This window comes from Marmota flaviventris, chromosome 14 (assembly GCF_047511675.1).
Source record: "Marmota flaviventris isolate mMarFla1 chromosome 14, mMarFla1.hap1, whole genome shotgun sequence".
NCBI lineage: Eukaryota > Metazoa > Chordata > Mammalia > Rodentia > Sciuridae > Marmota > Marmota flaviventris.
The window spans coordinates 12400951-12522846 of NC_092511.1; the positions used below are offsets into that span (position 1 = coordinate 12400951).

The 121896-nt window shown below is 41.5% G+C and overlaps 1 protein-coding gene across 2 annotated transcripts; it reads left to right on the forward strand.

Moving 5' to 3' along the window:
- The first annotated feature begins 60116 nt into the window (after nt 1-60116).
- Vsnl1 (visinin like 1) lies at nt 60117-120350 on the forward strand. Of its 2 annotated transcripts, XM_071601220.1 has the most exons (3): nt 60117-60278; nt 112643-112858; nt 120153-120350. In XM_071601220.1, exons 1-3 carry the CDS (start codon nt 60117-60119, stop codon nt 120348-120350), a joined length of 576 nt encoding a protein of 191 aa, XP_071457321.1. The 2 variants fall into 2 exon arrangements, with proteins under 2 accessions (XP_071457321.1, XP_071457322.1); XM_071601221.1 differs by lacking the exon at nt 112643-112858.
- Nucleotides 120351-121896: the final 1546 nt, after the last annotated feature.

Below are 121896 nucleotides of genomic sequence, written 5' to 3' on the forward strand. Positions count from 1 at the left end.
TCTGGCCTAGACCTTGCAATCCTCCTGCCTCAGCCTCCCAAATCACTGGGATTACAGGTACACACTACCATGCCCAGCTTTTCCTTTTTTATAAATGCTACTTTGAAATGGACCAGTTATAAATGAAAAATACAGAAAGTTGTGTCTTCAATTTATTCTAATCAAGATATAAATGAGATTTGTTCCATTTCAAATGACACACTTTCCTATATTACGTTACCTATCCTTCTTATAAAACCACTTACCTGAGCTTGTAACAGTAAACTGAGCTTTGAGGGCAGGCAGCATCCAATTGATTCCTTCTAGCTTGGTGTCTTATTACAGTTAGACTTGAAGGCATAAAAGGATGAGCGAGTTCAGGAGATAAACTCCATGGTGGAGACAAAAGTTAAGTTAGATGTTCACTCAGGGCAGGCACAACAGCACCGGCCTGCAATCCCAGCAACTGGGAGGCCTGGGGAGGAGGATTCAGAGTCCAAGGCCAGTCTCAGAAATTTATTGAGACCCTGTCTAAAAAAAAAAATAAGAAGAAGAAGAAGAAGAACTGGGAGTGCTGCTCAGTGGGAAAGCACTCCTAGATTCAGCCTTCAGTACCAAAAAAACAAAGAAGTTAACTCAGTACCCTGGTATGCTTCACCTCCATGATATGCCACATCCTTACAATGAGGTCCCTACCTTAAATTTTTTAACTTCATCTTTTCTATATTTTCTCCATGTTCCCTACCAGAATGTTTGTTTTCTTGCTATCCCAGTATGTTCTCAGTGCCCTTCTCTTTGTCCACCTGGCCAATTCCTCTGTCTTAAAGGTCCTACCCAAAAGCTAGCCCCACTTTAAAAGCATCTGTACCTCCTTTCTGTTGTCGCTAATCCCTGGGCAGAATCACTTATATCCTCATCAGTGTTCCTATAGCACTTTATTTCTAAACATCTTATTGTATTGAATTATTTATATGGCCTCTTCACTAAATTCTGTGAATTAAGACAAGAATTTATTCATTTTTATACCCTCACCTAAGTAATTCAGCTAATGAGAAAAAGTAAAATGACACTACTATGAATATGCCTTATGATCCAAATGGATTTTGTGGTTTCTTAAAAATGTTTTTAGGTTTCTTCTGTTTATTTTGCTTTGGTTTAAACATGCTAGGACAGAAATCTGCTTTTCTTAATTATATTAAAATACAATTTACATGAAAACTACTCCACCATGGAATACCAAGAAAATAAACATTCTGGTATAGGGAGCATGAAGCAAATTGTAAAAAAGATGAAGCTGAAAAAGTCAACTTTAACTATTAAAGGTTTAATATCATTTAAGTTTCATGGTAGGACCAGAAATGTGATATGGCAGTTTTTCTTTTTATTTCTGTTAATAAATCATCTAAGTGGTAAATAAATATGCTAAACCTAAAGTTTTATCTCAGACTGAGAGATAAAAGATATTTTAAATACTCAATAAGAACCAGCAACAAAAATATTTAAAACAAACATGGGGATTAAAGAGGAAAATATCATCACTTACAAAAATATTTATAATAAATACAGCTTGAAAAATACAAATAACACTTTTTATCAACTCAATAAAAGCACTGGGTGAGAAAATATTTAAGAAAATGTGATACTGTGTATATCTGCAAGTACAATTAAACGGTCAATAGAGCAATCTGTAACATAAATATCATCTAAAATGAAACAATGTCTATGCAAATGAGTTAAACTATAAACCTCCTCCACCTCCTCCTCAATTTTTATTTGAGGCATTATTGTCTATCCACTTTCCTAACCCAGAAAATTTTTTTAACAAAAGTTAGAGATATTAACTTTTTCTCTTCCTTGTTTTCCCCAACATCCAATCCCTAGGGCCCTGATATTAATCCCCACTTCTTTATCCATAATATTTCACATTTATTTCAAGCCCTCTTTCTGTAAACACTGTAATAAGCTGATCTTCATTTTACTAGTCTCTCTTCAACTGCCCAACACTATTTTAAGAGTTTTCTTCTTAATAAAATATTAATCATTTTGTTACTTCCTTACTTCTTTTGATTTTTCAACACTTATAAAACAAAATACAAACTTTTTAATTGGAAATATGTGTAGTCTCCATAGTTCAGTTCCAAACTGATTTTTCAGCTTCCACGACTATGTCCATGACATAACTTGCTTTGCTACAATAATAAATTTTTTGTCATTCCTTAAACATTTAAAGCCCCTGCATAGTTTCAGTCTTGGGCATAGGTTGGATCATCTGCATAAAGGACAATGACAGGTTTTACCTAGGCTTCTGCCATGATTTCAAAGTTTGCAACCATCTTGTATCTTTGGAAAACTACAGTTTTATCTGCTGACCATTCTTTTTCACCTCTAACTCTTACCTCCACTAATGAACTATTATATTTTCTGCATGCTTGGAAAGCCAGGTAGAATGTTCAATTATTTACAACATCAATCTGATATTCTAAAAAATTTCTCCATCATTGAAAGATATTTGTCATTAAAATAAAGAGTTTGTATTGTATCAGAATTCATGAAAATGTAAATAATTGTGAAGTCATTCAATTAATTTTTTACAGTAATTCTTTTCAATATTTTGAGATGGCAAATATCTTCTTTAATCATACAAACTCATGCTTACTTAGATTGTTTTCTGCTTTTATATAGTTTTGCTGAAATTGGTTACTTTGTTTCAGTTGCTTGTACAATAAAAAGATTGACATTAAAAATTCATAAAGCTATTATTTGCTTCAGGTTTTTAAGGAATTACATAGATTCACATTAAATACAAAATGTATTGAACATGAAAATTATGTTGGACTTTTTTATTCAGAATGTAAAATAAAATAGTAGTTGGATGAGTAAGGTCTGGAATCAAAATAATTTGAATCTATAGTCTGCTTTTTCTAAATGTATAATATAAGCCAATGATTTAGCTTTTGTGAGACAGAGTCAGTGGGAATTATAGAGGAGAACCTACCTCATAGGTGGTTGTGTTAATTAAATGCAATATACTATGTAAAGCACTAAGAAGAGTTCTGGGCACATAAGTCTGTGTTCATTTTTTTAAATTAGTATAGTTATTATTATCAAACTTGCAGTGTGCTGAGCTGGCTCTTACAGATTCAGACAAGCTGATTGGCAGCATCTCTTCCCATCTATGCATTTTAATGACTTCATATGGGTAGTTTAGAGTGGGCCATGATGGAAGTATTTACATCACAGAATCAGCAAATGCTAGGAATCAGACCCTCCTCCTCCTCCTCCTCCTCCTCCTCCTCCTCCTCCTCCTCCTCCTCCTCCTCCTCCTCCTTCTTTCTAGAAAGCCAGTTGTTAAACAATTGCCAACATAGTACTGCATCAACTCTATATTACAATAATTCAGTTATAGTTCTGCATAAATCAGTTCACACTACAGGGCTGTAACAGTAGTAAAACAAGTGGCTCATCATAGTTTGGCTAAGGTCAAAGTTAAGCAATTCAACTGATCTATACTTGATGTTAAAACATATGTAAAACTTTATTTTAAAAAATATCTGGTGTTAAAATATGTGGTTCATCTCATTTAATAAGTTTTTATGAGTAGAGGTACCAAAATTTACCACATACAAAAAAAATAAATATTTCCATATTTAAAGTTTTCTTACAGTTATGTGGCTTTGGAATAGAAATAGGTTCAGCTGGGTGTGAAGCAATTGATCAAAAGACTGTTTCCTCTTTCATTATCTAGGGAAGAGTGTACTCATTGCTTACTGCCAATGATCCTTGATAACTCAACAACAATATAGTCTTCAAAGTTCTTTAAAGTGTTTGGTCTCATCTGGTGCTTTGATTTATTTCTTCTTTGTTTTACTGAACACCTATGATGTGCAAGAAAATGTGTCCAATGCTATAAATACTATTGTATAGATATTATGCTTATTGTTTATTTATCATATAAGTATGATGATATATGTTATATAATATAAATACATAATAATATTTATATAATGGAAATTATATATTATATAAGTAGAGTTATTATATTATATAAATAGAGTTATTATATATGTATGATATCCTTGTCCATCAAGAATGCATTCTAGCATTCTGGCCTAGTTAATTGAGCTGTTCACAATTTGATGGAAAGCTATTTTCTACCCTTACCTCAGCCACTTCATTCTACTCTCTGCCTCTCACACTCTGCAACACAAAACTACTTTAATTCCCAAACACTTAGGGGTTTTTTTAGTTGTCATTATTCAGTTCAGAAGACATTTATTGGACATCAGTTATGCACTGAGCACTGTGTTAAGTGTCAGGGTTTCAAAAATAACACAGTTATTTTCCAGGAATGTACAGCATAGTAAGAAGAAAAACATACACATTTATTTCCGTATAGCAGAATAAAAGCCACAGTGGGGTATAATGAGGAACTGAAGAAAAGGGAGCCAAATCTTAGCAAATGTAGAAATGGTACCCCAAAACTCATTCTTGGAAGATCCACTTATACATCCCAGTCCTCTAACCCTATAATTTTCTATAAAACTCCCCTTTTTCTCCAAACTAATCAGGTATTGAAAGGAAAGTGACCACAACACTCGGAGCAACCAAAAGATCTTTATTGCAGCAGTGCAACAAAGAGAAAAGAAAGGAGGGGAGAGAGAGAGAGAGAGAGAGAGAGAGAGGAAGCACAAGCAGGAGAGAGACAGAGAAAGCAAGAGAGATAGCAAGAGAGAGGGGGCCCTGGCAGGAGGGAGTTTTTATAGCCCAAATCTAATGGGGCCTCTGGGTCTGCAAGCTGCCTTGTTGGCTCAAGGGGGGGTTAAGTGTTCAGCCTTGAGCAGGGTTGAATGTTCAGACTTGAGGCAAACAGGTGATAAAGGACCAGATAGAGGGGGGTTTGAGTGTGTGGGCTATCTTGCAGCCAACATCTGTTCAGCCTGCCCTGCAGACAACACAGTTCAGCCTGCTCTGCATCCAACATGTATGCCTCCATATTTCTACATTTCAGACATCTACTGCAATATTCACAAAATTACAAAATGGCTAGTTGTATATATACTATATCTTCCACCAAATTATTAGCTTCTTGAGACTTAGAATAGTTAATTTATCTACCTTCATATTTTCAGTATTTAGTATGAGATCTTCCACACAAAAGACAATAATGATTTTTAATTATTGGCTTGGCTATATACCCAATGGGTAAGATATAAAATAAGTAATATTAAATATAAATATTATAGAATTCTAATTTTTGTCTTGAAGTGTGAAGAATAGGTAAGAGGCAAATAATTTCTAATCAATAATTACGTTGACTTCACTGTAACTTGTACAGAGACAATCAATCCTGAAACACAAAGTTGTACATTTTTGCATTAGAAAGAATAGAAAGGGAAATCCTTTAAACTTATACAAGTTTAAAAAAGCCTTGGGAAGTTATGTTCAATTCCAGGGAAGCTCCCAAATGAAAAATGAGAGAGAGAGAGAGAGAAAAAAAAAGTATAATACAACCTCCATTTCTCAGTAGGAAAAAAATGGACAATTACATTAAAAAGAATATAAACAATATAAACATATTTCTTGGCTTCCAAATAAAAAACACTAATTGCCAAGATGGTTTCAGTGTCTGTTGGCAATTATAAAAACTGTTGCCCAGTCAAATAAGCCTAGAAATTTTCTCTGTCAAATGTAATTTCCTTTTTTCCATCAATCTAATTATAGAAAAATGCACTCAAACATTAAGTCACTCTGTATGAATACTTTTATATTTCACCATATCTTGTACATACATACCTATATTGCATTATTAGAAATATAATCACCTGTGGAGAAATCAAATTTTCCCTATATACACATATTATAACATCAGATTATACTCTATAGTTATAAATATATATTAAACTATATACACAAATACACAACTATAATTTAATAATAAACATCAAAAATAAATTGCCTTAATTTTTTGCTCTTTAAAATCAGTATGAGAACAACTGTTTTCCAACAGTTATGGTTTTATAAGTGGAAAATTATGTATCATACTTACTGTACTAATTAGAACATAGAATCATATTAAGTTGAGTTATAAGAATAATATTTGAAATTGTCAGAATTCTGGGTAATTTAAGTTTCTTTTTTAATACCAGGGACTGAACCCAGAGGCACTTGACCACAGAGCCACATCCCCAGAACTTTTTATTATTTATTTTGAGATAGGTTCTCACTAAGTTGCTTAGCCCCTCGTCAAGTTGCTGAGGATGGCCTTGAACTTGTGATCCTCCTGCCTCAGCCCCCTGAGCCTCTGGGATTAGGGGTGTGAGCCATCATGCCCAGCAGAGTAATTCAACTTTTTCTAAATAGTAAAATGGCAGAAAAAAAACTCACTGAGAATGAAAACTAAAGAAATGGATTAATCAATCATATAATTGCTAAGATCCATTTTGAATCAAGAACTTGGCATTTTGAATGATAGAAAGGAAAGGTATATACCATAGTTTATGCGCGTGCACGAGCACACACACACACACACACACACACACAAGAACTTTACAATACAGGTGGATGCTAAAATAAAAAAAAATTATATGTCATGGTGATATTTCATTGATTATTCCATTCATCTTGAGACCACTGGAAATGAAAATGAAGAAAATATCAACCTCAGATATATAATCAGGGAGGTCTTCATAAGATCTGAATAAGACCTTGAAGAATAAGCTAAAATGTTAGTGTTGTATGAATTAACTAATGCATTGTAATTCAAATTTTTCTGTGGAACATGCTAATCCCTTGAGAAATTCCTCATTTGAAATACAAATATGAGTGGGGCACTAAGAATACTACAGATTAGTACTTGGAGGAATCTTTTGGGTGTAGAGATGCTCTGAGTCAGATCTTCATGAGAGGACATCTTTCCCAGCTCAGCCTCATGTAATGTCTTCTATTCTGCTCTAACTTCAGGTAGAGGAGTTGGTCAGAAATTATTGACTGCCATAACCTGTGAACTGCTCCACTCCCAGTTCACCCCACAGAAAAGCATCACCATAAATACCCCCAAAAAATGAAATTTTCCCCTCTGAGAGAAAAGAAATATTGTCATAGATCTGAGGAGATTCATTTTTGGCATAGTGTTTTAATAAAATGTACCACCAAGTAACAGCACAGTCCTTGGTATAGAAGTGATCAAGAACAAATACCCAAAGGAGGAAATAAAAAGCACACTCACCTTACAGCATCAGGGCCACTCCATCCTAACTCCCTTAATATTACTGAGTAAAGCTTTCTTAACTAAAGGTATTTCAGCAGTTGCCTTACAAACACTCACTTCTTGTATTGGTAATCCCTAAAACATAAATAGAGTGGGTTACTGTATTCTTTCCTTCAGACCAAAGTGGCAAATTGTTCACACAGCTTTTAGGATAAAACAAATACAAGCAGAAATAACATCATTAATGGCCCATTAGCTTAGATTGGTGGATTTATTACCCTCAACAACAGAAGAAAGAGCATCAATCTATTTAGTAGTCCTTAGAAAGGTCTATTTTTAAAAATGCATGTTGAATCCATAAAGACCAAAGAATAAACTTTAGCTTTTTAAAAACTGGCCTTAATCCATTGGATTCAAACTGCTTTCAAAATGGTCGTGCTCCAGAATTTCATTTGTTATTCTTCAAGTAGTACAAAACATGTATGAAATTTTCAATAATGTTTCTAGATATTAAGACTTTCATAGAAAATGGACTTGACAGATTTAATCCTTGGGCTATATCTACTTATGAATGACCCTGAAGTTTATCATAGTAATAGGTCATTTTTTATAAAGAACAAATGTGAATTTTATGCAGTTATCAAGTTTGTGCTTATTAACTGGACAACTAAATTAGTAAATATAGTAAACTGACCACCCAATGTTTGCAGTTCCGTATAGCTTTGATATTGTTATTTAATTTATAATAATTTTAATAATGTGATCATTTTATCAACAAAACCATTTTATCCAGAAAGACACTGCATACCAGACACCAGAATAGCATTGAGTGTAAATAAATATTTGCTGAGTAAGGATAGTAGTAATGGTTTGCTATATGTGGTTCATTTTTATGCCATAGTGAGAGAAAATTATTTGTTATCATTACTTAGCTTTTTTTTTTAAACACACAATAGACTGCTTCTTACAGATTCTCACAGAAATGTAAGTGACACTCAACAGAGTCATTTTATCCATTCATATATTTGAGAGTCAAGAAGGTCTTAAGGTATATGCATCCTGAGTATCAGGAACCTACAATATTAAAGAAGCAATATAATTAATCTATTTAGTCTTATTTTTCACAATCAACACGTTTGTGTTTGTGATACTGCCATAATCTATATAACCAGAACTGAGTAGAAACATACATATACTATAAACCTAAAACTGCTCTAAAAAATAAAGCCCATTTTTAAATAAAAATATATGGATCATTGATAAAGCATTATGCTTTACCAATGTAAATTTGTAATATCAAAATACTATTTGTATTACAGTGTTATTAATACTTAGTTTTATTAAAATATCCATTCACTTGGCCTAAGAAATCTTGAACAGAATGTGCATTCTAGCTTCTAGCAGTGATGTTATGATCAATGTATTTAATCTGATTTTCATGAGCAAATATGAAAGGTCCCTAAGGAAATTGTTTTAAATGAACTCAAAACTGAAGTCATGAATTTAATTCAGTTTTCAATAGGAAGAAACTGGCTCAGTGTCATCTTAGATGCAAATTAACATTATTAATTTACTATCTAGAATAGCATTGAGTGTTAATAAATGTTTGCTAAGTAAGCTAGTAGTAATGGTTTGCTATATTGGGTTCATTTTTATGTCATAGTAAAAGAAAATTATTTGTTATTGTTACTTGGTTTTTTTGAAAACACACAATAGACTGCTTCTTACAGATTATCACAGAAATATAAGAGCAATGGTGATATATTTTCCATCAAAATACTATGAGAGACAAAAAATGTTTCCAACATTGTTAAGGATATGATTGATAGATTTAGGGTAAATTTCAACTTGTATTACATAGGGATAGATCTGGAGATATATTCTTGGAACACATATCATATATATCCTATCTTTTAAACCAGACTAGTATAAATGATCTCAAATTTAATTCAAACCCACTATTGTCATCTAGACTAGGGTCATTCCCTTTATCATCCTCTTATAAAAGAAAAAGAAAAAATACAAATTATAGCTTTTTAGCTGAGCCTGTTCATTATAAAATGAACTAATGGCTAGACATATCAACTTGCCCTTTAAAGCTAGCTCTGAAAGAAGTTACCAATACCCAAGTGAACAATGAAAGGGTCTAAGGAAAATGCAAGCTCAATTCTGTTGGAAAATCCTGGACCAATTAGTGCTCCCTTCAAACAACAAAATAAAATGGAACTTACACATTGAAAATGTAAAGACAGGAAAGGGGACATTGCTCTAGAGACTCAGAAAAAAAACACATTTCTGGAACTAATATTCTATAAGAAACAAAAAGGAAATTTTAGAAGACAACTTTTTTCATCTTCAGATAAAGAAAGAAAGAAAGAGGAAGACAGAGAGAGAGTGAGGGAGGGAGAGAAGAAGGAAGGAAGGAAGGGAGGGAGGGAGGGAGGGAGGAAAGAAGGAAGGAAGGAGGAAGGAAGGGAGGGGAAATGACCTCTATTGAACCAAAACAGAGCAATAGCAAACTGAAATAAAAGTTAGAAATGAAAACATACAAAATGTATTATCTTTACTGGACATAAGAACAAAGTTAATAGTATTGAAAAACTAATCAATGTTAAGGAAAACAAAAATTAGACTCACCATAGAATATAGAGGAAACAATAATCAGAGTAAATTTGATGAAAAGAAAATTTTATACCTTAGATTTTTCTAGCACAAGGAGAAATTGACACACTCTGTCTATGCCAAATCCAAATTTCCAGAAGAAAATAATCCGATTGGTTTATCAAAGTTCTGGTGTCTGATCAAGCATCAAACAGCAGCCAGGGACTAACTTTTTCAGACTGAATAAGAGACAAGGGAGCTGTAGGTTTACAGGGTAGGCATATTCTTATAAAAGTATCTGCCACAAAGCCCAAATTTGAAAACAAAATTAGATAGATATGATATGTGATGGATGGATATAGATAAGTAGACATAAGTACATAAGCACACACATACGTGTATGTAGTGTTTGTACACTTGGATAAATTAATAATCATTTATTTTAAACACTAATATTTTCTAAAATACCAACATGCATATACTTCAAATACAGATTAGTATTTTTATTATTATCAGTGGACCATTTTTCACTTTAGCTAAGTTAGATATGTACTTTTTTTTTTTTTTTTTTTTTTTTTGGTGATGATAGGGATTGAACCCAGGACCTAGTATCTGTTAGGCAATAACTTTATCACTGAACTATACCCCACACACTTTCTTAAAGATAGTATCCTAAGTACTATTTGACAATACTCGAATGAGTAAAATCACCATTATTTTCTTGGAGTTTACAAACAATTATATAGAAAGAATAACCAGGGCACAAGATTCCTTTCTCAAGTTTTATCCTCCTTGTCCCTTTTCTCTTATAATCCTCTTTTGTCAGTCATACTTATTTTCATGGACTCATCCATCATCTGTATACGCAACTACCTGTTCTGTATTTCTAATGCAGCCCTCTTACCAAAGTTCCACACCTGCTGGTCCTTGATGTCTGCTGACTTCTCCACTGGATGTGCAACAGCCTTTCAAATGTAAGACATATATCCAGATGGTAAGCCCACTTCCTTACTCTCCTTTTCTCTAAACTTGTCCTTTTTTTTAACTAAAGTAATTATCATTATTTCAGTGAGCCAGTTCCAAATCTTATGATTGTGTTTGACTTTGCCTTCTCCTATATATGTAATCAAGAATCAAATTCTGTACATCCTATCCCAACTATATCAAAGTCACATCTTTTCATTTCCACTGCTGTTTTTCTGGTTCAAGTTCATAATTTTATATAATTTTAGAACTTTTCTTCCATGTGTCTTTACCTCCAGTTATGCCTCTTCTACTTCTATCCCCTGGTAGTTTTTTTTTAAAGTCAAAAGTGAAATTTTGTATTCAAATAAAATCATACATAGAATTTCTATTTATGGAAAATATAAAACTGAAGCTGTTGACATTATAAATGATCATTTGCTGATTTTATTTTAATTTTATTTCATTTAATCAAAAATATAACAAATCATACTGAAATAAGAGACTAAGGTATATTTGTGTTACTAAATATCAATGTCCCAACAGAAATATTATTGCAGTGGGAAATTTAGCAATACAAACATTTACCTCTTTTATATTTTAAGCAATCTGAATAAAAGTAGATTCCTTAATGCCTCCAAGTTTGGTGGCAACATTAATGAATATTTAAAATGACTTAATAAGTATGTGATTTGCAATTTTAGTGCAAAATTGTCTATGATATTAGACTATGAATTTTTAGTAACACGTTAAATATCCTTTATCTTTGTTTTTAATGTACTCTCATCTCCTAATGAAGGGGGGAAAAGTGAGACAAATATTTTGGTTTTCTCCTCAAGGAGTGTCATAGTACTTCACATTCTTCCTAAATTTATAATCTACTATAGCAAGTTCTTGTTACCTCAAGGAAAACTTGGGGAAAATGAAACTAGAGAAACATTCTGTCATCATCAAAAAACAATTACTGGAAACTAGGATTAGATACTGAGTTGCACCTGGTTCCATCACATTATGGGGACATAACTTCTAGAAAGCATTGTAATATGGACTTTCTAAGGAACTATAAAGTGAAGATAATGATAACTATTTTGGATTCAAATAACAGGATTGTAAAATAAAGGCCATAAAACATAAGGTATTATAGTATAGTTCTATACTTGTATCCCTAATAAACATATGAACAGAAAACAAGAATAATAGAATAAAAGTAATGGAATATCAAATAGTTAATGAATACTTTTAAATACTTTATGGTTTCTTCACACTACAGAAATTCAACCTTCATGCTACAATTTATCCAAGGGGGGAAAAACTAGTGTCAATATTATAAAGTGTCTTTATATCAGAGTTAGGAATCAAAACAGGAGTTTTATTCTTGTACAATGAAACATATACATTTGGCTTTTTAAAATGAAAAATGGACAACATAAACTTTAACTTGGTAATCATTAGATGGATTGACATTACCTAATATCTTGTGTTTAAATACAACTTCATAGTTTGTACAGTCCTTTAATGTGCCCCACCTTTGTTAATCTTCACAACAACCTTGTAAACTGTCTGCCATGGGCTAGGAAGAGAAAGATTCTTCTGTTAAGAGTCAATATTTCAGCTTAACACACAAGATGAATAGTACCATTAAAGGCAAACCAAGGTAAAGAAGAGTTTCAAAGAAGAAAGAGCATGTATAAAAGAAGAAATACTACTACATGCTTAGTAAACTACTGACACCATGGTACACTAAAGAGGCATGGCAAGAGGTAGGACTAGACAGTGTGAAAGAGCCAGCCAATGGTCTTGTGCTAAGGACTTTTAATTTTTATTGCTGAAAGGGAGGAACCACTGAACGGTTTTATTCAGGGAAAGGACAGGATTTGTTTGAATTTTTGCACAGTTATGAGAATGAAAACGAACAAGTCCAAGTCCAAGACAGATGAGAATCCGAATGACACAGTAGCTGTGAGGGCTGGATTCATGAGATGTTTAGAAGGTGAAATTCACATGACTTAAGAAATGATTGGGGAGAATGAGAGAAAACGGGGATGCTGAGGATGGCATCCAAGGTTCTGGCTTGGGGGACTGCATTGGTAATGGGCCCCAGCACAGTGCTAGGGAGCAGAGGAGGAGAACAGCTTCATGGAGATGGGAGAGTGAGGGAGATAATTGTTTGAGCATGTTGAGTTTGAGGTGTCTGTAAAAAAAAAAAAAATCCTGTGATGTTCTGTAGGCAATTATAAATAAGAAATTGGAGAGTAAGACTAATATCCGGATTTAGGAACATCAATAGTCATTTTCTTCTTGAACATTCTCTCCTTAGGAGTGGCAAAATAAATTTTAAAGGAAGAATATGGTAAGAACACTAAAAGAAATGAGTGAGTCCTCCATTTTTTTTTTCTCCTTCAGGTAGTAGATAAAAATTGAGCATTCTGAAAAAGGTTACTTTTATTTGGGCACACCACCAAAAAAATTTTAATACTGTGTTGTAAAGATAGACAAGTAGCAGTCTCTGCCACATGATAGAAAATTCTAAATACATAATATGGTTTAAAGTTTCTCAGTAGGAGATGGGAGGCTCTTGAAGAAAATGATATGACCACAGTATTTGGAAGATCATCTTAATTAAGTACGGTATGTGGACAAGACATTGGTAAGATATGAAGGTAGAATCATAATATTAATTGAAATGGGATGAAAGAGAAATTGAGGCTGACTAATGAAGTCATTTGGTAATATTACTAATGCATTTTTGGCTCAATTTCCTCCTTATCTGTAAAATGGTTAATAATAACACTTATTTCATATATAAATAAGGTTATTGAGAAGTGGAATATTGAATATCAAGAATATCACATTCTCACTACCTAATGCCTGGCCCAACACAAGTACTGAAAAGCTGCACGATAAATAAATGATGAATTAGATCAAAAGGAATTCAACTGCAACCACTACTGTGCTAGTCAGTTTTCTGTCACTACAACAAAATATCTGCAATAATTCACTTATAAAGAGAAAATGCTTAATTAGGCTCATAGTTTTGGAAGTTCCAGTCCTAGATTTGGAGGCCCATTGCTTTGGGCCTTTGATAGGAATAAGAGATGTCAATGACAGGTATCATATGGCAGAAAAAAGCATTTTGCCTCTGTTTTATTCAGATTTTTTTACCACTATGATCAAAAAACAATTTTAGTTTATTTTGGGGCTCACCGTTTCAAAGGTCTCAGTCCACAGATGACTGATTCCCTCTCAGGACCTGGGGCAAGGCAGAACATTATGATAGAAGAGTGAGGTGGGGAAAGCAGCTCAGGACATCACACCAGGAAGCAAAGAGAGAGTTCCTCATATCAGGGACAAAATACGAACTTCAAGGGCATGCCCTCAGTGACCCACTTCCTCCATGCACACCCTACCTGCCAACAGTTGCCACCCAGTTAATACCTATCAGTGGATTAATGCTTTGATTAGGTTAAACCTCTCATAACCCAATCATTTTACCTCTAAAATTTCTTGTATTTTCTCACACATGAGCTTTTGGGGGACACCTTAGAAATACCTAAACCATAACAGCCTCATAGTCAGAAAGGAAAGAACAAGAGGAAGGGGCCCAGGATCCCAAAATACCCCAAAAGGGTATGCTCCCAATGACCGAAGGACCTCAAGACCTCTCCTCCTAAAGTCCTACAGCAGCTCCCACAAAAGCCACACTGACAACCAAGATTTCACCACCTGTACCTCTGGTGAACATTTAGCATCTAAACTAAAACAATTACAAAATGAGACTCTTAATTACTCGAGCATTTTTTTCTTTCTTAAAAATAAGGCCAGTCCATTCTCCAAGAGATTGTAGTATATAGATCCTAAACCCACACTCTCCCTCCTTGGGATAGTAAACTTTAAAGGAGGAATACTGTAAGAACACCAAAACATGAGGGAGGTAAAAGTATAAATTCAGTTGTGAACATTTTTTTTTAAAAAAATGGTTTGGCTTTTATTGATTGATTCCAAAGGGATGTAGAATTCTACTACTTTTATTTTTTCTTAAAATTTTTATTGTAAGATTTTATGTGGAGGTTGAGAGTCTCAGTACAAAATCTATATTAAAGAAAATAGGTTAAAGGGAGAAAAAAGTAAGATTTGCTTTAGGCCAGAAGGGTCTTCGAAGACTCTTTTGAATCAAATGGTGTCCAAAGTATGGAGGTCTCAGAAAATGTATTCATATATTATTTGTAGTGTTTACACAATTTTTAAAAAAGAGAACAGTCTAACACTGAGAACTATCTAAAAAGTCATCAAAGAAAAGAAATGGGCATCATGTACAATACAGCATTTGTGTGTGTGTGTGTGTGTGTGTTTTGTCCACTATCAATAGTGATAAAAATTTTCAGCTCAAGAGGGCTGCTATAAATCCATAGGCCAGGCCCAAATGGAGGAGAGATAACAAAGTGAATAAACATTTCATTATTATTTTTATTCTTTAGGCTGCATACCACCTGCATCTGCTATGACCATTTCTGAGGTTCTAAGAAACTTCTAAGACACTCAAAATTTTGATCATGATTCATTCAATAGAGCTTTAAGAAAATTTGTTGTGAATTTTTCAAATTTCAGAGGAAACTGATAACTATAGCTAGAGAGTATATTTCAAACTGAATTTAGATCCAGTCATAGATTGCACAGCACAGCCAAATCAGAGATGGACTGAGAAAAATGATCAACTAGATCTATTAAAATTATAACTTAATTACCCCTCCCCTGCACATACAGGCATGGAACACTGACTCTATAGGAATCACTGCTTCATGGTCTTGCATTTTTTTTTTACTTATTTTAATAAAACACAGTAGAAGGAATACAAAATGCATACAATGAAATATGTCAGAAAAACAGTGGTAGGATTTTATTCTAAGAAATAACTTCTTATTTGACTTTAGGGAATTAATTTTGTTGGTGTATCTGTATATTTTAAAATAGAATAAAAAGTCAGGATAAATATAAGGGTCTTACATAATACCTGTCCTCTATAAAGATTAATACCCTTAGATTTTAAAATAAAGTCACTTTATGCATACAATAAAATTAGCATAACTATTATTTATGAATTTAAACAAATATAAATCCATTTATTAATTTCCTGCAACAATGACTTTCAAAAACTTACTTTTCTTCCAATTTTCTACATACTCCCATGCCTTATGTTCCAGCCTTCTTGGCTCATATATTTTATACACAAATATGTCAAATAAATAATATTACAATGAGCTCAGAGGGCCATAAGCTTAGACCTGTTCTATTCTGGCATTTCACACTTCCACCATCCTACTCAGTTTTCAACTTGTTCTTGCCACAATTAAAGCAGGAGAGGAATATTACATAGAGTTGTGTACACCTAAAAAGTTATTCTTGGTTCCATTGTTTGTTTCATTGAATTTGGGAAGTGGAAGTAAGACTGAAATCTTCTGAAAGAATATAATTTGCTGTTGTGAAAAGATACAATGTTTCAGTTGGACAATAGGAATAAATGAGAAATCGATTAATACCCTGAGTCAATCGTTCCACCTTTTATATATATAACATGGCATCACTTTGTACCTCATAAACAAATATATTATAATTTGCCACTATCCAATAAGAAGTTTTTAAAGAATCTATCTTGCAACTGAAGAAAAGAAAGGGACTCTCAGTTGGTTCTGGTCAGTTGATTCTATCTAGCACTACTGAAATAATAACCATCTCTCTACAGTACCTTTTGTTCGTTCCCTCTTTTACTGCCCCTAACCTACTCCACTCCTACCCCTCCGCCAAATTCCCAGGTTGTGAAAGCTGACAGGGTCTTTTGTGATGTTAGGGTATTAGCCTTAGGTAATTGGCCCTAGATGTCCAACTGTTAGAGCTGATGGCATTCTTTATTCAACAGGTGCAGTACTCCTGTCCCCTTACCTTTGGGCATAAAAGATTGTTGGGTGAGGTGTCTCTCCTCTTCTGTGATTACTGGAGACCTCTGCAACTGCCTAGTGAGGAGAGCAAGAGAGGGCTCCCTCACTTTTTAGTTTTCCTACGACATTTTTTCTCTCAAAGTTCATTCCATAATTCTAAGAGGTGAATTTGCTTTCTGTAATTTAAACATTAATTCCTTAGTTGTCTCTTAGAACTGGCTTCCCTACTATGATTTTGTGCTGCATATAAAATTCAACTAAAGAGAATTTTTTTAAAAATTAAACAATATCAGAAGCTTAAGAAGATAAAGCTACATAATAACTGGAGATTAAAAATTAAGATATCGCATTTAGGACGCCAAACAACGCTGCTATACAAATGGAATTTTTAAAAATACAGTTGCCTGTCCACTTAGACACAGCTGCTTCATAACAGCGCACTCGTCTAAATCACATCCACCCAATAACAGAGCACAGTTTAAAGTATCAGGATATAAATATTTTTTCCTAAACACAAGTTGAAAATAAGTTATCTAAAATCGAGTATTGCCACGGAAGAGTCCTCCAGAGTGCAATAAATAGGTACATTGTGTAGAAGTGAAGAAATGGCATCATGACCCTTTGGGTGGATGCAGAGTGCACTGCGGAGGCTGCTCTCCAGAGAGAAACCAGAGAACCAAGCAGAAGATGCTTTAGTCGGGGAAATCGACAAAAAATGGGAAATTACTTTGAAAGCCTTAGTCTTTAGGACTAACAAAAGCGATTCTTCCAGAATTGACTTTGTCCCCGCCCCATCCTGGAAAACATAAAGAAATTGCCTGGCCCCGGAGCCCCGCTGCGCAGTGCGCACTGCGGCCCAGGAGCGCGGGGCTGGAGCCCGCCCGACTCAAAACGTGCTCGGCTGCCGCAGCGCGTGGCGTCCGCACGGCTCCGGAATCCAGGTTTCCGGGGTCACCAGCATTGGGAGGAATTGCCCCGCCTGGAAGGGACGGCCGGAGGGGTGTCCCGGGAGTCCCGTGAACGCGCTCTCCCTCGCGCAGCCTTCCCAAGGCGTCTGGCCGGGGAAAGCACGTTCCTAAGCTCCCAGCTGGAAGGCTGGCTTTGAACGTGGCTTAACTTCACCGCCTGAGACCTCACCTAGCACGAACCTTCGTTTGCCAAAGACTCGTGGGGTAGTTTTTCTGGGTCCCGGCTTAAGTAACCTTAAGTGCGTTCAAAATTGGATTCCCCTTTTGGAACCAGGAGCAGTTGCCTCTTGGCAACGGAGATTAGTCAGTGTAGAGCCCGTTTGCCACGGGAGGCGCTCTTGATGTCCGCAGCACAGAAAGGTCAACGCTGCAGTTTTCCTAAACGTGGAAAGATGGTGGAAGACACTCTGCAATCACTGCTTAAGAAAAATGTTGATCTTCATTGTTCTCCCCGAACTTCTCTTCCTTGAAAATAAAACTCCCACCTAAATGTGAAACCCAGAAGTGACTTTTGTTAACTGCATTTATTCCTAAAGCAGAGGACAGTGCCTTTTAATATAGTGGTGGTTCAATGAATAATTGTTGAACAGATGCAATTGGGGAAAGTGATCAGGTTAGGAACATCTGAGAAATCTTTCCAGGTAGGGAGGGACCAATACTTTCTGAACACTAATCATTGCCAAGTCTTCTAGGCTTTGGCAGGCCTGTTGGGGTGCAGGGCAGGGCTGGCAAAAAGTTGTAGATCTTCAAGGGCACAAAGGGGGCTTTATAAATAGCCTAGTCTGAGGCCTGAGCCCTCAAGCCAGTATTCCCAGAATGACTCATTCTTTTCCCTCCACTCTCCCACTCCTCAAAAAAAAAAAAAAAAAGAAAGAAAGAAAAAGAAAAAAAGAAAGATATTCAATAAACATTTATTTTACGTATACAGAAGATGCTTATTAAGCTTTTGTAGATTGCATGACTTTTCCAAGGCACGCTGGCCAAGAAGCCTTGGGCCCAGCTTCCTGCAATACACATTTTTCCTTCAGGGTTCTGAACTGGCACCCTGTGCTAGCTGAGCCAACTCCTAGTACTTTTAGCGTAAGACCTCGCTCGAATGAAATGGCCCACGGCAAAATGAAAAGTATAGTCCTTCTTTCAGTGAGTCAGGTAGACATGCTCACAGCTTTCAGAGTAAGCTTTCTTGTAATATTTCTGCAGTTTTCTCATTCACCTCACAGGCTGACAAAAGGTAGACGAGAGGCAGGCTAGGGCTGGGAGCAGCAGGAAAAGCGGGCTCCACGTGTCCCATCTTGGCCTCAGCCAGTCACCAGGGTCGTAACCGCAAGGTGTGGTGATCTCAACCCGCCGTCCCTGGTTCCGGTCCAGGTACAGGCTGCTCCGGTGGGGTTTCCAATCTACCTTCCTTTTGAGTTTCTGCTAAAATCTGGAGACTGGGAATCCACCCGCGGAAACTCCGAGCCCCTCTAACTGAGCATGCGCCATTGCCTGGCGGCTTTTGGTCACAGGCTCCCAGGCTCTCCAAGCTGGGCTGCGGAGCAAGGGGAGGAGAGAGAAGAGGAAAGGGGAGGGGGTACCTGGGGAGGCGGAGGCTCGCGCGCCTGCGCATCCAGCTCCAGGGACCCTAGGTTTTCTATGGGATTCCCAATCTGCAGCAGAGATTCACCGGAGCGTGGTGCGGCGGTGGCTGGGCTTGCAAGGCGCGATCCGACAGGGATTTCAGCAGCCCAGAGCTCCGAGAAAAAGAGAGAGAAGGAGAGAACCACACACCGAGACGGCTTAACCGTTTACCTGAATTAAATATATATATATATTTTAAAAAGAACTGTTGAGTTTTATCATTTTCGTTAAGTGACCGTGCGCAGCGCTATAACTGTAAGTGGAAAATACAATCTTCGTTGCATTTCTGCATGTGTAGCACAGCCAATTGTCAGGGAGATGCTTGGCTATTGTCACATACTTTGTTTTGCATAAATGCGTTTAAATGCATGGTGACAATTGCCTTGGTTAATGTTGTCGAACAGAATGTGCTGTTAGTCCATGGGGGACCTTTGGGATTACTGGGGGTGGTGGGGAGAGGAGTGTTTATATGCGGCGTGTTTCGGGAATTGTCTTAAGCTAGATTTAAGATAGGTGAACCGAGATTCATTTTTAGTTTCAGTCTATAAATAGGCGGATTTCCATAGGCAGATTTAAGTACCTAATTGACGGACCATGAAGTTTTCCGGTTGCTGATAAAACTATTGAGCGGTTGCAGTCAAGTACCAACCTGTCATCCGTGGGGTTGGTGCACCATTTTTCCTCACCGTGAAAAAGCAGCAAAGGTGTTTGATAAGTAAAACTGAGTGGATGAGATTGGTATGACCATCGGGGTTGATTGCTAAGCGGAATGTTTAAAACCCAAGGAGTTGGGCGCAAAATAAGCACATTTCTCTTCGTACTTAGAACTGAATAATTTTTTTGGTTTTATTTTTCGTCACAATGGTGAATAGGGATGGGAGGGTGGCGGAAGAAAGCTGTTTTACTGCACTGTCGATTTTGAACCGAATCTGAGAATCAGAGTTGCTGAATGGGGACTATCAGCCCCAAACTAGTTACCTGCCTTTGCATTCCGTCTGTGCCTTCTGGAATGCAGGTTGAGAAATGCAAGTCCAGATGTTACATTTGGTGGTGTTTCTTTAAAGGAGAAAAGGTCGTTTTGCGTTTTGAGTTTAAATGGGTTGTTCCTTGCCCAGAAGTGGAAGAAGGGTCTTTGCAAGGTCAAACCCCATGTGGAAATCAGATTGCTGAATACTCTCCTCGGTGTAAGGGGGCAAGGAATGGAGATGCTCCTTATCGTGGAGGAGATGAGATGGTGAGAGCGCAATACTGCATGGATCAGTGCCCTGCCAGATGCTGGAATGGGAATCCATTTTTCTAGAGTTGTCCTCCTGTCAGTATTTTGGGGACTAAAATGGAATGAAAATGCTGATGGGTGTGGAAAGCACAAAGTATACACTCTGTGTCACTTTCCACTTGAAGGCAAGAGAAGCTGTGAGATCTATTTCTATACATTTTTTTTATTTAAAGGAATTTCAGGTTGAGCTAAATTTCAAAATGAAACTCTTGTGAAGACACATTTTACTCCCACCGTAATTTAAACTGCCAACATTTGTGTGTGGTGTGCATGTGAGTACCGCATCACTGTGTGCCTAGCTCATGAATGTGCTCTCATGGAGCCTTGGTGTCTAATAACCTCAGGAAATGCTGCACTGAAGCAGGTCGGCAGAGCGGCGTGAGACATGCAGGCAAGAGAAGAGCAGGGCAGTGTGTCTGGATTTCCACAGAAAAGCAGATCCAATCTCTCCGGTGGAATTACATAAATTTTTCCCCAACTAGGGGGCCTCATTATAACCCTCTTTGGCCCTTTGATCAGTCCAAGTATTTCCAAACCCTCAAGGGAATTTATAATTTATTGAAATGGATGAAACCTGAAATTGGAAATTAGAGAATAACCTCTCCTTGGAAATCAAAGTATACATCATCCTGCCTTCTCTATTCCTTCCTCCTTTACTCCAGAAGAGGAGGACCAATCAATTGTCACAATTGAGCCATACTCCTTTGTCATCCCTGAGAGTTGGCATTGGTTCAATGAATGGTGCAGGTATTGCTCTGCATTGATAAATGGGTGGTAGAGAAAAAGGGGAAATCAGGTATTAAAGCTCTTAGGTATTTGGTCTCAGATTCACTGGATCATAGGCTAACATTCTAGAGGGTCAGATCAAGCACAGACCTTGTAAAACATCTAGTCCGAACCCCTTGTTTACAAACAAGGAAACTGAGGCTTAGAACCTTGGAGCTATAGAAAAGTCAATTGACTTCTAGTCTGTGGACTACACAACTAAAAAGTAATGTTGAGTGGAGATGTTCCCTCTCTCTGCAGTTTTCAGCATCCTGAGTGACTTTGCTGCAGTCTTCAGATAAATGTCTGCTTCTTAGCACATCTTGTGAAATAGTCTCCAGGGGGGCCTTTTACACCCTTTCTCTTTACTTCTCTTCTCCTTATAAGCTTTCTTTCTCTTTTCCATTGCCCCTCACCTCTAATATACCCACCTCATTGGATTTTTAGTCTACCCTTCCTGGCCTCCTCTGCTTCTCTGTCAATTTGGGGGGGATCTGTACAGTTTGGAGGAGCACTGGCAAAACAGAAGGCACGAGCAACTCCTGTATGAGAACTGTCCAAAGCCCATTTCATCTCTCCCTGCTCTACTCCCCAGAATCCTCTGGGAATCCAGCTTTAGAGACCTTGCAGGTGCCTTCCCAAGCCCTCTGCCCATCCAGCCTCCTCCAGAATTGCTGCAGCTGTAGGAATAAGGACCTAGTGGAGTGAGGAAGCTGCAGTGTAAACACAGTGGGCTCTGCCAACTCTTCACTGGCTCCTAGAAGGCAGAACCCAAAGCCTGTCTTCAGTCTTCATGGAAATCCTCCAGATGAAACCACCTGCCGAGAAGGGGAGGGAAAGGGCCTGGAAGACTGCAGAAGGGTGCTTGGCATGGTGCTACAGAGGAGGGTGATGAAGATTTTAGACCCCTGAGAGCACTGAAAGTACACACCCAGCATTCCTTCAGGCTGCACTTTCCCTCCTCTTGCGCAGCTTTCTTCCTGACTAGCTGGACTGGGGCTGCGCAGCAGCAATGGGGCCTGCCCAGCTGCCTCCCTTCCTTCGTCCTTTCTTTTTTCTCTCCCTTCTTTTCTCCATTTCTCCCTTGCACCCATAAAAATTTCCCAAGTGCCTACACAATAAAGTTCTAGGCCTCTTAGAGATAACCTGGATTCTCAGTTCTTTCTCCAAAAATGGGATCTTCCAGGCATTTGGAAGATGGCCGCAACCACAGCAAATGTCCCCTTTAGGAAAATGCTAGCTATTCTTCTCCCAGAAATGTGGGGGCTTTAGGGGATGTGGGTGAGATGGGCAGGAGGTGAGGCCAGAGGAAGGCCACGTTGGAGTCTCTTTCTCATTTGACAGAGAGTTAAATAGTCTTGGAAGTCGTTGAGACTAAGGATACAAGATGGTGAGGGCTCAGCGTGTGCACAAGTTGGCAGTGCAACATCACCCTCTCCCTTCTTCCCAGACCTTTACTGTATTAGGATGAGCTCTGCTTGAATAGATTCTGTATGTATGTGTGTGTGTGTGTTTGTGTGTGTGTACATATATATTTATATATTGATATATTTATATATTTGTCATATTATTATATAACAAATAATGTTCTTGGTTAATTAGGTGATATCTAGTCTTGCCACCCCATTCCAGGCTATTCTGAACCCCAGGATTCCTCTGCAGAGACCCAGACTTGTAGCTGCTAAGTGTCCTACTTTGATTTGCTATATGTGAATCACATTGTTTAATTGATCACATGACCAGGAATGCTCTAGTGCTCCTGTATAAGAGTTTTTACATAGAATAATATAATTAGGAATATTGTCCTGGGTAAGCTACAGGCTTTTAATTTGGATTGCATGGAGATATGGATTCCAAACATGGCTGATAATCTTCCTGGGGAGTTTCAAAATATGACATCTGACATCAATATCAAATGTGATTTTCTAATTGATAAGATCAATATATTTTAATGTTGTTCTAAAGGTCTTTTCTTTGTATTCAGTGATTTCTATGCTCCTTGAATTAGTGATTATCTAGAAATATAGGAAGACTTTTTTTATAGAAGGGATCACATTCAACTAATCCAAGGTTTCAAAATCAACAATATCCATCTCAGTTACATATAGTAGATATGAACATTAATTTTCTTTAAGTATCTAATGATGTAGAGTTAAATTAGTGAATGATGTCTATTTCTACCCCATTGGTTAATTCACATAATTAACAGAATAGACGCACTGATAGAGTCCATATAAGTTACCAAATCATCCCTACGATACAAAAAAAATATATATAATCTTTAGTGAAATGATTATCTTGAACATATATCTACAATATGAAAACACAGTCTGCAAGGGCAAAAATTTCAATAATCTTTTTCACATTTCCATATTTACACAATGTATTTTTATAGTAAAAATTTAATAATATTTACCAATTAAATGTTTGTTCTAATAAGAATCATTTGCATGTCCCTTGTTAATTATATTGACAAATCATTTCTACTAAAGCTATGCATATAATCAACATTGCTTTAAATATCCTGGTTATTAAGGAAAATGCTAAAGATTATTTTATAATTTATTTTTAGTGAAGGTATAATGCATTATATTAATGCCTTTAAAAGTAGAATATGCCTTTTCATTCCCTCATATGAGTATCCTCCCTTTTGTTTCTTAATAAGTAAAAAGATAAATTATTTTTACCTATTTACAAAAAAATTGGTATTCATAAGTCAAAGAGGAAATAGTAATCTAGACTTTGGTGGCTTTGTGTTCCACTTATTTAAATCATGGTCTCTCAAACTATGGAATTATTTTAATGTGTTCATACTGTGAAGGGACCTCAATACTTCATTTCTCATTTGCAGTTTATTTCTAAAGATGATTTATGCTTTCTTAAGTGAATCAAAATAGTTTGAGTAGCTCCCAGCTTGGTTCATTGAGAACTTCATTAAGGGAAGGATCTCAGGGATGCTTTAGAATCTAGTTAATGAATGAAACAGAAATGGAATAGCAAATTACTGAAGAATCCTCAAGGAGGTTTGACACCTTAATAATAAGGTGCCTCTGAATACATTAGAGATGTTCTATAACCTTATCAGCTAACTTAAAGCACACAAATTGGGTAACTTTATGATTCTTGGGTTTCTCTGGATTTCTCCATGGCCTTACTTCACTGCCTTCTTACCAGAGATGACCTGCTGTGCAACCACCAAGTGTTTATTTTTGTTAAAAATAAATGCATGGTATTTCCAACAACTTGTTGTATTATTTCTGGGTGAGCATTCTATTCCCTTTTTTTCTGAATTACATTAAGACATGGAGTACTCTCATTCAACAAGTGGCCTTCAATCTCAATATTGCTATTAAAATAATTGCTGAACTCTTTATAGAAAGTGAGTTCTTTTAATTAAAAATATTTTATTTTTATGAAGTATTTCTCTTAAAAAGTGTTAACAAGCCTGTTAAATTTACTTGCAATTATTATAGATCCATAAGATAAATCCTATTTTTCTCAATTCTTACTCACATAAGTATTTTCTGAAGATAGAAATCTATCTATCTTCAATTTAAATATACTTTTTCTCTCTTACTTGGTATTTGTTTATTATCTCTTAGGTTCTGAAAGACTATGAACTTTTGGAGAGCTGTGTATAAACAGATTTTTTTGCAAATCATTAACATGTTAAATGTGCTTTGAAGCCCAGATGATTTTTTTAATGCAAATAACCAGATCTTAATATTTCTATCCTCTTATATTTCAGAATTTTTTGTAGTTTATTTTTTTAAAGTAGTAAACTGTGGTACTCCAGGATTACCTTGTGTTTAATATTTTGTATTTGTTGTATTCATTTGTGATGAATGTGTTCTTTCTGATTTCTTGAAATCCAATCTTAAATTTTGAATAAAATGTTTGCTAGGAGACTCATTAAACATTATCAATAGAAATGCTTACTAATATGATATTTTTATTTTGAAAATATCAAGTAATGCTGTATAATTCTGTCTTTGATTAGCGGCTCGTATTTGGTAGAATTCTTGGCATCAGATTTTATGAGTTAATGGAAAACTATCAATTTTGTTTATTCCAGAAGTTCAAGTGTTTCTGCAACTTTTACATAAAGTGCTTGGTGTTTGCTTTCTTGTTCATATGGGAAGTTTTATGAAAACTTTTAAAACGTGAAATAAATGTAATCTTTACAGATAAAATTGTTAGTTTTGCTTTAAATGATTATGGTATTCTTTCCCTAGAATGAGATGAAAACCATCCATTTAATTTTTCATCTTTTTTAGTATGTGAGTGGGAAAACTCATCAATATTTCAGTTGACTCAAAAAATTATGAAAGGAAATATAAACAAGAATTTTTCAAGCTAGATGCAATTAGTTAAAAATCCCCAGGTCCACAGTTTCTTAGTTCTATGAGCTTGAATAAATTGTTTAACTTCTCAGTCTCTGTTTTTATACAAATTCACAACATTCTTGAACAGAAAATAGATTATATATGTAAAGAATATAATGTCTTATTATTGAAAATGTGTAATAAATGGTAAATATTCTTATGATTGTCATCCTTTTTATCAGGAACCAATGTTTCACAAATAGCTTTGATCGCAGAGATGTAGGAATCCCATTCATAATGGAACTCCTAAATAAGGAATTCAGCTTTGAAAAATGGTGGACAGTTAACAGTGCTTAACTTACCTGATGATAAAACAAATATTTATTGAGTAAGGGTGCCAAACATGTGTGGTAACTGTAGAACATTAAATAAGCTCCCATCCCAGCCCTCAAGAAATTTATGCCTAAAGGGGAAGACAGATAAATGCAGTGCAGTTAGTCAAGTGAATTTGAAAAGGCATTATGGATACATAGAAGGGAGAATTTGGGTAAGAAATAAATAGCTACAGTGAAACCTGAAGCTTCCTATTTCTCCTACTACTTCCTTAAACACACCCCTTTCCATTCTACCTTTATTGTCACCATCCTGCCATACAATTGGGAACAACAGACTATGGAACTGAAAGGACATTTTTTTTTCCTTATTGAATGTATTTTAAGGTTAACTATGGATTATTGCTCAATGTCATTAGTTGGCATATTCCCCAATCCCCACAGTTGATCACTGAATTTCAATAAAAACATTTGAAGAGCGCTGCCTTTTTAAAAGGTTAAATATTATACTCTAATACTTCTATCATGAATACCTTCCAAAAAAAGGATTTCTATCTGATACTCTCCACACCTCCCCTATTATTCTAGCTCATTTCATGACTAATCTTTCAATGTGTGTCTGTGGGAGGAGCCTTCTCTGATCTACGAATTCATTCTTTTCTCCCAGGGCTTTTACAAAGAAAATATACCTCCTAACAGCTCTTTTGTGTCTAGTCCCTGCATGCACACACACACACACACACACACCCACACACACACACACCAAATCTAAAATGGCCTCACTGTCTTTAACTCTTTAAAGAGCCTTTTCACTTCCCCTCAGAATTTTTTTCCCTCTCCCTCTATTTCTTCTTCCATTTGTTGGGGAATTTCAAGTACATTTTTGTCTGTGAATCAAAGGAGCATCCTTTGTTCCTTTGGAAGTCCTTGAAACTTTCACCTAAGTTCTGCGTATGTAGTAGGAGGGGTCCTAGATGATTCACAGAATTGGGTAGGATTTTTAAATTTCTCTTGAGTTAATTTTCTTAGCTGTGAAGTGAGGATAAAATACAACTTTACAGGGTGACAAAGACTTAACATAGCAATGTATACATAGCACTTAAAAGAGCTTAGCACAAAGTAAATAATCTTCCTCCCCCTGCAGACCTCCTTCTCTCCTTCCATCTCTTCTCTGTTGTGCCCATCCTCTCAGTCTGCATTTCATCATTTTCCTACTCTAGCTGTTGAACTGTTCTGTATATTTGTCCTAATAGGCTGATAGTGAAATAATAGCCAATACACACATTTCTGTGTAGCATGACGACTGTGGTCCTAGAAAAGGTGTGCTAACTGAATCAACAGCTTAGAGCTGTTTTCTTGCTTCTGTTTAGAAAAGCCCTTTCATTGATTTAAGACATGTCTCCTACCAAAGTTTCCAGAGCTTCCAGAGCTTCCAGGTCAGTCGATGAACAATCCTCTCCCACTCTAGTGACTGTATGATGCATACCATCACTAAAATCAGAGGACATCTGTCAGCCCTTAATTGCCTTCTGATCTTTATCCTGTCTTTCCCTTCCATTTCAGCCATGTGACTTTGGCCCCTGTAAAAACATTCCAGCAGTCATCATGCTTCACCTCTTGTGCCAGCTCTGGCACTGTGACTTGCATGCCTTTTGTCCATCAAATAACATCCAAAAAAAAAAAAAAATGTGAAAGGGAGGCCATAGTAGCATACTCAACAGTGTTACAGAAGATGTTCAGTCAGGATCATCCTGTGAGAGCCTTCACTAAGGGCAGGTAATATTAATAATGTCTGAGTGGCCCTGGGGTCAAGTCCACTGTGTCTGTTTAGCCTTGTTTGACTTTAATTGCACAGGAACTATGTTAAAATATAGTTATTAACATTTCATTATAGTGCTGAAGAATTCTGTTGGGAAAACTGCTTTAAAAAGACAAAAGCTGAGCTATGTAATGGAGATTCCACAAACTCTGGACTCATTAGATGTGTATTGAGGCCTCATGCTGTTCAGTCTTGAAAATTATTTCATTTCTCTAAGCTGCTGGGGAAATAAGTATGATATTACCTGCCCTGTCTAGTTAAGTTGAGTCAGTTGTGAAAGTACTCTGAGGATTGTACCACGTAAGGGTAAGAATCTTATCATTATTATCCACTAACTTTAGAATTTTAGCTTGCCCTTGATTAAAACAAAATTAATTTGAGGATCAAATTACTAATCCCATGCAAATTATTACAAGGAGGTTATTTTTGCTGAAATAAGTCCCCTATTCCCTCTCAACCCCATTCCATGTCCTAAGATAGAATGATAAATCAATGATAACTATAACCAGGTCTTCCCAATCAAATTGATTTTTTTTTTGTACTGGAGAATGTACCCAGGCTTGCTTAACCACTGAGCCACATCCCCAGCCCTTTATATATATATATATATATATTTTTTTTTTTTTTTTGAGACAGTGCCTCACTAAGTTGCTTAGAGATTTTATTTGCTAAGTTGCTAAAACTGGCTTTAAACTCTCAATCCTCCTGCCTCAGCTCCCTGAGCCACTGGAATTACAGAAATGCACTACTGTACCCGGCCTTAAAAAATTATTTTAAAATAAAAAACTCTGGAGAGAAAACCCTAAATCATTGAAGGTTTGAAACACATTGATATCATCTATATTTATCTCAGATTTTTGCATGTAGTTGTAGAACTTGGCCCACAGCCATTTCTTAGTGGAGTGAGCCTGTCTCCATCTCCAGAGAGAAACCTGTGAAAAGAAAGGCAACCATGGTCATGTCTGTGTATTTATTCTAGTAGGGAAACCTTGGGAATAAGCTCTGCATCCCACCAGGGTCCAGAGGATATGAAGGTAACTTGACCTTGCACTCCTGGAATCAGCATGTGTCTACAGATCTGGATGATGTAAGGGCAGTGAAACTGTCAGGAGAAACAAAAGGACCATGTATTCGGTGTCCGCAGAGAATCTGTCTTAGGCTTTGAGCCTGCTTATGCAGGCCAACAGGGATAAATTCTCTGCAGAGACCACAGAAATCATTTATGAGCTGCCCACAGCTTGCATTATCAAAATCTGATCCTTCTCTAGGAATCCGTCCTTAGCCATTTTTACCAAAAGTTCTCTCTGTCCTCTAGACACATATAAGCAGTGTGTACACACCAGCTCTCTTGTAAGAGTGGAAGTTCTTTGGGGGAAGAAACCGTGTTTGATCACTCCAGTGAGACTTTGCCTGTGTCCTATAGAGCCCCTTTGCCTTGCCTCCTGCCGAGAGGCAACAGGGAAAATAATGGAGAAGGGAAGCCAGGGGGACAGAGTACTCTTCTCCACTGCTAGACTGAAATCCTAGCTCAAAATTGAGCTGAAAAAAAGAGAAACTGAATTAGATACATAGTAGGACTTTATATTTAAATTAAACTGAATGTTTTAAGATGGAGGGGAAAAAAACAGCTGAAAATATATAGATGTGACAGATATATCATCCTAGGATGGGAAAGGGAGCCGTGGTAGAAGATTGAGGGGAACAAAGCAGGCTAAAGCTAGATGGCCAACCCACTCGATTAAACTGCTTTTTTAAGGAGCAAAATGAGATGGAATATGGATGGTTCAATTTTAAAATAAGAGGCTTTGGCAAGAATTGCTGGGGTGGATACTAGAAAGAACTTGGTGTGAGCTAGGAGCAGATAGGAGAAAGGGATCTGGATTCAGGCTACCAAGAACACAGGAAAACAGGAAAGGTGAAGGAAAGGTGAAGTCTTCCAAGGAGTGCTCAGTAGAAGACCATGCACGTGGGGTTTGTGTAATTCTTTGTTAGTCATTAGCTAAAATTGAATTCATGTGAATGAATACTGGAAGTTCTCCCTAGGCTAAGTCTTGAGAGAAAGCAAATGAAAGCAGAAATCATTTGTAGCTTCTGATAATAATAGTAAAAATACTGTAAAAAAAAAAAAAAGTTACACAAGCTAGCACAATGGCACATGCCTGTAATCCTAGAACTCAGGAGGCTGAGGCGGGAGCATTGCAAGTTAAAAATCAGCCTCAGCCACTTAGCAAGGCCCTAAGCAAATTAGCAAGACCCTGTTTTAAAAAAATTATTTAAAAAAAAATTTTAAGGAGTCTGGGGATGTGGCTTAGTGTTGCACACCCCTGGGTTCAATCCATGATACTGACAAAAAAAGAAAAAAGAGCTTATCAGGCAGAGGACACTGTGTTGGATAACATTGCACCTTTACATGGTGAGTGTTTTAAGGTAAGCTTTGTTCTATAACTGAGAAATTGGACCTCAGAGAAGAATGATCTGCCCAAGGTCACACAGCTACTTGGTGATAGAAGTCTTATTTAGATCCAGGATCCTTCCTCTCTACCAATCTACAACCAAGCAAGCAGGGCTTTAAAAAAGATTACACGGAAAGCATATATCCTTGGAGAAAGAATGCAATGGACTTCAGTATACACATCAGCCAGCTTTAACTGAGGCCACTGTGTTTTAACTTCTGTCCCCTTTCTTCTCCCTCATAGTGGGTTAGTTGAATAAATAAGGCATTATATAACTTCACCAATAAATATTCAAATATGTATCTACAAGGACACTCTAAAATATATTCACAATACTATTAGCAGAGCAAGAAACATTTCTTAATATCATCAACTATCCAGTCAGTGTTCAAATCTCAAAAGTATTTTTATGGCTTCTGTGAGTCAGAATCCACACTAAGTTTCAGTGTCTGTGGTGGTAAACAGACAGCAGTCCATTTTAGGACAGGAGCTCTTCTCGTTGGAGGGAAGTATGGTGTGGATAAAAGAGATGTGGATTTACAGTCAGGGCCAGTCACTCTAAACAAGTTGTCTAAACTTTGGAAAATGAAAATTATACCCCTGCACTTGAAAGGATCAACACAATCCATTTGAAAGTGCTTAGAACATTGTGTGGCACGTACAAAGTCTTAATGAATGTTAGTTTCCTTTCTTAAAAAGAAAAGCAGAAAAGGAAAAGGGAAAAGTGGAGTCAGAGGCCAAGAAGCTTGAGGAAACTTCTTGGAGTGCTTTGGCTACGGGTCCCTGGAGAACATTCTCATTTGTTTCTGGATGGAAATTTGACCATGATTGTGCCAAAGTGGCTAATGACTAATGCTTCTGAATCTTCCCCACTGACATGTTTTAGTTCCCATACAGAAGGGAGGCAAATCTGTGACTTCAAAATTATGTTAAATTTAGAAAAATGACAATATTATAAAATATTTTTTACTTCATGTCAATTAAAAATAATATAAAATTTAAATATGACAAATTATATTAGTAGAGGCTACTGATATGTTGCAGAGGTAACAATTTAAAAGTAAACAATAAAATTAATTAATCTGATTTAGGTCTGAGTTTGCTTTTGTTCATAAATTTGGGCAAGTCACTTCATTCCTCAAAGTCTCAGTTTCTTAGAGTATAAAGTAGAAGTTCTGAATAAGAAAATCTTAATCTAAAGATCCGACATCAGCAACATGGGAAATTTTAAAAAAATTTCTTATATATTAATAAAAACAAAATCTGAATTCTTACTCTACTGTTTACTTGAGAATGTGGCCTTTGCAAATAATTTAATCTCTCGGAGCCCCAGTCTTCTCATTTGTTAAATGTAAATTATAACCTATCTCACAAAATTGTTATGAAGATTAGAAATAACATATATTATATGCTTAGCAGAGCCTTAGTCCTTAATTGACAATCGATAACGATTATTATCATCATGGCTAGTTTTTAATAAAAAGAATCATATTTGTTTTACTCAAAGAGTTTACTTTTTTAAATTTTTATTCTTAAGTTTTAGGTGGTCACGAATAACTTTATTTTACATTTATGTGGTGCTGAGGATCGAACCCAGTGCCTTGAGCATGCTAGGTGAGCACTCTACCACTGAGCCACAACCCCAGCCCCTCAAAGAGTTTCTTACTTACATCAGGAATTTAAATTTATAATCAAGAAGTAGAGCTGAGCATAGCTGACAGACAATTTCTTGCATTGGACTCATCTAAAACCATTTGTTAAATTAATGGATATTCTACCTAAAATATAGGTACTTGAATTAGCACAACATATGTAAAAGTGCTCAGAGTAGAAGCATGGCAGCATCATTTTTGTGTGCTGTTTGCACCTATGGACTTAGAAAATGTAAAGTGAGCAACTTCTTCTTCTATATGTGGGACTGATTCCTAAAATACCACCAGGGGTTGCTGGCAAAGAGTACACCATTTTCTGTGACAGGTGTATGGGGTTGTACACATGAGTGGAGACTCATTGGAAGATGGTATCATAGAAGGATATTTAAAAGTCCATACATTATTCCAGCTAGCATCTTTGAGTCATTCTGATTGGTTCCTGTGGACTAAGAAGGAAGCCTTCTTTCTGAATTTGGATTGAGCATGGACACCATGGTTTTTTATCATGGTGGTTGAGATTGCTTCATTATAAAACTGAGGCTTCCTGGTTATCTAAAATTAGACGGAAGGACACAATTATTCTTCTTAAGTGAAGGAGATAGAGATGCTTTTTTCTTTCAGAAGACTTTTTTCTAGATTTACAAACTCTTAAAAAAGGGCTACTCTTGGCATTCCGGGTAATTGGTTGAGCAGATAGGTGGCTTCTTCAGGTCCCTGCTATATCACAGCTTTGATGTGAGCTTCATTGAAGGCTGGGGATTTGGTCTTTTAAGTACTTGGTAATACATTCTCTGAGTAAAAAGAAAAACACTTGCTCATTGCAGAAATTGTGGAAAATGAAACAGAAAAAAAAATCACAATGTGGTTATATTTTCCATTTTGATTTCTAATTGAGACTACTTATTTCTTTAAAATCTGTGCCCTACTAACAGAAACATGATTCTTTCAATTAAAAGTCTTTACAAATGTAATTTTTAAATTCCTGAATCATAGTCCATCAGGTGTATATATTAAGTTTATTTCGGTATTTTCTTGTTGTTCTACATTTTAACTTTTTAAATACCACTGACAAGAACATATTTGTGTATATAAGCTCCAACCCCTGCCTAGACAATGTCCTTTCACACGAATTTCTTCCCATCTCCAAGAAAGTAAGTAATTTCTTCTAACCCAGTCTTGCTGCTTAGCAGCAGAGGTTTGGACTCTAGAGAAAAGCTGGCCTAAGGAGTCAGAACAGTTAGTACTTTGGGGAAAATGCATCTAAATTAGCAATTCTCAGGGTGGCTGTAAGAGCAGATGGCTGCCTTCCTCTCAGAGCCTCCGGAAAGCCTCTCTTGATCAAAACCTACCTGCAGCTGTCTGAAATCACATTACTTCTGTCATTGTTTTAGAGCAGGTGATCAGAAAGAGAACCCGGCCTAGCTGGGATCCAAGGGCACTGTGTATGGTTTTTATACATGCTTGGCCTTCACTGTCCTGACCACTACCACTGGCAGCACCACCACCAAGCTTGTCTTCATCATTCCTAGCAGAAGCCTTCCCAACCAGACTGTGAACTCCTTGAAGGTAGATCCAGCGCCACATTAATCTCTGGACCTCAGAGGGGTCTGAATACCTAACCCGTCCTCAGAGAACATGTTTATGTGCTTTAAGACAGATTTTGCTCATTTACATTTTAACCTGAACAAATTCATGGGGTATTTTATTCCCCCTAAAAATAAGTTTTGTTAAAAGAAGCCCACTGCAGGAGGCAGTGAATGATAAATTTCAGAGTGTGGCATGTCTCCTGCCAGCCCCAAGCCCCACTTTGACAGTCCATGTCTTTAACAGATTGAATTTTTTTTTTCCACTCATACAGCAAACATCTCTTGCTCTTAGTATATGTCAGGAATTGAGCTTAGCCTCAGAGATACACAGATACTTTTTGTTTTTTTGGTAAGTATTAAAATACCAATTTATTGTATTTATTTGTTCATTTTATCTATTTTAATGAATAAACAATATTGTTTTTCTTAGTTATATATAATATAATCAATGATAAAATTTGTGAGGAAATAATATATAGTTTTTTTTTTATTGGTTGTTCAAAACATTACAAAGCTTATGACATATCATCTTTCATACATTTGATTCAAGTGGGTTATGAACTCCCATTTTTTTTACCCCAAATACGAATTGCAGAATCACATCGGTTACACTTAAGACAAACCTCTGCCTTTAAGAAGTTCATGGTCTAAAGCAGAGGCTAAATGAAGTGGGCCGGAGTACTAAAAACAAGTATTAAAATGGTAGTATGTTGACCAAGTAGAATACCTGCTTAGTTTCTTTCCCTTTTAAAACAAGACATTAAATGAAATTGACAACATCAACACATCCGTGGGTTTTATGTTGTTCCAGGTTGCTGAACACACCCTCCCCCCTAAAAAACAAAACAAAACAAAAACTCCTAGACCCCAACAGTTGCTTCCATTTTAAGGGTAGTTTTAAAAGATCTTTGTGCCAAATATAGGCAATATTCAGGTGCCTATAGAAAATTCAGCACTTAAAAGCATCTGTTTTTACATTCCTTTGTATGAGAAATGTGTTATTAAATTGAACAACAACATGTAGGCACAATTTAATAAAAGGAAGCAAATTACAAAATATTGCCAGTTCATCGCTTCATAAATCAAGTAAATCCTTAAAAATGATTGATTGCAGATAGCATGCTAGAAGGAAAATTAGAGCTATAGCATCACAAGACCTGAATTCAAACCCCAGCATTGCCACTCACTAGTGAGATGGCTTCTACTTCTTTGCCTGCAAAATGGAAACTGTTAAGTCTGTCCTGCGTAGTCTTATAAAGATTTGATGAGATTATGCATCTGGCCCACCTAGGACAGAACTTGGAATAGAACGAATGTGCAACACCAGGAAGTTATAATTACGATTGTCTTAACAGTGATGTGTAAATAAACAAGACCCCCAGGTTCTTCCAGAATTTATTTACCCTTGAACAAAGCTGTGAGATCATACATTGCTTGTCTAATTCACCAGTGTATCCTTAGAGTCCAGTCCAGTGCCTAACATATTATAGATGCTTAATAAATATTCATTGAATGAATTATAGGACACCAAATGGTCTCAAATGTTTATCTAAGAAATGGAATAGGAAGATGGGAATTTCTGGCCACACGGGGAATATATTTCAGGGGCAAAAGAAACTGACATCTGCCTGAGCTCAGTCACCTGAGGCCTTTACACGTCTAAGGGATGCTTTCAGATATTCAAAATTCTTCACAGTTAATCCAGAAAGAAGGAGAAAGAGGAAGCGATGTCTTTTTGAAGTGTGCTGTTAACAGTCATTAGCACATATTGTCTCTTTGCCAGGGACTCTGCCAAGTGCTTTACCTGCATATTACCTCACTCGCAGTCACAACAATCCAATGAAATAGATATTTTCCCTACTTTAAATGAAGAACTTGATACTCACAGAAGTCAAGTTATTTGCCTAAAGTTATGAAGTTTGTAAGTGATAGCTCCAAGATCTGAATCAGAGCAGTGCTCACTTCATTTTGTTTTCTTTTTGTATTCACTTTGCAGCTTTTTAATGGAATATTAGCTCTCTGTTTCATGAATTAATTCATTCTTTCAACAAATATTTATTGAACATCTATCATTTGCCTCTGTTAGTCCTTGTAGAATCAGAGTCTAGTTGAAAAATAGGTATTAAACAAGCACAAAACAGCATCAAATTACAAATAAAAATTAAGTTCCATTAAAGAAAATATGTGATTCTGTTAAGAAAATAAAACAGGAGACCTACATGAGGATGTTTGAGGTACTAGATTCTGGAGAAATCCACTGAGGAATGGATTTCCAACTCAGCCTCCTGGGATTAGACTTGTTTACAGGTGCTGGGCCTTACACAGAAGGTTGTTGCTACATCTCTCTTTGAGAAGAAGGTCGTGGGTCTTTATCCCGGGATTTAGCATCTCCTGTTTTATGTATGCTTCACTTATGGGGCCTAAATAACAGAAGACCAGAGAACCTTGGTAAATCTCCAAGGGACCCTATGCTCTGATGGAAAATCCCCTGGATGGTTTTCCAATACAGACATCTGTAAGCACCTATGTCAGGTACTCTTCCCAAACCCCAGGTTGCTTTTCATGTGGTCTGGATCTGTAAGTCATTAAATATACCAAACACTTGGAAAAGGCTGTGTGCTCTCACAGTTCCATGAAGAAGCATAAGGTGCTGCTGAAGAAGCTGCCAGCACGTCTAAGGAATACAGAATTCAAACCTCTCCAGTGGGGACTGGAAATGGGTCATTCTGTGATTCTTAGAGATGTAGATATTAGGAATTAGCTGTTAAAGGGTAGAAGGAGATGCTGTTATTAACAGAGGCAGCAGGAACCAAGTTATTCAGTAATGGCAGAAAAATATTTTCAAATGCATGTATTCTCACACAATGTTTTAAATAGTCAAAGAATGTTAGTGAAATAAAATGAGCATGATGTCATGAAAAGAAATACGGATTCTATAATCAGGCCTATGTTCCAATACAACTTCACACAATACCTCAAGTTTTATGAATCATTGTATCTATAAAATTCAGGTAATGATACCTATATGACAGTATTATTATAGTAATTAATATGAATACTGGCATACAAGTGTCATTTGATGGCTTGCCTTTAGAGGTGGTCATAAAGGTGATTTTATTGTAAGATTAATAATGCTGCACAGGGCTAATTGACACTGATTTCATTATGTGCTTCTATCCAATGCTCACAACTTCGTGTTAAGAATTTTTACTGTCCCTATTATAAAGATGAATAAGTTGAGACTTGGAAACGGTAAGTGACTACATAACATAGCCAAGGAGGAGCACACCAGGTGGTCTGATTTCAAACCAATGTCTTCACTGCTCTCTCTCTTATTGAGTACTCAGTTATTATTATCAGTACATCATTATCATTATTATGATCATTATTTTAAATTCAAGGCTCTTTAGACGTATGACATTTTTTTCTGAGAGTAAAAGCTTGAAGATTATTTTTAAGATATTATATTTCTAGTTTTTTCATTCCACTTCATAATTTACCTTAGCAAATTGGAGTTAGAATCCACTTAAAATGGTAGGAAACCCCAAGTAACAATAGCTTAAATAAGAAAGAAAGGTATTCCTCACTCGTATAAAGAAATCAAGAGGAAGAACTTCAGGGTAGTGACCAGTAGCTTCACAAAGTTCTAAGGAACCCAGACACCTTCAGCCTCTTTGCTTTGCCATCCTACAAGGCCATGTCTACCTCATGATCTAAATTGCCTGTAGCCATTCGTGCTTTCTTGCCAGCAGGAAGAAGGAAAGGGAGGTGAGGGTGCCCCTTCCCCATTAAGGACATTTTCCCAAGTCACACCTGAAAATTGGCATAAAAGCCATTGGCCAGAATTTAGTCACATTTAGCAAAATTCCTGATAAAATTATGCTTTTTATTTCTGAGGAAGAGAGAACATGGATTCTTGGAGGAAACCAGAGTCTTCATTCATCCTAGTAGTGACAAAATTTATGTTATAATAGACATTTGAATTTAGGTTGTCATCTCCTTTAAAATGTAATATATAATCATAACAAAAATAATAAAGTATGTTTAAATTCATGTCTAAGATTATAGTTAACTAAGTTTTTTACAAAGAACATTCTTCTGGGTATATAAAATCTTGGTATCCATGCCTGGTCTTTGCATCTAGCTCTTCATTTTGGTCAAATCACTTCTTTTTGTTAGTTTCATCATAGGTAAATTGAGAATTAAACTAGAATATTTCTAATATCTTTTCAGTTCTACCTGTTACTGAATGGTATAGGTAAATCTCATTCGTTTTCTATAATTTTAAAGTAATACAAATGTTATATCACAAAAGTCTAACAAGGCAGTTTTCTCAGGAATAAATACATATTTGTCATTTGTATCCTGCCTCATCACAAAAATGATTCAAGACTTAAGACTGTTCTTTGTTTTTGCAAAAGTAATGTGATAAGAAATTAAAATAAGCAGAGTAAACATCAGAAAGCAGATTAAATTATCATTTTTCTGCTGGTTATATGCACATAAAACCCATATGTCCAAGAAAAAGCAAAAATTAACAAAATTTGATAAGAAGATAAACAAAACAAATAGCTTTTTCTTTTAGTTTACCTGAAATTATGCAGAAATGAAAAATAGGAATAAACATTCTATGCATAGTAGCAACTAAAAGATAAAATATAAAATTTGTAAGAAAAACAAAATGGCTGTAAATAGCAACTATAAAGTCTTTTTGAAGAATAGAATGCATGCTAACAAAAAATTAAACGAATATGAAACATCTATATGATTTTACATATATAAAAATTAAATGCAACAATGAATTGTTATTGTAGACATTATTTAGGTTGTTTAACATGGTCTTAAAGCTATCTGGAATTCTAAAGTTTAAGGTATTAAAAAGAATACTGAGGATAGGCTTTCATTGCAAGATGGTTAAAATATACTATTGTTTTTCAATAAAATAAGATGAAGTAGGCATAGAAATAGATACACTAATGGAATAAAATGGGGAATCCACAGGATATCTCGGTTTCAATATTATTATTTTTTTAATGACCAATAAAGGTAGCATTTCGGTTTAGGGTTACTTATTAAATAAAGTATAGTTTATTTAATAAATGGCACTGGGTTAAATTGATTACCCATTTTTGTAGCCAATTCTGGACCAATATCTCATACCATATAAAACAAATTTCAGGTATACTAAAGACCTCAACTTTGTAAGTCTTAGAAGAAATCTAAAACATAACCTAGATATAAGCAATTGAGAAAGCATATAGTAATGGGCATATTTAATGATTACATAAAAGATATAAACTCCCACTAGGCCAAAAGATCCCATTAACATAGAAATTTGCAATGTGTTTCAGTAGCTTCAGAAGAAAAATGTTTGTATCCTCAGGACCATCTGTCTGGTTTATAATTGAGACTGATTAAAATATACAAGATAGAGGAGGATCAGAGCCACTACAAGAAGGAAAGACTTTGTATTTAGATGTGAGAGAGTAAAACTATTTTCAGCAGTTTCTGAAGTTACCTCTTTGGGACTCAAAACTTTCCACAGTGAAAGTAATGGTGGTTTGTCCAGCTCAGCAGTTCTAAACAAACATTGAGTGTCTATCACGTGCCAAGCCTATACTAGGAAAATTTAGCAACAAAAATGACAGACTCCCTCATGGAATTTTATTATAACAGGGAGAACACAATGAACAGATGAATAAGAATTGAGCAGCCTTAAAAAAAAAAGGAAGAATATACTTCTATGGGCACACCCAATAAAGAGAATAGCCAAGCCTAAGGAATCCAGGATAGAGACAAAGTGACTTCTAAGGAGTGGTGAGACTCAGCCAGGTGAAGAGAGGCACAGAGAAGGTGCTTCCCACAGAAGGCACAGCATGCTGAAGGGCTGGGTTTGATAGTGAACCTTGTAAGAAACTGGAGCTTCTTAACGGGAGAGCTGGGAGAGTGGCATTGGATGAAGCTGCACAGTTAGGTAACTGGTAGCCAGGCTACCGATTTGGGTGACCCTTACAAGTAGCATGAAGGACTTTTATTTTTTGTACTGTATCCCCTTAGGGCAGTAAAAAAATATTGAACATTTTAGAAAAAGAAGTGACTTGATAAAATGTGGCATCATCAAAAGATCCCTCTGGAGAGTGGATTAGGGAGAAGCTAGAAGAAGAGACCAGTTTGAGGCAGGATCAGTCAGTTGTCCATGTGATAGATGATGTAAATTTGGTCTAAAGTGTGCCACATGGATTCAGAGACATGCAAATCTGAGCTATTTAAGAGGTGGGTACATAGGCTACATGTGTGCGGAGTGGGAGAAAGAAGGAGGGAAATCGTGTTCATGGGCAGCCAGGTAGGAGATGGTACAATTCTTCAGATATAGCATCCTGGCCAAGTACCTAGTCTTCCTGAGGCTTTTTACAATAGAACCCAGAAGTTAATCAGAAAATGACCCTCCCTTCACATTGTTCTAGTGTTCATGGGAATTGTTCTTTGTACATCAGAATGAAAAATGTGACTCACCCCAAACTCTCTTGCCCAGGCAGCAAGGTCTGTGATACCTAGACTGCTGAATTCCTGTTAAATTCTAGAGTTTCAATAAAACCTACTGAGGTTTCCTGAAGTCTACAGTTTCATGGCAATATTTCCAGCACTACTTAACACTCCTAGGACTTCTTTGTAATGCCTACATTTTTAAACTTCCAAGGTTAGTAGTTGATTGAAAGAACACAGAGTAACAAATAGCTGCTATAAATGCAGCAACATTTAAAATCAATTCATATTTTAATAATAGCACTAGCATTGGCATACAATTGAATAATAATGCAATGATATGTGAAAGATACAGTATTATGTTTCTAAGGCTTAGTGTTCCTGTGGATTCATAGATCCTTAGCAATCATTTGGTGGATTCCCTCACCTCCATACTTTACCCCAGCAAATTCACGTAACAAATATGATTTTTCAAATGATTGTGGATATTTTTGTTTGAAATAAGAAACAAAGCTAATGTTGAGATTTCCAAATTTTTCAGAAATCAAAACAATTATTTTTTTGTTTCCTGATGATGGCATTTTTTTCTGCTCCCTTTTAAGTTTGGTCCTAAGTTTAGAACCTTGAGTCTGTACCCATTGAGCACATTGCATTAAAGAAGTTTTATCTGCCTCTGAAAATTATTTTGCAAAGATGAATTAATTAAGGATAAACATCAGAACTAGACCTACAGAGCTTTGGGGAACCAACAGAAACCTAGAATTTACTGCTGCCACCTTGGTCTGGATCTTGAATACAAAATGTTTCTCTGCCAATATTTCATTTTCTTGCTCTGCAATTGAGCTCTGGATTCACTATTAATGGGTGATCCAGTACTTTTATTCCAGATCTCTGAAGGAGCAGGTCAACTATTTTTATCTTTAGTTGGAGAACCCTTCCCACTATCCCCCCTTACCCATCTCATCAGCTGGTTGGAGCTGTGCCACTCTTGGGTCAGTGACTCAACCTGAGTTGGATTTGAGGTCATCTCTGCCTTAAAACCACTTACTTCTTTGAATATAAAATATTGATAGAGCCATTTCCATGAAAGAAGAGAAAGAACATATTAGTAACTGATATCTTCAATATGTAGGGCAAAGAACAACCAGGAAGGTGATATGGGGTAGGGGGATTAACTATTTCCTGCCAAGAATAACTCAAGCACTACTTCTATGTTTTTCATAATACATTATCTTCAGGGCAAACCCAAACAGGTTTATAATATTATCTTTATTTCACAGATGAAAACAGTATGACTTTATGGCAATGAGTATTTCACTTGGTCATCTAGCAGATCCTGGCCTTTTGGCTCCAGAATTGAGCTCAAGCTGTCTGCAAGCTCATTGTAGGCAGGATGATCAGCTGTGCTGGGCAATAGGCAATACTGCATGCTTAGTGGTCACAATGAAGAACATTGACCAATCAACTTCAGGTCCATTAAGATAGCTCTTAAGATATAAAGGGAAACTAGTAGACTAGAGGAAAGAAGAGACAAGAGAGCAAGAGAGGAGGGGAAAGGAGAAGTAAATCCTGGGGAATAATACTAACCAAATTATATTGTTATATCATGAGCATGTATGGATGTGTAACAGTAAATCCCCTTATTGTGTATAATTCTAGTGCACTAATAAAAGTATGGGAAATGAAGAAAAAATATGAATAGGCAATTGTTAAGCATTTGAAAATCGCCTATCTACAACCTGAATTTGTAAGCTGTTTTTAAAACACATGAGAAAAATATTAAAATAGAAATAAAAATCATAGCTGGTATGGTGGCACATGCTTGTAATTCCAGTGGCTCAGGAGGCGGAGGCAGGAGGATCATGAGTTCAAAGCCAGCCTCAACAAAAGCAAGATGCTAAGCAACTCAATGAGACTCTGTCTCTAAATAAAATACAAACTAGGGCCGGGGATGTGGCTCAGTGATCAAGTGTAACTGAGTTCAATCCCTGGTACACACCCACCCCCCCCCAAAAAAAAAAAAAAAAAAGGAAAGAAAGCAAAATCATCATCCTAATATTGAAATTTAATTTTGTGATTATTTGATGTTTTATCTGACCTCTTACCAATGTGCATAATTTTTCTTTAACATAGTGGTGATATAGATAAGATTTTACCTTCAACCTTTCTTTGTTAAAGGCAATTGCTTTAATTATACTGTTTTTTCAGTCACTCCTGTCTGTCTTCTGTTTATTTATGTGAAATTCTTCTTTGCCTTAAAAAGAAACATTTAAGTTTAGGAAAATGTATCAGGTATTATAAAATAAAACAGAAAATGTGAATTAGAAAATTTCAAGAAAAATGGAAAACAGGGCTTCTGACTTCTTGAGCCCACACTTCAGATTGCTAAACAGAAGCTGCCCTGTGTGGCCCAACAGTCTCCTCTGTGCCTTCTTTGAATGCTTCCAACCTGAAAGGCACCTTCAGGGCTAAGAGATGAAAGAAGCTACACCTACACAGTGGCCTAAGATCATGCTCCATTTGTAATGAACTGCATATCTACCATTAAATGAGACTTTATTATACCACCTCATGAGACTGTGCAAAGTGGCCTTTAAGAAATTACCCTTATTAATGCATCATGCTTAGAATGTTGTCCAAATACCAACAGCAGCAACTAAGAATGATCACCAACTCATTCTATGTGCTTTTGATGATGACCAGAAACCAAATGGCTCAAGGAATTAATCTCCTTCCAACTAACTGTTTCTATCTCAGAATTTAAAAACACAAAATTTCTCAAATTGTCTTACAAATATTTTGTTAAACTGCTGTGTCTAATAGAGAACTTTATTCAATCATTTTTAAAAGACATGCTGAATGCCTTATAGAGGTATGAACACGACAGTCTCCACCTGCAGAGTGGCCCAAAAATCTTGTAGAGTCAGGCAAGCAGACAAGTATTGCAATCTAGCTTTAAGGTATGAACAGCAGATGCAATTGAAGTACCAACAAAGCATTTGTAAGACTATGGAACTAACCTGAATCTTCATTTGAGTTGGTGATACCAAACTTGCATGTCACAAAAATGAAATCACTTGACAATTACCAATGGCGTATCAGAAAAAAAGTATCTTTTCCTAAATTTAAAATGGACATGCTTTAAGTTAGTAAAACTCTTCAGAGTTATGGCCTACTTTTCTATTTAGTATTCTGCTACATGTTTTCCTTGAAATGAACATGATTACTGTCTATGATAAGAGCTAGAGGAAAACATGATTATCCAAAATCAAAGATGGCCATTTGAGTGGTTAATCTTCAACATTGTGAAGCACTGAGGAAAAAAATCAGTCTGGATTTGAAAGAAGTCTGAATTACTAAATGCTATAAAAATAAATACTTTTTCATACACATGGAAAAGTTCAGAAAATAATATAAAAATATTCTTTGCCCAACTACCCAGAAATTACAAATATTAATGCCTTCTCATACTTCAAAATTGTTTTCATTTCTTATCTCAGTCCTTCTTGCCTGCCTTTTTCCTCAGAAACAATTATTCTATTCAGCTTGGTATGCATTTCTTTCAGGAATACTCTTTTACCATTTTTTTCTAAATGAGTACCATTTTGACTGGTTTTAATATTTAATTAGATGGTATCATTATGTGTGTGTGTGTGTTACTGTCCAACTTGCTTCTATCAAAAAAAAAAAAAAACCTTCAGAGAGCCCTTTTTATTCATTCATTAACTAACATTGCATTTTATCATGTGACGATACCCCAAGTCAATTATTTATTCCTTATTTGATGGACATTTTAGGTGATTTGTGTGTGTGTGTATTTCAGAGTTGCAATGTGCATCTGTTTCACATACCTGCTTTTGTATACATGTGGGGTCTACACGTTCAAATGGATCATTTTCTATAGGTATTTTCTGCTGCATTAGCCATAGATACTCCTCAACTGACAATAGGGTTACATTCCAATAAGCCCATCATAAGAGAAAAATCCTGCAAGTTGAAAATGTATTTAAAACATGTGATCTACTGAGCAGCAGAGCTTTGTCTGCCTGCCTTACATATGCTGAGAACACTTACATTAGCCTATAGTTGGGCAAAATAATCTTGCACAAAACCTCTTTTATAATAAAATGCTGAATATCTAGCTTCCACAAATGAGAGAAAACATTGGACCCTTGATTATCTAGTTCTGGCTTATTTCACTTAGCATGATGTTCTCCAGTTCCACTCATTTACCAGCAAATGCCACAATTCCTTCTTCTTTATGGCTGAGTAGAATTCTGTTGCGTACATTTTGAATAGTTCTTTTTGGTTAACAGAAGGAACGGAGGGCAATGCTCGGAGGAGGAAATGCAGGCTGGCATTTCCAACCTGGGAAACAGAAGAAATTCAGATTCCTTAAGACAGAGAAAGCAAGGCATAATGGTCACCCACCACTCTCTTAAATATCAGGGACTGCCTACTCTGGTGAATTTGAAGGTTAGATCTTTGGTTTACTGTTTGGAAAATGATGAAAAGAACCTGAAACTGAGCATTAGACGACCTGGGTCCTGTTCTAGGTGCAGGTCTGCCCTTCTGACTTTCTTTATTCTTTCTGCACCTCAGAATTCTCAACATTAAAATAAGGAAGGTTAATTCAATTCTGTGAGTATCCTTTCAAGCTCTCTTATTTTAGTATAAGGCAACATAATAACTTAGAGGAGATGTCTCACCATTAACATTCATTTGCTACCACAGGACCTTGTGTGTTATAGGAATGCAATTATCATTCCATTTTGTAACTTGTAATTAAACTTTTTATACATTGTATCTTTCTTTGGATCATTGGTTGCACAAGAAATAAGCAAGTCCTTTTTCCTTTCCATATTCTGATACACAGCATGGTTTTCACACCTTTTATTCATTCATGAGGAGGAAGAGAGGAAAACAATGGACTGTGTTTTTGCAGTCAACAGATGTAATTTATAGAGTGCTTCAATCCTGTAACTATTCTTTTTCTAATTAGCATATCAATAGTAATTTTCCATGTTTCAACATTGAATTCATATTTTTTTTGCTCTATTGAATTAACCTTCCAAAAATTGCGATCCATTTCCCTAATAGAAAACAGTCACAGTTCTAGAGTTGTTACTATTGTTAAATTAAGCTGCAATAAATACATTCCCAAGTACGGCTTTTCCTTCTTGGGATATTTCCTTAAGATATCAAAAGTGTTAAGATTTGTTAATTTCTGATTTCTAGCATTTTCTAGTGCATTGTACAACAAACAATTTTGCTCTACTTCATCACTGTGGTTGTTGATATTTAATCTTTAAATCATATTCTGTTCATGTCTTTTTTTATAATTTTTTAAAGAGAGAGAGAGAATTTTTTTTTAATATTTATTTTTTAGTTCTCAGCGGACACAACATCTTTATTTGTATGTGGTGCTGAGGATCGAACCCGGGCCGCACGCATGCCATGCGAGCGCGCTACCAGTTGAGCCACATCCCCAGCCCCTGTTCATGTCTTTTGCTATCAAATCCTTTTCCCCTTTATCTTTAAGCACCTCATATTTTTTCCATGTTGCTCTCTGCACTTGCCTGGTTTTCCAGGCTCCCTAAACTTTAAATATGTATGCACTTATTTCTCAGTTTTATCTTTTGTAAAGTTTCTACCTTTGCTTCTATGTTTGACCTTAATGAATAGATAAATACGCTTCCCTCTGTTTATTTACTCTTTGTGTTTAGTCTGGAATGAATTATCTATTTATACTCTTTGATCATTCATATCTCCTTATTCTGATGATTTGCTTACAATTGGTATTTGATTTACATAAAACATACACATCTTCTGAGTTATTAACATTTTGTCTATAATTTTTGTTCTAATTTTTGTTTTAGTTTCTTTCATTTCATATTAAAATTAAATTTGCATGTTAAAATTTGATTTGTAACTTTGTTTTGACATTTGTCTTTATTCCAAATGTGAATTTTTTTAAAAAAAGAAATGAGTGCAGATAACATGGTTCTAACTTACTTTTTTCATCTAATTGCTATCAAGGGGTGACAATGTCAGGAAATATTTACATTTCCTTTCTTCCTTGTTCTGAGAAGGTTCCTTAATCATGTATTAGGTGATTATATATAGCTGGGTCTATTTTGAGACTCTCCATTCTGTTGTGCTGATCTATATGTCTATTTTTATGCCAGTAAATCCTGCATTTATTTGGGGAGAGCTCAACTTTGCTCTCTCAAGTTTTGCTTCTGCAGGATAAACATTCCTTGTTCTTGCACTTGTGCTCTTGTAGTGAGCATCAAGCTCCTTCCCCTCACCCTAGGGACTAGTGCAGCAGGCAAGCATGAGGTGAAAGATAAGCCTCGGGGTACCCTGAGTAGCCAACCTAAGTTTGCCTTACTTGGGGAAGGAAGTGTCGGCAAAAAGGGGAACATGAGGAAGTCCTACACTGAAATGACAGTTTTTAATATGTATAGAAACCTAGAAAAGACATTCTTGGTTTTTGCCTCCTCTAAAGAGGTAGAATAACTTGTGATGGCCATTATAATCCAGGGGGTTCCAGGGTTCAGATTTCAATTGCACCATTTTCTTGCAGTGTGACCTTGGACAAATTTCTTAAACTCTCTGTACATTGTTCCCCTCAACTGTAAAGGAAGACATAATGCTATCTACTTCACAAAATTGTTGTAAAGGTGAAGTCAGACAATCCATAAACAATGCCTGGTAATAAGCTGTCACTACTGCCAAAGGTTTACTATTTCATTTGGTATTTTGGAGTAGTTATTATACACAATTTAATGTGGAATGAACAAGGTTAGAGAGGTTTAGTAACTTTCTGAAAGGCACCAGCTAGTAGAAGTCCAGAGTGGCTATCTCACATCCTATTTAGACCCCCATGGCCTGGGTTACTTCTCCAGTGCATGGTGGGCAATGCTGATAATTGGGTTCTTGGATTCTATAGTGGTAACATAGACAAAGCCTTAAATTCTTAGATAAAGGTAAATACAAGACTCAAACACAGTAGATGGTTGTCTTGAGGTTTCCTTTTCGTTCAACAGGGAAAGGAACTAAATGGGAAGAGGCAATAGGGTTTTACCTTAGTCTGTAAATTAGTGGTTTGGAAACCTATCTCTTCAAATGAAGCACAACTCAGCATATGGCTCCAAGTGACAGTGACACAGGCCTGGAGCATTTGTCATCCCCTCAGGGTGCCAAGAAGCAGCACTTCCTCTCCTGCAGCACCTGTTACCTGCGCTCTCAGAAGGCTCGTGGCTGGGAGGGAGGCAGGTGGAGGAGGCCACACTAGCAGCCAGCACACGGGGCTGCCAAGGCGAACACAACCGGAAGGTCTAATTTTAGCCCCCCTAGCCTTGGCATGTCCCTTTCAGTCAAGATAGTTTTCATGTGCCACAATAAAGTGCTTTGTTCCAGCCTTGCTGGACACTTCACAAAGGCCCAGCAAGGACAGGGTGAACCAAATTCAGAGCTGGACACACATCAAAGACAGGAACCTCCCCAGAGGGGGTCACCACCCCCTCACCCTCTGGTAACTGTGCCCTTTCCATCCATCTCCATGAAGGGGCACATGGAAGTATTTATCCTTCTGCATGGCTCCCTTCCTATTCCTGTGTGTGTGTGTGTGTGTGTGTGTGTGTGTGTGTGTGTGTGAGAGAGAGAGAGAGAGAGAGAGAACTTTCTGGTGACTGTTCATCCACAGGTGACTTTACTCCTTCATGTCAGAGATTTGAAATCTACTCCTTCTCTTCATCCCTCCCTAACAAAACTCTGTATATTTGGGTCTTTTTGTTTGTTTGTTTTTTTCCTAATATGTCATGGAATAAAACATGTCATGTACCAGATGAAGAGCCAGAAATAATTGTACAACTGACCAACTGCGTCCATGGTTTGTTTCTTAAAATGACCTGGCTGATTAGGTGAGGCAGAAACTTGCATGGAACTCGCACCCATGGGGAAACTAAAGTTCGGTGAGGACACAGAGTCTGCCAAGGTCACACAGGGAGTCACTGGCAGAGTTAGAACTGAAACCCAGTGCTGTGGGGAAAGCTGTGGGCCCATGAAGGGATCTAAGTGCAGAAAGCCCACCCAGGCCTCTGGGAGGACCCTAGGAAACTTGCAGAAGATGTCATCTGGGTTTGTGGCCAATGGTTCCAGGTTGAGGACCCAGAAGGATGTATTTTACTTTCAGAGAAAAATCGTCATTTCCTTATTTCCTGGAAAGAGGGTAGGTTAGGTTGGCTCAGAGATGTTACTGTTTCTAAAGCCTTCTGAGTCTTTCCCTTGATCTTCAGGTAGCTCTCATTCCCCACTTCACTGGACACTAGACCCAGCCTTAGGAACTCAGAAGTGATGATCTGTGGAGTCATCGACTTTTTTGATCTTTGAGCTTTCTATATTCAAACTTGAATTTCGATCACTATAATGAGCATTGAGTAGAGCTTCAAGCATTTACAAAGCTCTCTCCTGTCTTACATCTCTTTGAGCCTTGTGATAACACGCTGACATTGGCACTGTTATCATCAGTCTCACAGGTGACAAACGAGAGCCTGGAGAAGTTGCTGACATGGCAGATCCTGACCCATCCATCTTGATTTTGACACTGTGTCCCCGTTAGCTTCTGCGGTGCTGAGATGGCAGCCTGGGGTTTTCCTGAACATCTTTTCCATATTCATCACTTCATCCAGAGTTAATAGGATGACTGGGAACTAAAGCTCTTTGGCCTACAAGTATATCCTGAAATATTGCTGTGAACTGATTGAAAGGATGCAGTTCTGATGGGAGGTCCCACCACAGTTCTTGTTTCAGGATTCCCAAGATTGATGCATTTGTGAATAAAAGACAATTGTTTCTTTAAATGGAAATTGTATTTGTGCATTTTTTTCCTGATTATAAATGTCATATGTGCTCACTACAGAAATTCAGAAAGATACGGAGAGGAAAATATTACTAGTACACGGCTCACAGTTACGTTGTTAAGATTTTGATGTAAATTATGAACTGGTCAGACTTCCCAAGCTCACAGCTTGAGCAAGTGTGTGTGTGTTAGGCAAGAGCAAGGTGATACTATGCACTGTTTTGTGACCTGGTTTTCCCACTGAGCAGTTGATTGCAATATCTCCTTTCTTCTACTTTCGTCTTTCTTTTGGGGGCATCAAGTATGCACTCAGGTTAGTAACACCACTGAGTTCCTGGCACACTCCATCATTGCCTATATGGAGACCTCCTTGCATTTTCTTATATGTTTTTTAATTTTTCCTTATCTTCTATGTTGACTACACTCCCTTCCTCTACTCTGAGGTATTTAATATATGTCTTCAGTCAAGTGTTTATCCCTGAAACTATGGTGTTTGATTGCATATTTCTGTTTTAATTTAGATAAACAATGCTGAGTCAATACTGATCCATGTGAGTCCATGCAGACCTCCAGTGTCACTGTTAATCACTCAATTTTCACCATGTAGCACTACCAAAATTTATTTAGTCTGTTTCCTCTGAGAGACATTTTTTAAAAGAGAACAATGCTGGAGTACCTGTCTTGTAAATATGTCTCTAAAGAGTGTTGTCTCTGTGATTATTTTCTTGAAATAATTTTGAGGGACTGCTTTTTAAAATATTCTTTATGCAATTTTTCAATTTCTACAGGTTTTTGTTGCTGATTTCCTAATAAGAATCTCAGGAGCTCTCTCTTGTGCATTCTCTCTCTTTCTCTCCTTTCCTCTCTCTCTCTCCACCTTACTTGTCTCCCACTAATGGCACTTAGTACAGTCATCTTCGATCTGTTTCATAGTCTCTGTTTTAGAACTCAGCTGATAAATTCTAGATGCTGATGGCAGGGATAAGAAAGTAACTAATTGATTCAACAATATTTCTGGGTACCTGCTAAGTTGTAGGCTCCGAACTAGGTGTTGAGTGAGTGACACAATCACTCTGTCCTTGCAGATCCCCACGTGTGGAGCGATGAAAGACATGCATGACAGATACTGCCATGGCAGGATGCAGGGACAGTAGCTGTGCAATGTGCCATCAGCTTGTAAAATAGAAAGCCAGACAATGAAGTCATTGATGGAGAAGCCTTGTGTGTATTTTGAAATATGGAGTTCACTAGAAAAGCATGGTGCTATTAATGGGAACTGTCTTCAAAGCAAAAAGAACCCCAAAAGGAAACCATCAGAGAGGTTGGATATGATACAAGAGGTTGGAGCATAGGGTGGACACACGGGGAGCGTGGAGACTAAAGTTGTGCTAGGAGGGGAGAAGGATGGGAAGAATAGACCCCAGTGAGCAGGCCTGGGAAGTGCTGGAGCTCAAAATAAGCTAGGGAGAGACCACTGCAGGGTTTAAAAGGAGTGACATGAGTGGGGTTTGTGGTTTAGAAAGATCCTTCAAGCTGCAGTGTGAAGATGGATTTGAGCAGGGCAAGACTGAGGATGGGGAAGCAAGGTAGGAGGCAACTTCCATCATCAGGGTGAGAGGTGATAATGGCCCGGACCAAGGCATTGGAAGCAGAAGGAAGTAGATAGAGTTGAGTTAGGAGGTAGATGCTACTAAACTACTTAACTCGATAATTGATTAGATACAGGAACATGAAGGAAATAGAGAAGCTCAAGATAGCAGGATGAATGGGACCCTGGGAAGATGGCTGGGCCATTACCCTGAGAGAAGAAAAGAAAAAAAAGAGATTTTAGGGGAAAAGGAATGTTGGGATACATCGGTTTTGATGTGTTTGTAGGATACAATGGTGGAAATGCATAGCAGGCAGCTGGAGACATTATCTAGTGTTCAGGAAAGATGCCCTGGAGATCAATTTGGAAACCATACAGAAATGCTGAGTTTAAAAATTTGTTGAACAAATAAGGAATTGATTGATTTTTAGCATCATATTTTCTTCAGGTAGAACATTTTACTTATATAAAGCCATCTTCATAGTAGAACATCAAAGTTAAGTACCTTTTTGGAATTTCTGTAGAGATAACAAATTTCCCTTGGAGGGGAAGAACAGTGGCCAGGAAACTCAGGAGATGAGTGACTCGGTCACTACTGCAGACACGTGGGTGTGCTAATCACTCCTCCAATATCCCAAGCCTCACTCTGAGAGGAAGGAAAGTGGTGCACCCCTGATGCTTCAGGCCCAGCCCTGTGACAGGGATGTGCAGATGACGTGGGACACTCCTGGTCTGCTCTTCTCTCTCAGCAGCTCCCTGCTGCTCTGAGATAAGGGCCACGGGCCCTTCCCACTGGGACTTGGCAGCACAACCTAGAACACAATCTGTTGGACAGAAGGCTGTGATTATTAATGAAGGCATTTCCTCTGCTACCTCCCAGGACTAAGTGAGGTTCTGACACTGCCAAAGGTGGCCCGTTTCCTTTCATAAAAGCCAATGCTCAGAAATACATAGAATGGTCGGGACACGCAGGGAAATAAGAATAAGATGCAGAAAAGGGGGTGGCTGCTTGAAACAGTCCCCGGTGAAAGGCCACCAGCTATTAATCAGCTCACACTTCTGCTCAGTGGGTGAGCGAGGAACTGGATGGAAACCATCCACTCAACAGTTGATGCTCAGTCTGGGCTGTGGGATCCTTGGTGACTTTCCTATGTTGGGCCAGATAGGAAGCACTTTTGCATACAAGAGAATCCGCAGTTCAATAGTAATTTCCCCATCTCACATTTTGGGTACTTGTGTTCACACATACCAGGCTTAGTACCAGGTATTAAGGTTAGAGTGACTCAGGGTCACAGTCGAAATCCTGAAGTGTCCACCTTTTGAAGAAGTTCATGTGCTGGATCCCCATAATGAGGACTGTTAAAGCTACTGTCACTGAACTCCTGCTTAATGTTTGAAAAGTCACTATTAGAAAAAAACTCAACATGATATTTTACATATCCTGTTTACATCCCCAAGAGCAAAGAACATCATTTTCATTTAACAAATAAGGAAACTGATGTTCCATTGGGCTAAGTAACTTATCAAAAGTCATATACTTTGTATTTAAAGGAACATCATTTGATTCCAGGTCTGACCCCCAGCATGCACACGCGCACACACACACACACACACACACATACACACACACACTAAACTCAGTCCAAGTGAAACTAGAAGGGATATCAAGCCTAATAGAAAGGAAAGGGAACCAACAAAATGGGGTGCAAGGACACTGAGTAGAAGCTTTTCGAAAAGACACAGGCTGACGCCAGGCTACACAGAAGGCTTTGGCCTGAGTTCTCCTCCTCAGATGCTTGGGAAAAGTTTATCCTTTCTTGGTCTGAGCTGTCAGTTTTGACCCTTTGCTTTATCAGAGTTTCAGAAGCCCTGGTTCCCACATTACCAGTTGGATTTTTGCTGGTGAACAACTACGAGACCCAAAGACTAATGTCCACTGGCAGCTCCCACCTGGAGTCAGGGATGTGCCTTTTGTCTAGCTAAGACCCCTCCGAACACTTCAGGCTCAGGCCCTGCCCTGCAGAGGGCAAGCTTAGGTGGGAATGTGGCTAGAAGCAACTAGGACAAGCCCACGGAGGGAGACCACTCTTCACACCCTGGCCACGTACACTGGCTCCTCCCATTCCACAGGGCCTAGGACCTTCACCCACCTCAGTACACAAGGATTAAAGGCCTGGGCACAGCAGCAGCCTACAAACCGCATGCTGAGGGCACTCTGGGCTCTGTTACAGCCTGCCATGTTCCCTGGCATAAGTGCCCTGACCTCCCCCTGGCAACCTCTAGAAGACAAAAGGGGTTGGATCAGATGATAGATCCCTGGGACCACTTCTACCTTTACCTCCATGTCTTTATCACCCTTTCGTGAATACACCTGTTGCCACCTGCTTGAACAGTGCCACTGCCACTGCCATCAAAGTTTTTTTTTTCTCATTTCCTCATTTATTATAGATCAAATATGTACTTTCTCCTTTTATCTTGAGTCCCCAAGGATGAAGTCTGTGCCTCGCTGCCTATTTCATGCTTGCAGGCCAGAACCTCAGTTGTAATCCCACGAGGTTCAGGTTCAAGGCAATGTCACTGAGAACACCATGCAAAAAGACTTCTCTTTCCTGAAGCTGCTCTGGTTTCCAGACACGGCATGAAATGCCAGCCTGTGATCAACACTCTCCCTGTCCCCTGGGAAATGCTGCTGGGGCCTTGTGAATACTTGACTTTGGAAGGATGAAGACGAGAGGAGTAGAAAGAGCCAGAGTGTCCGATATTCAACTTTATTAGAAAAGAAAGCCGCAGACAAGGTGCTGGGAAACTCTGAGGCATGGATGTCAGTGTTGATTCAACGACTGTTGAACTGGAAACCTAGTCTCATTTGTTTATAGGATTCACAGGACTTGGTGACGGAGGTGGTTTCAACGCCTTTGTGTAAAGACAAACATACTTTGAGTGTTTGACACAGGGAAAACACCCTGCAGAGGTGGGGGGACACCCAACTGGGTAGAAGACTTGGCTTCTCAGCTCAGGATCACCTGCCCTTGGGATCTGAGAGAACCCATCACTGTCCTGAGCCTCAAACCTCTAACCTGAACCCAAAGGGTTGACCCAAAAGAGTCCAGAGGCAAATCTTTCAGGCTTTGGTCTTCTTCAGTGTGTCAGGTTTGAATACTTAATGCTAGACCCCAGCACAGGGATCTTGAGACCATATCAGGGATGCCAGGGAGGGAGCAGAGGGAACTTGGGTTCCATCTGCACTGCTCTGGGTGTTTTCTGCTTAAACCATCTGCTTTGGCTTTTCTTCATGCTATGCAGCAGTATACCCCAAGTTGACAATCATATTCGCCTGAGTTGCAAGGATGTGTGCAGATTTCCCCTGAGGGAGGGTCCCATGGACCGTGTTGACAAAGCAGCCAGGGGTGATTCTGGCATCTAGGCAGGATTAGGAAACACTGCTTAGGAGTTCTTAGCTGGAGCAGTCCTAAGTGAAATTGCCTGCTTGGTGGGACTGTGTCCCTGTGTCCCTGTGTCCCCATTGTGCACATAGCTCTCTGCTGTGAGAGCTCGTCTTCTCAGACTTCACATTCCAGAAGTTGCAAACATCTCCTGCGTTCAGGTCTGAGTCCTTCAAGGGTGGGACCGTGTCTTCCTTTACATCCCACCATGTCAACACAGGGCCTCTCAGAAGATGCCTAGCCATGTCTGCCCAGCTGAGTTTCCCTGGGGTTCTCTGCCTTCTTCCATTAAGTTAATTGTACCCTGGTCATTACTGACACAAAACCACAGTGACCCAGGTTCTCTCTGCTCCCTTCCTGGCATTCCTGATTTTGTCTCAAGGTCCCCGTGAGAGGAAAAGGAAAAGTATTTCACCCAAGATGGGTTCTAGCATTAAGAATTCAAAGATGACACACTGAAGAAGACCAAAGCCTGAAAGATTTGCCTCTGGACTCTTTTGGGTCAAACACTTTGGGTTCATGGCAAAAGCCAGTAGAGAAAGATCACAGAGGAGGCAAGATTAGACTGAGCCTGGCATGAAGACTAAGGTTTAGACAGGTGCCAAGGGATAAAAAGGTCATACCAGGCAGGAACTGAAGCATGAGCAAGGCCAGACTCTTGCAGTTATTTCATGTGCAGGTCAGGAGCCTGGGGCTGGAAAGAGGACCTGATTTATTCAAGGCTGACCTGAGTCATCAAGCACCAGAACCAGCTGGACTCCCATTCAAGTCTCTTTCCATGCTAGCTGGCATCGCATGCATTCCTGGGACCTGCAGCCCTAGTCTCTAAAGCCCTTTCTTCTGAAGCTCTGGGCCGATTTCCAAGCCTCTTACCCACTGATGTGCTTATGCTGTGTGTCTCTACACATGTGGCTGTGCTGCTCCATCTCAGCCACTCAGACTTTAGATGAATCTCACCAAGAGGCAGCCAGGCTGACTGCAGGATTACCTGGGAGGAGCTCGCTGTGCTGTTCTGTGTGCCTCACTATAGTCAATAGGCCCTGGTATGTCCTGGGGAGCTAGAATTAAATAGAGAGGGAAAGGAAGGAGCTCAGAGCAGTGCACACAGGCACACACACACACACACACACACACACACACTTTAACCAAATCTTCTTTAACACCAAAGAATCTGTGTAAAGAAATGGATTCAGGTGCTTCCCAGCCTCCTGCTAGAAACTTTCTTCTATGAAGTTCTCCTGCCCACCCCCCACCTTCCTGCAGGATACTCTCTTGCATGCTCTGCCTCTTCTGCTCTGGAACCTGCTACTGAGACAGGATAGGACATGAGTGGGAGGTGAACAGACCTAAGGCAGGCAGAGCAGTTGGAGGTGGTCGCATAATTCAGGCAAGAGAAGATGATGTCCTGCTTTAGAAAGCCAAGAGCACAGGAGGACTCTCTTCAGCCTGCACTTAGCCTTCACTTGCTGGTTGAGCCAAGGAAAATGGTTTAATTTCCCCAGCCTTCAAAGTGCTCATCACTAAAAGAGGAGGGACTATCATCTCTCTCTTAGAGCATTGTTATATTAGTTAGTTTTGTTGCACGAAATCCTCTTGTACACTACAGTTGTTTTTTTAAAAAAATACCATTTTTCCTGGGATCATTTGCAAGTAAGTGGGGCTGGACTTTCCTTTCCCAGAGCTCTATCTTCAAGGAGTTCTCTCAACTCCAAAGCCCTTCCGCCAGTTCCATTTTGTGTGTAGCACTGAAATTCTCTCTATTGAAACACAAAGTGATGAATTCCTTAGTTTTAGGGTGGGGCTGCATTTTACATTGTTGCCTAGAACAACAGCTTACAAGGAATGAACCCTGGTTTGCATCCCCTCCCTTCTTGGGCAACAAAATGCTCAAGTTCTGACAGGCTCTCAGGTAAAACTCCGTAGAGCCAATGTGGGCTGAGACAAGCCAATCTGAAGTCTGTCACCCATATTTGACAGTCACAAAACTTGTTCAGAAAAATCAGTGAATGGTGGAGTTGGAAGAATCTTAAAGATTGTCTGATCCAAATTGCTCATTTTTAAATAGGGAAACTGAGAAGAGGGAAGGAAAATTATTTCACCCAAGATGACAGATAATTTGAGAGAGAGAGAAAGAGCTGGCACTCTCCCTCCTGCCCCTGCTGCCCACATTATGTCATAGAAACTCTTTATTGGGAATATTAAAAGATTTGCTGTCATTTTTACCCTTTCTACCAACCTGATCCCATAATGAGAACCACTACTTGGCCCATGTCACAGCAGCCCCAAACAAAAGCAGCACAGGTGGGAGCATCAATCCATCCACACTTCCACTCACCCAGCAAACATCACCAAGTGCCATCTTCAGGCCAATTACTGAGGACCCTGAGATAAAAGACACAGGCCCTGCCTTCCAGGTGCCCAGAATTAAATGATGAGAACAGAAAATGAGCCCTCTCTGGGAGGGCAGGCTGTTTTCCATACAATTAAGTCAACACTCCTCCCCCTGAGGAGTTTTCTACTTAAGCTTGTGACTGCATTGACTTTCCTCATATCTAGATTATGAGGTTGATTTTCGGGGGGGGGGGGGAATGAAAACATGCCAGTTGTCTCTGTTCCCCTAATTTATTCACTTCCTCAAAAAATACTTCTTGAATACCCAGAACAAATTACAAAGGATGCAAAGAGAATTAAGTCCCCTCTCCCAAGAATCTAATAATCCATTGGCGAAATAAATGATGATCAAGGGAAGGAAGACACCAAGGACAAAGAGTGTCCAAGTCTGCAGGGAAAGCTTCCCAGAAGTGGTACATGAAGCTACGTAAAGAAGGGGAAGAAGTCCGCTGAGCAGACACAGGGGGAATGTCACTCTAGGAAAAGAGAATAGCATACGCAGAGCCATGGGAGTATGGAACACTTCTAGAACCTGAAACTGTTCATTACTGTTAGCATATGAAGTGCAAAGACAGATTGGCAGAAAATAAGAATACAGGGAGGCAGGGACGGACTTATACCATGCTAAAGAGATGGGGCTGCAGCCTGGACAAAAAGAAGTATGGAAGGTTTTAGGGCACAAACCAGATGGCAAGGCTTTTATTTCAGAAATTCACTCAGCTGAGCAGAAGGTAAGTTGAAGTTGAGGCGCTCAGGGAGGAGGTCAATCATCACTCCAGAGACGATCTGATGAGGCCTGGTGAGGGCAGTGGCAATGTCATGCCAAGCCAGGCCAGAACTTGACTTTCTGCATGATCCACCCATTAACCGGCACACCTGAGCAGTGGTACTGACCATGACCCATAATCACCTGGCCTGGAGTTATGCACTGAGTCTCCAAAGCTGTGACTCATGGTCCTGACAATGCTCCTGCATGTAGAAGAGACTATCTCCTGCCAGCCAGAGAGAATGGTTAAGGCATCACAAATGATCTGTGGACAATTCCAGTTTTCTTGAATTGATACATTGTTGAGTTTCTAAAGGCTCTTGGGAGAGGTGGTTTTTAATACCCTTTAATCCATTTTTCCATCATTAATACAAAGTCATTACTGAGCTTGTGGTTTTAATAAACCTGTCTTTTCCAAACAAGGCAGCCCGTCTGGCAAAGAAAAAGAACCTTCTTTCATCCCTTCCTGGAACTGTTTCAGGTCCCTCTGACCTTCCTGCTTTTGCTCCCCCTGTTCCTTCCTCTGAAATAACGTTTGTCCTCCAATCTAAGATTATGCACTGGAGTCTTGTGGATCCAGGTTCAAATTTCCAGCTTGGCTCTGCTGAGCTGTGTGATCTACAAGTCACCCAGTGTGCTGAGATTCAGGGAGCTGCCCTCGTCCTTGCTGCCCAGTTGTCTTAGAGTTAAAGTGTGAGAAACATTCCATTCAGTGCCTACTCCACAGGCAACATTCCATATTGAGTGGTTCTCTGTTAAGTGAGGTTCTAGTTTAATAGTGAAGGTCTATACTTCTCTACTGAAAAAGACAAAGTGAAGTACTGAAAGGTTTGGCAAAAATACATTTTTTTTGATTGTCAGGATAACCATGAATTACAGTTTTCTTACCCAAATTAATTAACCCTGACACCTGAGTGCCCACTTGATTTCCAAATCCAGCTGTGGCATCCCACAACTTACAATTAAGAGACAGTTGCTAATAAGAGACTTGGAACTCGAAATCAACAGCAAAACATGAGAAGCTTCACAGTAAAGGACATAGTTGCTGACCCCCAAGTCCTTCTCTCAAACACAGGAGCTTGGAAGGTAACTGACAGCCAGTGCTGTATGCAGCTAGGATGGGGCTCGGGTGGAAGCTTTCCCTGGAAGTAGCAAGCATGGTCAGGTTCTATTATGGTGAGAGAGTTGTTCAATGTTAGGGCAGGTTACTGACAGTGGGTGTGGAGTCTCCTTTAGGAGAAGCTTTAAAAAATAATAACTGCAAAGTATGTGATGAGATTATCCCTCTTGACTGTAGCAAGTGTAGACCTGCCTGGATCCTGGGTTGAAAACCCATTTCAAGCATGCTGCAGAATGAGGTCCACTTGCACAAATTCTTCAAAACTTAACTCACTCACCTATGACTCGATTTTAAAGATCTTCTGGTATTTTTCTTATTCTGGTTGTCCCTCAGATTTTCAAGATTCTCTTGACCTTTTGAAACACTCTGAGGTTAATTTGTCATGCTTTACTTATATTATTATTATAAAACAGAAATCTTAAAGGACATTCAAAAATATATCCTGAATTTTCCAGCACGAGTACAACTACTATAATAATTTCTAAATATTCTTTTGGGTCTTTATTTACCTACTCATTTCTTAATTAACCATCACAGTAAAGCTGAGAGAATTTTATTATATCTGCTTAATTTAGTGAAGAAATTAAAGACAGCATGGTTAATTAATACTGCCCTAAATAACACATAAGTTAAATGGCCATGTGAGGAGTAAAAATTAGGAATGACTCCAAATTTTTTCCCATCCCCCAGCATGCTAATATGGTGTTAGCCACACACCTATCATTAGTATAGGTAACATTATCTTATGTACTATTATTTTCCTTCCTATCAATAACTTGGAATCATGTTAACTAAAGTTCACCAACTAATCTCTAGAAAAAGCCATTAAAGTTTTGTTAATTCTGAAGATGAAGTATAGGAAGTTTGTAAAAATGAAAGAAGTAGAAATTAATGTGAGTTATTTTTATTTGAAAAAAAAAAAAGCTACAGCTTTAGAACTAGGTCAACTAAATGCACTATGATTACTTATCCAGATCCCCACCCCCGTTTTTTTTAACTTTTGGTGGTGGTGGACTAGGGAATGAGACCAGAGCCTTACACATGCTAGGCAAGTTCTCTATCACTGAGCTACATCCCTGGCCCTTTCTATTTTATTTTGAGGCAGGGTCTCACTAAGTTGCTTAGGCTGGCTTCTAACTTGTGATCCTCCTGCCTCAGTCGCCTCCATAGCTGGGATAACAGATATGCACCACCACACCCAGTTCTAAGCCATTTTAAATATTTTTTTATTTGTTGTTTTTAGTTATACATGATAGTAGGATGTATTTTGACATATCATACATACATGGAGTATAACTTCCCATTTTTGTGGTTGTACATGATATGGAGTTATACTGGTTGTATATTCATATAAGAACATAGGAAAATTATGTCCAATTCATTCTACTGTCTTTCCCATTCCCATCCCTCCGTCCTTCCCCCAACTCCCCTGTGTTCAATCCAGTGAACCTCTACTCCTCCCTCCCAACACACCTGTCTTGAGTCAACATCTACATATCAGAGAAAGCATTTAGCCTTTGGTTTTTAGGGGTTGGCTCCAAGCCATTTTTGATCAATTGGTTATAAAGTCTTCTTATTGTTCTTGTCACTAACCCCATTGAAAATCCCTGTGATCTAAATGTAGAATTAGACACCTGGGCAGCAAGTGCTAATGAATCATAACTCACAGAAGGAGAACTAAATGCTTCCATGCACTCGATACGAACAACACAAAGAGGAATGGCTGCCTGGTTTCCACTTGGGGGTCCATGCCTTGTGACAAGTGACACAAGGAGAAGGGTGAGCCTTGCAGCCCTTGAACTGTCCAAAGAGTCTTTTTTGCTCCTATTTTTTCTAGAACACAGAGTAGAGTGAGGCCGACTTGGGGGACAGTGATCAGACACCCCAGAGTGAGTCCCAGCTAAGAGGCTGCTCAGATTTCCTCAATTATAAATGGGCACCGCCACGGCACTAATGACCTCCCTTTGCTTTTCTGCAGGCAGAATGGGGAAACAAAATAGCAAACTGGCCCCCGAAGTCATGGAGGACCTGGTGAAGAGCACGGAGTTCAACGAGCACGAGCTGAAGCAGTGGTACAAAGGGTTCCTCAAGGACTGCCCGAGCGGGAGGCTGAACCTTGAAGAGTTCCAGCAGCTCTACGTGAAGGTAGGGCGCCCAGCCTTTCATTTCCTGGGCTGGAAAATACTGTCTCGGTGAAATGTAGCTTTATGTGGGATTTTAACTGGAAGGAGTCAGTTTGTTTCAATTCTGGCAGTTTTCTAACCAAAAAGAAAAATGGGCACTTTTTAAAAATGCAAGTTTAAAAGTATTTAAAAAGTATTTGTGTGTGTGTGTGTGCACGCGCGCGCGCATGTGCACATATACATATGTTTAGAGATGAATCAAGAGGTTTCTGAACAAGAAGAGTAATTGTTAAAACACTGAATACTGTTTGAAAGATGATAACATCTAGTGAAAAACCAAAGAATCAGATAATTGGGTTTGCTGATAATTATTAGCAGGTTTCTAATGACAACATTGTTTGGCTTTTTAAAGGTTGTGTGTGTGTTATCTCTGTTAAAGGGAAAGTACCTGAGAGAGCTGGCTGTGGTGGCACATACCTATAATCTAGGCAGCCGAGGAGGCTGAGGCAGGACAATTGCAAATTCAAAGCCAGCTTTGACAACTTAGAAAGGCCATAAGCAACTTAGAGGGACCCTGTCTCTAAATAAAACATAGAAAGGGCTATGGATGTGGCTCAGCAGTTAATCACCCCTGAGTTCAATCTCCAATACCAAAAATAAAAAAAATAAATAAACAAAGAATAACTGGGAGGGATTTTTCACCAAGAAAGATCCCTCTTATATGCCATAAGAACCCAGATTCCTACAACAACCCATTTTAAAGGAAAAGGTGTGATATACCTCAGCATCAATGCCTATATCATGGAGTGTTAACTTCTTACATTATTTAGAAGCTACTCTTTGCCTGAACATTAAATGGAACTGTCCCATAAAGTATAATTTTTTCTTAAGTCATAGTGTTGTGGTTTGTCTATGTTTATGGAATTGTGTTGGTTCTAGTTTTGGCATGACTTAAGTCTTTCCATTTTGTGTATACTATGTAACAATATACATGTGAAAGAAATACATTTTTTAGCTACTTCTGACTAAAATACCAAATAAAAAAACATTGCTTTTTATCATTTAATTGAGCAAATGTGAATTGGGGTAATATGAACTCTTCAGATACATATGTGTGTGTGAGAAGCTTGTATCGAATGTTAAACATTGTCATTTTCTCTGAGGCTAAATATTTCCTGTAGCCTGTGATCTAACAATTTCACTCCTGCCCGAGTTCAAGAAGGGACATGTATAAGAATGCTCACAGCTGCAACAAAACTTGAAAGCAGCCCAAATGCTCATCAAAGGAAAAATGGAAAGTAAGCTGGAATATTTTTACAATAAAATATTACACAGCAGTCAAAATATTTAAACTCCAGCAAAAACACTAAAGGCAAAATAAGTTTTAACAATTCTAAATTAAACAAAAATAAAATTAAAATATGTGTTATAGGACTACAAATAAATGCAATAAAATGTTATATAAAAGAAAGCAAAGCAAGGAATGAAAAATACAGGATCCAGGTCAATGGTTGCTTCTGTTGGGAAGAGGTAAGACAGGGAATGGGGAATGACAGTGTGGTGAAATATAGACTGTGTCATAATCATAATTGCTGTTTTTATTGGTAGATTTGCAAGTGCTTATTGCATTAAAAGCCAACTAAATAAACGACAAGCTATTGCACGGGCCACTGAGAAACCTAGGCTTATGTCTAATCCAGTGTTGTGTACCTGGGGCCCCACAGGTATATACAAAATTATTTCCTGAAATGTGTGTAGAAAGGTATGGTGTGTGTACATGTTATAAGATCACCATGACATTCCTAAGAAGATTGATTAATTAATTATTATCTTATAGACATCTTTATATAGAGATACTGATAAATGCATCCATTTTTTAAGTGATACACAATACTTTTGCAGAGAAGTGGGATCAATGCATTTCCAAATTGTTACACCAGTCACTATAGTTTTCTAAGTCACATCTTCTACCACCTTCTCACCTGGAGTTAGCCTGTGCTTCAGGACTATCTTTACTCTTAGCCCCAAGGAATGTACAGACAAATGAGAAGTCACTTTTCTATCACTAACACTCGTGGAAGTATCACCCTGTGGTCAGAAGAGCACTGGATGCCTATTCCTCAGTATTTGTTTAAATTCGGAGGAGGTTAGCCTTTGAAGAAATCATTGAAATGCAAGAAATGAGGTCTTTCCTTCCTCTACTGAAAGAATTCAGCACTGACAAAGCCCCTGCCCCAAGCTAGAGGCCATGTGAACGTTAAGCATAGCTCAGTGCTTCATGGTACAACTCATGCTCTTGTACCAAAGCCATCTGCCACCTCTCCACCTCGCCCCAAGTGCAGTGGTTTTTGTTGTTGTTGTTATTCGATAAAGGGCTATAGGACTCTCTGAACTTAGTTGATTCTCTCTTGGCAGCCTCTTACTTCAGCCTCCTAACAGTGAGATCCAAACTTGGCCTGTGCTTTTGTGTCAAATAGGCAAAAACCAGGCAAAGTCTTTTTCTCCTTCCGGAGTTGTCCAAGGACACAAATTGGGGAAGAATCACAGAAGAAATATGCCACATACACAGAAAAAGAAAAAAAAAAAAAAAAAGGAAGTTCTGATAAGCTAGAAGGGAGAGGCAGGGAGAAAGATGTGGGTTATGTAAGAGGCCCAGGAGAGGGACTGATGAGGAAAACTGCCTCTAATGCTTCTGAAAAATGCAAGGATTCAGCAAGACACAGTGATTATTCTGGAGAACGGGCAGTCTGCAGCAGTTCCTTCTCTGCGTGGGGTGGGGATGAGCCAAGCTGACGGAGGCCTTTGCCCTTCTGTCACTGCAGCCAGCCTGGTGCAACTCCTGCTGCTGACCTGACTGTCTCAGGTTCCACCTCAGCTGCTCCGGAACCCATCCTGATGAGCTTCAGCCAGGGCTGGGGAGTGGGAGACACCCGTCTGCAAGGCCAGGAACTACCAAGCTCAGCTTCAGAAGCCTCTGCATCCCCAAGGTCAAGGCACTTGTACACGAGGTCTGCTGTGAAAACATTAGAAAGCTGGGGGTGAGGGGGTAGAAAAAATGAGGCCATTTGTCCAGCATCACCAAGAGTGAAGGCAGAATGCACACTCCAGTGGGGAATACTTCCACGCGGCTCACAGATCAACCCTTCCACCGGAGTCTCAAGGCAGCTCCTTGGCAGCCCACCCACCAAACAGCTGCTGGAGTGAGCTTTGTAAAACAGGTGCGGCATGATCCTTCCCAGTTCCGTGCAGCTATCATCTTTCAGTCCTGAGGAACACGGCACCTCATTTCAATCGACACAAACCCCAGGGCCTGTAACAGAGCCAGCCACAGATCAGGCATTAGTGTATCTCCTCAGGAAGTCCCATGATGAAGAATGAAGGACTCTCCAGGTCCCCAGCTAATGGGGAAGACACAGCTATCCTCACTCCTAAGAGGAATGGCACATGTGTCTGGTGCTGAGGCAAGAATGGAAAGAAGAGAGGTTGATTTCAAACCACAGTATTAACACAAGAAGTTGAGTGATGCAGTGGTAGGAGGAGCACTTCGCTCTGAGCCTTAGAAGACAAAATATTCCTTAGATGATAGTTTTCAACTTTTTCAAGCTCAGTGCCTATTTCAGCTAAACGATCACACACACACACACACACACACACACACACACACACACACACAACCCCGATTCTTATGTTGAAGCCCTTAAGACTCAGCACTGCAGATTGTGCCTGTATGTGGTGACCGAGTACTTAAAGGTGATTAAGTTAAAAGGAAGTCATTAGGGAGGGTCCTATTGCAGTTCAACTGGTGTCCTTTTAGGGGGAAGCATAGGGAGAAGACAGCTGTCTACAAGTCGATCAGAGAAAGACCAGTCCTTCGGAGACTTTGTCTAGGACTTTCAGCCTCCAGGACCCAAGACAATACATTTCTTTAAGCCGTGTAGTCTGTGTACTGTGCTATGGCAGCCCTAGGAAAGTAGTACACTTCCTTTCCTTTTCTGTTGACATGTGCAAACTCAGAGCCTTCTGTAACTGATAAGAGGACACCTTCTGTCAGGAATGTCTGGCACCCCCGCACACGGGGATGTCTGTGTCTCTGGTCACAGAAGTTATAGCAGATGCCCTGTTATTCCCACCACAGCACTGCAGCCGATAGGCTGGGAAGAACTTGTATTTCATCAACCGAATAAAGTACCTGATTTTCTCCCCATGAGAATTTCCTGTTTCCAACAATCATTTTAGTTGCCAAATCAAGATCATGAATTAAGATGGAGAGCGTGCAATTTTAACTGTGTTTTCACAGAAGTGGCCACAGTTTTAAAATGAAGGCCAACTCTAGAGGAAAGCAAGCAGCCGTTGTGAGAGTGGAAATGTCCCTATCTCAGGGTCCTCTTCCTTGGAGGACTGATGCCATTTGTAATTTGCATAGCTACCATAACATCAAGGCCAAAGGAACCAAGGAACCACCTGGAGTCCTGTAAAGAGCCCTAAATAAACTTTGATATATGTTTGCAGTTTGACTTCCATAATTATTCTCATCACAAATCATTTGGGCTAGCACAGGTTGAGTCAAAAGGTAGTCACAAGGTTATTTACAAAAAAAAGGAAAGAAAATAGGATTTGAAATCCGACAGATATGAGAATCAATTCTAGCTGTACTATGTTTACAGAATCTCTGCCTCTCTGAATCTCAGTTTTCTTATTTATGCAGTGGAAATAAGAGGGCCTGTCATGTCACCTCACTTGGTAGAAACCCAAGGAAAGAAGGGATGTAAAATGATGTACAACCCATCCTAATTGTGTTTGTCATCATGATTGACGATTACCCTTGGAGGGCCAAGGAAATGCATTTTATTTCACATGCCAAGTTCCATGGCAATGTAGAATGGGATACAGAGGAGGATGTGAAGTTTAATGGGAAAATGTACCCTAGTCAAACAGCAGTCCACTATGCATTCCAGGGTGGGACGGTGGCACAGGAGGCTGCAGCATGGGGCTGTGCCATCCTAATTCCCCAAGTAGGTTCTTCAGCACTGAGTTCTGTGTCCTCCCAAGCACAAAGCAATTCCCACCTCCCAGCTGCCAGACAGGATGTAGTGTAGCACTGAAGGACCTTTTTTGATGCATCTCGTACCAGTAGCTCAGTGCCCTGACCCTCACACCTGTCCTCCAGAGAGGAGGCTGCCTTGTTCAGTCCCTGCTGCTTATCATTTTGCAGATGAAAGAGATCCGTTCTTAGGGGCAACTAAACAGCCAAATGCTGCTCTGCTGGGCTCTAGCCCAACTCTCCTGAATCTCAGCCTTTTTCATTGCACAAATTTTTCTTCTCAAAAGAGTGTTGGGTATCAGTGAGGCAGCTGGCAGGTGCCCCTGAGACAGGTGTGAGAGATCTAGAATCGAATATGATCATCATTGATTCAGCATCACTGATTTTAGTAAAATTCATTCACATGTAACAAGAGTTCCTGCCAAGTCATTCCACATCACTCCAAGTGATCATTTCCTGAAGAGCTTTGTGATTTGGCCTTAGCAAACGTTTCTTCCAGCTCGTCTAAGAGCAAGTTCATTCATTGGTTCATTCATCTTCATTTCCTTTGTGCATTCTGTAGGACAAATACTCCATTGTCACTACACCGTCATCAGTGCACTCAACCTCGGGGCGCTTAGTTTCACTTAACAAAGCCATTTTTATTTTACAGTAAAATATATACATGGTGTTTGATAATAACTTTTCTAGTCCAAAAACATTGAAAAATAAGTCTACTCATGAAAGTTCTATTGACACAACTACCCAGCAACATATACTAAAAAATAAATAAATAAATAAATGATATCATAAAATCAGGAATATTTGGATATTTGATAATAAAGTATTTTAATAGAAAAAGAAACATTGTTAATATTTATTCAATTAATTGCAATACTGGGGATTGGATCTGGGGTGCCCTACCACTAAGCTACATATTCCAGCCCTTTAATTTTTTTATTTTAAGGCAGTATCTTGCTAAATTGTCAAGGCTGGCCTCAAACATCCATCCTTCTGTCTCAGCCTCCTGAGTTGCTGAGATTGGCAAGAAACATTAAAGTATAATGAAAATATTCTGTAATTCTCTGTGTGGTTTTAGAATTTCACTTTCAAATTGTTTTCATATGTTTAATAGTCTACTATCAGGAGTAGGTTGTTCTTCTTGAAATTTGTATGCAAACATATTATGCATATAGGTCATAGGTGTATAACCTTTGTTTTGTAGAATATAAAATCAAAAGTACTTGTTGAGGTCTGCTCTATTGGTTGTGTGACTTGGGATAAGAACCTTTATTTGTGTTATTCTAGGCTTTAGCATCTGTGCAAATGAAAAAAAAGTTGATGTCTTCCAATAGCTCTCAAAGTTCAGCATACATCAAAGTCACTTGGGCTGACTGCTCCTTGGTAGAGTCCTGGGTCTCTTCCTCAGGGTTTCTGCCCTTCCAGATGGTTCTATGAGGAAAATCTGTGGATAATGTTTTGAGAACTTGTCTAGACATTAACCTGGGAATGTCCTGAGACAGACTGGGAGTTCTATACACACTGAAGCTAGGTAACATGTTATGTATCTCTCTCTCTCATTGCCTTCATACAGAGTTCTGTAGTCCCAAGAAAAGTTAATAACCAAAAAAGATGCTTCTAGCATTGACAGACTGAATATTCTAGGTTCTATGACAACTGGTATTGAATCTTAATTGACAATAAGACAAAAAGAGAAAAATCACCTTCTACACTAGATAAATTTCACTGGCATAAGAGTAGGAATAATGATTTCAATTCTGCACTTTGTTGAATGTGTTGCAGTCGGGAGGTAACTTTTCGTCTGGTTCATTCAGGACATATCAATTAAGCTTTATTTTCTTTAAAGCTCCATGTCAATGCAAATGGAGAGACAGACTCTAGTGGGATAAACTGCAATCCCTTCTTTCCCTTCATTTCTGGAGCATTCCATGTGCCAGAAGCTGTGAAGCACTGCGTCTGTGGAGGAGAACATCAGATTCCCACCCAGGGGGAGTCTGAGCCATGAAGAAGCCTGTGGTCAAGAGAGATTAAAACAGATGCAAACAGCCACAACACCAGGTCTCCTGTGATCAAGAAGGGAAGGGCCAGGAGGTTCAACAAAGGCTGGTTAGGAAGGTGGGGATGAGCTGATTCTCAAAGGAAGGGTGGATTTAGACATGAGGAGCTGTCAGTCTGCTTGGAGACTCTAACATCTCATTGACCAAAAACCCAAAACTTAAACAAAATATACCTATTGTGATTCAGAGCCCGGAGTGTGCATGGCATTGGAAGAGGGGTCGCTATGTGAAGTACATTAGGTTGGAGCAAAATAAAAATAAATTAATTAAAAAAAAAAAAAAACAAGAAACAACCCATACAAACCTCTTGGTAGTCCTGCAGAGATAGTCCAGAAAGCAAGCTATAGAAGAGGAAGTTTGTCCATGTCCATGCTCCTGCCATGGGCCTCTCTTCTCTTCTCCCTCCCTGTTTTTGTTCCCATCCTTTCTTTCATTTCCATGTGTCCCATCTTACCATTGGCTCTCTGGATTCTCACTGTGGCCTGTGATGGAGCTCTTGGAGGTGGCACCCCCCTAACTTAGAGCCATAGGAGTTGGAAAGCCAGGAGCCTTGGCAACAGGTGGCAAGCAGTGACAAACCACTGGCTTCCCAGCCTTCCTGCCACATTTCTGTGCTTCTGTGTCCTCTGGGCCACATTCAGGAGCACCATCCCAGTGCTGCTCTGGCTGGCTTCATTGTGGAGCACAAGGGATCAGATCCCCTCTCGCTGCTCCACCCTGGCCATCCTATAGGACCAGGGCAAAGCTTCTCCCTGGGGAATCCTCCTTGGTCTTCCCAAATCTCAAAGCCAGAAGGAATCTCTTCCTCTGTCCCCCACATCCTCATGACTTTAGTTGGCACCCACTCCAACTTCAGAATGAATCTTCAGATTTTCCACACAATTTTGCAAGCTCTTCTTACCTTATCACTAGGGAGATTCCTTCCCTTCTCCCCAGAGCAGATGCGATGCAGCTTACTAAGAAGGCAGGATGGCTACCTAGCTCTACCATATGCTAGCCATGTAAATGTAGAAAAGTCCTTTATGCTTATAGTTTTGTTAAACAAAACAACAAAAAACTCTGACCCTTAATTTTCTCATCTGTGAAAAGGGAAGAACACTCAGAGCCTTGCTTATTTTATAGGCTCTTGTTGTGATGAGAAGGTGTTAAGAGTGAGGGGTGCTTTGTGAATGATGACTCACCTTGCCCAGGTGTGGTTGATCAGCAGCTCTGTGTTAGGTACCTGAGCACAGGAGGCCTTATAGACACTGAACAGCCCAGTGTCCCTGGAGCACTTACTGCCCCATCAGATATTCTATCAAAAGAAACTAACAAAGATGAGTATTATCGCTTCTCAACATCTGATCCAAATCAATTTTGAAAATAAAACTCTTGGCTCAAAAGACATTTTTTTTGGATAATCAGTTTGGAGGGATTCAGATTCTGCTTGTTAATACGAGGTAATTAGGAGTAAGAGCACATTAAAAATCTGTTGGGCAGAGCTATAGACAGAGCATTTTAATCCCTGAGGGAAATAGACATTACATAAGACACATAATGTCATCCAGATTGGGCTGGTGAGGATGTTGCAACTTTTAGTGAGAACCTGGGAATTCATTTCCATTCAGAATGTTTACCAACATGATTGAAGCTGCACTTCAACTTGAATTAATGTGGAAAGCAAGAGCTGGGTCTGAAATCTCAAGGAAGAAGCAACAATAAATGTGATTTCTGGGAAAACAGGGTCCCTCGTGAGGCTCCAAGGGCATTGTGTGTTGGTAAGGTTGTCTCAGGCCAAATCTAGCTTACTAGTGCATTTTGCATTAGAGAGAGAGAGTGCACCCCAGAGAGGTCCAAGTGATAACCTTCCCCTGTCTCAGTGGAGTGAGATTACTTCAGATGGCTTCCACACCCTAGGGTTTTGCTCTCCTGTGATAGGGCAGGTGTCAGTTAGAGGGATATCAATGGTAGGGCAGGTGTCAGTTAGAGGGATATCAATGGTCGTTGCCACTATGATATCCTGAAGGAATGCTATTAGCTGATACCTTAACTTCCTGGTCCTCAGGATAAGGTTGGAAAGATGCCTTTAGCTGCCACTCAGCCTGCTCTGTTCTCCTTTTTACAAATGAGGATGTTGAAGCCCTTTAGAGGGCAAGGGGGGGGGCTCAAGGTGAGCCCACTTCTTAATTGCTCCAACTAACAACCGAGAGGAAGTATCTCGACTCCAGCCTGATAATAAGAATTTAAAGCCAGAAGGCCCTGCTCTGTAAAAGCTGTCTCTGCAGCCGATTGCCCAAGGACAGTCTATTTCTAGATGGAAATAGAGCCAAAGAGGAATAGCCCGTTTCCATTACATGGTTAGACTTGAATAGGCAAAGTTATGCATGGGTCTCCCAGTGTAAAGCTGTTTCACGTTACTAGATTTTTCTGACCCTTAAAATGGTGATATGGACTTGTATCTGATATCATTGATCAACCTGGGGTCTGGGAATGAAGCTTATCTCTAGTGGCCAATGGAGTATTTTCCAAAGGAAAACTGTCTCCTTCAATGTTCCCTCCCTTGTCCCTGCTTGGACTGGTTCTTGGACCATTCGCTGTTTCTCCAGGGAGGTTGCTATGGAGCTGCTGGGACTGTGCTGTGGGGGCCCTGGCATTGCTGTGAATGGGATCATCCCTGACCTCTCAGTCAGCTTCTCCACGTAGGAAGCGCACTCAATGGGGAGAGATGAGAGATGTCAGTCGTAGAATAGGTCAAAACCTATCTAACTAAAATGTCTGAGAACCTCATTATCTCTATCTCAGGGAAATCCCTTTGAGGATAGTAATGCAGAGAAGCTACCAGTGGCCATTCACTTTCCATAAACAGCTACCAGTGCAGTCCATAACAAGCCTATAGCCAGGAGCTCTGGGGGTATGGGTTTTGCATCAGACTTCCACACTCCCCTAGGGCTCCCAGCCCTGAGGAAATGCAACAAGCTGTGTAAATAATTAAAAGAGGAAGAAAGCAATATTCACCCTAAGACAAGTACAGGAAATTTTTGTATAAATATCTCCACTGACATTTTCAAGATACCTTGAAATTTAAATAGGATTTGTAGCTTCAAGAAAGACATTTTTATCAGGAAGGTACAACCTTGGTAAGGTCATAAGACCAGTGTCTTAGTGCATGTGAGTTGCTGTAACAAAATACCATAAGCTGGATAGGTTATAAGCAGAGAAATTAATTTCTCACAGTTCTCAAGGCTGGACAATTCAATGCCTGATAAGAGCTTGTTTTCATTGCTTCCGTTGGTCCCCTAAGGGGCCACTGAACTCTCTGAGGCCTTTTTTAATAATAGCACAAATTCCATTGGCTCCCTACTCATGACCTAATCGTTACCCAAAGATTCTACCTCCTAATACCCTCACCTGGAGGATTTCATCATAGGAATTTGGAGGGGACACAAACCTTATGGCAGGCTGGAAGACAGGAGAATAGTGTAAGGAATAGCAAGCAGTTCTGTTGCTGAAATATTAGATAACCAAAGAGGTATTGGGGTAAAAGTGGATCCAGGTTACACAGAGTACTGAACACCTAAAGTCCCCAAGGTTTTGCAACCGAGTAGCTTTCTAAATGTCTAACAGGCAAACCTTGCCAGGATGTGTTCAAAGACCACGCACACTGGTGGCCTGGAGTTATATTCTTAACAACAGAAGGGCTAGTACTAGGAATGAGAAGTTACTTTTCACTTTTCCCTCTTCAAGGTTTCCTGTGACTCAGTGAGCAAAGCCACAGGAGCTTGCATGGTGCCCTCCAGCAAGTGACTCACAAATGAACTTGTTGAGCTCTTCATCGAGTGTCTATGGTCTGTCCCTTGTGTGTGCAGCCCTAGACTCCACGCTGGGGGATCAGCAGGTTGGACATCCATGATGAAGCTTCCAAAACCGACAGGTGCAGCAGCCCAGAGGCTAAGTGGGGTTATCAGGGAGCCGAGGCTTTGGGAGCTCAAAGAAGGGAAAGAAGAGAGCAGGGATTCCTGGACAGAGGGGCTGGAGCTGAGGGACAAAAAGGATATAGACACACAGAGCAGAAAGAGTCCCTGCACAGAGTAGACGAAGAGCAGGAGGAAGAGCAGCGGTAAGCAAGACTCACACCCTGCTAAGAGCATGCTGGGATTTTCCTTCACGTGGTCTGTCTATCCAGCCTCCCTGTGGCAGAGGCTGACTACGACCACATGGTTATTCAGTCATCCGGGTTCCATTCCCAGCCAGAGCTATCTGCCCCGAGCCCACCACTTGTTTAGAAAGAGGCTTTTCCTGGGTCTTTGTTTATGCCACTTTTCAAAGAGGAATGGACGGTGTCTTACTGAGGAAGATGTGGATTTATTGACATTCAGGCAATAAAATGGGTATTCCTGTGAAGGCCAGCTGGGCTGCACCCATGCAGCCAGACCCCCACACCAACACCAGTTTTTCTGTGGAAGGAAGCCCTCTTCTCTAAAATAAAGACAAACTCAACATGTTTCTGTTTGAAAGCACAGACAAATGGGCGTCTCATCAATGCAGTTCACCATGTCTTCAAGGACACATGCAAAATGATGCTGTCTGTGTTTGCTCATTTTTCGCTCATTGTGTATTTTTTATTACTAAATGGCACATATCTGTGAGGTAAAGTTACATGCATTATCATCGTGGTCTTGCATCTTTCTATCAGAGACACAGGCAGCAGCTCTTAATCTATTAGGTAACAGCTGGAAAGACAGCAGCTCTGAACCACAGGAATCCAGGCTCTGCCCTGAGGAGCTGCGAGTTCTTGGGCAAGTCCTTCACTTCCTTGATTTTCAGATCCTGCAACTGTTAAATTGTTCTTCATGTCCATCTTCCAAGTGCCTGCTGTTCAGTCAACGGTAACATCACTCTCATTATGACCAAGGTCCTGGTGAGAGGAAGGGGTGAGGAAGCTGGCCTCGTAGTGTGCTTGTGCTACTCAAAATCTTCAGGGCCTGTTTATCTCCATGCAGCCTCAAGTGTCCACCTGCTCCAGGGGACTGTCCCTCTGTAGTAGTGGGGAGGCTGTCTGGACTTTCACGGCACTAACTAGACTTATTCAGCACCCCAGCCTGTCTGACCAGCTCCCACTGCTCCTGTGTGGAACATGGTAGGAGAGACAAGGTTGCCCCTGGTACAGATGCCAAGGAATTCACCCAGTGACTGGGGCAGTGAGTGAGGAGAAAGCAAATCTCCCTGCCCAGCATGCTTCTGCAGCAGCCAGTGACAGCCCGGAACATGTCACACTGATTGGAGAAAAAGGATCAGGGAGAGCACACTCCCCAACATGACACCCAGGCAGGGTGGGGGCATGACAGAGTCCCTTCAAGGGCCAGCCCATGGGAGTCAAAGCATCCCATACTAGGTATTGGGGTGGGGAGGCAGGCAAGGACTCTCTTTTCCCTGTGCACTCATCAATCTACTTTCTGTCTGCTCCAGGGAGACTGGCACACCCTGGGGGTGTTGACGGGTGGGCTGGTTGACTTTACAACATAAAATGCCATAGAAAACCAAGCACTTTGATTTATTTCTCAAATGTATCAAAGGATGGTTAGATGGACAGAGGAAGGAAAGATAGATGATACCAGCTAACACTAACTGTTCATCGTATGTCAGACAGTTCCAAGCCCCCTGAATATGTTAGTTCATTGAATCCTCATGAGGGCGCATGAGGCCAGTGTTATTATTTGCCCCATTTTACAAGTGAGGAAACTAAGGGACAAAAGGTTAAGGATCTTTCCCAAGTATTCCAACCCAGGCAGTTGAGCCCCATTGCCAACTCTCTTTCTTAGCACTGTAGGACAGAAGAGGCTGGACATCCGAGGAATTTTCAGGAAGTAGGTTTATTGGTGGCAGGGTTCAGAGGGGCTATCACCTACAATTCTCTGGACCATGAGTCTGGAAATTCCTCTAACTTTATACCCAGTGAGGGGAAGGGCTTGAAGGTTTACATTTTTGTAGGAGTCTACGTAATAGTATTATGCAGTAACATCATCAAATCTGCAGCCAAACTTACCTTTTGTAAGACAAAGCAATTCAGCCCTCACAGAGAATAGTAAGTCCTAAACCACTTTGAGCTCTTTGCAGATATTTTTGCTGATATTCTATTAATAAGAACAATTATGGTGAGGGTTTCTGGAGAAGCTTAATTAAGATTCTTTGGTGGAGGAGAGGGTGCCACTACCCTAGGCAGACAGATCCTTGATGGAAGTAGTCTCCATCATCCCTATTCCATTATGAGTGTGGTTTCTGTGGTTTTCTTTACCACAGTCTAGAAACATTCACATATGTCCAATGCAGTTCCAGATGACTTCTAGGATGGAGTGCTGAGAGGCAGGAGGAGAGAGGGACCTGGACAGAACTGTGACCAGGTCCAGCTCTTACACCCTCCTGCTGCTTGGCAATGGTCAGGTTCTTCATTCTCTGAGACTGATTGGTCTTATCAGACAAATGGAAAAGATCTGCTGTGCCTGTTTGCTCAAGTAGTCACGAGAGCTTGACGAGGCAGAAGGTCTGGCAGCATCTGTGTTTCCAGTGTAAGGCCCCCTGGTTGGCAGTGCTGGGGGCTGGTAGCAAACCAGAATGGGTTGACTGCCTTTGAGGTTGGAAAAGCCCACCCTGAGAATAACAGCTTCCTTCTCAACCAGAAATGATGGCCACAAAATTATGGGCTCATACACCTTCCTGCCCGCACTGAGGAACCACAGAGGGGTGGCTTGGTTAAACCAGATGCCACGCACTGTTGGTTACTAGGAACCTCTCTCTACCCGTTCCTCTCTGGCCACCGTCTTTCTCACACTGAAGAGGCTAAACACCCAGTGGCAGGCTTTCCTGGACTTATCTCACACATTGGCATGTTACCTAATCCTGGTGGAAGGGGATCAGAGGAGAGATTTGTTTGTGCAGGGAGTTGATTGGGAAAAGGGTGTTCTCCCTCCTAGAAAGATCAGCACACTGGGTTTTGTGGTGTCTGTATATTTAACTGGAATTGCTGCAGTTGATGTTCAATGGTGAGGGCTGTGACTCCCGAGACGAACACAGCGGCATGGAAAGACAGAAAGACTGGAGCCCCTGATGATGTCCCTGAGCTGCACAAGAGTCCTAACACAGTACCTGGACCTCACATTGTATGGGATAATCAACCCTCTGTGGTCAAGGCCATCCTTAGGTAGGTCAGAAAGCACCCAACTTAGGACAATTGAGAATGGGGCTGAGAGCCAGGAGCCCCACATCCTGGTCAGGGGGCTCCTGTCTACTATCAAATCATGAAATCTGATCCAGTTACAAAGCTCTTGGGATAGAAGAACTGTTTACTAGGGGGGTTAGAAATCCCTGCTGTACCTCCTGCAAAGAGTATCTGTAAGACCAAAGGAAACATTTTTGATCTCCACTAGTACTTTGTTGTAGAGATATAGAAATTAATAACATGATAGACAGGCACAGATGGGAGTGCTCCAAGGGCAGAAAGAGTTCAGGATGACTGGGGAGCTGGGGAGGGGGTAGGAGAGGGAGGTTTTTCTTCCTACCTAGACTAAGGGAGTCAAAGCACACCACTTCCTTGGTTCCTTCAACACCAAGATCCTAGAACCCATGTGCTCCTGTCACCAGATCCTTGCTGGACCTGTGTATCCCTGTAACACAGGTCACTTGACACCAGGGCCATCTCCTTATCCAGCTGCCCACAGGGAGGGGCTGTGCTTATCCCTCTCTATCTCCAGCTCCCAGTAACAGAAATGAGTGGGTTGATGGAATAAATTAATAAATGAGTAAAAGGGTTCTGTCTTATAGCTTCACTACAACTCAATTCAAAGAATAAATGAAGGAATAAAACATTTTGAAGTGTGTTATCCAGAGTAATAAACTGCAGAGATTCACAATAACCCTTTCAATAGAGAATGTTAAAATAAGTAGAAAGCAATATAACAGCAGAAGAACATGGCTCTCATTCTCAGAGTCAAGTGGCTAGCTAATTTTCTTGTGAATGCATGGAGTAATTACCAGCAAAAGAGTAGTCAATGAACTTCCTTAAACACTATTTTCCCAAAGAGAAAAATGAAAGAATAAAATGTAAAACTTGAGATGCCCAATATGAAAAAGCTATCTGATTACTTGAAAATTAGTCTGCTTATGTTTGAGTTTATAATGAGATTTTCAGAGAAAAATGCGAAAACTGTAAGTATTTTCTTGTAGGAAAAAAATGCAAGGCAGACCATAAAGTATATAAATGGTGTCTGAAAATAGATAGCTTTGTCTGCTTTCTAAGTAAATCTCACTGCACAGTGAAGGTAGGACTTATTTTTATCCATGTTCTCTTTAAAAATGTGACATGTCTACCAAAGGCACTATCAATGATGACATCGTGTTACAGCTAATATGTTGTGGCTTTGCAAGTCAGTCCCAGTCAAATCTCTTGCAGACTTGGAAGCTGGTGCCCAGAGACATCTTTCAAGATGACACAGCTGGGTTGCCAGGGTAACTCGTTGGATGAGGCTCTAGCTTGCTTTGGGAGACATTATATAAGACAAGACCAACTTGGAAGAGTCAAGGAATATCCTGGGGGTGAGAGCAGATGGAGATGTTGTCCATTCTGCTTTCAGGATGAGGACATAGTTGTGACATTTGGAGATAGGGAGCATGAGACACCTGGGTCAGCCATCTCAATGCAAAACCTTTATGGTCAGACTAATGGAGAAGGCTCTTGATTATCAAGGATTCTAGTTGATAGAGAATCATAACAATATATATCAAATAAGGATAGTCATTTTCTTAAGGATAAGTCTCACTATTTATTATTAGATTTCAAAGATGTTTTAAATTTCCTATTATTTTTGTGTTAAGAACATATGTTAATGTGTGCTTATTATTCAAATGGATGAACGACTCCCATAAAAGACAAAAATCTGATTAATTCATAGAGAAGATAGTAAAAAACTGGGGACCCTGAATATATGAGATTTTATAGATGTGCATACACACACACACACACACACACACACACACACATATGCTTTATTATGTGGATGCCTCAGTGAGGATCAAAATTCATGGGAGTGTGACAGAAACTCATGTGGCATCCACATAACTGAAGATTTTTCTTGCTTGCAAAGTCTAAGTTGATCTAGCAGCTCTGCTCTGTGAGTCACCAGAGTCCGGGTCTCCTTTTCTCCCAGGGCATTGTTCTGATTTATATGACCCCATTAGCTCAACACAGTGTCACATTCTAGCTTGGGAATGGAGAAGACAGGAGAGGCAGGGGAGTGAAGATGTGTGGCTACATGATGGCCCCTGGGGATGGGATAGGAGGCCCTGCCAAGCGGGAATGGACTCGTTCTTTGTGTGCCTCGGCTTTACCTTGTTCTGCTGCCTCGGCTGGACCTGACAACTGACCCTTTTACTCTGTCCGAGGTATTGAGGACTAATGGGAACTTCATCCAAATAAAGTGTTGAACTGTGACCATAAAGGTCCCATCAATTTGTCACTTCATATGCTGCAAGCAGTGGTATTTTTCTTTAAAATGTGAGAAAGTGTTATCTGTAACTTGATGGGGAAGACTCCTGGTCACCTCTGCTTGATGCTGACTTGGGAGCCCCGCAGGGTGTGCTGCAGGACTGGTAGACCATAAATAGGGCTCCTTTTTCTTTTCTTACGTCTGTTGGTAGCAGGGACATTTACTTCCCAATATGACTTGAATACCACATAAGGAGTAGATCAGGGAGGCTTGAGACAAACGTGGCACAGGATGAGGGACAAATGACCAGCAATGGTTGAGAGATGCTGAGACAGAGGAGCTTGGTTGGACCTCTAGTCACTCTCATAGTGAGATTAACTGATACAGAATGACTGTTTAGTCTTTGTATTTCACCCATCCATTTATCTGCCCATTAACTCATGAAGTACTATGGAGCATCTACTCTCAAAACCCCCAAATTAAGAGCTGGAGATACTGAAAGGAGCCAACAACCATGGTCCCTGCTCTCGAGGAGCTCAATCAACGGAAGAGACCATCAAGCAAACTGACGATGGCAGGGTTGGGGTGTGATACCTTATAGCATGGGTGAGGCCCTGGGTTCATTCTCTGGCACAAAAAAATAAATAAAAGATTAAAAACACCAAAACTGGAAATGATGATCCAGTGAGCTAAAAATCGCCCCCCAGATGCTGTTGAAAAACAGGAAGTGTTCAGAAGAGACTCTAAGAAGGTGTGTTGGAAAAAATCGTGCTCTAGCCCCATCTCAAGTGAAGCAGGTGGTGGTGGAAAGAAAGGGCTCCAGGCAGCAGGGAGCATTTGTAATCTTTTTTTCCCCCTTACTAAGATTTATTTCTTTTGAGTCCTACTCCAAAAAATCATCTTGCAAGGCAAGATCCTAGACATTTCTCAGGCACTCTAAAAATACATCCATAATCTAATGGAAACAAGCATGTTGGCAAGACGTTCCCCTTCCTGCCCATTAGTCAGCCCTTTATCAGAGAAGCCTTGTCCAGGACAGAGAACATGATGTTGGATCGCAGAGTGTCAGTGATATGGGGCTGGAGGCATGCAGATGGCAGGGGCTTGGCCCTGAAGCTCCACTATGTGTTTCCAAGGAAACATCCTCTGAGCTCCAGCCAGGCAAGGGCCACACTTAGAGGCCCTGAACTCTGCTTGCTTTGACCCAGTGGTGCCAGAGTTGGCTCTTATTTCCAAAGCAAATGAAAAGCTTTGCTGGATAAAGCAAGTTGTTATGGCACTTTTCTGGTCCTGATGGTAGTTTTCAAAAAGAGGAAAGAGAAAGGGAAAGGAGCTAATATTTATTGAGTTCCTACTACATTTCAAGTGTGTGCTACAAGAGAAACAGAAGATAGAGAGGATCCCCTGGAAGCAGAATTGAGTAATAACAAGAACAATAATCATAGCCAATGCTTATGAAAACTTATTATGTGCTAGGCACTCTTCTAGGCATATTCTTTGCGTTAATTATTTAGCTCATAAAACCTCCTTCTGAACTAGATACGCTTACTATCTCCACTTTACAGAGAGGCAGCTGAAACACAGAGGGAACGTAACATGGCTAAAGTTGCACAACTAGAGAATGGCTGAGCTGCAAACATGCTCCAACTTTGAATTTTCCACCTCTGACTCTTATTGTGTGACCCAGGCAAGGGACATAGACTCTTTGAGCTTCAGTTTCTTCATTTAAATGATTCGGATAGCAATGCCTCACATGCAGATCTGAGAGGTCAACCGTGTATGAGAGAAAATGAAAGGTGATCCTGCCATATCAGGATCTTGTGGTTTAGATATGAGGTGTGCCCCAAAAGCTCATGTGTGAGACAATGCAAGAAAGTTTAAAGGTGAAATGATTGGGTTCTGAGAGTCTTAACTTAATCACAGTGCATTAAACCCCTGATAGGGATTAACTGGGTGGTAAATGTAGGCAGGTAGGGTGTGGCTAGAGGGGTATGCCTTTGGATTATGCATTTTGTCTGTGGTGGGAGAAGACCTCTCTCTCTCTCTCTCTCTCTCTCTCTCTCTCTCTCTCTCTCTCTCTTTCTCTCTTTCCCTCCTTCCTGGTGCCATGTTCCCAATTGTTTTCCTCTGCCACACCCTTCTGCCATGATTTTCCATCTCACCTAGATCCTGGAGGAAGGGAGCTGGCCTTCTATGGACTGAGATCTCTGAAACTGTGAGCCCCAAAATAAACTTTTCCTCCTCTGAAATTGTTCTTGTTAGCTTTTTTGCCACTGTGACCAAAACCCTAACTAAAATGACAGGGCCGTGTGCCCACATACGGCTGCTTTGGAGGCAGCCTTCATCTAGAAAATGAGGTTTGAACTTGGCCAAATGGTAGATTTCTTCTGGCTAGGAACAGGTTTAAAAGATTATTCCAAACCCTGTCGGCAGTGGGATCAACTCCAGAGCTTTCTAAAGAGGGCTGTGACGGCTCAGTGTGAAATGAGCCAACTCTGTCTTCAGCAGCCCTCCTTGTATTGTTCTGTCGTGTTCTCTGCTCCCTAACTCTCTACCCCATGCCTTCCACTTTACTCTGTTCTTGCTCTTACCTGAACCTGTTCCCCTAAACTTTATTAATTAATTTATTTATACTAACATACCAATGTCTGACTAGATTTCATGCGTACATTCTTCAAAGGGACTTACAGTTTATCAATCAGGAGAGCCAGAGTACTCATGGTGAGAGTTTAGAGTCTAGGAAGATGATCTTCTTTATATTCTGAAGTTCACATCACACAACTGAGCAGTGCAAGGCAGACCTTGTCAATCATCAGGGATGGGAATTTAATAAGGCACAATTTTCACTAAGCTTGTGCACGGTGTGCGTATGTGCACATGTGGACATTCAGAGGTTTAGAGGTGGGGAGAGGGTTGCCTTTCTTGATTCTGGCCTCCTTCCAGAATAGTGTCTCTTTGCAATGAGACACTTCACCCTCTTTTTTTGGAGGATGAAGTGGTCTCAGCCCTGAGTAACGAGGTAGATGGTCCAAAAAGGCTGCTTAACACCTGTGTGAGCCCTGAAACCTGTCCAGGAGACTCAGGAGCAAAGCTGTTGAGAAAGGAGCTCCCCTTCAAAGCGCTTCACCGTGTAAAGGCCCCTCCCCTTCCATGAGCACCTGATTGGTCCTTCCTTAGAGGACAGATAGGGTGAAAGTAGGGCTGTTACTGGGTAACAGATCCCATGGTTGGGAAAATCCATGAAGATATTCACCTTCATCAAAGTTTCTTGAACAGATCACTCAGGTATGCCAAAGAGAAGACCCTGCAGCCATGTCAGGTCACTAGCTGCAGAGGCCAGGGAAAAGGAAATCTAAAAGAGGAAGCCCTGATCTGCCCTTGCCTGGGGGAGCCCAATCTTTGCCCCTCTGATTCAGTATAAAGAAAGTGCAAACAACATCTGTACTTTGAAAAAGCATCAGGACCACTCTGAAAAGCATCCCAAGTTGCTTCCGGGCTTTCTTATGTTGAAGCGGGAAGCCATCCCCATGTGACAGCAATGGTTTGATTTCCCAGAAGGTGGATTTGGATTTAGCCATTTTGGGCTCATTCATTCACTCAACAGAGTTTCCAGAGCCCTTCTCCAGGCCAGGCCCACGGCCCAGTTCTTAGGCGTGGGGACACAGAGATGAATAAGACACCAAACTCTGCCTCAAGGTGCTCCCGGTCCAGGGATGCCAGCTTCCTCTCCCTGTCTCTCCTCACCCCTCTCCCGGCTCATTACTCCCCAGGCCAGCCCTCTCCTTCTTTCTTCTCACTCCTGGTTGCCTTTCTTCCCTCTCTTCTTTCTCTTTCTGGAGCCCATGCTTCACTCTGCAGTATCCTTCCCCATGATTCATCGCAGTCTGCCAGGAATCAGAAAGACTACTCTAAGTGACCTTAAGTTACTCAATGGAGGCATAGAAAATGCCAACTGAGGAAGGAAGTAGGAGTTGTAAAAAAACAAAGAAAGAAGTTGAAGAGTACAGTAAAATTCTTAGAAGACAGTTGATGAGTTGTACATGGCTGGAAATCCCTGAGGTCATCATGACAACAGAATGACATCAGGGTCCCAGCCCTACCCTGGCCCCCTCAAGACCTCAGGCCAGGCACTCCTCTGGGCCAGTCTCCTCATCATGAAAAATATCTGGACTAAGTCATCTCTAAGAACTCTTCTGGGAATCATCAATCCAGTCCTTCCTGTGGGATACTCTTCACTCATCCCAATGCCCAGGTCTCCTCCCTAAGCAGAACATGTGAAGAGGATGCCCCAGTTCTTGCAGAGCCAGACAGACCTGTGGGCCTGGAGCTCCTTTACTCACCCGCTCACACTGTATCCTCTTGTCTGCAAGCAGAAGACACCTCTTTCCTCTGCCAACTCATTTATCCACCCAACAAAAATGTAAATAGCTTCTGCCATTAACTGGCCGTGTACCACCATCAAGAATCAGACATCAAAAAAATTAGACATCAATCAGATAAGATCTTGTTCCCAGAATGCTCCCAAGCCCAGGGAAGAAGTATAAAGTGAATTCTTCTAGGGAGGATATGCTTGGACCCAGTGGGAAGGGAAGTCCTGGTAGGTTAGAGAAGTGGGGTGAGAGCTGGCACCAGCATGGAGAGGTGGCTGGTGAGAATCAGCCTCCTAGGGAGCCCTGCTCCTGCTGGGCTCTGTGCTGACAGAAGCCAGCAGAAAGAGGCCCCAGCAGCAAGAGTTTCTTCTCCGTGGACAAAGCCCTCTGGGGTACAACTGCAAGCTGGGGGCTCAGTGGTGTCTCTCACCACCATTTCTTTTGTGACAACACAGTTCTGGCACTGAAATCACAGTGTCCCCTTGGCAGATGTCCTGGTTTGGGGAAACACTGGCTTAACAACGTCCAGGAAATTGCATATTCATGATGAAACCCGCTGACAGTTCCTCCCAGCCCTTGGTCCCAGGGAGGGCTGCCTGCAGCCTAAGTCACTACAGTATCATTTTTCCAAACACTTGGAGCCCTCTCTTCTGCTTGCCAGTCTGCAGGGAGCCAGCCTGAGGGACTCCACATGGCATTTCCGTTGACTTTCTCCTCCTTTCCCCCTTTCCCTCCAAACCCAGGCCAATTTGCCTCCGCCTCACTCTTCAACCTGCCCCAAAGGGGGCATTTATCCTTTAGGATCAGGTCCAGGGCACTTTTCCTCTTAGCAGGTCCACCAGGAGGAGACTTTCTGGGCACTCTGCATTCTCCCTTGCCCAGGGGAAGTCAAATGCTGCCAATAACAGCAGGAGAACACTGTAGTTATGACCACGGCCCCATGAAAAGTGCAAGCCCATTGTTGGTGAAACAGCTCAGAGGCTTTGGTGGACAGAATGGGGTTCCTATTTTGAGTGAGACTGTGTTTTCTCATTTGTAAAATGATAATGATCTCACAGAAAAGTTGAAATGAAATGAGAATGCCTAGCACAGCGCCTGCACCTGGGAAGTCACCAATACCTCCGTTTCCCATATTTCTTTCCATTATGAGGGGAGGTTTTCTCTAATTTCATTCATTCCCTGGTTATAGATTACTGAATAAGCAGCAACTCCATCTTCCTTAAGTACAGCTCGCACGATATCCTGCCTCCCTTCATAAACCTCCTGAATATCCACAGCATATCCTTAGGTGAAAAAAACAAAACAAAACAAACAAACAAAAAAAAAAAACAATTACAAAGCACTAGAGAGAGAAAGATAGCACAATCCTATTTTTGAAAAACACACACTCGTCTCTCATTGCCTCCTCTCTCTTCATAGTGTTTAATTCCAAGATGGATTGGCAAGAAGGACCCTTCACGTCTTATTTTATATACTTCCTTTTATCTTTAAACATTCACAATATACATGTAGTACACTTTTCATTTTAAACCAATCCTAAGCAATACCAAAAACCCTCTTATGGCTCACTTTGCCTACCGGAAAAAACTATCAATTCCATTTCCATGCACCGGGCCTGTCTTAATTACTTGGCCATGAGTAATTAAAAATTCAACAAACAATGGCTTAAACAGAAGTTCATTTTTCTCACATATAATGAAGTTTGGAGATGGACGTATGTTGAGTTGGATCATGACTTCTGAACATTTTTGAGATTCGCTTGGCCTTTCCTTCATGAACACAACACGACTGTTCAAGTTCCAGGAATCACACTACCATTCAAGTCTACCAGAGAAGGGAAGAGGGGCCAGGTGCATCAGCCCCCTTTTATCGTGAAGTCAAAAGATTTCCAAGAATTGCCTCCTACCCACCTACCTCTAGCAAACTTACTCTTCCATGTCTTTGACCTAAATTATATCACATAGGCACACACACAAAAATAAATAAATAAAAACAGAAACAAGATTATTATGATGAGTTTTAGTACAATCATCATCTATTTCCTGGGACTGGGACAGATGAACACTGATCCCTTGAGCAAAGCACAGTTATTTCAGTAAGGACACACTGATAAGGTAGGCAGGTGGCTATCAGCTAAAGGGCCTGAGAACCTTCCTCACGACAGAAATCCATGCACTGCAAACAGAGCTACCTGTGGTCCCCACATGTTCTTCAACATGGCACCACCAGCCCTGAACTCAAGCTGTTCTCTTGGCCTGTGACACTCCCCCTTGGTGCTGTGGTGAGGGGAACAAGTCCCACATACTGTGAACATCATACAGACGTGGATCCCAGAAAGCCCCATGCTGCTTCTTATCTCTGGGTGGCCCCACAGCCAGCTCTTTGGCTCCCATTGGGCTCCCATATTTAATTGATGAACTCCAATCAGTGACTCTATTTTTCATGAAGCTTTATGAGATGGCATGGTGTACCTCTGCCCCATCAACACTGCTAGCTCCCTGGTCTGTCCCTGCAGCAAGGTATTTCTCCCTGGCCCTTCTTCCTGGAGACTGGCAGTGCAGTGGTTGGTGATAGGAACCAATAGATGTACGTGAATTTGACAAGTTTGCTCTACACAAGTTCAGTGTGGACCTGGACGACAGTTCCTTGTGTGTGTGCTAGTTTAACATTCTTAAAATAAGTTCATAGGGTGGGCCTGAGGATGTCCTTCTGCTTCATGGTATCTGGGACCCAAAGTCCCCCTCCCAGGGGCAGGGCTTAAGAGCTCTGGTATGGTCCCGAGGAGCAGGAAAGGAAACAAAACAACAGCTCAACAAGCTTGTCTCCAGGGGACAGACCTGGGCATGGGCTCCTCGGTCTCCTAACTCGTTCACTTCAGAACGGACATGCTTCTGAGATAGATAGGGAGCATGAAAAACACAGAGAAGGGCCTCCTTTGATACAGCTGCTCCTTGGGTCTTGACCCTACCATGAGAAGGACTGGTTTTCAGGAACACCAAGAAACAGCCATCAACCTGAGCGTGCTTTAGCTCTACCTCTTCCTTAGTTGAAGGTGATGCTCTCCCCATGAACTTAATCTCACAACTAATGGAGAGGCTCTTACATCATTCTGGCCTGTTCAATGTGCAAAAGAGGAAGGAAAAAACTTTGATAAAAGATCCAGCATTCAGGGCTTTGTCCACTGTAGCTTGAGGCCTCTACCTTGTTTTCGAATCTACTTCCTGGTTTCTAGCACCCCTGAAATTAATTTAGAAACAGGTAAAATAGCAGCAGTGCTCTGGTCTTGTGGTGCAGGATCTTGCCATGGCCCAATATTGCTGAGCACCGAACAGTGACCACATCAAATGCACAGTGGTGAGCTGCACTGGGAAGGCTGCAAGCAGGAGCAAGGGATGCTGTTGTCATGGTAACCACCGTTTATCCTCATCTTGCCAGGTTGGGCATTCTGGAGTTGAGCAGGGCTGAATTATTGCCCCCATTGTGTGGTATTTTTTTTTCAATTTTGAGATGCCTATGTCTACACACACACACGCGCGCGCACGTGTGCGCGCACACACACACACACACAGTTCCTAGACCTTTTCCTCTATGTTTGTGCAGGAAAAAATCAGTGTGATTTCCAGCACCCTCCCAGATTCAGAAAGTAGCATTATCCTGGGGAAGAAATACAGGGAGACAGGTGAAGGAAGAGTGAGGGAGAGAAGCTATTGCCATGGTACTTGGTGATCAGAGGAGTTTTGTTGTGTGTTCAAGGATGTAGTCAGCCCATGTATCAATTTCCTACTGCTACTGTAACAAATTACTCTGCACTAAGTGACTTACAACAACACAAATTTATCATCTTTTTCTTTGGAGGTCAGAAGCCTGAAGTGGGTCTCACTGGTGTCCTCAGGGCTGCATTTCTCCGGGTGGTTCTTGGGAAACCCACTCCCTTGCCTTTTCCACCTTCTACAGACGTCTCTCATTCCTAGGCCCTTGGCCCTGCTCCATCTTCAAACCCAGCAACACCGCACCCTCACACCCCTGTCTACTTCTGCTTAGTTCTCTGACTCTGTTCACAGCCCTGGTGATTACACTGTCCATCTGGACAATCCAGAAATAATTTCCCCATTTCCAGGTTCTTCACTTGATCACATTTGCAATGTCCCTTTTGGCATGGAAAGTAAAACATTCACGGGTTTCAGGGGTGAGACTATACACGTCTTTGCAGGTGTGGCATTATTCTGCTCTTCTACCCAGGTTCTGCGGATAGTGCATTATTGTAAGAGTAACCATGATACTTCACAAGCACCCTTTGAGACTTTTACATGTATTAGTTGATTTAATGTGTGCTAAAGTTCTACAAGGATGGTATAATTATTCTCACCTACACCTGAGGAAATTGGGCAGAAGAAGTTACGGGAAATGTTCCAGCAGGTTTAGGCAAAGAAGGCAGAAGCGGGAATTGGCTCCAGATGTTGTGCCTGTTTTCCATCTAGCGCCCCCCTCCAATGTCTCCCAGCACTTTAGACCAGCTGCCACTGTAATCAGCCTCTCAGGATAGATGAATGAGGGGTTTGGAAAGAGACTCAGGGTCAGGGTGTGCAAAGAAAGTTGACCTGAACACCCAACTGTGTGCTATATGGGGGTCTCCCAAGCTGCTTCACTGAGTCCTCACAAAACCCTGGGGGTGACATCACCCAGGCTTACAGGAAAGACCACTATGTCCAAAGGGGTTGAACCACTAGCTTAAAGTAACACACCTAATAAGTACAGTAGACTCCGCTTATTCCCAGCAGATTCATTCCAAGATCCCCCAGTACGCACCTGAAATTGCCAATAACACCAAACCCTGAATATCCTGTTTTTCCCCATGCATACACCTATGGCAAAGTTGAATTCATAAATTAAGCACAGGAAGAGACTAACAACAATGACTAATGATAAAATATGATAATTATAACAATATTCCACAGTAATAGTCATTTAAATCTTACAAATTGTTTATTTCTGTAATTTTCCCATTATAAGTTTAAGACTGTGTTTGACCTCTGGTAACGGAAAACCCCAGAACAAAGTCACATGTAAGAAGGAATGACTGTAATAGAACTGGCATCAGAGCCAGTCTCTGTTGAACCCAGAATCAATGTCCTCCCCTCTTATTTCTCTGTCTCTAACCGAGTTACCCACTGCCATCAGCAGCAGAGGACTACTCGGTCCATCTCAGAATCCTGACTTTAGATGAAGATTGGTGGGGTGGGGAGGTGAGCAAGTTAACTAACGGCATGTATTATAAACATGCTTCATTTTTAAAGGGATGTTTTAAAGAATATAACACAAATTCCACACGAATTTTCACTAACATTGAAACTTCAGACTCAGCGCCCTAGTCCGCTGAGGCTCAGGTATTTTCTAATCTTAAGAGCACTTTGGTGGAAAAGTGTGGGCTTTGAGCCTCAATGTGCTCCATCATATTTGCCTTCTTTGAGAAGGCAGTTTCAAGATGGGGAAGTAAAGCGACCAAGTCACAAACCATCTTAGGACATTCAGTCCCAACTCTCATCAGGTGCCCCTGGCACTATCTGGTTGCTTCCCTAGGCATGTATTTTCCCTTCTGTAAGATGAAGGTAATATATTTCTCCATAAATAAAGTTTACTGGGCACTGGCTGTCATCAGGATCTGTATCATACACCTGGGAACCAAAGACGAATTAGTTTCCATCTTGAAAAATAAAAACATTGGACACCGTTCCTGCTGTCAAGGTACCCAGGCATGTCACAGACTGTTGTGCATGACAATTGTGTTTGGTTAGTGCGTGTTGGAGTTGTGCTCAGGATATTAAGAGGGCAGAAGGGAAGGGCATTTGATCTAGCTTTCACTTGAAGCTTTCTGAATGTCCTGAGTCCTAGAGGATGTGCCTGAGGCAGAAAAGCATGAAAGAGGGAGGCGCTCCATGCAATGGGAAAAGCAGGGAGATGATACAGGCGATCCAAGGGGAGGTACATGGGGAGCACAAAATTCATTTCGCTAGAGTGTGAAGTGTCCATCAGGCAGGGAGGGTACCACCGTATAAATGGAATCAACCCGGGAGGGATTGAGCAGGGACTCTCCAGAAAGTGGCCCAAACAAGTGAAGAATTTTAGGTAAGGTGGCTCTGGAATTTTCCTTTTTAAGTGGTTCACTGGGCAGCAGTGTGGACGATAGATTGGCAGGAGAGGAGCAGGCTAGAGGCAGGAAGACTGGAAGGATCCAGGAGAGATCTAGGAGTGAGAGACCCACCTCTCATCTGCAGGGGAGATCAGCTGAGCTCTGAATATTGTCCAGTGTTCAAGGTTTTCAGGAGAAAGGACTCTCCTTAGTTCCAACTTAGGGTCCCTCACCCGTAGGTCCAAGCTCTAATTAAAATGCAGGGGACACAGATGCATGCAGTCATCCCCCGACCCCGCCAGGCAAGTGGGTGAGTAGGTATGCAAGAAGCTATTTATGATATTATCTTTTGAGAAAAAGAGTTTCACACCCACTATTGTCTTTTATCCTGTGACTTATAAATAGATTTTTAAGTCTCAGAAATCCAAGAGAGTACATAGTAAAAAAGCAAAAAAAAAAAAAAAAAGCAAAGATCTAAACAATCTTCATTTGCTTGTGTTAAAAAAAATGTACAGAGAGTAACTTCTGATAAATTCAAAAGAGTAGAGTGAAACCTCTCACTTCAAACTCCCTGGGCAAGGCTAATTTGAATGCTACATTATTTTGAAGGAGTACAATTTTAATCCTCTCACATTCAAGCATAATAAAACCTTAAGAGAATATTTGTTTAATCAAATGCTAATGAGTAGAATAAGTTAATAAGAACTTATAATAGACTTATGTTACATAATGGTGAGTCAAAAGCAGTCTGATCATTTTTTTTAAATATGATAATAAAGGGGATAAAGGATAGCTACCTTGAAACAGTAGCCAGCATCTCCCATTTAACCCCAAATCTCACTTATTGAAGAATCTTGTTAAAACCAGAAGTTCTTGGGAAGGCTACTGGTTTTCAGATTGCATTCTCCTGGGTACCCAGAAAGTGAGGATGACCCATAGTAAGAGACATGCATCTGAATAGGAATTTTGTCTGGCTGTCCTCCTTCTTCTCAATTCTTCTGAGTCCCTTCAGTTGCCTCTCGACCTGCCATCCATCAAGCCAGAGATCCAAAAGCAGTTCACCTTTTCTAGCTCATCTCACATAAATTTAAAAATCTTTGAAGAATCCTAGTAATCCACATTTCATGCTTATTAAGACAATCATTGGTGCTCTATATGTGTCACGAGTTGCATTCTGCCATCATGTATAACAAATTAGAATAAATAAATAATTTAATTTAAAAAGACAGTCGTTTTTCACAATCAAGTAATCCATAGATAGTTTAGCACTAGAAAAGCTGTACTTATAATTGCATCAACAATATTAATAAAAAGTGATTTGAATAGATACTCATAAGAACAAAAGCATCATCTTAAAGAGAAAAACATTTTAATAATGGAAGGTAAGTCTTTAATTTCAGGAGAATTTGTTTTTTATTTATTTATTTATTTATTTATTTATTTATTTTGGTATAGGGGATTGAACTCAGGAACATTCGACCACTGAGACACATTCCCAGCCCTATTTTATATTTTATTTAGAGACAGGGTCTCACAGAGTTGCTTAGTGCCTTGCTGTTGCTGAGGTGCTTTGAACTCGAGATTCTCCTGTCTCAGACTCCCCAGCTACTGGGATTACAGGTATGTGCCACCGCGCCCGGCTGAGAATTTGTTATAGTAAACCTTTGTTGGCACCATGTCTTTAACCATAAATGTATGAAAATCAATACTGAGAAAGGGACATTCTTTATCTTTGGATTATAGAAATTATTACCAAAAAATAAAATAGGAATTCAATACTAGGATCAGAAGGAGAAGAATTGAAGAATTCAAGAATTTTTCAAGAATTGAAAAGGAGGAGGAGGACAGCCAGAGAAAGCTATGTCTCTAATCACTGAGAGAACATGTACCCCTCAAAAATCTATGAGAATCAGCAAAAAATTGAATTAATAATGATTTGTCTAAAATAACCAGATGATCATTTAAAATATAAAGGTCATTGTCCTTCTTATGTACCACCAAAAATTAATCAGAAAACATATTAGAAAAATATAACAACTTATAATAGCAACAAAATAAAATACAGAGGTAATCTTTAGGGGAAAAAAAAGAGGGGACTTATATGAAGAAAACCTTATTGAGCAACATAAATAGACTTGAGTCAACGGAGGGAAATGCAATTTTCCTAGATATCCAAATCAAATTCTGTGAAGGTGTTAGGTATTCTTTATTTAGGTTTAGAGGTAAATTAAATATCAATTTAAAATTATTCTGAGGTCCACTCAGAAGAATGAACTCAAGACTAGATGACTTTTAAATAAGTGGGATTCTTGTTCCCAGGATTTGAAAATATGCTTTATGACTCTAGTTAGTAAAACAGTATGATCTACTGCCACAGCAGAAAAGTAGCATGTGTAACTGGTCAGGAACAAGCCGGCCTATATATACCAATGTAATTAATCAGTGATCGAGTACTGTGCTAGCCTAATGGCTGCTGGGCCATCTGCTTGAACATTGGTGGAGAGAGAGTGAAAACTGATTCTCCCCTTGCACAAGGAACCAAATAAATTTCAGATAAAATTAAAGAGCTTGCTTCTGAAATGAAATAATAATAGATGATGATTAAATAATAAAAGTGGCTATTACTTGAGTCTCTGGATGGAAGTGATTTCCAAGGGTAAAAGTATTGGGAAATATCTGTTAGATCCATAGTGTGACTGAATACAAATTAAAGATCATGTAGATCCAAAAATGCCCTGGGCCTAATTAAAGGCCAACCACCTGCTAAGAGGAGGGGGAAATTAGCCCTGGAATCTGCTGTAAATTATTATAAGGACTAAAGAGCTAACTGGGAACACCCGTTTCTTCAAGGCAACTCTGGGGAAAAGGAAGAGCACACGTCTTCCTCACTATTTCTGGATTAAAAGCCTGGGTTGATTTGGGCTGGTATAATAGTTTGTCCTATATAATAGTTGCCTTGACAGCACTTTGGCAAGATTCCCTGGGTTTGCAGTCACTCCTGGTGATTGGTTATCAGGTATTTAAGACTCAGTCCTATTCATTAAAAAAAATTCCATCTCCAACTTGATTCAGAGCTCTCCTTCCCTCCCCAGCACAGGCTGATTCGTCATCTATGACTGCAGAGAGGAGGCAGGGACCTGTCAAACCCAAGGCTTTTAGGCAACAAATCCTGCTTATGGACAGACAATCATCTCCAGGTCTGCAGCTGCTCCCCGGGTGCCCTTGACTTGTCTCTTTACCTCTCTGAGCCATCTTGTAATGTGTGGAAAATAACAAATGTGGTGGGCAGAATCATGTGCTCCCCAAGATGTCCTAATCCCTAGAATTTGTAAACATGTTACGTTACATGAAAGAGGATTTAAGGTTGCAGATAGAACAGGGGATACTAATCAGCTGACCCTTGATAGGGAGATAGTCCTGGACTATCTTGGTAGGGCAAATAAATCACAAGAGTCCTTAAAACAGGAAGAATGAGGCAGAAGAGAAGGTTGAGAAGGACTCTACCTGCCATTGCTGGCTTGGAATGAAGGGAGGCATCACATCACCAGCTCAGGGATGGCAGGCAGGCGACCTCTATAAGTAAGAAGAGGCAAAGGGAGTCTTCCCTAGGGTCTCCAGAAAGAAATGTGACCCTGCCACCATGATTGGAGCCCAGGAGACCATTGTCAGATTCCTAACCTGCAAAACTCTAAGATAATAACAAATTTGTGTTGATTTAAGCCAAGAAATTTGAGGTTATATCAGCAATAGGAAACCCAGCCAATGCACAATATTCGAATGTGTAATTACTAGAGGAGATCACCTATGTGAAATGCCTACTGAAGTGGACCAGTGAAAGTACCTTTGTTACCTAGCAGTAGTAACTGTAACGGACTCCTTACTGGTAACCAGGCTTCCTGAAGAGTCCCTACTCTCTGCCAAATAAATGTGAAATGATTTTTTCCCCTTCTAACTCCACATAGTAACATGCTATGGTGAACTATTCTGTCCTATATAATAGTTGCCTTGACAGCACTTTGGCAAGATTCCCTGGGTTTGCAGTCACTCCTGGTGATTGGTTATCAGGTATTTAAGACTCAGTCCTATTCATTAAAAAAATTCCATCTCCAACTCGATTCAGAGCTCTCCTTCCCTCCCCAGCACAAGCTGACTCATCTGTGACTGCAGAGAGGAGGCAGGGAGTGGAGGTGGGATGTGTCACTGATCCTCTCTCTGAAGCAGTGTCTCCTTCCTCTACTACAGACTAGCTCCTCCACTCCTTCATGTGTACTGGGACAGGGAGGAGTATGAAAAATGGAAATTCAAGAACATTACTGTTCTACCCGTGGCCGGTCTTTCAGCTCATGGTCTCTGGGTTAATGTGGGCTGGCCATGTATCCAATGGGCTTCATCTAGAAGAGTGAGGCTTACGGTGATGTGGTGCCCCTAAGCCTTGGCTGCTGTGTCAGTCACTTTTTCACCACGATGACAAAATACCTGAGAAAAACAACTTAGAGCAGGAAAGATTTATTTTGGCCCATGGTTTCAGAGATCTCAGGCCATGGTCAGCTGGCCCCATCGTTTCTGGGCCTGTAGAGAAGTACAACATGGTGGAAGGACATGGTGAGGCAAAGTAGCTCACCTCATGGGAACCAGGAAACAGAGAGAGATGAGGAAGAGACTAGGGACAAAATAAGCCCTTCAAAGGCACACCTCCACCTCGGCCCTGCCTCCTACAGTTTCCAGCACCTCCCAATAGCACCACCAGCTGGAAGCTGCCTTCAACACAGGAGCCTATGGGAGACATTCCAGGTCCAAACTGTAACAACTGACCTTTGGCAGGTCTGGCCTCATTCATGTGAGGACTCATGTACTCCACCTCAGCCAGTGCCCAGGCCAACTCCCATACCAGTGGATACATGCAGAATCATCCACCCTCCAATCCATTTAGGAACTGGGGAACTACAACTGCTCCCTCCCGTTCCCTACAATTCTCTTCCCCTATTCAGAAGCATAGGGGCTACTAAGTAACTGCCTAGAAAACATCCAACCAGGGAACAAAGGCCAGTCCTTCCTTTGTATAGGAATTGACATTCTTTTACAGTCACTCTTGGAACCACCAGAGGAAGTCCAAGCCAACCTGAGAAGATGGTCATATGCAAGACCATTTTTTGAGCTAGACCTCATGAGCCTATGATGAACCTCAGTTGCCATCAGCTCTCTGAAGCTAGAATAAGGGGTGCTTAGCACCTTTTATTCTCAGTTTCTTGTGTTGGTCACAATTGCAAGACAGAGGAAAAATCTCTCTGTCACTGGCTAGAAACCTCACTAGGAGTATCAGAATAGGCACAGGAAAGATTCCTACATTCACTCACACAATGAAAAATCCAGCATTGAGATGCCTGCCTGGCTTCTAGCTTGTTCTGACCATTGCCAGGGTCTGCTGGGTCCAGCATGGCTGAAGCAGACACTCTGAACAGGGAAAGCCCTGACAAGGTTTTCACCAGAGATAGAAGCAATAAAGGACTATTTAGTCCAGGCCTGCTGTTCTTAACTATGCCAGCAGCCCCTCCCTCATTTTAAGGTAGCATTCAACAGCTTCACTGCCAGAATACTAACCCAGGCCCGGGAGATGCCAAATGTTTGGGCTTCTCCCACATCACTGCTGGCAGCTGCCTCAGTGGACCTGGAGGGAACTAGACAAATGCATGGCATATTTGTATGCAGACAAATCAGTGATTGTTCCTGGGGCTTATTCCTTTATTCACTTTTTCATTGAAGCAGGTATCTTGTGCCCTGCTCTGTGCTTTGAAGGATACAAAGGTAGAGAAAAATGGTCTGTTCCCCTTGGTGGTTTACCCCAATCTAGCAAGGCAGACCCAGACACATAGACATAAAATAAGAACAGAATAAGTACTATAGGAGAAGTACAAATGAAAGGTTAGAGAAGCACAGATCAGGGACAGATTCTAGCCTGAGTGAGCAAAGACATAATAGAGTGTGAGTTATTGAGGGCAGAGGCTGGATCACTTCTCTCTCTCTCTCTCTCTCTCTCTCTCTCTCTCTCTCTCTCTCTCCCTGTTTATCTGGGTCTGCACATATTGGATACCCAACCATTGTTAAGTTAAGCTGGCATGAGAAGCCTGGAAGCATGAAAAATTTGAATAAAAACAAGTAATTCAGTATGTCTGCGTAGAAGGTGTGTGGTAAGACATGAGTACTGGATGTTGGGGGTCCTTCAATGCCAGCATAAGTCCACATGGTTACCTATAGATAACCATGGACAGAAAGATGTAAAAGAGTGATAGAAATTTGTGTGTTAGAAATGTCTCCATCAGGGTCTGGACCACCTTCAAAGGCAGGAATTGGGGGTGTGTAGCTTTATTCTAGGGAGAAGTGAGGACCGTGGTTATCCAAGCGTCCGGATGTGGATTTCAGCTTGTTGGAATACAAACCTCCTTTTAGAATGGCGTTGGAGAATCCAAAGACCCACATACCACGAGCTCCTCTCTGAGGTGTAAGGGAGGCCTGACTCTGTGCATCTAATGTCCTTGAGTTTGGAGGCGTTGCCTAGGAAGGCACTGGGCTCCGTCAGGCTGCATCCTGACCTGGGCTTGAGCGCCTGCCAGCGCTGTGGGTCCTGTCAGGACCTCTGGGGGCCAGGGTTCAGCAGCCAGCTGTCTCTGTTGTCTGCTTCAGGTACTGAGAACACACCTGCTCTCAGCATCCTTGTTTTCTGCCTTGCCCTGCCTGCCTTGGTCTGTGCCACCCCACGGTCCCTGGCCTTGGCTCTTCCTTGACTCTGTGTCACAGCTCCTTGCTCCATCTGGATAAAGAGAATATTCACCTGCAACAGGGATCTCACAGGGGCTGGGGATGTGGCTCAAGCAGTAGCGCAGAATGCCAGGCATGCGCAGGACGCTGGGTTGGATCTTCAGCACCACATAAAAATTAAAAAAAAAAAAAAAAAAGATGTTGTGTCCACCAAAAACTAAAAAATAAAATAAACATTAAAAAAAAATTTCTCTCTCTCTTAAAAAAAAAAAACAGGGTCTCACAACCAGACAACACTTTGGAAGACCAACATTGGCCCATATCTCTTGTCATCTTCTTTGGGCCTCTGCCCCTCCTGGCCCCTCTCCCAGGTGCCCAGCCCTGGGCTCTAGAGCTACCTTCTCCCCTCAGAAAGGCAGCCCTGGCCTCCTTCTCTGCCCATCCCAGACTGAATTTTTTTCTTTTCTTTTCTTTTTTTACCCAAACTGAATTTTAACAGCTCTAATTAGATCCCTTAATGCTCAGGTTGGCTCTGTTGAAAAGCTTGAAGCTGGACAGATCTGGGATCCAATCCCAGATCATTAGCTACAAGACGTTGGGCAGGTCACCAAATCCTCAGCCCCTTCCCTGATACACTGATAACACGAACCACATCACAGGGTTGGTGAGAAGACAAGGAGTTGCTTCCATAAAGCCTCCCTAAGGTGAGTGCCCCTGTAACAGTGACCATTCACTTTACTTGAGAAATGCCCTTCCAGCTCCTCCTACTGAGTTCTAGACCCAAGAAAGAGATATCTATTCCTGGGCAGGACTTTCCTAAATCCTCTTTTTGTGCATGTCCATGCTGATTCCAGCAAATTGAGCAGCTGGCAGGGTTACAACTGAGTGCCAAAGAAGTGCTACCCCAGAGTGTCTTGGGCCACCTGAGGGTTCAAGGCCTCCCCTCCAGAGTGTCAACCCTTGATGCTCTGTGAGAAGGGAAGATGGCATCTACACTGCAGAGACTGGTCAGTTGGGCAGACAGAAATCAGCAGATGCTCCTTGTTCTTCAACAGGAAGACTCAGGATTGCAAACATGCCAGCTTTCCCTAAGTGAATGTCGCAGCTCAAAGCAGTCTCCATCAAAAGCTCATTGGGATTTGCTTGGTTTGGTTGCTTTGCCAATTGACCTAATTACTTTGATGTTCCTCTGAAAGAATATATTTCCAATAATAAGCAGAAGAAGAAGAGGGAAGTCGATGCTTTCCAAATACTGAAATGTATTACAAGCTTATAATTAAGATACTATGTTGTTGACAAAAGTATAGGTTGACAGTCAAAGGAGAAAAAAACCTAGATCAAACGTAGTCCCCCACAAACAGGATAAAGTGACATGTAAAGTCAGTAAAGAAAAAATGAACTCTTCATTAATTCCTATGAGAGTTTTCTAGCCATTATATTTATAAAATACACTTGACTATTCAAGTTAAAGGAGAGAGGCAAGAGTTAGAAGAAAGTAAAAGGGAATATTCTGAATTCCAGTGTGGGAAAAGCCTTCCAAAAAATGACACCCCAAACCAAAAGTCATTTTAAAAAATACTGATGCATTTAACTCTATAAAATCCTAACTTGTGTAGGAAAAAAAAAAAAAACATTAAAAACAAGCAAGTCTTCCCAAAGAAAATACAAAAGATATTCAATCTCACTAGAAGCCAGAGAAATACAAAAATGCTTGGTAACAACATGGTACCATTTTTCTTCTGTCAGAGAGAGATTTGGGAGAGAGCTCAGGCCCAGTGCTATTAAGAGTGCAGTACTAATTAGCACCTTAATTAGGCCCTGGACAGTCCTTTAGCAATATGGGTCAAAAATAAAATTTGTCCAGCAATCCATGTTTAGGTGAAAACCAGAACAACTTTATAAATAGAAAACTTTTACTAAGTCATTGGTAACAATGAAGATGTATTAAATAATTGGTTGAGGGTTAAATTTTGGTTTCATAAGGCTGCAGGTATCATTCAGTGGTAGAGAGCTTGCCTAGTATGCATGAGTCCCGGGTTTGATCCCCAGCATGAAGAAAAAAAATTGGTTAAATAAATTATGGAGCATGCATACAATGGGATATTAATCAAAAAAGGGTCATATGTTTAAAGCCAGTAGCATGACTATATTTTCATGATATATCACTGAAGGAAAAAAAGCTGGTTAGAAATTGTAAATACACACACATACACATACGCACACGTGTGTGTGTGTGTGTATGTGTGTAAGGAGTGTGCTTATGAACATGTGGAGCTCCACACAGGCACATAGTTAAACAATAACTAGAATAAAGGAAAGGCTTTTATCAGCATGATTCATTGCTGTATTCCTGATGTGTGGAACTGTCAGTGTTCAATAAATAGTCGCTGAATCAATGAATGAAATCCTAGAACAATGTTCAGTGTTAATAATGGCTGCCTCTGAGTGGTAGGATTTTAGATAATTATTCCTCGATTGCTGTCTTCATAAATGTGTTTTATCTTTAGCATCAAAGAAAAATGCTATTTTCTGAAAACGGAAGTGCTTTAAAAAAAACATAAACAATGAATCTCCTTCTATTATATGTTAAATAAATTACCCTTTGGAGAAGAATTATGAAAGACTCATGAAATAAAGAAACCAGCATTAAAAATAGCTCTTGGTTAATTTAGTATTAAAAGTAGGGGGGGAAAAAAAGACATATACCAGATCTGGAGGAAGGTCACCTTCATCTATTACATTAGTCAGGAAGTATCGAGTGCACACTGTGTTCCAGGCACTAGAGATACATAAATAAGTCAGGCCTGCCCCTTCTCTGGAGGCGGCCGTGGCAGAGCTGGGGCAGAGCTGGGGGCAGGTATGCAAACACAGTCTTCCAACGCAGGTCAGAGTGTTGCCATCACTCAAGGGAAAGCCATTGATGCAGCTTGGGATAGGAGATCTGGGGTCTGGGGTTCAAAAGAAAGAGCAAAGTGACAGAGGGCTAGTGGGAACCAACAAGGAGTGAGGGGAAGTCCTGGCAGAGAAGGAAATGTGGGCAAAGCATAGAAGAGCACTTTGGAAGGACTTCCTGTGGATCTGTTCAGGCTTGGAGGACCGAGGTGGCTAGAGAGATGAACTGGAAAGATTTGCTGGGCCCAAGTCCAGAGAGCCTAGACCAGCAAAACGGCTTTGGTCCTGCAGTGTGGGAGGGGAAGGTGGGGGAGCACCAAGCAGGGCAGGAGAGAAGTTCAGGGTTACATTTCTCTATATTCTAGCTCATTCTAGGGGCAGGTGCAGACAAAAATCACTGCTGCCTTCCTGAGCCTGGGAAAGAAGTGGGGTAGGTGGGGACAGGGGCTCAGGGCCACTCAGCAGAGTCCCATCCTTGGATGAATGCTCTGTTATTGCCATTTTAAAATTCTTTGAAAATTTTGAACAAAAGGGCTTCATAGTTTCATTTTGCTCAAGGGCTCACAAATTAGGTCACAGGTCCTGGCAAGACCAGAGGCAGACTTTGCATCTCAACTGACCAGGAGAAAGGGCAGCACAGGATACTGTCTCTCTCCATGCCGACCTAGGGGTTCTTCCCAACACGTTGTCCAGAAAAGAAGTAACAAACCCAATGGCAATGTGTTCCTTTGCCCGGGTTGGAGAAGATGCCCTGCAGTGCAGAAGTGAAAACAAGGCCAAGACAAAGACTCACTGTGCCCCTTCCACTCCCCTGACACCTTCGTTCCTTCTCCAGGATGAGAGACCCTCGGGTAGGAGTGGGGAGAGAAGGGACCCCGGGGTTGTGGTGTATTTGTATGTTTTTGTTCTTCTGGGAGCACCGACACCATCCCGATAGAACATGGTTACCTCGCTACCAGAGTCACACAGGGAGGCTTGAAGATCCCCTAGAACCCTCCAGCCAGCAGGGCTCCCCTCTTCTGCCCACGGTCCTGCTGCTAAGGAAGTCACTGCTGCTGCTTGGCTCTGCCCTGTGGACAGACACTGGCTGGCAGTTGGGTCCAAGTGGGAGATGCTCAGCCTCCAGCTCCACGCACACGCACACGCACACACATATGCACATGCACGCACACCCACCTCTGGGCACAGGGGGTTTGTTTCTGCCACCATGGGGGTTTCCTTCCACACATCTCAGCTTTGCTAGCTGCTTAGCAACAAGCCATTGGGCAGAGCAGGGAATTAAATACCTCTCTGGCTGCTATAGTCACAGGGGTCCCACGGGAAGGAAAGGGTCACACAGAACGTCTGGGGCTGAAGGGCAAGGGCTGTGAAGCCCATCCCATCCAAAACCACGGGGACCAAAGAGTCGGGATGCTGGGGCTGAGCCAGGAATCTCAGAGGCCTTCTGGGAGTGATGCTCCAGAAAATAGAATCCCTACAGAAATCCGTGGGCGGCGGGAAGGCTGCAGGGATGGCTGATAACAGGTGGCTGGCAAAATGCAAAAAATTGTAAATGTCTGCCATGGGATTCACCTTGGAAAGAGCCGGGTTCAAGTCATCCTTATGGCCATCATCAAATGTCTCATCCTGGTTTTCAGTTCTTGTTTTCAGAGTTTAAGGTCAGAAGCCCTCTCCCCTAGGAGACCTACAGCACCAGGCAAGGTTCTCCAGTTGCATTTCCTAAATTCACATCTCAGCTTTGTTGTTCACTGTGTGCCCTTGAGAAAGTTACTTCACCTCTCTGAGCTGAAATTTCTTATCTATGAGCCCTATCTCAAAGGTCTGTTGATAGGATTATGTTAAAACAGATAAAAGGACTTAAAATGATGTCTAGCACGTGGGTGTCAATCAATGTGTGGGTGTCAATCACTTCTCTGGGATAAAGATACTCAGTCATTATAGACGACACAAATTGCAAAGTGGGCTATACCACAAACGTCCACATGCCGAGGGGAGAGGAAGGGAAAAGAGCTGCTTTTTTATTTTCACTTACTTGTCTACTTTTGAGCATCTTCCGAGTGCTCGGCATCATACAAAAGGCTTCACACGAGTTTTTGCATCAACTGTCCAGCCACCCTGGGTGGGTCTTTGCACACCCATGGAAACTGAGGCTCGGAAGCAGAGTGCTCTGCTCAAGGTCACACTTCAGAAGTGGAACCAGGGACTGACATGGTCACCTTGGCTCTGTAGCCCTCACCCATTCCCCTAGATAATCTGCCTCTCCTACTGCTGCGCGGAGAAGGGGAAAGATATTGATTTGTCTGAGTGGTCAGCATTTGCCAGTGAGCTCCTCCCTAAGGCAAAGTGTCAGGAATATGATGGAAAGCCAGCGGGGTTACCATAGCACCCCCTGGTGACAGTGCCCGGGATCAAGAAGTATTAGCCACAAAAATACCAGGCACCTGGATTAGGAGGGCAACGTGGATCCCAGAGAGCGCCACACGTGAGCAGAAGGCCCAGCCTTCCTGGCCTCTGCGTGGCCTGAGAGACTCTGGACACCAGGGCAGGAAGAAAAACCTCTGCCTGGGCCTGAGGGCTGCAGCCTGATCTCAGAGGCTCGCGGTTTTCCTGCTGAACAGAACCCCTGCTTCCCGGATCAGCAGAAGCCTAGGCTGTGACCTTGTTCTTGAAGTTTTGATGGTACAGTAGCCCATAATTAAAACACACCCTTTGGCATTGTTAGCCCTGGGAGCTGTGGGGTTCAGGACCAAAGCCGTGAGCCATGTGCAGCTCCTGAGCACTTGGAAAGTGGCTGGAAGGAATTGAGATGTTCCCTGCATATGATATACACACATATTTCAAAAACTCAGGTCCAAAAATAGGTAAAACACCTTATTAATAACTTTAATATTGACTCCATATGGAAATAATGCAGTCGTGGTGTATTTTGAATATAGTGGGTTAAAACAAGTACATTATTAAAATTAATTTCATTTGTATCTGTTTACCTTCTTAACATGGCTATAAGGAAATTCAAGTTCCATGTGTGGCTTGAATTTGTGTCTTAAAATATCTTTTTTGGCAGGGAGGGAGGGGGTAGGGCAGCTCCCAAAGGTATTCCTAATAAGCCTTGCATTTCGAGGGTATTTTAGTGATCATAAAACATTTGCCTTTCTTTATAGTTGGATCACAGAAAGCTGTACCTGGAATGAGGACCCTTAAGCCATTTTGTTCCATCTCCTGATTCATAGGCCAAGAAACAGGGCACTGAGAGGAGGAATGAATCTGGCCCGCCAAGTGTCTCGCCCACCTCCACCTGGCCCCACTCCACCCCTGCCCCTGGGGCAGGCTGACCATTCCCAGCTCCTCTTGCCCTGCCCTCCCCTCAGGGAAAGCCTGGGAGCTCTCTATCCCTGAGCCTGTGGAGGGGAGCCCCGTGCTTTCCCTGCAGACTCAGAGAGATAAATATGGAAGTGCAAGTGGAGAGCTTCCCGAGAGGCACCAGGGCTGCCACCACTTTTAATGCATAAATGAGGAGGGAACGAGGCAGGAGGAGGCTCCTCTGCCCAGCCCAGCCCTGTCTCCATCCTCCTGCCCCTGCTCCCCAGCTGAGCTTCCCTGGGCTTTGCTTCCAGCACCTCCTGCACTGCATGCTGCCCGCCAGCACCACACACAGCACAGTGTCTGCCTTCTTCCTGCCGCCTCTAGGACCCATCAAGTGCCACCCCCTCCAGGATGCATCCTGGATCTCTCAGCCAACCTGGCTTCCTCCTTCAAATCCCAAAAGCCTGGAGAGTATGCTCTTCTGCAGGAGTGTGGTCAGAAAGAGGCAGCTCCGGGTCCCATCTTGAGAAGTGCCTCAGATAAGCAGAACCACCCCTGAGCCCCTCCCAAGCCTACTGAGTGAGAATTTGCATCTTCCTAAGACACCCAGGAGAGGTGCCTGCACACTGAGGCTTGAGCCACCCAGCTCTGCACATGGGTGAGAGCAGGGCATGGTGTCCACAGTGTCCGGTGTCCGGTTTACATTGTTCCCACTATGGTCGGTCGCAGTCAGCGTCTGGCACAGGCACAGGCTTGTGATGGATACTCTAACCACAGGAAGAATGACCTTTTCTGAGTCCTGAGATTGATGCAACCCTTTCCCAGATGTGGTCCCACAGTTCCCTCCCCGACCCACTGCTTAAATCACACTGAGCATTAAGTCAAGAACCCTGGGCACTGGCCAGAGCCCCAAGCCCTATGCAATCTTTCAGCAACCTGCCTCTCCAAGTTTTGGAAGAGCTGCTACACCTCCTGCTCTGCATCTTGCTGAAGTGCGTGCAGATGGTTCACTACAGGACAGTGAAGATCTTGCACTTTCTGACCTCTGAGTTCCTATATTAGTAAGAGAGACACGGAATGTCTAGGCCCAGGGCCAAACTGCCTGAGTTCAAATTCTGCTACTAATACTTACATGATCATGGGCAAGTGACAATATCCTGGTGCCTCTGTTTTTTTATCCATGTAATGGGAATAGCCATGTCACCAACCCCACAAGGTTGACAGAGGATTACATGATTAAGTATTGGTAATGTGCTTTAACCAGTGCCTGACACTTGCTGCTAATAACTTTGCCTGCGACTCTGACTCTGCTTCCCTAACCACAGGGAGATCCTGGGCCACGTTTGTGCTTTATTGCATCCCTCTCAGCACTTAGCCAGTACCTGGCACACAGGTACACACAGGATGATAATTACTGACTGTTCATTCAATGTATTTTTACCATAAAAGAATGAAAGAACATTATCTCCTCTGTATGTATGTTTTAATATTCATCATTTTTGGCACATATACAGAGTACAGCCTTGCCTGGACTATAATAATGATGATAATAATAGCATCTTTGATTTGCTGAACACCTATTCTGAGCCAAGCACTGGGCAGGACTCATCACACACATTTATTAGTCAGTCCATCTAGAGAAGGGAGCCCACCGCCCCTCATCACCCAGCTCTTCTCTAGAGGAAGAACTGGTAGCTAATCCCAGTCATTCTGATTTGATTCCAATGTAAATGTAATGCATTTAAGTCCAGAAAGCCCAGTAGCCAATCCTCCCCCACCTCACTCCTGTATTCCTATGAAGAAACTAAGGCTTTGGAAAGGTTAAAACCCTTTGCCCAAGGCCCTATGTCTAGTAAACTGTAGAACTGACATCAACCGCAGACCCCGGGCATAGCATCCTCCCTCACCTTCTGCATGGTGTGTCTTCTTTGCTCTTGATCTGTAACCGGCTCTTGTCTTAGGCCTCTGATGGCAGAGATCGGACTTTGTGGAGTTTGTATAATTTGGGCAGAAGTCAAAGTCAGGGCAGTAATGGAGGAAATGATAAATATGGGGAACATGTTGGAGTTGGCAGGAAGACTCCTCCCTTCCAGGGAATGGAGGGCACACCTTCTTAGGCAGTTGCCCGAAAGATGTTTGTTTCTCACAAACATGTTGAAATTCTGCAGCTGGAAGCTCCCTACCTCGGGCTGTGATTGCTGTCACCAATTTTGTTGTAATAGCTCTGTCTCTCTGGGATCCCAGGCCCACTGGCCTAGGGCAATTTTAATAGGATTCTGAGATGCAATCAGGCTGAGCAGTTTCATTATGGTCACTGTGACACTGTGAAATGACCAGGGTGTAGGATGGAATGGGAATTGACCTTGAAGAGACCACTTCATTCTTGGTGAGGAAGGCGAATAAAATAAACAGTTTCAGAAGTAGTTGTGAATTTGTTGTTCCACCCACTTTGAGCAATGGACGAGAACACCTTTTCCCAACAAGCCACATCTCCACCAGCACCTCCAAAGACCCTGAACTCTTGCCTAGTTTTAAAACTCCATTCACTTTAGACTTAATAAAACAGTCTTCTTTCTAATCTAGCAGAATAGCTCTAAATGAAAATGCTTGGCAGTTTCCAGAGCATGATGTACTATTGACCTCCTAGTTTGGTGATAGATGGGAACCAACCACAAGTTGGTAGACAGTTCATCAAGAGACGTACAGGAGGAATCTCCTTCCTCAAATCAAGATGCCACTGACACAACCTGTAGTGCAAATTGTGCATTGGACAGAAGTAACGAGAGTTCATTTGACTTTCAAGTCTGTATAACCAACGATCCATTCGGGGTCTATGACACTTTCAGTGAAGACAGGGATTGAAATAGAAAGAGAGATAGATAGAGAATAGACTGGAATTTAGGTGTGTGTATGGAGATAAGATATAGACATAGATAAAAACACCCTAGACATAGGCATAGGGATACATAAAGAGATATTCACCTTCAAAATTTGATCCTATAATGAGAGCATGAGATACAAGGGACAGCAGGGATAGGCACTTTGGTTAATGACAAATCCAAAAACATGAAAGTACCATCCATTTGTCAAATTAGTTATTTTCTTTATTCTCCAGTATTTATTTGTTTGTTTGTTTGTTTTACTTCCAGGATCAGAAAAAGCTAAGGAAGGTCAAAGCTTATCTGAATTCTCCCCCATTTTATTTTTTTAACTTTTTTATTTGTTTTAATTAGTTATACATGACAGTAGAATGCATCTATGCACTTTGATATATCATATATAGATGGGATAGAATTTCTCATTTTTCTGAGTGTACATGTTGTAGAATCACATTGGTCATGCTGTCACCACATACATAAGGTAATAATGACTGTTCTGTTCTACTCTCCTTCCTATCCCCCCAATCCCTCCCCTCCCCTCCCTTCACTTCCCTTTACTTAATCTAAAATAACTCTATTCTTCTCTAGTGCCCCACCCCCTTTACTGTGAATTAGCATCTGTATTTTAGAGAAAACATTTGGCCTTTGGTTTTGTGAGATTGGTTTATTTTGCTTAGCATGATAGTCTCCAACTCCATCCACTTACTGGCAAATGCCATAATTTTGTTCTTCTTTAAAGCTGACTGATATTCCATTGAATATATATACCACATTTTCTTTATCCATTCATCTATTGAAAAACACCTAGGTTGGTTCCGTAGTTTAGCTCCTGTGAATTGAGCTGCTATAAACATTGACATGACTGCATTACTGTAGTACACTGATTTTAAGTCCTTTGGGTATAAACCGAAGAGTGGAATAGCTGGGTCAAATGGTGGTTCCATTCCAGATTTTCTAAGGAATCTCCACACTGCTTTCCATAGTGATCGCACCAATTTGCAGTCCCACCAGCAATGTATGAGAGTGCCTTTTCCCCCACATCCTCACCAACATTTATAGTTGCCTGTATTGTTGATGATTGCCATTCTGACAGGAGTGAGATAAAATCTTAGAGTAGTTTTGATTTGCATTTCTCTAAATTGTATTTGTTGATCAATTGTATTTCTTCTGTGAAGTGTTTGTTCAGTTCCTTAGCCCATTTATTGATTGAGTTGTTTATTTTTTTGGTGTTAAGTTTTTTGAGTTCTTTATATATCCTAGAGATTAATGCTTTATTGGAAATGCATGTGGTAAAGATTTTCTCCCAGTCTGTGGGCTTTCTTCTCACATTATTGATTGTTTCCTTTGCTGAGAAGAAGTTTTTTAATTTGAATCCATCCCATTTACTGATCCTTGGCTTTACTTCTTGCACTTTAGGAGTCTTGATAAGAAAGTCATATCCTAGACCAACATGGTGAAGATTTGAGCCTACTTTTTTCTATTAGGTGCAGGGTCTCTGTTCTAGTGCCCAAGTCTTTGATCTGCTTTGCGTTTTGTGCAGGGTGTCTCCCTTATTTTACATCAAGGCAAATGAAGTCCTCAGATAGAAGATGGCTTGACCTTAGCCACACCCAGACACCCTGTCTCTTAGTCCAGCATCTTTTTCTTCACAAGTTGTTTCTGTTATCCATCCTGGTCCGATAAGCATTTATAAACCACCTACAGTATACAGCTTACGCATGCACAGAGACCTGGTCTAGGACATAAATGAAAATTGCTTACCCAAGAGGCAAAAGCTCCTTTTCTAGAAATTTAGTCTAAGACAACTTTTCTTCTTAAATGATAGATGCAACTGTGCAAGCTGTGAACTAACAGTACTTGCCTTGTGATAAAGACCATGGTGCAGTGGAAAACACATCCTGTTACCCAGCGGTGCAGTGGAGGGGCAGCTCTAAGAAGCCTGGGTGGCCCATGGGGCTGGGGTAGGATCTGTTCTTGACATCCTCCCAGGGAGCCCACAAGGGGAAGCAGCTCCCATCTGGGCTGCATCCACTCTGATGCTTTGCATTGCTGGAGGGCAGGGACCAGGCCCAGTTTCTATGCTTACGGCTTCTCCTCACCCTCCTCCCGCCCACATGGAGCTCAGCATACAGCCTGGCACCACTGGGGCTTTTGCGAGGATCTGTTGAATGAACACTTTGGCAGGAAACTGTTTTTGGACTCACCATTTCTAATTAAGGGGAAACTGTCTCTCTCCTCTTCCCATGCACGTGACCGAGTGCATGTGCTGCTCTGGGATGATTCACCCCTCGTGAATCATCAGCTCAAGTAGTAACGAGAATAGTCTGAAGGCCAAATGGCGAGCCTTCTTTAGCACAGCTGGCGTAAGGAAGCTTCACCACTCATTTCAACCCTGTGGCTGGCCATTTGCCACTGGCTCCAGGGGCCTGAAAAACACCTGCTGCTGAGTCACTTGTTCATCCGACAGGCATTTACTGAGTACCTACTGTGTGCCTAGACCTGTACCAGAACCGGGGATTACTATGGTGACAAAGGCAAACCATTCCCTGGCTTCCAGCCAAATGGGAGAAAAGCATGAGCCAGCACCTGTGAGCAACTGTGATAAGTGTCACCAAGAGGGGACCCAGTAACGAGCATGCAATAAGTGGGGCTGACCTAGGCTCAGAGACGGCTTTCCTGAAAAAAGGAAGACTGAAGTGAGGTCTGAAGAAGGAATGGGGTTAACTGAGCCCAGGGCAGAAAAGGAGAATTTCACCAAATCCTAATCTCTCAGCATGGAAAATACTCAACTCAAAGTGGATCAAGGACCTAGGATTAGACCAGAGACCCTGCGCCTATTAGAGGAAAAAATAGGCCCAGATCTTCATTACGTCGAATTAGGCCCCGACTTTCTCAACAAGACTCCTAAGACACAAGAAATAAAATCAAGAATTAATAAGTGGGATGGATTCAAACTAGAAAGTTCCTTCTCAACAAAAGAAACAATCAATGAGGTGAAGAGAGAGCCTACCTTTTGGGAGCAAATTTTTGCCACACACACGTCAGAGAGAGCACTAATCTCCAAGTATATAAAGAACTCAAAAAACTTAACACCAAAAAAACAAACAACCCAATCAATAAATGCACTAAGGAGCTGAACAGACAATTCTCAGAAGATATACATTTGATCAACAAATATATGAAAAAATGTTCAACATCTCTAGTCATAGAAATGAAAATCAAAACTACTCAAAGATTTCATTTCACTCCAGTCAGAATGGCAGCTATTAAGAATACAAGCAACAATAAGTGTTGGTGAGGATGTGGGGGAAGATATACACTCATACATTGCTGGTGGGACTGCAAATTGGTGCAACTAATCTGGAAAGCAGTATGGAGATTCCTTAGAAAACTTGGAATAAAACCACCATTTGACCCAGCTATCCCACTCCTCCGTCTATACCCAAAGGACTTAAAATCAGAAAACTTTGGTAACACAGCCACATATGTTTATAGCAGCTCAATTCATAATAGCCAACCTGTGGATCCAACCTAGATGCCCATCAATAGATGAACGGATAAAGAAACTGTAATATATATACACAATGGAATATTACACAGCATTAAAAGAGAATAAAATTATGGCATTTTCAGGTAAATGGATGGAGTTGGAGAATATCATGCTAAGCAAAGTAAGCCAATCCCAAAAAACCAAAGGCTGAATATTTTCTCTGAAAAGTGGATGCTGATCCATAATGGGTGGGGTAGGGGAAATGGAGGAACTGTGATTGGGCAAAGGGGAGGAGGGGAGGGGAGGGGGCACAGGGTTAGGAAAGGTCATTACCCTAGGTACATGTAGGACTACACATATGGTGTGATGCTACATTGTATACAACCAAAGAAATAAAAAGTTGTGCTACAATTGAGTACAATGAATCAAAATGCATGTTGCTGTCATACATACCTAATTTCAATAAAAAAATAATATTTTCTTAAAGGAGCGTTTCAGACACCTGCAGAAGCATGACAAAGCCCCCATGGCATACCTGCGGCCAGAGAGCAGAGTCTGGGGCCCATAGTGAAAAAATCCCAGGAGACAGCTGCAGAGTGGACCAGCAGCTGGACCCAGAGATGGAGGCAAGACCAGAGGGTCTTGGCATCTGGGAGTAACCTTGTTCCCTCTAGAGTTGTGTGGAGGATGGATGGGAGGGCCAGAGAGCAGAGCTAGGAGATGAGACGTGTGTATATGTTAGTGGGGCCAGGAAAGCTGCCAAGGCAACAGGGCCTGTCCTGGGCTAGACCCCATGGGCACGAAGAGTTGGAGGCCACAGCCAAACACCAAGTTAACCCTAAAGGATACCATGCCACCATGCCACCAGCAGCCCAGCTCCTGAGCACTGAGACCCATCACCAACCACATGCTTCCCAGGGTGCAGGAAGGCTGTTCAAGAGACTGGACCCCCACGCTGAGAGCCTCAGCCCTCGGGGTGAGGAGCTGCAAGTCATTTGCAGGAGGTGGGCAAGCCACACAGGCTGAAAGCAAAGAGCAGATGGATTGTGTGAGCCACAGACCCCTACAGGACCCCTCAGAGTTGCGGTGTGGCCAAGGGAGGTCAGGACCCCAGAGTCCAGGGCCCTATCTTCAGGTAGGTGCAGAAGGAGGAGGAGACTTCAGTTGTGGGCAGTGAGGCTGGAAGAGCCAGGGCTTTGACAAACCAATGCTGGGCTTGGTCCCACCCAAGCCCCTTCGTGGAAGGATGGAAAGATACTTAGGGTAATGGTCCTCCTCCAAGTCCTGACCTTCTGAAGAGTCAGCTGAGTCAGCCTGTGAAAAGGACCTGCCCGGGGCCTGCCTCAGTCACTCAGGGGATGATCACTCCTGTGTCAGGGGCAGGACCTGAGGGGGAGTCCAAGCCCAGGCCATCTGGGGGAGCTGGAAGCCCTGTTGACCCCAGCAGGTGAAGGAAGTGACCTCAGAGCTGGAGCAACCATACCCAGGGGTGCGGTACAGAAGACCCCAGCTTGGGGACCTGGCTGTGTGGGTTCACAGGCATCAAGACGTTAGAGAAGAGAGTTCAGAACTGACTGGTAGCAGAGTTCTAACAGCAGCTGGGTCCTAGGAGGGATTGAGACATGCTTCTCCATGACTGGTGGCGGAGCAGCCCAGGATCCTCCAATGTTTGGTCTCATCGTGAGCTTTACTTCTGGCCAACTGATGGGCAGAATCCATTCCTCTGAAGGCTGAGGGCTTCCCAGCCTCTGCCAGGAGGGGCCGAGGGCAGAGCCCTGGAGAAAGACTGTCCTCTACAGTCGCCTTGCTGCTCCTGGCCCAGCACATCGGCCATCACAGGGGGCAGGGACAGGTCCGGCTCAAGGCTTGGCTTGCACAGACAGCCCCCTCCCCAGGTCAGGCTGGGGAGCTGCTGGGAGAGCCGCGTTCCCCATCAGGCTGAGGCAGAAGGGCACCCGTGATCATGGGAGAGGGGGTGGTTCTCAGAGGAAACGAATCGAGTCCAACTACCAGAGATGTGTAGTGTGAGAAGGTACAGAGGAGGACTGGGGCGGGCTGCAGAGGAAGGTGCTCCGTGTTTTGAATCCACTTCTTGTTCAGCCATCACACAGCCTTTCTGTGGCCACTGTGGTCTGTAGAGCTAAGGACAGGACTCACATTCGCCATAGCCATGTCTTGTACTGCTGGACAGAAAGGGACACAGGGATGGCCCACTTCTATAGGCTTTTGCAGTGAAGCTGGTTAATCATGCAAAGAAGCCTGTTGTCTGCCGAGGGCTTCTCTCCTGCCCACTGGTCCATTGGTCCTTCAGGGGAGGGGTGTGGAACAGGGAAGATCTATGTGGTCCTGAAAATTCCTGACCCTTAAATTCTAAGCTATGATGAAAAGCCATGAACTGTCAGCCACCTGCTTGTAGGGGAGGGGAGGGTGACATACTAAGTTTTTTTTTTTTTTTAAGTGTCAACCTCATTGTATCATCTCAGATACTTTTGTTTGTGAGTCTATATGCTTACAATGTTTCATACGGGGATTTTATACTGATTTATGTGGTGGTTTAATTAATATGTATTTCCCCCACTATCCATCCTTAATGCTCTATCTTCTTTATATTTTTATTTTTATCTGCTAATGTAGCTATTGACACATAGTAGCTGCTCAATAAATATTTGCTGAGTTAAAGACTAAATGAGTCATTCAAATTATCCCTTGGTAGCATTTTAGTAAATTCCCTGCACTACAGGATGCTGCCAGCAGGTGAAGATAAATACAGCAGAGAATTTCAAGCTTTAGAGGCAATAGAAAGCCAAGAGTTATATAATGCTTTTTAAAATGTGGATTTAGGTTTGTTTCCTTAGCTACTTGATCAAGACAAATCTCAAGGTGTAGCAGAGGTGGTCAGACAAATCTGTATTCAAATCCTGTCTCTGCCACAGACACCTGGAACCTTCATCTTTCAAAGGCTGTTTCTTATCTACCAAATGGAATTTGCAACGTCAGGTTTTGTTATAAGAACTAAAAAAGATAAAGAGCCCTTATAAATTCTGCATAAATAAATAGATGCAGTTTTTCAACCTCAACATGCTTATCTATTATTATTCATTAGTTTGTACTTATTGCTGCCACCCAAAATTACTTCCATATCAACATTGAAATACAGGAGTTGAAGTAAAATACATAGGATTTACAAAACAAAACAAATTTTGTTTTGTTTTAGAAACAACTTTTGTTTTTAGAAAAACTCAAAGCATTCAGAACATTATAGGATGAGTTTTCCAAAGAAATGACCCCTCTAGGTATTTGAGGGCCCCTGAGCACACTCTGTTCTGCCCAAGGAAACATGTGGCTGCTGAAGTCAGTAAATAGACCTTCTGCAAGCCACATGTAACTTTTATAGCTCAAAATTTGTGATCGATTTTTCTCTGAAGGATTTCCAGGTTTAAATTAATTTTTAATATACTGACCTAAGGTACCCAGCTATTTTTAGATAAAGCTGTCAAAGATCCCTTAACTTAAAAGTATGCTATGAGAAGAAAGTGGAAGCCTCCCATGCCAGGAACCGACAGTAATGAAGAAAAATGCCCACTGCTCCCACGTCCCTGCACATCGGTCAGGGAAACTGCATGCGGGGGACTCAGAATCTGCCTACGGCTCTCCCCACTCTGCTCCCCGAGGGCAGATCTCAGGAACCAGCTGTACCCCGGCCCCTGACCATAAGGCAGATGAACACATTAGCAAACCGCACCCACCCAGAAAGGGAGGAAGGCCGCTCACGCACAAGGTGTGTGAAGAGCAAACTTGCTTAATTTGAATTTTTCAAGTTCAAAACTGTTCAGTTTCAAACTCAGCATTCGCCAGCCTGTCCTCAGGTCCATACCCTAAGGCCCACTGGGAAATGCATGGGAATTGTGCTGAGCTGGTCAAAGAGGAAGGAAAACTTTTCCCACTGGGGGCCCCCTCCTTGAACCCCTGCTCATTTTCTGAGCTTTAGGAATGCTTTGCCCACTCCCGTATTCCAGCTCTTTAGCAGATAACATGACCATTTTAAGTTGAGTCCCCCATTAACTGTGTGGTCCCAGAGCAAGGGACTTTGAGGTATTGGTCTCTGCATCCCCAGCTCCTGTGACAAGGGCCTGAGGTGGAAAAGGTCTCAGTGAATTTTGATGAATAATGACCAATGAAGGATAGCAGGAATGGAAGGAAGATACGCAGACAATGAGGAAACAGAGGACAAGACTGTCTTTCGCAGTCACAGAAAGATACGTGTGATGAAAAGAGAAGTGGTCCTTGTTTTAGTTAGCTTTTTTAAATAACTGTGACAAAGAGACTTAACTGGAACAACTTTTAGGGGGAAAAGTTTCCTTGAAGGCTCACAGTTTTGGAGGTCTCAGTCCACAGATGGCTGACCCCATTCCTCACTGTCCGAGGCAAGGAAATAAGAACATCATGGTGGAAGGATGTGGTGCAGTGTGGTGGAGGGAAGCCGCCCAAGACATCACACCAGGAAGCAGAGAGAGCTCTCTGCTCAACAAGGACAAAATATATACCCCAAAGGCACATCCTCCTCCCCTCCTCCCCTCCTCCCCTCCTCTCCACCTGCCTACAGTTATCACTCAGTTAATCCTTACCAGGGGATTAATTCACGGATTGGGTTAAAGCTCTCATAACCCAATTTCACCTCCTAACCTTCTTGCACTGTCTCACACATTAGCTTTTGGGGAACACTTATCTAAACCATAATAGTCCTCAAATTTTTATTTTCTGAGATAATACAATGATTGCTATCACCGTAAGCCATTAAAGGTTGGGGTAATGCTCTGTACTGTAATAGGAACTGAAACAGGTGGCTCTAAAGTGCTGCCCAAACACAACTCTACAAGCCTCTCTGGCCCCTGGAATACTTATCTCCTCTCAGGACCTCGTGTGCTGAATCCTTATGTGGAAAGGCATATTGATTTCTGGGATATTGTCCCCCTTCCAATGTGCTTTGGGGTGTAGGAGGAGGGTAAAGGTACACTGAGCACAATGCAGAGATGTTCACGGAGAAATATGTACCCATGCCCCCAAAGGATGACAGCCATAGGGACACAGAGACAGCTGGCCAGCAGGTCCCCTTAGCCAGTAGCATGACTTAGAAAGAAATAAGAACACCAGCGAGCCACCTCAGTATTGCTGTAGCCCCTGTAGTTGCTGGTTTTATTCGCCCAGAAGCAGAACCACGTACCTGGCCTCTCCACTTTGAATAGCACATGGTTTGCTTTTGTTTTTGGCTTTGAGGTACATCCTCCCGTTGGAGGTCAGAACCCCCTGCTGTGTGTGATGGCCTAGGTTCCTGTCCAAAGAGACCCAGGCCAGCCCAGACTGACTCTCTGAGGTCTTATCTCCTCTGGGTCTCTGCCTCCTTTTTCTCTGCCTGTCCATTTTCTGTCGCCCACGCACCCTCCATGACTGCTGGCTCTGTGAAGAAACCTCTTTATGTCTCTCGAAAATAAGCCCAGTCATGTTCTATTTTTAATGGGTTTTAAATGTCTGTTCTGCAAAAGAAAATTCCCTGTAAAAAGAAGTCAGAAACCAGAACTCACTGAGGGAGGAAGCAAGTTCGGGTTGGGCTCTGGAGCTGATGGGGGAGAAACCATGTCCAGCAACCTCCCTCCAGCCCCATGGGGAGAAGTTTAGGCACCACCCTGCCAGGCTGCTACCTGCCTCAGTTGCCCCAGGAGGAGAGTGACCAGAGGGACCACATAGAAGGAGCACTAGCACCTTGTGCTTGTTGACCGATTCCCGGCACCATCAACCCCCAAATCACATGTCACCAGCCTCACCTGAAGGAAAGGGTTGGAACCTGTGCTTGAGGACGTGAGGAGAGAAGGCCTCCCTTCTGCCTCCCACCCTCCCAGAAGCACCGGAATGGGAGCAGGCCCTGCCCCGGGCATCCGCTGGCCCTTGGCTCTCTCTGGGCCAAGACCAAAGACCTTCACTTCCCTCCCCTGCTGACCTCTGACCTGTGTGTTCTGCTTTGCAGTTCTTCCCTTATGGAGATGCCTCCAAGTTCGCGCAGCATGCCTTCCGAACCTTTGACAAGAACGGGGATGGCACCATCGACTTCCGGGAGTTCATCTGCGCCCTGTCCATCACCTCCAGGGGCAGCTTCGAGCAGAAGCTCAACTGGGCCTTCAACATGTACGACCTGGACGGCGACGGCAAGATCACCCGGGTGGAAATGCTGGAGATAATCGAGGTGGGCTTCAGATGGGACTGTGCCCAGGGCAGCTGGCACCCGAGCAAGGTCCCCCAAACAGCTTCCTAGGGCCTGTGGTTAGGTGGCTTCTCTTCTTCCCTGCCTGGAGCCATGCTGGTCACACACCAGGCCTTCACTTCCCCTGCTTCTCTTCCCCACTGCAGCTCAGAGCCTGGAGAAGTCCCAGAACCAGTATTGGGCCCTTCCTGTTGGCCTTTTAACCACCCAGTCACAGACGACAAGGTCTTCCACAAACACAAAAGTCTGCTGCACACAAAAGATGTTATTAGGCACTTTCCCGGGCCCTTGGTGGTCCTGCTTTGTTGGACATGGTCCCCTTTTCCTTACACCACCTTCCTGGGGTGGGCATCAGAGGCAGCCAGGGGCTCCAGAGTACCTCTCTCCAGATTCCCACCATTCCACAACGTCCAGGGTCCTTGTTAGTCGTATTTGCAATTACCCAGCATTCCTCTGCCTCCGCTCTGGCCTGGACGCTCCCTGCCCTCCCTGCATGCTGCTCTTCTCCTCTAACCTCCATCTCACTTGGGCCTTCTCCTTTCCTCCCTCCACCAGCATGCCCCACTGCCCCCTCCCTCACTGCGCTCATCTCTGCCCACACCTCCTCTCCCATCAAGGCCTTCCTCTAGCACTGCCATCCCAATGTGCCCACCCCCACCTAGCCCAATCTGACCCTCACCAAGAAGGCGTTCTGTCACAGCATTAGTCACCTACCCCCATGACCTCGCGTAAGAGAATGTCGTAGAACACACACCCCGAGGAGAAGGACTTGGTCAGCTCACAGCTGTACTTTCCTGGGACCTCACCCCATGCCTGCAGCAGCTGATGTAGGCCAGTGGCTTTTCCTGACTGTCTCAGTGTGCTGGCCCAGCCCTGCCTGGCCACTACAACTTGGGGAAAGAAATGCACTACTTGCTGTAGGCAAGAGTCCATCCTGGAGCTGGCGTGAAGGGCACCCAACCCCAAGGGCAGAAATTCAAGAGGCGTGGGTCCCCAGATGAGAACTGGTAATGATGTTAAGACAAGCAGCGCAAAACCAAGTATCCCAAACCCTCAGTGTCCACACTGTACTCTTACACCACTCCCTGCTCCAGGTCAAGACCTTTCTTTCCCCAGCCTGCCCCACCCGGAAAGGGCCCTTTCACTCACACCTTCTCTTAGGGGGCTGAACTCTCTTATCCTCCCCTGTAGCTGCTTCCCTTCTATCCTCAGGGCTCCCTCCCCTTCCAACATGCACAGCAAACTAGTATCTTAGCTTTCTATTGTCTCTACTTCATTCAATTAAGATCCTCCCAAACCGGTTCTGAAAATACAGCTAAGAATTCTGAACAGGTGACTTCATTTTTTCACCTTTCTCTCTCTCTCTCTCTCTCTCTCTCTCTCTCTCTCTCTCTTGGTACTGGGGATTGAGGTGGGGGCACTCAACCACTGAGCCACATCCCCAGCCTATTTTGTATTTTATTTAGAGACAGGGTCTCACTAATTTCTTAGCACTTTGGTTTTTTTTACTATTATTATTAGTTGTTCAAAACATTACAAAGCTCTTGATATATCATATTTCAGACATTTGATTCAAGCAGATCATGAACTCCCGTCTTCACCCCGTATACATTTTGCAGAATCACATCGGTTACACATCCACTTTTTTACATTATGCCATACTAGTGTCTGTTGCATTCTGCTGCCCTTCCTATCCTCTACTATCCCCCCTCCCCTCCCCTTCTCCCCCTCCCCTCCCCTTCTCCCCCTCCCCTCCCCTCCCCTCCCATCTTCTCTCTCTCAGCACTTTGGTTTTGCTGAGGCAGGCTTTGAACTTGCCATCCTCCTGCCTCAGCCTCCCAAGCCACTGGGATTGCAGGTGTGCACCACCACACCCCCTCCACCTTTCTCGTTCTTTAATCTTTGGTTGCTCTTCCATATTCCTCCTAGCTCTCATCAAGGTCACTATGACCTTCCTATACAATAGGCTTTTCTAAGTTACTTCCTCTTTTACTTGTCCACCCATCCAATTGATGACCAATCCCATCCTCCCCCAAACTCTTCTTGAACCCTTGTCAGCACCCATCAGCCAAAGAACACACCTGCAGAGACAGTGACAAATTGAGTTTATTACCCCTTGCCCTGAGGCAATCGTGGGGAATTCAGTAAGAGTGTAGGTACGTACAGGATATGGACTTTTGTAAGGTGATCTGGAGATGGAGGACTCAGGGAAGTAGAGGTTCACTCTAGGTTGGGTACTTCCTGAGAGTGGGGATGCTTCCAGGATCAGGTACCTCAGCAAATTCCACATCAGAAAGGAAGACTACCCAAGACTCAATCTATAATTGGTGGAGAAGCTGCAGTCACTTATATTAGCAGGGATTGAAATGCATGCTATTTCGTGTTTTGTCTGTGTTCAGACATAATTACAGAGTGATTCCCTTTTTATCTTGCTCCATGAAGGTCACAGGTGTCCTGTGAAATTGGTCATGTTTTCCAGGCTTGGCAGTGAAGACCAGGCTAGCTCACAGATGCAGGGGCCCTGGGGACAGTACCAGGCCAGCTCCTAGATGTCCAATTTACAATTTACAATTTGGAAACTTGGCCATTGGTAAAATAGATAAGAATAGTTAAAGTGGAGTTGGGGGGTAAATCCCAATTGGAGCAGCCCAGGAGAGTGGAGGAAATGCTGACAGTAAGCATAGAAAACTTCCTAAAGCTTTGCCTGAGGAGGAGAAAGATGGACCTTACTACTGAATGTCCCAACAAGCTCTCTCTGCTCTGGATGAATAGATAAGAAAACATGGAGCTGGGGATATATTTCAGTTGGTAGAATATTTGCCTTGCATGCACAAGACCCTGGGTTCAGTCCCCAGCACCACACACACACACACACACACACGCATGTGCACACACACACACACACAAAAAGGTGTTACAGAGTGTTACTCAGCCATAAGAAATAATGAAATTATGGATGGAACTGGAGACTATTGTGTAAGCGAAATAAGCCAGACTCAGAGAGCCAATGTTTTTTTCTGATTTGTGGAAGATAGGCCAAAACTGGGTGGTGGGGGAGGGGAAAATTGGGGGGATTCCATCAAAACAGAAGAAAGATCAGTGGACTAGATGGAGGGGACTGAGGGGGAGGGAGAAGGGGCAGGATGGGGGAAGACAGCAGAATGTATGTACATGTATGAATATACCACAGTGAATTTAACCATTGTGTACATTCACAAGACACTAACTGTATATATAAAAAACTCCGACTGGTCAGAGTTAGAACATTCCACAGTCTTGTGTAAGTGCAAAGTTGTTCTCCATTTCTCTGTGGAGTTTCAACCTCTATGTACAGCATGGTTTGTAGACACAGATTAAGAGTCCCCTCTGCAGATTCCTGGAGTGCTCTCTCTGCGTAGCTATCTCTCTCTGGTCTTCTGCCCCAGAAATTCTGGTTAACTCTGCCTTCCCCACTCAGCTTCTGCCTCCTCAATTCAGTGAGAGGTATGAGGTAAGACCACCATACTGTGCTGCCTGGGCCTCCTTCCTGCTCTGTGGTCCAGAAAGAACCCTGGGTGGGAAGCTGAGCCTCAGGGCTCCTCTCCTTCATTACCCTCTTCTCAGGAATAGCGTCCTGTGCTGCCAGTTGAAAACAACGGCTTCTTTTATTTTTGTCCCGTTTTCTAGTGCTCAGTAGAAGGCAAGTCAGTAGGGATAGCGCATCGTGCTTGGTCACAGCTGACAGAGGAGTTCAGGCTTCTGCAACACGACACCACAGACTGGGTGGCTAGTAAACTGCAGGAATATATTCCTCATCCACTGGAGGCTGGGTGTCTGTGATCATGTCACTGGTGGATGGTGACGGCCTGCCTCCTGGGCCATAGAGGCACTTGGCTGTGTCCTCAAAAGACCCAGGGGGTAGGGGCTGTCTGGTGCCTCCTTCCTAAAGGCACTGATCCCATTCATGAAGGCACTGCCCTCATGACCCAGTCACTTCTCAAAGACCCCACCTCAAAACCATCAAACTGGGGTGAGGATTTCAGCACAGGAACTTGGGACATAGAGATTCAGATCACAGAAGGGAGCTTTAGGAGTCAGATCCTGGGGCTGCCTTGGTGTTTGTATGAAAAACAAACAGTCTGTAGGAATGACTGAGCCCGTAAACACCTGCCTGCTTCCTTCCTCTGGGTAAATACCCAGAAAATGGTAGTGACTCCTGCAGACTATCTTTAGGCTTCTGTTTTATTTTCCTTCTAGATTTTCCTCAAAAATCTCAGCTCTCAGCCGTTTCCACCTAGCCGGCCATGCCCCAGCTCCCACCCCTTCCCCCCTCTCATCACCACCATTCTGCCAGGTTTGGGCCCTATCACCTGAGCCATTGCATATCTTCCTGTCTCCAGGTCCCCTCTGCTGAGCCACCTTGACCAATGCACTTACAATAATAGCGTTTGCATTATAGCATTTCTGTCCTTCAATAGCTTCTCATGCATTGGACCAAAAACCTTTCCAGAGCAGGACTACGTGTCCCCAGGCACAGCTCTGCAGCTCTGCAGCTATCTCAATGAGATCCCTTGGTTGGCATTCCTCCTAGCGCCAACTGGTCTGACCACCTCTGTCTCCTCACCCATGATACATGCCTGGGTACTTGGGCTCAGAACACTCCTTTTTCCTGGAATGTCCTTCATGGCCCTGTGCCTACCCAAATCCCCTCATCCATCCAGGTCTAGGTTCTCTGGCCTTGTTCAAGATGCTTTCTTGGCCTACTTCACCCCAGAATTCTTACCGCCTGTTGGCTCCTGTGGCTTGTTGTTGACCATTCTCTAAGGGCCAGTTTCTCTGCGAGGTGGAAGAGAGAGGGATATGAAGAGACACAGCCTGCTTTCTGAGAGCCTACTGACCCAAGAGCCAGAGAAGAGCAGGGGCCCTGAGAACAGTGAGGATGTGCTGGTATTGGAGGAGGGACCATTGGGAAGAAAGAAGAGGGAAGGACAGACAGTGCAACCTTGCTGAGGGACAGCATGTCTGACCTGAAGTGCTGGAACCAGAGCTAAATAAGGGGTCTACACAGTCTGGTGAATGAAAAAATAACTGAGACTTCATTATTTCTTCTCAGGAAGCAGAGTGGTAACATATCCTGTTTGAAAAAAGATCATACTAAACATTTGGATGCACGCAGGGTACCCCATGAAGTGTATACCTGAGGGAGGGTACGAGAGTCACTGATGGCATCTGACATTTGGTTTTGAGTCTGGGGTGCCCCTCCCCTGCCTGGGTCTCTGCATGGGGAAGGTCCTTTTTGGGTCAGCATATTCAGTCCACTGCAGGGCTGCACCTTGGCTGTGGTCAATGAGACCATATTTCAGAGTTGCCAGCTGAGGCCCAGGGAGCTGTGTCTTGTTGCCCTGGCCTGATCAGTAGTGCCCCTGTCTTGGCCACTCTCTGCATACCTCTGCCTCATGAAAGGACTCTTGCTCTCACCTTTCAACAGACAGAGTGAGGAGAGCAGCTTACATACAGATAACCTGGTTCTCTCTTTAAAATCACAGTGTAAAGCAGTCTCTGCCTGGCCTTTGGTCCCCATTCAGGTGACTAAACTAATCTGGCTCCTGTCTACCAAGAGTCCACAAAAATGAAGCTTCAACAGTCTGCCTCTTTTAAAGACAAATTCCTTAGATTTTTTTCCTCCATAGATCGACACAATCCAGTTACATAAATACACAAACACAAAACAGCTAATCTCAATGGATATTTAACTTGTTAATAAGGCATTTGCTAGTAGTTTACTCTCCCTAGTTAGCATTTTTAAAAACAGGTTTATTGAGTTTGTAGTTTATACAACATAAAATCACCCATTTTAAGTATGCAATTTAACAGTATTTTAGTTAACTTATAGAGGTATGCAACATCAACATAATCCCATTTTGAACCAACTCTATTCCCCCCAGTAAGAGCTCTCCTCCCTGGAGGCCTGTTCTGAAGCTCAGTTAATCACCGTTCTACTTTGTCTCTGTGGATATGGTTTTCTGGACATTTCACAGAGATGGGATCATACAGCGTGTAGCCTGTGTCTGGCAGTGGTGCAGCGGCTTCTCTTTCTTCTTGCTGTGTACTCGTGTTATAGCATTTGTCAGTATTTCATTCCTTTTCATTGCCAAAATAGTAGTCCATTGCATTAGGCATATCATATGGTTTATCCATTTATCAGATGATGCGCATTTGTGTTTCCACTTTGAGGCTATTATTAATAATATCGCTTTGAACATTCTCATGCAGGTATTTGTATAGATGGGCATTCATCTTCTTAAAGCACTTCTCTAAGAAAGAGAACCACTTCTACTTAGGAAACACTCAATGAAAATTATGGACAATTGATTGACCTGGAGAACTGGAATCTTCTCCCTCTGTTCAATATACACACTCCCTGCTCTACAGATCTGCCTAAACTAACTTCTTTCAGAGCTCAATTTTAATGGTACACCTGGCTCTGTTGTCATAACACATAGTAAGTTCCGTACTGACTGGGCCCACATTTTATTTGTTCTTAAATCACCAAGGCTCGTGTTTGGTGACTATCATCTGTACTTCAGACTCAGAATATTTAAAATCCAACACAGCATTTTCTTTCCTGAATCTGTTCCTAATTCATGATTCTTGATCTCACCACCCAGCCACCGTTTCTATCCATTTTCTCTAGTCAGAAACCCAGGAACCATCCAGAATTCTATAGGTATTTGGCCACCAGACTCACATTTATTTGTTTATATCACTCTCTCATTGAAAACCATCTAAGAAATAAACTTAAATTCCTTTCCATACCTAGAACTTTGTGATCTGCTTCTTGCTTCCCTCTCTCCAGCTTCCTTTCTCACCAACACTGCCTTTGCCCTTCCTCCTACTGCTTCCTATCTTCACATGCCAACCTCCTACAACTTAAATGGATTTTTTTCATTTAATCACTATTTATTGAAGACCTACTGTGTGCCAGGCAGTGAGTCAAGTCCTGAAGTTACCGAAGGGAACAAAACACATAATCCCCCAGCTTCACAGAATGAACACTCTGGTGGGGAAGACAAAGCAGTTACTATTCTAATAAAGTGAGAGATGTTATTATGTTGGGGAAAGTGATATATATGGGTTGCCATGGGAACTTGACACACAGGAAATGAACCTTCTCTGGGGAAGGAGAAGCTAAGCCTTGAAGGATGGGTAGGATCCAGTCAGGTGAAGGGGAGGCAGGAAGAGCTGTCTGCTCTCCTGGGTTTTCTGGTAATATCGTCTACAATGTTCTTTTCCCAAGGCTATCTACAAAATGGTGGGCACTGTGATCATGATGAAAATGAATGAGGATGGCCTTACGCCCGAGCAGCGAGTAGACAAGATTTTCAGCAAGATGGATAAGAACAAGGATGACCAAATTACATTGGATGAATTCAAAGAAGCTGCAAAGAGCGACCCTTCCATTGTATTACTTCTCCAGTGCGACATTCAGAAATGAGCTGATGTCAATGCTATGGACTGCACAAAAGTCTCAATGTTCCATTCAGTCTGCAGCTATTCACACACACACACACACACACACACACACACACACACACACACACAAATATTGCTTGGACTACCTATCAAGGGACTTGCTTCTTGTGTTTGAAACACTTGTGTGCATGAGAATGTCATTTGCTAATGAATTTTAAAAGCATATATTATAAAACAAGACAAACAACCTGCCACAATGTGATATGTGTAATATCATTTCATTAAAAAAAAAATCCTCCTCCAAAGGCTGGGCAGAAATGTGCTGCAAAGAGCTATATGATTTCTTGTACCTGTTTTGCTAATGCTCGTGTCCCCTTGATTACATAATGTTAGTAGCACTGAGACCCCCATGGTAATGTAACTTAACTACGAACTGTGTCACCATTCTCTTGTAAAATAGTACTGGACAGACACACAGACGGGCCCTTGGCTCCTGCGTCTGGTCCATACATAAGCGCTTGTATTATCGGTGAATATAAATGTACTACATTTGCATGCCTTTTGGGTTTGCCTTAATTCTTACCTCATTTGCATCCTATCAATCTGGAAAGAGCTGTTTTGGATGAATGCAATATAAAACTTTAAAATCCTGCTAAATGACTCACTAAGTATATCTATCTATATATACATATAAAACAAAGATATTATTTATTGAAAGTAAAAAAGAAAAGATGGAAATGTATTGATTTTTGCTTGTTTTCAAAGGCATTCAAAAAGGTGGTAATAGATGTCCCAAATAAATTTATAACATTTGATTTCCCCCAATTATTGCTTTGTAATTTTAAATTTGAAACTGATGTTCATTATTGTAATTGTTAGCTAACAACTTATAAATCCACCCTTAAACCTGCACCTTTGGAATTTAAAGAATTAATGCCAACAAAAGGGAAAAACCAACCTGCCAACTTTTCATCCAGGCTCCTCATTAAGGGACAATTAATGTGGCATGTAATGTTTAAAGAAAACAGAAGACTTGTTCATTCTGAAAAATTGCTCATTATATGACAATAAACTTTATCTCAGTGTGACTTTTGTACTAACAACTTACTATGTTCTATACGACCAGGTGGAGGGCCCATCTGGTGGGCTGAGACATGTCCTCCCAGATAAGCCACTAGGAAAGACTTCTTCTTTCCAAATCAAAAGTACACTAGTTTTTAACTTATTTATTTTTTAAACTCGTTGTTGTATTTTTTTTATTAGTTGGTCATGACAATACAAGGATCTTGACATATCATACATTTGAATCAAATGGGGTATAATTTCTCATTTTTCCAAGTGTACAGGTTGCAGAATCACATTGGTTCTACGGCCACGTATATACATACAGCAATACTAGTGTCTATTTTATTCTGCTGCACTTCCTATCCCCCCTTCCACTAGTTTTTATTTTTAATCATGGAACAAAACTCTGCCCCTTTGGACCTTGAGAAAGGCAGGCAGGCAGAGGAGATTACCTCAAGAATTCCAGCTGGGGATATAGCTCAGTTGGTAGAGTGCTTGCCTCA

What these genes read in the sequence shown, in the direction of transcription:
- Vsnl1 (XM_071601220.1), top strand. Translation starts at nt 60,117, where the DNA reads ATGGGGAAACAAAATAGCAAACTGGCCCCCGAAGTCATGGAGGACCTG. An exon ending in TCCAGCAGCTCTACGTGAAG is followed by an intron (nt 60,279 to 112,642) that starts GTAGGGCGCCCA and finishes TCTGCTTTGCAG; the next exon opens with TTCTTCCCTTATGGAGATGC. An exon ending in AAATGCTGGAGATAATCGAG is followed by an intron (nt 112,859 to 120,152) that starts GTGGGCTTCAGA and finishes TCTTTTCCCAAG; the next exon opens with GCTATCTACAAAATGGTGGG.